The sequence below is a fragment of the Pelmatolapia mariae genome, linkage group LG10_11 (assembly GCF_036321145.2).
Source record: "Pelmatolapia mariae isolate MD_Pm_ZW linkage group LG10_11, Pm_UMD_F_2, whole genome shotgun sequence".
Lineage (NCBI taxonomy): Eukaryota > Metazoa > Chordata > Actinopteri > Cichliformes > Cichlidae > Pelmatolapia > Pelmatolapia mariae.
In genome coordinates, this window is record NC_086236.1 from 5939922 (window position 1) to 6058991 (window position 119070).

Here is a 119070-nt window from a genome sequence, read left to right on the forward strand (position 1 = left end):
CTGGTGATATTTCGTGTATGGTTGTTCAACAACACTATTACAAATAAGAAAATGTCTAATAGGTTTCATATGCGTTTTTTAGGTATAGCTTATACGCTATACCTAAAAGTATTCGCTCGTTTACCTTCACACACATATGAACTTGAGTGGCATCCCACTCTTCCATCCCAGACATCCCATTCAAGTTCTTCCACACCAATCTCGCTCATCTCAGTCATGTTGGAACAGAAAGGGGCCATCCCCAAACATCTCCACTGCTGTGTAGCCCAGTGGCAGCGTGCTTTACACCACTGCGTCTGATGTGATGTAAGGCTTGGATGAAGCCTAGTTGCTTGATTTTATACACCTGTGCCTATGGAAGTGATTGGAACACCAAATCAATGATTTGGATGGGCGAGGGAATACTTTTGGGAATATAATGTAGCTGACTTGGTAAATAAATGTGGACTGAATAGCTCAACATCTGACAGCAGGCTTATTTCTCTAAACGTGATCGCTCAGTTTTGGGCGAAACGGTTTCATAACTTAATCCAGAGGTGATTTAAATGTAGTCTGAGGCACTATAGGGCACTAATTTCTGAAAGTAGACTGAGTCACATACATACACACGTGCAGGGCTTGTGGCTTGTTCTGAGTTGTCGTTTGGGATTGCATAAGTGCAATTATAGCAGAAACAGCAGCGTCTTCTGTTCGGTTACCGTGTACCCACAAGCAATGAACTGGGTCTTGGAATCATGTCAAATGTGCTATTAAACACAAAGACCAAATTGAAAACCAGTAATCCTCTGTATGGGAGGTGAAAACCTTTCACCTCTAAACTATCCCGACTGGTTTGGTGACCGAAGAGACGCAGGCAGTTATGATGAAAGCGTGGAAGTGGAATGATTCATAATGCGGATCTGACAACGGTATGCATGCGGATAAACCTCTAAGCAGCAAGGTTTTTGTTCTTTTATTGCTCTTATATGGTGTGTGTCAGTCTCACTCTCCACCTGTATGAATCCAACGACTGACATGGTGTGTGTTAATGATTGGCCTGATCATGACTGCATGAGGCCCATAAACCCATTTAGACCATACGGCAAAGACGCAAAAGTTTTATTCACAACAAACACGCACACACACACAAGGAGGTTTTTATGACTTAGTACATGCACTTCATGCTGGGAAGTTTTTATTTATTAACCTAGTTCTAGCTCAGTGTCGTTCTCTGGTCTGCTATTCCAAGTTGATAACTTTGTTTGAGATGAGGTCAGCTAACATTTACAAGTGCAGATGTAACTGAGACATTAGGTGCACCTGAGTTTGTTCACTGTTTCACTACGCCCCCTTGTGGTGCACACATCAATTTGCAAGTGTATCAGCTGAGACTAATGTTTCTTCTCAGTGAGTGTATCATGTCTTTGTAAGCGGTAGCATTAACCTCACCGTATTTTCACTGTCACTGTCCAGTTTATGTAAAGCAAAGCATTACCTGTGTTTCTATAATGTAGCGGTTATCACATTTTCTTTACACACAGAATGTCCTGGGTTCGATTCCCAGTGGAACCAGTTTTGGAACAACCGTGAGCTCCAGGTCCCACTGGTGCATCATCACATCTCATGTTTAACTCTCTATCCAAATGCTGGTTGAAATGTCCTTAATTAGTGTGTGAGTGGGTGTGGATCTATGCACTGCATACAAATCAATCAGTTAAAACTGGAAGAAAACGTGCAGGCTGTGGAGTCGTGTTCGAGCTGGTGCTCTGTTCCACCTGTCAGGTGGAATTATCGTCATGAGCTGCCAGCATTTAGTGTCGTTATCTAATTTGCATTCAATAAAAGGTTTGCATGCTTTTTTTTCTCTCAAACACTCTTAACCACATATCCAGCTGAGGGTGATGATGATTGGTGGTTCTAAATTGGCTCTAGGTGTGATGAGACAGTCATTGATCGTCTGTCTTTGTGTGATAGCCTGCAACATCACTGGGGTTCACATTGTTTTCACTCATGGACAGAAAAGATGCTTCATTACCTAAAATTTAATATCTCAACAGAGACTGACTGTAAAATAAAAATCACAAAATATAATATAACATGGCAGACTTTACATGGGTTTATGCAGAATTCTGTGCCATTGTTATCACTCTGTTATTAGGAGCACAGCTCGGATGAAGACTGAGAATCAGATCTACATTGCCGATTTGGAATCGTATGCAAGTTTATCATTTCCTTCTATCATGTCTGGCGTGTGTTTCAGATACTCACATATTGCGAAAAAAATCGAGTTACACTTTTGCACATGAAACACCCATGCAAGCTTTTTTTCTCCCCCTCAATCGAAAGACCCCTTGGATAGAGCTCGCTATACGAGATTTGTAGCTGATATGAATCTGCAGATAATGGCTGAGCTTGACTTTGTGACTTGCCTGAAATGAACGCAGTGCTCAAAATTTTCATCCCACTAGTAGAGGCTAAAATTCACACAACTTCACCAAAACTGGACAACAGAAAATTGCCTGGTCTGAACATTCTGGATTTCTCCTTAGACTTTTACATGGTGGTTTTATAATTTGGCATAAACATGTAAGTATAGATCCATCCAGCCTTGTACCAATGGTTTAAGCTACAGCTGGTGATGTAAATGTGTGGGGGATATATTACTGGCACACTTTAGACCCTTTAGTACCAATTGAGCATCATTTAATAACCACAATCTACCTGAGTATTGTTGCTGACCATGTCCATCCATTTATGACCAAAGTGTGTTATCCTCTTGGACATAATACGTTCACTCTACTCAAAGGCCTCTGCAGTCTCAAGATCTTAATCAAATAGAGCACATCCATGATGTAGTGGAATGAAAGATTCACATTATGGATGTGCAATATGGACCAAAATCCCAGAGGACAGTTTCCAGGGCATCGTTTAATCTGTGCCACAAAGAACTTCTGGAGACAAAAGACAGTGCAACCCTACCAAGGTGTACTTAATAAAGTGTCTGACGTACATATACTATAGATATTGGTAAAAGCAGCAGGTCTGGAATATAAATGTGGGAAATCTTTTTCCTGAAAATGCCAGTTAGTAGAAGGTTACAAATATGACCTTTTCTGCCATTTTTCTGTTTTCATTGCCACAGCAATTTACAAACACACTGCTTACATTTCGATTTAATAGCAAATGAAACTTAAGAACCAAAGTATAAGAAACAACACAGACACAGGGTATTAAATTGCACCAAAAACATGTTTTATTCTATAAAAGAAGAAGAAAGGGAGGGGAAAATAATCACAACTGTACAGGGAGAAACTGACTTTTAAACACCATGAGTCACAGTATCAAAAAGCTCACGTTTTCCTCACTGATCTTTACACATTTGTTCTGTACAAATACAAAAAAGAAAAATATTATTAATAATTGTATTATTATAATGATAACTGCATTGCACTGAGTAAATATAGTACTGGCCCATAAGTTACTGCATTCAATAGAAAATACCTAAAAGTTCCAGATTTGCAGAAGAAGATGTGATTCGTGGTGAGTCGAGGCACTCGCGCACAGACGTGACGTCACCCTCAGACACGAACTCGATCCCGTTACGGTTTCAGCAGGGATAAAACTCTGTCTTTATGGTTCTTTTTTTCACACTCCTGCTTTTATACAAGAACATAAAGGGGAGGAAAAGGGAAAAAAGAGGAATACTGAGGAAAAACAAGCTTGCACAAACCAACAAGAAGCAGGAGATAAATGTACACATGCATCAGTCTTCCTGCCAAAGCTCCGACACCAGCGAAAATATCCTGCCCGGGTTGTAGTCAACAGGCTCGGATGTTAATAACCGACCATTGTCGGCGTGTCTCCAGAGGTTTCAGTGCGTGTGTGAGTTTGTCTCGGTGTGCAAATATACCAACTGAGCTGATCAGTGTGCTTGTAAAGCAAAAGGGCCAATAGCAGTTACTAAATGACACAGAGTACATGTGCTCTGTGGGGTTAACATTCCCAGAAATACAGGGGCTTAGCATTCAGGGGTACTTTATTTAATGCATTAATCTTTGGGATTTCTGCCTCTGTTACGATATATTTGAGATATGTGAGAGGGGAGGTTTCATTCGTGGTGCTAAAAGGAGACAAGAAGCTGTATTTGGAGGTCTTGAGATTTCGCTGGATTTCTACTAAACGTTCATTCATTCCTGACCTCGTCCACTAATTAGTCATAAGGATGACATTTAAACGATAAACGAGGTCAGTGCCGAGCAGTTAGTGTGTGTGGTCGAGGAAAGATCAACGATTCCATTCACATACAACAAAAAAATCGAAAGCCATCTCCGAAACAGACACGAGGCCGATGGAGAGATAAAACTGAATGTGCTGGAAAAACCAGAACCCCATTTCCTGTTAGCACCACAAAGAAACGTCCACGCACCTCAACTGTAACAACGTGGAGCCAGAAAGCCCCAGAAACAGATAAGGTATGCGACATCTGGTCTGATAAAAAGTGAATCTAAGGAGAAGACACAATCAGTAGCTCTGTGTTTTGTTTTTGTACTTCAATTATCTATCTTTAAAAGAACCTTTTATTTAGTGCAGCACTTGACTGATCTAACATGAATAATGTTTTTGCTGCTTGGATTTTAACATCGATTTTAAAAAGGAGAAACATATCAACACATTTAAACTGGCTACTGTAAATCTGGGGACTTCCTCTTATTTCCTGTTAACTTATCGGAGCAGAACACACCTGAAGCTGAAGGAGGGGGGAAAGGGTCTGACCCAAACCAACTGAATCTCACATTTAACTTGACATTTAAAACCAGGTCCAGTACTGGGACATTAAGCTCGGTTGTTATAATGAATCCCTAGTTAGTTGAGTAGGGGGTCGTTTCCCACCCCCACCCCTGCTGGGGCATCTCAACGGTCTCACACGCACTTGACATGCTCACCAACGTCACTATAAGAAAACAAGAAGGCTACTCTCCATGCAACACAAATGTGCACAACACAAGTGGGACCATATAATTGTTTTTTTTTAAGAAACTACGAAACAAATGTATTAGATTGAAAAAAAAAATACACATGATGAAAAACACATTTCATCAAACCAACAGAGGAAGAAGAGAGAGAAAAAAAAGATTTTTCACATTATCTAGTCAGTGTTAAAAATAGAAATTCACCCGTTACATTTACTCTGCACTTTGATTATATACATTTATGTACATGGATTTCTCTTAATTATTTGTCATTGTCCTTAATGTCTTTATCAACAGTTTACAAAAGAAAGAAAATTGCAATCAAATGCATATACTCTTCTAGAAAGATGTGCTTAGTAACTTCTTTTTTTGTTTTTTTACTTGAAGCAGGGGATGTTAAGAGAAATGGGAACATTGCATTGCTCTGCGCTGCAAAAACACAACAAATAAACCATTAAAATCCTTCCAAACGAGTGACTGAATTCTAAGTAATGCTTCCCCTGATGGGAAATGGAAAGACAGGAACAGATTCCCTCATTTTTAAACCATATTCAGTGACTCGGCTAAGACGGATTCTCTTCTGTTTCGCAGCGCGCAGACCACGCAACAAATCTGCCCTCTTCACGGCATGCGCTCAGCTCACAGCAAGCCTGCATGTCCATCTCATTTATCGCAATGTGAAAAGTCAAGATGTAAAACATTTTGCTCTCACTTACTAGCTTCTGAAATGATGACAAAGACGACTGTAAATGGCGAGAACGAATTCAAAGCAAAATGGGGGGGGGGTGTTGCTTGAAAAGAGACGAGCCAGGACGAGAAAAGCCTGCTCCGTCCATCACAACCCCAGCTCCCCACTCGCTCATTACCAAGTCTGTTTGAAATTATGGATGTGTTTCCACACCTTAAGTCTTATATACCAACACAGAGTTGTGATCAACAGCGCAGGCCTCTACCAAAACCTGACCTTCCTCTTAAGGTTCCTGCAACAACCCTACGTGAGCTGCTTATCAGGAATCCAACTACCAGCTAGTGCTCTACGACTGAGATCAGAACAGCGCTTGGAGCGAGGTCTGCGCTATGTTGCATAATCAAGTTCAGCCCGGATCAGGAGCTGAAAACCAGCCCACTTAAGACATGGACACTGTGGGTAAGGAACCAGGGTGAGGCGGGGGTCGATTCTGCTCCAAAAGAACCCAATTCGAGACACGACACGATTCATCTGTTAGTATCTACTCGAGGCTTTTAACTGAGATTCTATCGCCATTAAAAACAAACCGGAGTGAATTGACCCCCACCCTGGTAGAAATGCTAGTGAGGAGAGCGCTTAAGTTTCCCCGTGGTTTAAACCCCAGGCGCCTGGACCCTACGAGACGCCCGATTTCTCCCAGAACCACCGACAGACAACCTTCACCACTCCGTTATCAGTCCTCTTGCTCTCATAACGATGCAAGGTTACAAAAACATTTAATTATATTAAAAAAGAACAGTCTCAAAAGAGTCTGATGGGCAAAAGCTGGAAATTCTCAAACCATCTGATTTGTTAAAACTTTGAAATGCTTTAGGTTCAACTCATTTTGGTGACACTGTTAAAATAAATGTTAAAATCTCTACAATTTCTATTTTAAAAGGCTTGAAAATCAGCAAGCATGTTTTCTCACCAAATACGGAAACAAATTCCACACATAACACCTTTAATTTCCTGTTTTTAAACTTCAAAAACTAAACAACTGAACTCAAGCGAACGCTGTGGCCAGTGTTCGTCTGTCGGCGGTTCTAGTTTTGCCCTTACAGATTGACTTCGGTTATTAAGGCTCGACGGGCAAGAGGTAAAAGAACAACAAGTGCCCGGAACAACGCACTCATAAAAATCTTAAATTCTTGATTATGTGTTTGTCTCAAAACATGCACACTAACTCACGGACACGCACACACGCACACTCAGAAAAGCTCCCCTATTCCCTGCATGAGAGTTTTACTTGTATTCTCAATCTATTTGTGTCTCCTCTGTCTTTTTCACAGCCTCAGAAAACAAAGACAAAAAAAGATCTGAAAGTTTTTTTTCTTTTTAAATAAAAAACAAAAGAACAACATTTTGTTTAGAACACCAAAAAAGAAAAGAAAAAAATGTAGACAGGACTAAAGGCCTTTTTTTGTGTTTTTCTGATAAAACAACAGCGACGACGGCGCAAACAAAGCAAATACTGTTATTCAAGAGGAATCAGAAAGGTGTGTGCGGCGGGCAAGGGGGCGGGGCGATAACAACCACGTGATCGATAGATCGATTCAATGAAAACAAATGAAGTTTTATTAAGTTCACAGTCTTGTAGCTCCCTGTACCGTGGGAGGTGGCGGGGGTTTAGGGCAGAAGGAGGCGAATGGCAGTGGGAGTGTGGGGCGCAGTGTTTTAATCAGACATGCTGATGCATTTGACGTCACTTCAGCTGCTGTGAATAAACTACGCGCGCACGCACACACACACACACACACACACACACACACACACACACACACACACACACACACCCCGATATGCACAGTTAAGTAAATACCTCATCTAAATTTATGATAAATGAGTTTTGGTTCTTTTACTTTTACAAACAGAACCAGGAACTAAAGAACTCCAGGACCTGCCCTACTCCACTGCTCCACTTTGAAATCCAAAGACAGTCCAAATATTCAGCATTTGTACGCAGTTTACCGTCATCCAAGTCGTAGCTACTTAATATTTAAGGAGCTATAATGATATCTGGCGCATTTTTTAGTAATGCTGTATTTTATATCGTCATGAGTCTCTGTGGCAAACATCCATTTATGAATGGCCACAGGAAGAGACACCTTCTATGAACGTGAGTGCCATTATTAGACATCCATACGCTGCTTATAAATGCTGAAAGGAGGACGTGAAGTAATCGTTCAAACATGTAGTTATTTACCTGTTATTTGATCAAAAAGTCACTCAGTAAGATCACATTTGCCTCAGGCAAATACAACTGGGGTGGAACGAAACTCAAAGTTCTCAAGAACTTGAAAAAACAAACGTTTCCTGGAAAAGCTGTGGCGGGAAGCGGCGTCCTCGGAAGTCTCTTTAGCTTCCAAGAATCCTTCAAGAAAATTAATTTTGGAGTCACGTAAATTTCAAACTCAGGATATGAACAAAATAAAAACTGTAAATCAAGAAAAGAGCAGCTGAAGTGACATCTGTGTGAGCCCTCCTCTTCCTCTTTGCCTTTTGGATGGACTGATGCATGTAATGGATGGATGGAAGCATGAAAGTCCCTGCTGCTGGATGTCCTTCAGTCCATCCTTTCTCTTTCTGAGGAGGCAACATCTTGTGTGACTGAGTCGGAGGATGGTAGAGAGGACTGCTTTGGGCTGGACGGTAATGATGACAGACACACACACACACGCAGCAAAAAACATCCTGCTGCCACCACCGAACAAACACACAGACACAATTGTCCTATGACTGTGAGATGAAGAGGAGGAGGAAGAGGAGGAGAAGGTAAAGTCCTTTTTTTTCTATTTGCAAGGTGGGTTTAAAATCCTCCAGGAGAGCAGAGGGGAAACAGGAAGTATCGTGTGAGGTGTGGGGGCACTGGTACAAGATGTGCTGTGAGGGGCTTTTGAGAAATCAAAGGGTCAGAGGTCAGTTTGATAGGGAGCTGGGGCGTCGGGGGAGGGGAGACGGAGGAAGGAAGTCAGAGTTCACATCATCACATGGCGGCGGCGGTGCAGGGAGAGGTGGTCAGACCGGGAGAAGGAGCGGTCGCATTCGGTGCAGCGGAAGGGTTTGATTCCGGTGTGCTTGCGAAAGTGTCGGGTCAGCTCGTCGGAGCGGGCGAAGCGCCAGGTGCAGCCTTCCCAGGTACAGTGGTAGGGCTTCTCTCCTGGAAGAGACGAGGAGAGGAGTTAGCAGGAAGGTCGGGAGGCAGGGAAGGAGGTTAAAAAAGGAAGAGGAGGGTCAGGACGATGGTGGACGAAAATGAGCAAACGATTTATTTACTACAGGTTATTTACTACAATTAATCTACCTAATCATGTCAATCACTGTATGATTGTAGAATAAAATTAAGATAATATCCAACACAGGAGCTTTAAACAGCCAAATCCTGCTTACCATTCCTACACACACCTTAACAGTGTCTTACCTCAGGAAACCTGTCTGAAAAAAAATACCATTGGGCACTTTTTCCCTAATCTCCTTCAGATTAGGGAAAAAGTACTGTCTGCTGAGTGCAGATAAGACGTGAACTGTGCACTGACAAATGTTGAGCCACCGGAGGTTACATTAAATTCTCTAAAGGGGCCATTTTAATCCTTAAAGATCACCCTGCAGTAATCTGTAAATAATGATTCTGGTCTTCACCTGGAGATGAACTGCTCCTTTCAAAGAACACCTGGACTGCACTGATTTATTTGTGGCGTTGTTGTGATGCGTTTCTAGGGCCGAGCTCACCTGTGTGTATCCTCCTGTGGGCTTTGAGGTGGGAGCTCTTGGTGTAAACTTTTTTGCAGCCTTCGTAGTCGCACATGTGGATCCGCCGCCTCTTGATGTCTGGCGAATCTGGATCGACGGGCTCCAAGTCCATAACCGACCTGAGACACCGAAAGAGGAAAAGGAGCTGATCAATGGAGCCTAATGTTCTGATTCTGCTCGATTTAATAGTTCAGGAAGAACATATGCCCCGTTAACAATTCGGTTTCGGAGGGCCTGAATAAAACCTTTTTAGAAAGAGATCAGAAGACAACATGTACAATGAAAACAACTCAGACAAAGTAAAACATCCAGGCTGATCATATGAAACGATTCTGTTGAGAAATGCTTCTTCTTCTCTCATCATGTTCAGGAGAACTTAACACCAATTTAGCCACCAGGGGGCATCAGAAAGTCACACAGCTCCATTTCGATATTCCTCCCCTTCCCTCTAATTGTCTCGAATCATTTCACCTTTAAACTTATTTTTTATTCCCTTCTTTCCTTAAACCCATAAGATAAACTCAAAATTAACCCATCAGCACTCCTCTTTGTCGCCCTTTTTCTACCTTTGACTTCTTCCTCTTAAATGATGCTTCGGTTTTCCAAGAATCAGCTGTGTGAATTATCATATTCATATTTACAGGCAGTCAAACTTTAAATACATTTGATTGGAAACAAAAAGACAAATAAAATAACACCACTGATGTCCCTCTTTACAAGGAGGTGTGACGGTGAACTGCATTACGTAAGCTTGTTTATGCCCCTGCTCTGGGACAGCCCTGCCCTGCAACACACACACACACACACACACACACACACACACACACACACACACACACACACATATATATATATACACACACACAGAGAAAATCACAAATAATCTTCCTTAAACCACTTTAAAAGACACAAAATCACTTGCTTTTGTACTCTGAAACACACACTTTCTCTCTCTCACACCCACACACACTCTCTCACACACACACACATACACTAGATAAGGGCGCTGAGCAAACTGTCAACGCCCACACCCTGAATTTCAGTTACAGTCAGGCAGCCTCGCCCACTGGGTGTGGCAGGAGCTACGTCCTGATTCTCTAATAAACACAGTCTCCAGCGGCACACCACCCTTTACCCTGCGATATAAAACAATCTTTCACGTGTCCACGCTTTCCTCGGGAGTGCTAAATGTCCCAATTTATGTCTAGTGTCTATAGAGCGCTCGCGACGCACACATGCGCCCACTTGTCTTCCTGTGTTACAGTCTGGGCGTCTCCAGTGTGTTCTGCTGTACAGAGGGTTATATAAGGTTATATAAGCATTCAGTCATGGCAGCGCTGCAGTAATGTAATTAGTCAGGAGCCTGCAGGCGAGGGAGGTGACCCCCACACAGAGAAAGAATTTCCCATAAACCCTGCTGTGCATTAGAGTCCCGCTTGCTGACCCTGCCGAGTCCTATTATCAGCAGTCATCACACATGGATTTATGCCCTTCCGACAGTTTTACAGACATCTGATTTACAGTTGGCGTCTCCAAAAAATGCTTTTCTGGCACAATTTTTTTCTGCTGCAGTACTTCGACTTGCCACCAGGAGATCAAGACTTATGCGGGTTTTAAAGACCTATGTGGCTGCCCATTTGAGGAACCCTTTGTCTATGCAAAGAGAGACTATGGAGAGTCAATTGCATGGAGCCAACAATCTAGCTTCACAATTCACTACAAAGAACTTCTTTGTCTGTTATGATTTCTACTTTCATCGCAGCGTCAAGCTACAGAAAAGAACCATCGAGAGCACAAATCTAAAATACTTATCCTTATACCAAACATCTGACACTGCCCCCTAGTGGCACTTCACAATAAAGAACTGGGTCTGCAACAGTCTGCATACCAGGTTTTCTGTCATTTGATAAAGGTGTGAAACCACAATAAACCTTATTCATTATGCAACTTATAACTTGCACAAGCAACGTGATGAAGAGGCGAAGAGACCGTGCAGGAAGGACGTTGGGGTGGACGGAGGGGTCAAAAAAAGAAACCCACTGGACTTTAACATGCAAGATAACCATTTCCTGTTCTAAACTGAAACTATGGCCATTCAATAACGTTGCAATATGCTCTACTTCCTTTCTCAAGTACAAGCTCTCCACTTGCTAGAGGAGAACTCAGGGCTTTGACTGGCTTATTGTTAAAAACAAAATGTTGGCTGCACTCTTAAGCGTACTGTCAGGATCCCTGAGCTATCTCCATCTTCCTGTCAATGCATCACATTTTAATTGCTGCTGATATCTAGTTTTGTATCCTTAATTGCTCATTTTTGTGGTTATCAGCTTATAAAACCTTAGATCTGGAAAATATAATCATTCATACTGGGCTCTGAGCATTTCCAAATAATGGGGCACCAGGGTGACTGTGTCTGAAGACCTGCATTCAACATTTCATGAATGCATCTTTCATTTTTTTTATATTTTTTGATTGCACGTAAAATTTTACGGGTGTGGCTAAATACATTGTGCTTGATGCGTCCATCTGCATCGAAGACTCACCCCGCATCAAGGCTCTGGGCGCTGATGGAGGCCGATCCAGACTCTGTACCGCTCTCTGCATCGCTTTCACTTTGATATTCCACTGGAGATGTTGAACCTGGCTTGATCCGAACTGCGGGGAGGAAAGGATGAAAGGAAGATGGGTGTAAAGAGTGAATAGAAGGACAGAGTGGTAGAAACAGATGAAGGAAAATTGTGGGGCCATGGAATTGAGAGGGAGGAGGAGAAAAAAGAAGATGGGGGTAGGGGGTGGAAACGGAGAGAATAGAACAGCAGGGGGTTAATAACTTCTTAACAGCAATGTCTGGTTTCCAGCAACTTAGCAAGACAAAGGCTTGCTCCAAGTGTGTGTGTAGGGTTAGGTGTGGTCTGCATGGCTGCGAAATGGATCAAATCTGAGGCCAAACCCCACGCTGGATTCCTCTGCATGTCTGCTTGTTTCTACATCTTTCTCAAAATGCCTGTTTTAGCCTCCAGTTTCTATTAAAAGAAGCATTTTCCAGTGGTTGTCTTTTACTTTCAGTTTCAACAACCTTTTACAATGTCACAGCAGGAGGAAGATGATGTGAACAGCTGTTAATGGGAAGAAAAAAAAGCTGAACTCACAGACAATGCTAATTAGCAATTAAGTGAAAGACAAATTTCCCAGAGCTATCGGAAAGCTTCGGCGCGCGTCCTCGAGGATTGGCAAGCTGTTCGAAATTCTCACAAAAGGGAGGAAGACGTTTAGATTTTAAACCGAAGGTCCTGCTTTTGAATTCTTGATTACGGAGAGTTAACCGCTCTCAAGACATTTCCAGCTGCTCGTTTGGCTCTGGAAGTGTAAATTCATGTCCTCATCAGCTAATATGTAAAGGGAGGATGGCCTCGTCACAGCGCCACATCAGAAAAGTCATCGTATAAAAGGAGATTATTGCAGTTTCTTGTTATCTGATGTGTTAGTTTCATGGCCTAAAAAGAAAAACAAAGCTTTAAAAGAGACCAGATGCTACCTAAACGCCACCAGACTGGACACAGAGAACTTTATACATCTATGATTTTGATTTTTAATGCACCTTCAATGAAATCAGGCCGGGTCGATTAATTGTTAGATTTCAAAGTGCCCCCCCTTCTCCTCCTCCTCCTCCGTGTGCAGGAATGTGGCAGCCACACTGTTCAAAGTCCACCCAGCCCAGAGAGAGCAAGAAGGGGTGGGGTGGTTAGAAGGGTGACGCAAGGAATTTGGGTGGAGTGTGTATATATATCTGTATGAATGTGTGTGTGTGCGCGTGTGTGGCAGTGGTGGTGTGGGGAGGGTCATGCACCAAAAAAGAAAAAAAAAAAGTGGTGCTCTTTGTCTCTGGAGACAATAAAGCCACCCCCACCCTCCTCCCACCACTGCTGCCTTCCTCTTTCAAAGGCAGAACGACCCATCTCCTCTCCTTTTGACCCTCCTCGTGGTTCCTCACCCGTCCGCCCCCCCCTCCCCCCCACCACCACCTCTCCGCCTCACCTCGCTGCCTTCGCTGTGCGCCCACCTATCTAGCCTCCTTCTCCTTTTCCTCCCACTCGACGACTCGGAGCGTGAGCTGCCAATGTCAGCTGTCTGCTGCTCGTTCGCTTCGCATGGAGGAAGAAAAAAAAAGAAATCCAAGTTCCCGTGTTGTCTGCTCGCTCCCCTCGTCGTGCTCACAACTACGCTCTTTGTTTCCTCTCAGCGCGGGGATGTGAAACGTACACAGAAAACAGGTTTATAAATGAGCTACGAGAACAAGCCGACAACCTTCAGTTATCCACTCGCACGCTCACTTGATTGATGACTTTAGATTGTTTAGAGGATGTTTTGAGTAGTGAACAAACTGTTAACTGGAAACTGCTCCATCAACACCCTCAAAGCAGGGATTAGAGTGAGAGAGAGAGCTTTTTTGTCCCATATTGGCTTCTCTTCATCAGCTCCCTGTTTAATCCAGAGTCCAATTTACACATATCTCCTTCTACTCACATACAAGGTCCTGAATAATCAGGCTTATCTTAAAGACCTCATAGTACCATATCGCCCTAATAGAGCACTTTGTTCTCAGACTGCAGGTTTACTTGTAGTTCCTAGGAAAAGTAGAATGGGAGGCAGAGCCTTCAACTTCCAGGCCCCTCCTCTGTTACGGCTGTTATAGTTAGGGCTGGATCAGGTAACGCCAAATCCTGCGTTAGTTACACTGCAATAGGCATGGACTGCATTGAGTGTTCCTTCTCCACTAACCTTTTTCACTCACCATCTGTTTATACACCACTCTGCATTTGTGCAAGCACTATGCTTGCTCATAGGGGGTCATGTGATTGTTGGCTTTTCTCTGTATTATTGTAGGGTCTTTACCTTGCTGTAACAATGCTTTTTGGCAATGAATCTTATACCGTGAAAAGCCTGTTTACTTCTAAAGAACATGTATTTGTGGGTTGAGCAGCAGAGTTGAGAGTATGTTGCATCCATGAAAAACTTGCCAAATCTTCTCTGCCGTTGCCAAACGGCTTATTCTGTTGCCAACACAACCACACTGGCAATGCTAGTTGAAGAAAAGGATGTATGAGTGCAACTCACATACTCAACTTTGCTGCTCAACCCACGAATGCATTTTCATTTTGAATGTGAGACCATTTAAACAGATATGAATGGCTTTCCAACGATCTAAGATTTATTGTCAAGAAGCATTGTTACAACAAAGAATTAACAGACCAACCACAAATATCTCTACCTTTCTTACTACCAACATTTGAGATCATTTCTAGTTTAAAGTCCATCACATTGTGTGGATTACACAGTCCTCAGTGTCGCCTCAGTATCTTGCATCTTAACCTGTCATTAAAGTGCCTTTGCTCCTTTACTGAAGTCAAATCTCATAATAAAACTCTGACCCCAGGCAGACATACAGATCACCAGGTTAAGTAATTTCACCGCAGCATCACTGTTAGGTGTGGCAACCAGGGCAGCACTGCAGAAACAAGCCTGATCTAAAGTTAATCTTCAATACCGAAAGACTGCAAGTCAACATGAAACATGATGTTATGTCAGCACATTACTCACTGACAGGAATCCCAATTGTAAACAGATAGGCAATGAGTTATGGAGAGGTGGGCAGTTTATTTGGAGAGAAAGAGAGCCTTCATAATGACTAATTAGTTTGACCTACTGGCACACGGCATGTGCACTGAATTTACATCATTTTCCAAGAAGTTAGGATTTACGCGCCCAGTTATCGCGGTTTTTAAAGGACAATGAATCAAAGAAAAAGGATATCAGATATTGTGCTGCCACCAAACCAGCAGCTTTGTTACAATGGCAGCAAAAATTACAAAAGGGCTTGTTATTACTTCACTGAATTCTGTTCTACTTGATCTAATAGAAAGGTAATAAAGGAGCAGAGGTGGACTGAAATAATACTTCTCCAACCCCAAACCCCTTAGGCTAACCCTATATCTCATTTTTGGGGGGGCTGTCGCAATATTAGAATTTCTCTGCCAGTTTAAAAGAAGTTTAAACAAAGACTGTTTGAAAAAAACAACCAAAGAAAAAAGAAAAATGTTATCAGTAAGGTGCATCTTGTCTCTTCTAGCCAAATGAATTTAGCTCAAAATAGGAATAAAGGCAGATGTAGAGAGAGTCCGTATCAGAACCAAAACAACTATCACGGTTACCTTCAATAGCAGTAAGCATACATATGACAGCCCTCGGGCTGGAATTTCAAATATAGATACAGCCTGAGTTTTTGAAGTTTGCTGTGTGCAGCATCAAAAACTCCCCACGAAGACACCAAACAGGACGTAAAAATCAACAGAGCCAGACACGTAAATACAAAACAACAAAACTACATCTTTTAACCAGAGGAGGATGGCTGGTTACTTTTGAGCATCAAGCAAAAAACATAAGAAAACTTCAGAAAAACATTCATTGAACTTTAACTTTTTTACTCTCTGCCTCTCTCCTCCAGCCCTGTGATCCCCGTCCACTACACAACAGCTTCCTGTGCGTAGCAAGTTAACAATGCGTGTCTTAGCAGAGTGACAGTAGGATGCTGTATGTGCACCTCCACGTACGTGTTTGATGGATGCTGTGACGAGAGCATAGAGTCTACAGGCAAAGCTTACAAAGCGTGAACCCTGAGAGGTGTGTCGGCTCATTTATGCTTTTATAATAATCACCCCACTTACTGCGCATGTTTGGACTGTGGGAGGAAGCTGGAGCACTCGCAGAGAACCCAAGCCCATCAGATCAGATTGGATTCGAACCCAGGACCTTCTTGCTATCAGTCAACAGCGCTAACCACTCTGACACCGTGCCACAATACTGCCCTAAATTAGTATTATGTTCATAAAGAAAACTATTTCCCGTCTACTGTGCAATAATATTGTGCAAGTCAGCACAATGTGACCTGTAATTATGTAACATACTGTAAGTACGGAGGATCAAAGCTGCCAAAATCAATATTAAACAAAAACAATAACTGTTCAATATATTAAATTAAAAAATTAAATGATTAAAAATAATGTAACATATAATGGTAAGCACTGATTTGTTTATTAAAAGTAACTTAAGTTGTTGTGTAGAATTCATTTTTTTGTACACATTTTTATTTATGTTATATCATCATTATTCGTATTTTCTGTATCCATTTTGAACACAGTGTAGCTTTAGTTACCCTCACACTTCATTTGTTTACAGTATACATCAGTTTATTGTACTATATGTTGTTTCCTCCTGACTTGTTTCTATCTGTACTTTCTTTCTCGTTCGCAAACGAGCAAGCAGCCACTGAGCATAACTCGTGTTTAAGTTTCTGCCTGTTGCTTGACTGACGCCGCAAATAATTAACAAAGTAGTTGCCTCCAGTCATGAAACTGCTGCTGCTGCAGACGCGAGGTGCTTCGAGCAAACATAAACAAACACAGGGATTAGAACAAAGATAAATAAATAAAAAAATGCTGATTAAACACTAATTAAAAAATAAACATCAATCTTATCTCACTACTTTTAACATTGCTAGAGCATTTATGGTCATATTACTTAATGTATTGGGTATTTTGTATTTTCTAAAAGGGGTTTGAGACAAACTGGGAAAAGGTCAAAAACGTTAATCAAAACACAAACAGCTCCTGGCATGGATGAGTAACAGTCTGAGAGCATCTTCAGGCCAGTCTGTGTGCTGCAGACTCTTCTGAGATTCACCGCCTGCCTCGTTTACATTCCTCAGTCGAGACTGTGTTGTTGTGAATCAGAGTCCAGGTGAACTCTGCCGACTTTGCCCAGGGACTCGACTGCAGTTTGTTAAAGAGGCGGAGGTCTATTTTGCCTGCTTGCCTGGGCAAATGTCGAGCGTCCGGTCATGTGGACACAGGGATTGACAGACATTTGCTGTTGTTTAGTGAACACCAACAGGAACACTTGGGAGGTTAAGACACTGCTGACTAATAAGAGTCCAAACAAATGCTAAGTAGTCAGCTTGTACATGACTATTTTAGCACACGTGGGGCATTCTTGGCTTTTTACATTACAGAATATGAGAAAATCAGCTGCTCAGAGGCTCACTGAAGAATTTTAGCCACTACTCTGCAACATATGTAACAATTCTCTCTGCAGTTTTCCACATTTAGGCGACGCCATCAATCATCCGGCACATATGGAGAATTTCCAGAATGACAAAGATAGACAGGCAGACAGAAGGCAAATCTAACATATCACCAACCACAAACAGACACCAGCTCCTTTGGGAGAAACGCTGTGTTCCACCGAGACTGAGATCCCCCCCACCTCCATAAATGACAGTTTAAGCAGCGGTGACAGAACCATGCAACGCCAGGCGTGACAGTCAAAAGAGAAAGACTGACATTAAAGAGGAGAGGTCTACCGCTCATCTCAAATTACAAGTATTTTCATAACAGATATTGCTTTTGCGACATATTAAATAAACATTCGCGGTGCCACGTTCCTTCTCAACATCCTGTTTCAACATGGCACATTAAAGAAAGAAAGAGGTTCTAAAATGCTCTGTCACTGCAACGTAAAACACCTTCCTACCCCTGTTTAAATGCATGATTTAGTCTGCTTCTCATAACAGCCAAAATGCAAAACTACAAGCGTTAATAATAGAATTATTGCAGTTTTTGCAGTTTTCAAATTTCCTTTCACTTACTTGGTGAAGGGATGATAAAAAATAGGTATGATCCTTATCTTAAGTCTGAAGGTGGAGGGATGTAAATCAAGATGGCAAGTCAACATGGTGGTTTTACAAAGCAGTGCCTGCTCCTCTGTATTCTTAAAGGTTTAATTCTAAGTTTCTGAGACTGCACCTTTGAATAATATCCTGGATTCAGAAGTAATTTGTGCTGTTTCATGTAAAAACTCAACCTTCGCTTCATGACTGTATAACTCTTAAAAAACAAACAAAAACAACAACAACATAAGACTCTTAGAGCCAGTAGAATACAATGGCCAATATTTAGCATGGTGCTAAAGTTGAGTATGCAAAGCCAAGTTTTATTTTAATATTAAAAAAGGTGATGTCATGTTTTTTTGCAAGAGCAAGAAAACAAAATCTCCAAGATTGCACCAAACCTGTGTTAGATCAACACGGGCAACGCAGGCTGGTTATTGCCTCATGTTGAATTACATCACTGGCTCCTGACTGCTTAGACCAACCAGTCTGTCCAACCCAAGAACAGTCAATACAGAGTTAAAAAAAAGAAGCCTAACCAAAAACTGCAGTTCCTCTAATGTCCACTTGAGCCCGTCTCCAAAACAGAGTGACTCCAGCCTATAGGTTCAAGTTTAGTTTCTATTCCTCATCCAGCCGCACTTTTGAATGTACATATTGTTTTAAGGCACGACGTTTAATGCAGTGGAAATGCATGCTGCAGTGATTGCAGATGCACCTTGCTAACTAAGCCAAACGACAAGTGCAAACATTAGCGAACTCTTCAGGTTTACCCTGTCAGCTGAAATTATCACACAGAGCTGTCCACAAATCAATGTGTGAGCTCATGTTGGCTGATATACTGTATTTATAAACCCTGTGATCTTATTTAGTACAAAGTCTGGATATTTAGGCAATTGAAGACTGAAAGTGGTCTAAATGAAACAGACAATGTGACACTCTTGTTGCTAAAAGCAGAAGCTCTACTGCACTGGTGTTGCCCCCTTGGAGCCTATGACTGTACACTCACCAGATCCTTCAGAGCGCCCATCACTGCCTATCAGCGGCACCGTAATCGCTGCTGTGGCGACACCGTCAGTAGGCATGGTGGTGTAGACAACAGGCAGCGACTGCACCACCACAGGGATGGTCTGCAGCTGGCCCACCTTGCTAGGCATGGTCACTGAGGGGATTGTATGGATAACGTGGAGAATCTGCTGGCCTCCAGCGCCCTGCGTGGCTAAGATGGATCCTGGAGAGAGGACCTGGAGAGTAAAGAAGCGATGAAAATGAGTGGTTGTAACTCTAACGCGCTTTACACTTCTAAATCCACAAAAGGTAGGAGTTTATAGTTACCATGGAGCCTATCGATTGTACCGCAGAGGGGACAGGTGTGGCTGACAGGCTGGGCTGGGTCACAGCGCTGCTGGGAGCTGGGTTGACTGTGATGCTCGTTGTCGAAGCGGAGCGAGGTTTGTTGAGCGAAAGGTCAACGGGCTCAGTCTGGTCCTCAGTGGGGCTCGGATGAGGCGAGGAGGGCTCTGTCTTGCACTCCTTCTTCACCTTCAGGTCTTTTGGCTGTGAGCCGTCATCACCTATATCTGCCTGCTAGAGAGAACACGGTGGACAAGAAGATATAAGAAAAGGTTAGAAAGAAAAAGGACAAAGCAATAACTCAGCTTCAGCAAACTAAAGTTGACTGGTTTTATTCCAGATTTTACTCTAAACCTGGCAACTTATATCCTCAACATAATTAGATTTTTATTCTCAAAGGAGAGCAATCTGATATATTAATTAGAAGCAGTAATCATAGTTATGTGTAGCACGCCAAAAAAAAAAAATGCTAATGCATGCTGGTTTATTGTTTAAAAAGTCAGCAGGAGCCAAACAACCCCCAGTAATGAACACAACAGCAGAGGAAACAGTAGATAAACAGGGACCTAATATTACACACACTGATACAATGGTAGATGCTCATTTTTAAAAAACTGTTCAATTTCTTTGTTTGGGGCAAAAATCAAAAACAAGTAGCTTAAGAGCCTGAAAGAGAGAACTGAGGCGGTGGCTGCATCAAGGCCCATCAAGCTGTAAGATTATTGGAGATTATTCTGAATCGAATCATGCAAAGCTACTCTACTAGAGTCCATGCAAATACAGCGCTGGTCATGAATACAACAGGTGACCTTGAATCTTTGCATCTCTCTCTGCTTTGCAGTCACTCTATATGTCACATGGTCATGGCAAAGAACACCATTAATGCATATATTTGTGAGCAGATGCAAAATAAGGTGTAAAATAGTGGACAGGACGGAAGAGAAACACTGCTGGCTGTCATCAGGACCATCACCCAATGTGCAAATAACAAATAACTCAAATAACAAATGCTACCTATTTTTGTGTAAAACATTCACCAAATTTCACCAGGAATAACCAAAGTGTGCACTTTCATCAATATTCACAAGAGTAAAACAATTCATTCTCCGACTCAAACGCAATGCCAGGATCATATTAGGAAATACGATGGTACAGGCTTTTATCACAGGCTTGATACATAACGAATGATGCTGAGACTCGTGGGTACTGTAGTAGTCAGACACATCAGCCATAGGAGCAGACTTTAAAATATAATTAAAAGAAAATTATGGAATGAGAGATGCTTCTGCAACCTCCTCAACCCTTTGGGCATACATCTTTCATGGCCTGACCTCATTCTTCAGTGAATGAAGACAGACAACGATTGGTTAAGGTTTGCTTTGAAGAAATGCTTCATGCAAAGGAAAATGCTTTCTTATAACAGGCATTGTGGTTTTTCATATTGTCCCTTTGCATCTACAGCAAGCCAGGACTCAGCTGCCATGCAGCTCGAAAGCACAGGGAACAATGGCTGCAGTGTGGTACACTGGGTGGGGGGGCGGAGGAGAAAGTGAGGGAGACAGAAGAGAGTGAAGGGCTGCATGGGTACAGAGAGAGACTGGTACTGTGTGAGAGGGAGAGAGTTAAAAAAGAAAAAACAAAAAGAAAGACACAGGAAGAGTGAAAGAGACACGGGAGAACTGGAGCGAGAGGGAGCAGCAGCGAGCCTCCAGTCCGGGAGTTGGCCTCCATCCAGTTCAGCTGAGCACAGTTTGGCTCTGGGTGAGGAGGAGAGGGTGGAGACTCTGCTACGCCCTTTTATCGGGTCACACAGTTCAGCTGGAGGCTGTGGCGGTGGCATCGGCACAAATATAAGTGGTAAACAACTTTCCCCTGTCGGTGAGCGTCATGTCCAAATAGCCAGTGTTACAACAGAGCAAACCTGTTGTTCTGCTTTTTTTCCCCTTTTACAGCATTACAGGACACGTGAAGATTTAAAATAGATTAGCGTCTTGATTTTTGTTTGTAGATACGATTTGCAATGGTTAATCCACATCAATGCTCACCTTCTACACTGTGGGTCTAATGTAGTGGGCTTGAACAAGCAAAAAACCCAAAACAAAACAAAGTAATGAGCTAGGAAAGGAAAGGAAAGGAAAGGAAAGGAATATACCGCACCTGCATGAAACTCGGCTTAGGTGAGGAGGGATTTAAGGAGCACTTTATAGGCAAATAGGAAAAAGAAAGGAGAGAGAAGATGAGAAGGTAGGACAAAAAAAAGAGAGGAGATGGGCGAAGAAGAGAAGCTGGGCTGTAACGTGATTATACTGAGACGGTCTTTAAAAAAAGGGAAAAAAACTGAAAAGAAAATGAAGTGTGAAAGAAGTGAGGGAGTGGGTGAGGCACAGAACAAGACAGGAGAAAGAGAGAGAAAGAGAGTGGGTGGGAAAGGCCAAGCGTTGCCATGGAAACTGGGAGCCATCAGCTGACTCCATGTTTTTCCACTCGTTCCCCACCCACCACCAACTCCCTTCCATTTCCCTCCCGGTCCACTCGTCTTTCCATTGCTTCAACCCCGCCTCTCCTCACTCCTTTCTTTTCGCTCTCTCTATCACAACCACACCCCTTTCACCTTTCTCTCTCTCTCTGTCTGTCACATCCCTCCTCTCCCTCCAGCATCTCTCGCTCTTTACATCAACCACACCCTTGTTTTTCATCGCCACCTCACCCTTTCATCCCTCACTGGCTTCATTTCTACCTACTCGCTCTGTTTTTCTTTTTTTTTCCTTCTTCTTCTTTTCGATTTTCCTCTCCCCTCCACTTTTCCTCTTTTCACGGCTGCTCAGATTAAACCCACAACTCTGTGCGAAATCCTCAAAAGAAGAGACTGAAAGGCTGAAGTCCAATATTAAAAAAAAGAGAGAGAAAAAGACAGAAAAAGAAAATAAAACCCCCTCTGGATGCCCGCGAGCTCTGTGATCTCAGAGGAAGGGAGATGGAAGGGAAGAAAGAGGGGCCACAAAGGAAGAAACACTTTCTATGAAGACAGAGTGATTAGCTTAAGAGCGAGGATGTAAAAGAGCTCTTTCCTCACAATTTTAATATCCCGCTCTGCGTCAAAGCGGTGGCTTTGTTTCCCCCAATAAATGTCCTTGATGAAATGTATAAACTATTCTCCTATTTAAAAGTTTTTAAGCCACACTTTGCCATCAGCTTTGGTTTAAGCTCTTGGTGTTTTAATGTTCTTACTATAAAAGACTCAAAAATGATCTTTCAATCCTCAGGTCAGAAACTGACATTCAGTTGCAGAGAATGCATATTATCGATAATAACACAGCCAGGTTTCATAATACAGAATCAGTATATTATAGTATGGATCAGTCACCCAGTAGTATTTTAAAATACCATTAATGCTTTGCAAAAAGTGAAGATGATCTGATAGACTTTTAAAAACAGGAAATCTGAAGGACATCATTTCTGCAAGTCAGGATTTCAGGACAGTTTTTCTGAAATGTCTGAAGCTTGGCTTTTTAAAAAAAAAAAAAAAAAAAGGGAATGAACAGCAGAAGCAGTTTGTGTTTGGACACTGGCACAATTTGAGCTCCGTACGCCACCACGAAAGATTTGTAAGGTATCAATTAAGCCGAAACTGAACACCTCACTTTCAGCTTAAACTCAAAACCACGATCGAAATAAAATGTTAATGTTTATAACTGCGTGCAGGAAATGCCCTTCTGCCTGGAGTCTTCCTTCCCTCCACTCAGTAATGCTCCACTGGACTGAGATCAGGAGATTTACTAACGATCATCTTCCTTCATAAACTTTCGGGCTGCTAAAATCTATTGCGGCGGCTGCCAAATTACAAACACCGTGCGACTGTCCGAATATTTCCAGCATGAATTGCATGTAAATATGAATAAATGATGGCTTAAAGAATCTAGGCAGCTTCCTCTAGATCTCTGCACGAGGTCGTTAAAATGACACGATGGCAACAATCTGCCACACAAAGCTGCAAGCCTTTAAAAAGTGAACCCAACATGTCAGAACGATACACAGAAAAACCTTCACTGTTGCAGTGGAGCTCCGTCCCCCCCCCCCACACACACACACACCCTACACTTCTCAGTTCATCTGCTCCATCATAAAATGGGTCACACAGTGTTTGCCGTGCAATTAATTCATGTGATCTCTAACTTGAATGAAAGTGGGGAGCAGCTGTAGTGGTGAGGAAGCCCGGCAGAGAGAAGAAGATGTAAAATGTCCAGAGGACTTTAATCCCGGCTTCATACAGATCAAATAATGAGCGATTTACAGCTGCAATGCAGCTCGGCTATAAGTAACCTCATGTGTTCAGAGAGGACACTGCGTGGCGATATTTTTGAGTACATTAAGCAGGGAATTCTTTACCAACTCGATCAAATGAAAAGCACACTTTCTGGCTGTCTAACAAAGGGTTAACAGGTGACGCTAAACATGAGAGGTAGACTCCTGACAGGCTGATCATGCTCGACTGTCAGCAGCCACATAATTTATTGATGTCAGGTTACATGACAAGTGGGGTAAACTGTGACAGCCCTCCATAACAAAGTCGCACTAAGAAGCGGCTTACTCTCTAAAAAAAACTGCCTTTGATACAGAGAGCACATCGTCGCTAAAAGTCACTGTTTTTGCTCCAATTTTATAATCTGGAGAGTTTTTAAGTCGTTTGTAAGTAGTATCAAATATTGGTATCAGCTATCTTGTTGATTGATGTCAGCTTATGAGAAAGTAAAAACTCCGTATTTAGTGGTTGATATTCGTCGGTTATGTTAGGTGCTTGTTAAAGGTTGAAAGAAAATGTTGCCAACAGCAGACGTTAAAACTTGTTTTTTATACTAAAGCCGTCTCACCTGACAGAAAAAGGGGAAATAACTAAAACTCAATAAACAAAAAAATATGTACTGGTATCAGCATCAACTGTCAGGCCAAATATTACTTTATAACACATAAAGGATGTCTGAATAGTAAAGTTACCTTGAATCTGATTCTTTCTAATGGCCAGCAGTGTGAAACTAAGTGCAGAAGAAAGCCCATCTATAAAACTGTCTACAAGAAAATGGCCCTCGGGTCGCTGATCTGTGGCCTCAGTAAACACGTTCCTGATGAGTTTATGGTCATCAGTTTTAGTTTCAAGTCGTATTTATTACAACACAATGTTCCTTTTTGAATTACGGTCCCCATTAGAGTCAAAAAGGATGATAAAGACACCGTTTGCTTTACAGCAGACCTACTTTGTGATTTACAAGCGCTACCATATTGGAGTCAGAGCCCCTTGGTTTTTCAGTCAAATCCACCCATCTTTTTTATACAGTTTATGCTTTAAACACTAGTATCAATATCAGCTTAGAAAGACTTTAAGTTCCTGGGTTGTTGTGGAAAATGTTATTTTCCAAATGGTGAAAAAGGAGACCGATGGTAACACTACCCGTGCTGCACCTGCGCTGGTCATCGGTGGGGAACATGATCTGCTGTGGTGAAAAGAAAACAACAGAACACACAGAGCACACACAGAGGGAAAGAAACAACAAAGCTAGCTCCTCCGAGGCCTCTAAGTCTGATGTTTAAATGTTGCTTTTTTTCTAACAGGAAGAAATCAATAGGTCCCGAGGTGAGACAGACACACGGTGACTGTTTATATATGAGCGGAGAGAACGGAGTACGGAGATGGAAATGGAGGAAAAACAGAAGGAGCGAGCAGAAATTAAGTAAGAGGCAAATCTGCCGTGGATTCGTTGTGATTTCCAGTGCCTGTGTGTACAGAATTTATATGTTTAGGCACTTGCAGACAGCTATTTCCATTTGTGTGTGTTTGCACACTTGAGTAGATGAAGTGTGAAGTCAGATATGGACATGGAGAGAATAAACAACAGCTGGGGAAGACATTAACCACAGGCACAGCCTTGCAGCTCCACCCCTTAAGTCCTTACCCACCCAGTGCAACACCAAGTACCCCCACCCTGGATTAAAGCACACTCCCTTCTGCTTCTCTCTCTCTGCTTCACCCACCTGTTAGCAGGCTGATACTAGCACAGCTCAGTCTTAGCCACAGTCAGTGTTGACTCTCAGTCTAATGTTACCTATTAGGAGTTGCCAGTGTTGATATCCTGGGCCCTTAGTAACTTGTTCACCTCATACACCTACACAGGACAGCCTGCCTATAAAGCTCGCAGCACAGGTGTGCATAAATGTGCACAGCAAGAAAAATCCAACTTCAGACGCGCTCACAGTGTAAACCATGACATCTCGCAGCTTTTTGGTTAAGTCATAAAAGGAAATGTGTGAAGGTGATCAGAGAAACCCAATTAAAAGCCACAATGACTAATTATGCATCTGTTGCAAACAGCATTCGTCTTATAATTAATGCTGCTATTGTACGTGATTTTGCCATGTGTAGGCATAATAAGCTGGTCTTTCTGCTACAGCTGTTGTAAATAAAGCCTCAGAAGTATCATTAGCATTCTATGAGCTTTCCAATTAACAGGTGCTTCAGTACAAAGATTCAGGTTCATCAAGTCGTATCTCAAGCTGCAGAAAATGTTAAGCTTGCATCTCTGATTGAAAACAATCAGACATGAAGAAAAAGTATACTACACAATACTGTGGCATATTAAACCGATCTATGCATAAGAATGTGCAGAATCTGCTGTTTGTAGACTAAATCATTTAGGCCTCAGTCACACAGGCTTACAGACCTGTTGGCAACCACTTGGCAACCACCAGCTGCAAGGGAAATTCTCCAACCAGTTGAGAGTGTTTGCTGGCAGTCACTGTGCTAAAGCTTCATTCAAGCAGGCCTACAGACCGGTCAGTAGCTCCTTGACTGCTACTGAAAGGTGTGTATTCCACAACTGGTTGGCAACTGGTTGCTGGAGGCTGCTGGCAGTTGCTAGTGTGAAAAGTGGCTGCAAAGCGGTAGAGTCCAGCACTAAAAACCTGGTGATTGCAGTAGTTGCTATGACTGCAACGGGTAGTTTCCCGTAGTTTGCCCGGAAGATGCCGACTTCTGCAAACACTTTGAAATGAAGTGAAATTAAGTAAATGGTGTTTGCAGACTAGTTGGCGTCTTCCATGCAAACTGTAGGCATCTGCAGCAATGACAGAATTGACACAGCATCCTCTTTGCAATCAATTTCACCTGATGATGGCCACCAGCAACTTCCAATAAGTTGGGGAATGTGTATTTTTCTCTAATGACAGGTCTAGGCCTGTGAGAATGAGGCCTTTTGTGGAGCAGAAGAGAGACTAGAATGCTGTCTTTTTAAAATTTGATCTGCATTCATAATCTCTGATTTAAGAAAGTCTTGAACCAGAAATCCATTATATGCTACCGAGAGGCTCAGAAATATTAGCTGTTGTCCACAGAGGATAAGTTATCGACCAGACAGCTCATTCAGAATAAAATATAAAGTGAAGAATATCTCTTTTACCCATATATTGTCATTTCTGGATGTTCATAATAAACTTGTTTCCATTATTTTTGAGTCTTTCATATGAATTAATAAACCGTTCCTCTGAAAACCGCTTTAGCGGAAAGCAGCCAAAAGCGTTCAGTGGCTGTAGCTGTGAAGCAAATGCATGTGCTGCTATCACGGTGCATACCTTTGCTTTCACTTCCAAAGAAGTGTTTACATAACTGGACTTGTTCGAAACCTGTCTGATTGTGCATGCAGGAACGCCCAAAAATGTCTTTCTAGCAACCTCTCCCCACGTCTTCACAATAACAGCAGAGACTTTCATCATACGTCATCACATGTCATCATACGCAGACAGTTTTTTTAAGCCTTTACCAATAATACCTGCTTTACGATTCATTTAAGTTTTGCAAGTTTCCAATAAGGTTCTCTGTGACTGCAAGAATGTGCCTGAACCAGGTGTGCAAGACACGTTACAGATATAAACCTGACCAGTTCAGCAGAGTCTGACAGAGTTCATGGCCCGTCTCTCCTGACGGCTCGCTATCACTGATATCTCTACAGCGTTTTTCTTTTAAAGTCGGTAAAGAAAGCATGCCTTTTTTTTTGTCACGACCAATATGTTGCAATCGCTACAAACAGAACATTATTACTGAAAATCATTTTGAGCAGGTGCAGCTCAGGAGGTTGGTAGTTCAATCCCTGGCTGTTTAAATCCGCTTGTCAAAGTATCCCTGAGCAAGATGCGTTCATCGTGAGACAGACTCAGCTGAGGGTGGGAAAACATAAATTTGCCTGTTTATTTTACTCAAGAATCCAAAACCGAGTCAAGTCCACGACCCATCCAACACTTCTACAATATCACTTTCACAAACGGAAAATCTCAAACATTTTTTGCCTCTTTTGTTTCAGCAGCGAAGACGCTGGCACCCGTGGCACCTCCGCTTAACTCTGGGAAACAGTCTGTTTATACTGGAAACAGGTGAATATATTTTGCTCTGCTTTTTACCCCCTGCCCCCCCCTCGCGAGTTTAAATAACATCTGAGTTTGATGTGAAAATATGCGCATCTACAAGCATATTAAAACAATTATCATGTCTCACCCTTCTCTCTGACAGCCGGGCTTTTCAGCCCCCCCTTTGTCTTCCGGCGCGGCCGCTCAGAGCAGCGATCAACACTTTCAGCTTCAGACAACCCGCCATGCAAACTACGCTTACGTGAAGCATAACCTACCCTGAAGGCTTGTCACCAAAAGAAGAAGCATAACAAATTGACAGCAGCGAGATGAGAAACAAGCAGCTTGACCCAGGGCAAGCAGCCCGAGCCTCTGATGTATCTACTATTAATTATACAGGCACTTGCACGCGACAGCCACCTGACACGTCAAAAATTACTTCTACATGTCCACAAGATGTCATTAATTACACCAGCACAAGGGGGGATGTTGTTGAACTAGTGCTAATGACGACAGAGTAATTTAAGAAATCAGCGCCGCCTGCATTACTGAAACGATGTCATTACCTCATCAAGCGTCGCCTTTAGTTTTGGACGTCTGCTGGCTACTCTTTAATCCCAGAGGCACATGCAAAGTATTAAGTTATACATGTGTGAGAGGCTGCTTGGAACAACTTGGGCAAAATTAAACGTTGTGCATGTCGCCCTGATTGAGGCTGCCTACCAGCGACCTGAAGTTGGTGCGTGCGTTTCATGTCAAACACATAATTTAAAGACTCGGCTCAGGCTGGAGAGGGTACTCCTGATACAAAAATGCTACACAGTGTTAAAGTTGCCGTAACCCATTTCAACTATAGTAACTGTCAGGGTCACACCTTACTTCTTGGACTCTACTATTCATTATCCAGGGCCTTCTTGCACCAGTGGATCCATGCATGATGTCTGATACAGACAAGCCAACTTGCTTCTAATTAGCTGAGTGGCACAAACAGAAAGTTTGAACAGCAGCTGGTTGGAGTTGCTATGGCGTTATGGGCAGAGGCTGGCAGTGGGCAGGCTCAGAGTTAAACTTATCTGAACTTTAAAGTTAAAACTGGTCACAACTCTTTTCCTTAATGGTGGATTTTAACACCTGAGGATAAATCAAAGATGTAGATTGCCGACCATACGAATGATTTCCGGGTTTAGGCAGAGACCACCTTCACTAACTTGTGATGCAAACCCAGTCATTTTGTTCTATAAGCAGGCCTGAAATGTGACAGAAACCACTCAGTTCAGAAAAGAGTAAAGGGAAGATAAACAAACAATAGTTTGCTGATACTAAAAAACTGATCTTAACTTAGTCTGAGAAGGAGAAAATCTGTGGAAGTCATTTCATATTAATCCCTTTTGTCCCATGCTGCTTTACCTTTTCTAGTAGACTAAGAGGCAGTATCTTAACTGTTTATTGATGCAGACAGGTAAAAAATAAAAATCTGGCTGCTGCTGCTCCTGTAACTCACAGGAAAGCTGAACCCCCTCCGACGACCTCGCCAGGATGTGCTGCGATTTGACGCACAGACAACATGATTTACTGCGACTGTACTGAACCCCAGCCAATCCACTTAATGACCTACATGTTTCCAGATGACTTTAGAATAACATAGAGCTTCCTCTCCCAGTCATGTATTTGCTTCCCGGAAGCTCCGCACTGTAGGAAGTGGGCTGCCAACAATGACATCATCATCCTGCACCAGCAGAGGTGACTGCATCTGCACTGAACTGCAACCCCTCCTCTTTCCCTCTCTCTCTCTCTGCATCCCAAATTGTGAATGTGCTGTCCTTTGAATGGACTGAATGCTCCAACATAGATGCACACACACATATAATATCCCTCACACACACACACACACACACACACACACATAATGATTGCTAACTAACTCATGCTAGCAAAGCCCTGCTGGCAAAAGCACAGTAAATCGGCCTCTAACCTCTCATGTCTCATGCTCTCACACACACAAACGCACAGGGAGTAATAGAAAGTGTGTGCGTGTCTATGTGTATGTGTGTGTGATGTGGTCTCTTTGTGCATGAGTGCTCCTGTTTGCTGGAGGACAACTGACTTGTTTATGTGCATACATCAGTGTGACACACGCGCATGCACAGAGGGCCTCATTGTTTGTTTGTGTGTCTGTGTGTGCGTGCGTGAGAGAGAGAGCGATTACAGGGCTATTCACTGTGCTGTGCTGGCAGGTATTCAGTGTGTGTTTGCGTGTGTGTGTGTGTGCGTGCATGCGTGCTCCCCTTTGGCATAAGTGGTGATTTAGAAAAAGAGAGAGATTGAGGAGGGGGCAGGGGAAAGATGGAGAGAGAAGCACTGGTTGGAAAGGTGGAGGAGAAAAGAGGAGAAAAGAGGAGGAGGAGGAGGAGGAGAAGGAGTGAGGATTGGTGGTGGTGATGGCGGGGGGGTCAGGCTGCACAGTCTTTTCGGCAACTCCCGCCAGAGCCGCGGTTGCCATGGCGACGGGGTGAGCGGAAGCAGTGCCTCCCTCGACATATCCTATTAGGCTGAGAGAGTGAGAAAGGGAGGAGAGAGAGGGAAAGGGAGAGAAGAGCTTGGGTCAGGAGACTGAAAGAGAAAGCAGAAGAAGAACAATGGCGGGAAAAGAAAAAGAGAGATGAGGGGAGATAAAAGTGCATGATTGTCTGTGTGTGTGTGTGTGTGTGTGTGTGTGTGTGTGTGTGTGTGTGTGTGTGTGTGTGTGTGTGTGTGTTCGTTCTGGGGGAAAAAAGAAAAACAGGAACAGCAACTAAAAGAAAACTTTCACTGGAAAGCTAAATCTAGGCCGCTAAATGAACTTTGACCCATTCTGTCACTCTGACAAACACTAGTTAACTCATATGAGCTTGCCATATTGTTTAATCATCTTCCCGTTCACTCCTCTTGCCCCCAACATTTCACTGTCTCCTCATCTCTTCTGAAAATTTACTGCCAAGTTGCTCTTGAGTAACGCAGGATTTATGAACCCGCAGTGGTTTCCATTTGCGTAGCACTTTGGCCACGCAGAGAGGGGGATTGTGGGAATTTAACCAACACAGAGGCTTCACAAACTCTCAAAAGCCAGTGGCGGGTGGCTCTGCAGCAATTACGCCATATCTAGGTCTTATCCTGATAGGTTAAAAAGGCGGCTTCAACAGAAAAGGGAAGATCAACAAAGAGGAAGGGGGAAAAAATAGCATAAATGAGATGCGGAAGCAAAGGCTGTAGAGGAGATTTTCAAAGTAAATTTAACCCCGCTTCTACCTCACTGTGATGAACAACAGCACTTACAAGAACAAGTGTAGCCCGCGTGTCTTCTTCATACGCATATTTCTGACACTGACTGTATACAGCTATGCAGACGTGGTTCTGGAAAGCTCTGCGTACCACCTACGGACTACCAACGCAGCACCATGCCGAGCCCTCACCCACTGCTGAATATACAGTGGGCATCTTCAGGTTGTCATTAGATTACATTTATTCCTGACTGATTGCCAAAAACTATTCATTGTTTTCTCCTGCTTTGGAATCTTCTAACTACAAACTGTTGCAGTTTGCATGATGGAAGAAACAACAGAGAGAACAAGCATAAAAACTAGACTGACGTGAAGAATCCTTTGGATAATGCTCAAAGTTTGTCAGTTGAGTAAAAGAGGGGAAAAAGGGCTAGTAGTGGAGTCTCTTCCTCAACTTTCCACCCACTTCTAATGGAATTTGGCTAGTACGAGTTGAAGCAAGTGTACAATTTCACATCTCATGTCCCCTCCATTTGACCTTTTGATGTCTATTTTGACCTTGGACTTGATCTTCCTGTTAGCAAAGGAAAATATGCTTTTTTAAAGCATTAAAACATCCCACAAGTGCTCGTTTTAATCGTTTTTCTCAGTATATGCTGTTAAAAGTACCATGACTCAGTGAAACGCATATAACCTTCGTATTTCCTCTGTTGGTTTCCTGCACTACTAACTCATCAAATAAGCTTAGCTGCTGAGACATCCGTGCACATGCATGCAGCCAAGTTACCAACGACATGTCATAATGTTCTGGGTAACTGATGAAAAATAACATCCCACCTCAGCAAGCCAGGTTCTAAATAAATTCAGCAGGGCTGTATCTGTGAACTGCTATGCTTTCTTAAAGGATCATCCATCATCTCTGTATAAAACTTTAAATGTTTAAATTATCATAGTGAGGAAAAGAGAAATTTGACCATAAACAGATAAGAAGAAAAGCTGGCAATTTATTTTGAGAGTGCAAATACATAAACAAAGCAGACAGGTGTAAAATGTCAACAAATTAAATACCTTGGAAACAGTACCCAATCAGCTAATTAAATTTGTTAAAATCCTAAACAAACAGCAAGTTTTATCTCTGAAGCAGACATCTGCACCGTCTGAAAGGTCGTTTACCACTGAAATCTGTTAAATATGCCAAGACCGGTCACTAGGCTTTAAAAGTTGTTTTTACCATTTTCTGGAATTCTATAGATGAAATAATTCTAATAGATAATAATCCAAATAATAAGAACTGAATAAACACAATCTTTAGTTGCAGCTCTATCACAACAAGTTGTCTTATTTTTAAAACTCTGGGCTGGAAACATACAACTTTAATACAGTCTTATGGTAAATAAAGTTTGCTTTGCGCGTCTTCTAGAGTGGACCTGACATTTCTTATTTCTGTCTGAGTAACCACTTTATGTGCTGGTCTCACATACAAGCGGTCAGGCAGCAAAAAGCCCAATATGATCCACAGACCATAATATTTCATATTTCCTGAGGTTTACATAAAGATTGTCATCTGTTTCTGATGAATAATTTGTTGCATCTGACAGCTTGTTTAGATATAACTTGACAAAGTCCTCCATTGCTACTGCTCGTACTCCTATATTCACATTTTTCCCCTTGATTTCATACCTTCACTCACTAGGATTTGTGTTGTCTTGTTGAGACAAACATATAACAATCTACAACATATAACAATCATCATTCAAAGAGTCCAGACTGAATTAGTATTTGGAGGGAAAAAAAATGCATCCTGTTCAAACAAAGAGTTAGCCAAATAATCATCTTGACAGAGTTACTGTTTGCAGTACAAATGAGTTAGAACAAAGGGTACAATAACGATAATAATAATAATAATAACAGTCTTAACTTGAGTAAATATGAGGCATGTAGCATTAGTGTTTTAGGCTCCCAGTGGAGTTTTATAGCAGGAGGATCTGCTTCCTGGAGACTTTATCTTTGGACAGGAAAGTCCACTCCCCTCTGTTGGAGACAGCCACAGAGGTGTGGCCAGCACACACTCACACACACACGCACACACACACCCTCTGCTTAATGATGTCTTGCGCAATACTACTCCACCCAGCCCCCACCCTTCACTAACCCAAACCACACCACACCACAACAATGCACACATATACACACTCCTTCTCCCAGGCCTCACATGTGAACGTAATTAAGCTCTGAAATATAAGATGTTTCCTTAAAAGTAAATAAATCAGTCTATTGGGTTCGCCTTGATGTTACACTTTCTGAAAATTTTCCTGCAACTGGTTCTGGTATTTAGCCAAAAAATAATCAGCCGAGGCAAGCACCAAAATATGATACTGGCATGGCTAATAAACATTTAAAGTTGCCTTTGCTCTTCAATCAAAGAACGCGCCATTCTGCACTCAAATCCTCCAGACTCACACTGTTATGCTGGCACATTTTACTATAATGTACGTATATGTATTAACATAAACTAAGTATTAAAAGGTTTTTATGATTATTTACTGCGTCCGTGCATATGAACTACACATATAAAAAGGCCCAAGTACGGAGCCTTGAGGAACTCCAAACTCATTTGCAGGGCGGGACAAACTCATTTCTGTTATGGAGATAAACGCACAACTATAACATCATAAACTGATCTTGTGAAAGCTATAAATGGAAATAAACAGAAGGATTTTACTATGTCAGTAACTGAGATGAACTAATAACCCAGACATCGTAGACGTGTAACTGGTTTTTCAGTGTAGCTTGTACAAACTGGTGAGGAGAGATGTAACAATGTGATTAGAAATGCAGGCTGGTCATGTTTTTCAGAACAGTGTTGACTGCACAGTTGTCCTCTGGTTAAATTCTTGGCAACATTGTGTCCGCTTACTTAATCAGACACGCATCAGAAACGCCAAAAATAAACAAAGGAGCCACAGATAAATAAATCGGGTATATTGGTGTAACTGTGTGACAAAACAGAGATTAAAATGATCCTTCCTAAGACAGGATTTAGAAATGTTTTTTCCCTTCTCTTTAAATTTCCTAACTATTTCAGTAAAAAGGAAATCCATTTAATATCACAGCTTTGCAAATTGTTAAGAGAGGTCATTCAATATGATGATGGGAAACACAATTAGTCACTGTTATTCAAGTATATGTAATTTCAAGCATATATGCAAGGTCAAGCAGAAGTTCACTACGCTATTACAAACAATACTTTTTGTGTTACTCCTCTGCTACATTGTTTTTATCCACACACACACACACACACACACACAAAAGCACGGGCTACTTTTGACATTCATTTCTTGGATTCTTAGCCAAACCTCAACCATAACCAGCATATTCCCAAACCTACCCTTAAACCCTTAAAACCATGCCAAGTGGAACTGCAGTGTAACCAAACTGGGAAAATTATGACTGTGACACATCCACTAACCAAGTGTATCTTTTCTACTTGCAACAACATGTGAATAACGACATTTTATCTCACCTACTCTGTGGCTGTTCCCACTACAGTAAAGACTATTTCCTCTGAGGCTCTGTGCAGAATTTTAGCACTCATATATATATATAAACACAAAGACACGCTGTTCTAACTGACAATGGCACAGATAATATACATGTAAAGTGTGGCTAGACTTCAATGGAGTTATGGGGTGAGGGTGGTGACAGCATGAAGCCACTCAAACAGACTGGAAAAGGCTTATTTTGGTAAATTAACTCAACCTAATTATGTCACCTAGCTAAATTCTGTCTTTAAAATTTAAATCGTAGAGACACATTCTCATGATTTTTCTAAAACCTAGAAGACACTACAGTACACGGGTATCAGCTGAGAATGAAAAACAGACTGTTTCCTGCCCGGCATGAAATTTCCCTCTTTTATTTATCTCTGCTCCAAAACATACCACTCCCTGCTAACAGACACAGCCGTCCTGCCTTTCCCACATACCGTCATAAATGCAAATCTATGCTTGTGCTATATAGCTGGAGTGCAAACATAAAGCATGTGGTGCCTCGCCTCAAAAACGGCTCAGCACATCAAGCGTTATTTTAATCAATAAACGACAATGATTGTGCGTACTTTTGTATATGACCAATATGACCATGTCAGTTTGCCAAATAGCCAAATCTGTAAAGAAAAATTAGTTATTTTTGAGATTAAGATTTGACAAATGGTGGTAGCTTAAAAAATAAGCATTTAAAATCGCAGGCATCTCTCCTTGAAATCATTTTTTGTGCAAGGTATGATTGAAAACTAAACTCAATTCAATATTAGTCAATTTCCTTTACATAGCACCAAGTCACAACAGCAGTCGCCTCAAGGTTCTTTATATTATTTATTAAGTTAAAGATTCTACAATAATACAGAGAAAACCCCAAGAATCATACAGCCCTCTATGAGCAAGCACGTGGTGACAGTGGCAAGGAAAAACTCCCTTTTAACAGGAAGAAAATCCCTGGACGAACAAGGCTCAGAGAGAGGCGGCCATCTGGGGCTGATCACTTTGCAAATGTGTAGTATGTTAGCAAAAATATTAATTTCTAATGAATTAGAAATAGTTCAAGTGGTTTCTCTGCTGTCCCAGCGGATGAAGGTAATGGAAGCACAGAAATGCATTACCATGAACAGTGCCCGGCTCTCTCATTTGTCTGATTAATTCTACATTTATCTAGCACGCGCACTACGATGCTGTTTAAATGTCAGTACTTTCAGACAATATAGCGATTCTTAACTGTTAGCACAGTTCATGCACCTCCCCGTTTTTCAGACCAACACAATCCATTTGCCCTGCAGTTTCTCTCTGTTATCTTTCCTGTATTGAAAACCCAGAGAGAAGCTAGCCTGACTCTGCATCTCCCCTGCGTTTCAGCTTCATAAAAAACAAAAAAAGTATTGAACACAGAGGAGGGTCAAATGGTTGGCAGTCATAATCCTGCAGCACAGCCTGTCCTTATCTGACTGTCCACACCCTTTCCACCTCTCTACCTTCACTCCTCTCTCTCACCCATCTGTGCACTTCCCTCATCTGTCTCCTCTCTGACAATCTCTTTCCCCTCCTTCTGCTTTTCTTTCCGCATTTCCAACAGCTTCTTCTCTTCGACGCCTCACCCATCCTGCTGACAAACACCTTTCACTCCTTTCACTATAAGTTCGCTTTGGTAATGGCTGCTATACTGTGCGAACGACTCTAGTAAGTCTCACCTTATCATTACTGTTCACACCCTTTACTGTACAGCCTTCCCTGTCTGTTTATAACAGGGTGCATCGACCTACCTATCAGCTTAACAGTAAAGCTTGAAATGTCAAAGGTGTAGCAACTTGTCTGCACTGCAAAACCTGTGAGCCCGGCCAGGGCGACACAAAAACACTCCCATGTATTTATCGGCTTGTAATTATATTTAATTGGCACACAGAAGTGAAGCCACCAATAATCACTGCATCCATAATGAGGATGAGAAACTATCTAGCCAGCGCACCAACTACTAATAGCCACAAGGACAGCGAGGGAACCGAGTGCAATATTTGAAGAACAAACAATGAGCAAAATACTCCTAAAGCTTTATCGAAGGATTTAAAAGATAAGAATAAGTGGCATAAGTGCCTTATCAGTGTTTTTTTTTTAATTCAATAAAATTCTGACTTGCTGAACTTAAGTTAGGAGTGTTTTCTTTTACATGAATATTTCCCATGAGTGAGCTCGACCAGTCATAACACGTCAAATGAGCTGTGAAACTATGAGAAGCTTAAAAATATATTGACATATGCTGTATGCACACTGACACTGCAATCCTTTTTTAGAAGCTCGGAAGATATAAAATCTTTTCTTGAAAGGAAATGCCATAAAATAAGTTTGATGTGATTACTTTCTAAGTGACTGAACTTCATTGACAACAATTGCTGCAGAATCCTAATTTTCATAATCTTTACAATGTGTATTTATTAGTATTTATTTTATATCTAAAATAATTGTGGATACTGCTGGAATTTGTGAATTTCCTCCAGGGGATGAATAAAGTATCCACCCATCCATTCTGAACAACTGTAAGCTGTAAACACTTGGATGAACTTAAAATAATATTAAAAAGACAGAGACGAGTTAAGATGTGACAAAATGCAGCTCAGTTTTTTTGGTTCCCAGTCTATGGGAAAATCTCTTTTGGTGTGTATTTCTGAGCAAAGACCAGAAAAAGACAAACTCCTCTGCATAAATCAGAAGGACAGAAGATGCAGATATATGCTGCTTAATTTATTAGTAAATGCTCAGACATAAATAGTCTGATCCTGAGAATGAAATCCGCTGGGGAATTTACGGGTAACTCCAGCAGGACTTTCGTCAGTATGTATCCCACAGCCTCTTGTCATGTAAAACTTGGCTTGGCTGCGACCTCTGACCTCCTCACTATTCATTTCACGGAGCTCATTCTGCTGATGCGCTCCCTGAAAAGCCACTCAGGATTAAAAAAGGTGAAATTTGCTGCTTTTTCCACATGAGAGCAAATAAATGTTTGTTTACAAAGTGTGTTTAATGACTTCCTACAACTCTACCCATCCATTAAACTTTACCCACTAATGTCAGACCATGCCTAATCTTCCACCATCACATCAGCCAAGCGGAAAGCCTCACTGTAACCTTTGCAAGAAGCCGTGTTTTTCCCCAAGAGGCTCCACTTCCACTGGCCTGGAAGTGGAGTCGACCACCATTTGTCAAATCTTAATCTGAAATCTCAAAAAATAACAAAATTTTCTTCACAGTTTTGGCAGGTTTTAGTTTTCTGTGACTCCGATAGGGTCAGAGTGACGTAAATTCTGCCATCGGACCCACTTGGCAATTTTTGTCTGACCGTGGAGGTCATGCACAGGGATACGCTACACAACAATGCACCAACCACGCACACGCCGTTCAGCTGCACCTCAACCAGGCTTCAGAGTAGTAGAACATGAAAGGCCACACCTCGGTCACCACGATAGCTGAACACTGCATCAAGATATCATCTAGTATTTAACGAAAACTAAAACAACCTCGCAACTATACCGAACTCTTCCTCCTCATCATACTTCCTAAAATTAACCACCACGCTTGCTCAGTTCAACCTCACCCATCCCGCAAACATCTCTCTGCTCACTCCTGCATCAAATTTGTTCTCTTACACTTCCCTCATTCCCTTCGCCTCTATATCGTCAACTCATCCCGTCATACAGTGAGGTCTTAAGTCCTTCAACTGAAGGCAGCTGGACTTCTTAGGTTAAGGAAATGTTTCCTATCTCACATCTGCGGTGCTTTTTCAGTTCTAAAAGGTGATGGGGGAGCACCAGGTATTTAACTCCTAGTGGAGGTTCAGGCTGTGGATGTAGTCCTGAGAGTTGTTGACCCACCCGATTGTCATGTGAGTCGTTAAGCTTACTACCAGTCAAGGGACAGATTCTTTGTCTTCATGACCCTTAAAGGAAGTCCAGCTCCTTTCAACTCAGCGCTGGATAACTGAGGCTACGTCCACACTAATGCGTTTTCATTGGAAAACGCATCGTTTTCTCTCCGTTTTGGCCTCCCGTCCACACTGAGACTGCATTTTCCTCAAGGAAAAACGCTCTCGAAAACGCATACATTTCAAAACGGAGCTGCCCCGTCGCAGTGTGGACACTCAAAAACGCAGACTTTCTAAAATGATGACACATTTTAGTCATGTGACCAATTAAACAAAGATAGTGGAGGGCATTATACAGCAGTTGTTTTGATTGCTCTCAATTTTGACCGCCCTAAAAAAGATTATTATCAGTTTGTACATGCTCCAGATAGCTTTTCTTCAAATTCTTTAATTCTCACTCGCTTTTGCGCATGCGCAGAACTGGAAGGTAAGCGTTTTGGGCCGTTTCATTGTGGACGCACAACTCTGTGAAAACAACTGAAAACGCTAGTGTGGACGCGGAGCGTTTTCAGACGAAAACGCCGTTTTCAAATCTATCCGGGCTAGTGTGGACGTAGTCTGAAAAATTCAACAGACGTCATGCTGTGAAATGCTTAGCACTCTGCACTACTGTATCATTGCACCTATAAATACACTATACATGCTGTTATTGTCCGTGTGTGTATCCTGTTAAGTATATTGAGAGCACAGAAAAAACCCAAAAGAGCCCAATTCCTTGATCAGAATCCAATAAAGCTTATTCTGACTCTGATGTAATGCTGCTTTAAATCAAACCCTGCTGATTTTGGCAAAGCTTGTTTGAAACATGTGAAACAATTACTAATTTTTTATCAAAAAGCACAAAACGAGCAGTTTACTCCCATTTTAAAACAAAATAGTAGAAATAATAACAAAATGAATAGAGATGAATTCATAAAAGAGGTACAGGTCTGACACAGAGATAAAAATCAAACAGACCCACAGGTGCTCATAGTTTTCTTCTTAAATAATGCAGCAATGACTGCTGAACTGTTGACTCTATGGTTAGGATGTGTGGGTGACAGCTGGCATGATCCAATCGCAACATGATCTCTTTTTAAATAAGGTTTGGACAAACGTGTTCGCCCTGTTTGTCTGATTGTTAGCAGGATGTTCAAAGCAGAAAAGATGTGAAATGACCAGTCGTTGCCAAATGAGTTTCTTTGATAATCTGAATCCGGGTCCTGTAACATACTCGGCCTTTCAGCTATAACTGAAAATGATAAGCACAAACCCACTGTTGATCTTTCAGACTAACAGCCTGCTGTCACAGGCAAACAGGTGCAAGTTTTCAATCACAAAGAGCACACATTCCTGCTAAACTGCACAACCTGTACACGATCTATTTGCTCAGGTGAACGCATGTAAACGAAAAAGGATGTTTTTCCGGATTTGTGAAGCTGATGCACCAGCCAACAGCTACATTATCATAATATCAAGCTTGAAATAACATAAATTAACCCTAAAGTAAATTTACAGTTATTTCAAAAATTTGTGCTCGTCCCTTGTATGCAGTATAATGCTCAGAGGAAAATCTGAATTCCCGCCAGCACTGAGTTTATTAGAGACACAATGTTTTTGCATCCACAAATCCTAATCAAGACGATTATTGTCAGGCTTTAGTTTGACAGAAACCTCTACCAGGGAATATCCCAGGGAATCCAGTGCAGACGGATAACTGTGTCCTTTTTGCTCTAATGAAGACACAATGATTGCCAGTTTATGTCAGATCAGGTCTTGATTTGCAGTTCTACTAAAACACAACCATAATTTAGATTAAAAAAAACCCAGAAAAACAAATGTGTCTCTTCTTTCTAGAGAAACAAACAAGGAAACAGGAAAATTATATAAACTCCTTTCTTTGAAAACTGAAACTGAAAGTAAGCCCAGCCAGCATCACTTTAATAACACTGGCACAGGTAAAATTGGTACACACAGCAGCAGGTCACAGCTAAAACAGGAACAGGGATTGGTTAACTGTGATTAATGTCGCCCTGGGGGAAAAAATGTTTCCCTTCTAAACAGCATGACCTGTGATTATCGGCTCATTTTGTTCTGATACTTAAACGACATCGTGGTGTCACATTTTGCAATTAAAACGGGGATCACTGTTACAGACAGGAAGCATGTGCAAAACTATCAAAATAAGATGCAATCTCGGATAAACGAGTCTTTTTCTTTAAGGTCCGGGGCTTCCAGAGTAACAGTTGCAAACCTCAAAACCTGTTGAACGCTGTACTGAATTAAAATAGCGCCATCAAGCTGCTAAAACGCCAATCATGACGCACAGACAGAAGAGCTGAGCAGCACTGGTTTAGGTGCATCTCTGAGGGAGCACCAGTAGGTTCATTTTCCACTTTACAGACTAGACCAGCGAGAGGGCACCGGATCACAAGAAGGATCTAGCCTAACGTAATCTGCATAAGTGGAAGGATATGAAATTAAATAGAGTAAAAAAGTGCTTAGTCATGTTATCTGCCTGCTAATCACTTTGTAATACTCAGGCGGGAAGCTGACATCTGAGAGATCCAGCTGATTGCTCTGGTATGCATATTGCTTCCTTGTCTGCTGCCGATTCTCGAGTATTGGGAAAACGTGAATTTTGATACATTTTTTAAGGCGGTATTTGAGAAGTGTGTGTCAATATTGCACAAACTGATACTCCGTTCATTACGCGTGACATGATTTAAAGCTTTCTTTTTAAGCCAGGTAAGTAACTGAAGTAACCTTTGCTGTCTGTGTGATTTGACCGCGGTGTGTGTGTGTGTGTGTGTGTGTGTGTGTTTTTGTTGTGAAATCGACATAATCAAACACATTTGATCATCGCAGAACCGACTCCCAGCCCCACCTGCACACGCCCACTTTCCTCACCTCCATCCATCTAGCCACACATCTAGCGTTCTGCCTCTTTAACCCCATTCCCCTCCAATCAATCAACCAATCGCTTCCACCGAACCCCCCGTCTCCCCCTCCTCACCGTGCACTCCATCTCCTCTGGCTCTGGTTTGATCTGTACAGAGGGCATGTCTTTCTCGCCCTCTTCCTCTGCTTTCTTTTCTTCCTCCTTCACCCTCACAGACTGTGTCGCCACTTCCTTCAGCTCCTCCTTCTCTCCCTGCGTTGGCCGTGGCCTGGTCGCGGGCTCTTCTTTCTTCTCCTCCTCTTCCTGGACTGTGGGCGGCAGAGGTGATGAAGAAGGTGGCGGTTCTTGCTGGGTCAAGGAGCTCTGCTTGGCCGGGCTCCTCAGCCTCTTCCGGGCACTGACCGCACTCTTCTTCTGCTTTGGAGTTGACTGGCACTGAGGAAGAAGAAGTACAAGAGATGGCGTTAAAAGGAGGAAGGTGAGTTTGGTCACAAAAAGAGGAGTACAGAAGGTCGGCAAAGACAGGAAGGGGGGGAGAAGAGGTGATAAGGGAGTCGTTAAGGGGATGAAATGGGGGTGGGGAGAAATTGAGAAGAACAAGAGAGGAGGAGGAGGGGTGAGAAGAAGGTAAGAAAAAAAAGCCCAAACTTTCTGGCCAGGGAGAGGGGGTGAAGGGAGAGGGGGTTGTGTTAAAGGGTATGAGGAAGGTATGAGGAGTAAAGTGGGCAGGAGGAGAAAAAGCAGTAAGCAAGAAAGCAGAAAGCAAGAGAGCATAAGAGGAAGAATGAAGAGGAGAAAGTGCCAGGTAGGACAGGAAGTAAGACAGGAAATGGGTTAGTAGAGTTTGGAGGGAAAAGGTCATGACTACAAGCATTACCTCTACTCTGAAAGCCTGCTAAAGATAACCTCCTCTCAAAAAAATCTGCCAGAAGAGGGGGTAAAAACACACAAACACACACACACAAACTCACACTCTGTCTGAAAGAGATGGAAAATTAAAGGCAAAGACAGAGACAGAGGAGGCAGAGAGACAAAGGCCTAATCCTTAGGCTGCCAGTGAGGGAATGAGAACGAAAGAGAAATAACAGCGAGAGCAGGGAGGAGTAGCCGTGAACTGACCCCTCCCTCCCTTTCAGCGGCAGGCAGGCAGACACACCCTTTTCTGGAAGCTGAGCGAGAGACAAACACACACACTGAGAGAAAGAGAGAGAGAGCGAGAGCGAGCTGAGGAGTGCCAAGGCAGAGGGACACACACACACACACACACACACTTTTAGAAATGCACACACCCCTTTCTCTTCTTTTTGGTCTCAATTTTCTCCCCTTTTTTCCTTTCTTAGACAGTTTCTGAGCTCTATCTAAGAATTATGCAAGTCCCTACAGATAAAACTGTCCAAGAACTTGCAAATAGTTTGGCAAGCAGTACCAAAAATGTCCACAGATGTGGAATCCAGCATAATTTGACCTACATTTTTTAAGAGGTTTAGAGACAGTCATATTTTGAAATGTGTCTTACTTTTGATATGATGACTGTACATAAATTCGAAGGACAGTGAAACAAAAACAGTAAAACAAGAAGTTTTTTCCCCTCCTGTCTGTCGCGAGTCAGATAAGAATAAATCAAAGCGAGCTGAGGTCAGTTATACCTACAATATGTTTACAGTCATTTTAAATAGGTTTTAATAGGTTTGGGTACTTGCATTCATTATTGTATTGTTTTAGCCAGTGAAACTAAAATAATATAACAGCAAGAACCAACTGTGTTGAGTCTAGTGGTCAACACAGTGTAACATAATATGAAGGAAAAAAATACAATTACATATAAAACAGCATTTACCACATTAGAAAAGGGTTTAAGACATAATTTTTGACTTTAAAAATAACATTTTTAAACAGTTAATTAATTAGTTCATCTAAGGCACCATAAATGTTATATTCCTTGTTTAATTCTACATATTTTCTCCAAAAGGAGAAAGTTTAGGATGCAGGAAATTTAAACGAATGTACATTTATCTGCAATTTTATTAGGTGTGCCTATAATTCTCAAAAAAACAAGAGGCAAGAGGCAAATCTCAGGGTTAAAAATGCCTTGTTGTTTTCAGAGGTCAGAGGAGAATGGCCAGACTCCTTCAAGCCCCTAAGAAGACAACAATAACTTAAGTAACAACCATTACAACCAAGGTATGCAGAAGAGCATCTCTGAAGCAGGTGGCCTATGGCAGCGGAAGACCACACCAGATGCCACTCCTGTCAGCTAAGACCAGGAAACCGAAGCTCACCAAAACTGGACATCGTAAAAATGATGATGAGTTTATATTTCTGCTGCAAAGTGAAAGTATAAATCCAACCTGCACTGTATCAGTGGTTCAGGATGGTGGTGGTGTAATAGTGTGGGGCACACTTTGGCCCATTAGTACCAACTGGGCATCACTTAAATGGCACAGCCTAGAACCCAGTGTACCCATCTTCTGATGGCTGCTTCCAGTGGCATAACATACGATGTGACAAAGTTCAGATCGCTCAAACTGGTTTGTTGACCACGACACCGAGTTCAATGCACTCAAATGACCTCCACAGTAACACATCTCAAGCCAACAGAGCACCTTTGGGATGTGGTGGAGCCTGAGATTCACATCCTGGATGTGCAGCAACAAGAATCAAAATCTCTGAGGAAAATCTCCAACCCAGTTCTAATAAGGTGTGCCTAACAAAGTGACTGGCATATTTCAGTGTCTGTCTTTATCCTTCTATTAATACACAGCCACCAGGTCATGACCAAATATTTATATAAACGAAAGTTGTAAAAGAAGTACATCAAGCAATCTACCGCACTTCTTTTTCTTCCTCTTCGAGTTCAGCTCATACCGACAGGTATGTGGTTAAAGGTGACGTTTGAGAAGTTTGTTTTAGAGTTCTGTGGTTTTAAACAGAAATGTGACTTTGTGAGATCAGCACATCAACTTCTGGTTAACTTTAATGTAAACCCAGCCTGCCAGTGACTGAAAACAACCGATCGAAATCAGGGTGAAATTCAAACCCCTCTCTTTCAAATTGTTTGTTCACATCTGAGCAAGAGTCAGCACAGACAGCTGATATTGAGAAAAGTCCCATAACTAACACAAACATCATCAACAGAAACCACCAGCATTCTTTCAAAAGACGTATTACAAACACAAGCAAAAAAGGCTTGACGTGCGTGTGCTTTCCTAGTGTGAAAATCCACCATCGAAACGCTGAAAACCCACGCATTAAAAAGAACAGAAACGGGAAGTGATAGCAAGATTATTCCAGTTGCGCTTCTTTATGTATAATTCTCACGGTGCGAGAAATGCTGAAATAGATAAACAAGTTCTTGACTTCCTGTCTGCAGCGGCGACCCTGCCGCACGCCCAGCTGTTTAATGGGAAACGCAGTGCTGTGTGCTGCACAGTGCAGGGTTAGCTGTCTATGTAAAGCCCAGTGAAGCCAATCTAAATAAGAAAAGATAACAGCTGGTAGCAGCAGGAGAGATATGAAATAATATCAGAAGAAGCAGAGCAAAAATTTCAAAATAAAAGGTTTGATATATTATTTAAGCAAAATAATTAAGTATTAACAGCATTGTTGTGGTTGTTTTCACACTGAGGAGAAGTTTCTCTCAGTCTGGTAAATAATTAACAAGTTAAACTGCCAGCAGGACTTAATGACAAAGCTGGAGAGCACACTCACCAGCACATAACCTAAAACAATCCATCATATGTTATGTCAGCATAGCAGAGAAAAGATTTTACATTATCAATTGCAGTGAGCGCCGGTATTTTAAGCATTACGCCACCGGCATGTTTTGCACTTTAAGGCAGTTGCAGGTAAAGTATTGAAGGTTAGTTAGTTGCAGAAGGATTAGCAGTATTAGGTCACAGTCTAATATGTGACTTGGAGACAGTTTTAAACCACACCTTCTGTTTTCTTCAGAATTCAAATATTTTTCTGACACGTAACTTGTTGAAGTGTGCTGAGAATCGGACACATTTGCGCTCTGCCACACAGAACAGTAAAAATTACATCATCACTTGATGTTCTCCTGTTTCTTTCAGCCTATGAGGGCAAACAGAGACTCTAAGGCCATGGTGGTGTGTTTCAGGCTGGCATGTGACCCAGCCCTAGCGGATTCCACAGCGAGGTGGGGCCTCGGCCAATCAGCCTGGGTGTGGCTGCAAGCACAACCCCTCCCACACACAGACACGCACACACGCACACAGAGGGCACACACTGATCTCTCAGTTCCATTGTGAGGGGACAGAGCCCCCTCTGTGTCTCTAAACAAAGGTAAAGGCAGCTTGATGCCTCACCTTCCCCCCAACTGGCAACCCCCCACAAAGCCAGAGCCTGAATTTCACCAAACTCCACGCACTCATACAGTTTGAAACAGCTTTAACTTCATTGGGCCTAGAGTTGCTCAAGGCGCTTCTCTGTGGTGTTTTTGACCACAAGCTTCCTTTCTAAGCTTCAGAGACCATTTTTGACCTTAAACATCACACAGGGAAATCCATCAGAGACAATGAAACAGGTTTGTGCACCAACAAGACCAGAAAACAGTCAAGGATGCTTCACATTACATCACAGTTACATCACAGTTTACACTTTGACTTATTTCAACAGTTGTTGTTTTCCTGATTTTTTTTAACCTTATGTAAATGGCAAAACCCTAAGAATTTCTTCAAATTTACACATAGTACTCATAAAGTCCTCGTAAGTTACTAAATTAGCACATTTACATTTTAACTGCAGTTTAGACTTCATGAATTAACAGTATGCGCTGTAAAAACTGGAGCAATGTAGCCTATTTAAAAGCACAGAGAGCGCTAACAGCGACATCAACACAGTCTGTTCGAGCACACAAAGCCTTCCTTTACACCTTGTGCTTTAACCCTTTATTTTGTTTTCAGTTCACTAGTTAGCAGTTTGGTCCTGCGTTTTGTTCTGAAGAGGCCTCATTATCATCTATTCTCTTCTGTAAATGGCCACTTTTCCAAAAGCCATTCAAGGCAAACCTGTCCTTTCAGTTCGACAGAAATAACAAAAGCTCTGCTCAATTAAATCAGAACATTTGTGAATTTGCTCAACAGAAAAGACCGTAAACAAATTTATTTATTTATTTTAAAGAAGCTCAAGGTTGATTTAATTTGCCAAATTACATTTGTGGACAACATTTAAAATATTTTGGGGAAAACTTTGGCAACCAAAAATGTATAAAAAATTCATTTCCAGCTAAATCAGATTTGGTGGCGTTTCAGGCCATCCTGAGGAGGGAGGGTTTGTTTTTGGTCTACTGGAAAGAGCTGAAGGATGCAGACTCCACATCTTAAAGGAAAAACTCTACAAGCAGCTTTAAGTCACACACACCTCAATTCCAACTCCTGCATGCCAGTGCTTGATGACTAGCATAGAATACAAACACCTGCAGCTGCTACTTAGCTTGCAAGTTTTCTATCACAGCACAGAGGGTAGATTCAGATTTTTTGCAACCTGGGACGTCTGATTAAAGTCAACTTTGACCAGCCAGCTGCACCAAATTCAAAAAAATGAAACCATACCTGATTGAGTAGGTTTATTCACAACAATCTAGAGTTGCCGACTTATTTTAGTCCAAACGAAGCAGCAGCGACCTCAGGGGCATAAAAGTAATGTTACCTGGGATGTGCCAGAGCCTGCAGTTCCTCTCGTCCAACTTTCCAGCAGAAATAAACATGCTTACAGCCTTGTGCATAAAACTCCCCTTCAGGACAACTACAAAAGATACAATTTGTTTCACCTCTTTAAAAAAAAAAAAGACTTGAAGTTCTGCATTATTAGGGGTGTGGTCACTTTGAGTGACAGGTAGATGTCGATTCCTCGCTTTAGTTTATACAAGACGCTGAACTAGACCTGTCGTTGACTATATGTGCGGGATGGTACCTTTTGGAGCTAACACCATCTGCTAGTGTTAGCTGACAACATTACACAAGAGTTAAAATCAGAAGCTTGAATGATGATGTCATGATCACTATGTCCATTATTCATATACAGTAGGGGTTTGAAACAGGTGGCCTAGGGGGACCAGAACCACCTATCCGGCTCACTGGATTGCTTTGGAAAATGTGAATATTGCCAAAAAACGAGGCATAAATATGACACTTTGTTCATAATGTAAGTATGTAAAACTTACCAAAGACATCACCCATGGCCTGGTGTTACAGGTTCATTTGATTTAATGCAGCAGCATTTCTTCCAAATGTAGAAAACCTCAAGCATATTATTGAAATTGCACTCCTCTTTCTTAAGGCATCTCAGTGATTCACTGTCTACTTAATATTCTTCATACTTGCAGGTGGGTTTTAATATGCTATTAAGCAACAGGTTTGATATGTCGCTCAATATGTAAAAAATTGAGTTTTACACAATAATACAAAAGTTATACATTGAAGAACATCATGCTACAAGCACAAAGCCTTGCATTTTGCTCTTCTGACTGGTTATTCCTTCAGAATTCTTAATTACTTGTTAATTAATGCATAAAGAGTAAAAAGCACAAATCGGATCAGAAAAGTACTGTGCTGCAACCAGACCTGGATTAATCATGATTTGCAAATAATTCCTTTCCGTTTGTTTTAAACCCAATCTGGAGCTCCAGCTGGGCGGAGTTCATAGCTCTCTAGCAGTTCAGACTGCACCACGTGAGGAGTAAATTACAGGGGGGAAAAAATAATTCAATTTTTTAAGCATTTAAACTTCAGGAGTTGTCCTTCAGCTTAGAAATCACACCTACTTTATCACTGTGAATAGACTGAAGCAAACACTGAGAATCTTTTCGCAAATCCGACTTGATCCACATCTGCTCCCAGACGAGGCAGCAAAAGAGGAAGGAGCTCACAGAGGGGGCCACGAGGCATGTGTATATGTGTGTGTGTGTGTGTGTGTGTGTGTGTGTGTGTGTGTGTGTGTGTGTGTGTGTGTGTGTGTGTGTGTGTGTGAAGAGCAGCACTAACGAGGAGTGATAGTGAGATATGCACATGTTGTGCGTGTATAAATGAGGAATGACAAGATGCCTTTTTGTGTGTGTGTGTGTGCGTGCATGCATGCCTCCCCCACCGGAGGAGGGGTCCCACTGTGGAGTTCCAGGAATTAAAAAAAAGGGTGGGGTGGGTGTGACCCTGTAAGCCTCTGATCCTACCACAGGAAGTCAGGGTGGGGGTAGAAGAGGGACCAAGAGGATTGAAAAACAGACAGGCAGATTGTGTTTTCTCCTCAGACTCTGTGACACTTTGTAGATGAGAAAACTGCAGCGAGCCTTCCTGTGACCCGGCCCACATTTAAACAGCTGATTTCCGAACAACAGCATAATCACACGAGTCATTTCTCAAGCAAACAACTGCAGGGCACAAAAGCGACTAACATGAGTTACTACAAAAATAGAGTTGGTCCCACACACTAAAGATAACTGGTGCCTGTAGTGCTCACCAACTATGTACCATATAGCTCATTTCCCTAGCTTTATAAACCCTGTATCGGGGATGAATCCTAACTGGAGGCATCCTTTTAAACTGTACTCAATCAAAGTTATGCATGATTAAAGATCAGACCAACAGACTCTGCTATAGCTGCTAGCTGACACAGTGTGTATGTGTGTATAGGTTTTCCTTTAGAGTGTTAGTGACTCATTCGTTATCACATAAATATGATTTTAAGTCTAAAATCTATTTATATGTTAGCACTGAGAAACAATTCTTGCCATCTGTGGCATGCATGCATATAGCCTACAGATGTAGCGTGCTAGCTAGCCGAGCTGTCTTTACCTGATGTTAAAACACCAGACACTCATTCAAAAATGGTCACTTCAGGCTCCAGAAAAACAAAATTGGATCTCCACAAGGACAAACTCCAGACTTCAGAAAGGTTGTCGCGAACCAGTGAGTGATGTCATTTCTGCCATGTTCAATTGCTTATCCACAGTCTATAGTTAGGCTACGCCTGTTCAATTGCTTATTAATATTATCTATTAACTAATTAAAATGGGGAAGAAAAGTGACTTTGAATGCGACGTGGATGTTGGTGCCAGACGGGCTGGTCTGGGTGTTTCAGAAACTGCTGATCTGCTGGGATTTTCCCACACAATCATCTCTATGGTTTACAGAGAATGGTCTGAAAAACAGAAAATGTCCAGTGTGCGGCAATGCTCTGGATGACAATGCCACGTGATGTCGGAGGTCAGACGAGAATGGCGAGACTGCTTTGAGCTGATAGGACTGCAATAACAACTAAAATAACAGCTGATTATAACCAATGTATGCAGAAGTGCATCTCTGAATGCACAATGTATAAATAAATGGGCAGGTAAGAGCAAGAAACCGAGGCTACAGTTCGCACGGGCTCACCACAAAACTGGACAATAGAAGATTGCAAAAACACCGCCTGTTCCGACGAGTACTGATTTGACTGTTAATCTTGACTAACATGAGTGTGACAGTGGAAACAACTACACTTGTCCAGCAAATGCCATGGCAGAGCATGACAGTGGGGGAGGTCACAGTGGACAAAACAGGCCATCTGAATAGGTCACTTTGAGCTCTTTTCTATCATTAATGATCTAAGTGGTCAAAATTACAGCTCGCTTTAGGTCCCCCAAAACGCCATAAGGGGACATCAAGCCAAAATGATTGTGAAAATAACCCACAGGGTTACAAATCTTTTGATACAAACTAGATTTAATGTGGAGTCATTCTGCAATCACCCACAAGAGGGTCTGTCCCTGGGCTTCACGCAGGCCAATCTCAATGTTTCTAAAGTCTATTTTTATCCGGTGAAGACTCACTGAGCGTGAACTGAACGCTCTGTTTCATCCTCATACGGTCCCACACATTCACACCCGCTCAGAACAACCAGTCTGTTACTGCTGAGCTGCAAAGAGATGGAGAGAGGAGACATGATTAAGTATGTTGATGAGGGAAGTTTTCCATTCCCCTTCTGCATCCTGGCTTGGGATTCCATCCCCTGTAACCACAGCTTTGAAATAAAACACAAATAATGACTGAGACTAACTGCATGCTGTGTTTAGATTTTTCACACACAAAAAGCACCCACACATTTCTAAGTTGTAGTGAAACATCAAATAATGCAAACAGAAACAAAGGTTGGGAGCAGGCACCGTGTGACTGTCTCTTCTCACCTTTGACTCTGTGAATAAAGCAAAGCCTGCTTGGCATTTTAACACCGTCATATACTTATGTTGTCACCCGACAACTGAAATAGAAATATGTGAATGACAACACCTGAGATGTTAAAACACAGTGTAGCGATCCTCCGGAGATGGTAAGACACTTTACACGTTCTCCTTCCTTACAGCGTCACACCACCTTTTTAATCCATGTCAACCAGAGAGGCTATGATAAAAGAAGCTCTGAAGTAGGCTCATATCAATGTGTTTATATAGTTTTACCAAAAATAATGTTGCCAACACCATATTTGCAGCATACTGGAAAATACAGATGATACTAATCTGTGTAGTGCTACAACACTGGGATTGATAATCTATTTAGCATCCAGTTTTGTTTTCTTAAATTACCTTTTAACATAATTTGCTTTTTGGCCTTTGTATAATTTATAAAAAGCTGTTTATTTTACAGAAGTAGCTATTGCGCTAGCACTTCGTGCTTGACAACCTAGAAACAGTTAAACCTCTTCTTTATCATTCTCCAAGTTTGCAGAGAGCAAAACATCCTGCCATCCTGCCAACATGTGGTTAGAAGTGGGACAGACAGAGATTGGTCGCTCGGTTGAGGCTTCTCAGCTCATTAAACTTTACTCCTGCTCACTCTGACTTTTTATATTACGTTTAAATAAGGCTGAATTCACCGTTTATTTGTTGTCATTTAAATATTTGATGCTTATCTTAGAAAACAAATCAAAAGCATTAATTTTATTTCATGTTAACTTTGATGCATTGATAATGTTGTATTCATGAACCAATCATTATAAACGCAGTTTTAAAGAGACTCGTTTGAAATATGTTATGCTATTTCCAACTTACATTTGCACTGTTTTCTGGCAGAAGTTAAAATAATCAAAACTGGATGATAACGGCAATGAAAGGCTGATTTATGGATGCAGTGAAACTAAAACCCTCGCTGAGCTTATTCTTTAGAGTGTGTTTGAGTGAGAGAGGGTGGGACAGAGAGACTAACTGGGTCAGTGCTCTCCTCTCTGTCACTGCTGCCTCTTTCCAAACCACCCCCAGCCCAACACGTGTGTGTGTGTGCGTGTGAGTGTGAGTGTGTGTGTGTGTGTGTGTGTTATGGGCAAAGGGTGGGGGACTGCCCCAGTCGGCAGCACTGTTCATGCCCCAACATATATATATATACACACACACACACACATATATATATACATTTACATATACATACAGATAGACAGATAGATAGATAGATAGATACATACATACATACATACATACATACACATATACACATATATCTATATATATTATAAAATGGAGGTTCTGCCAAACAAATTTCTCCAGATAGGAAAATAAGTTGGCTCCAGTTTTCAGTTTCCGTCTGCCTCTGCAATGTAAACTATGCAGCAGCTTTAGCTTAGGATCCATCATCACTTCATGTAAGAGGGACAATTAGCATGAAAAGGCAGTATGGGGGGAAAAAAATCTTCTTTTCCCCCCATACTTGCTGCTCGCTTATACGACTCAGGGTTCAATCTAAGTTCAAAGCGCCGTCTACCATCGTCTCGACACGCTGTCGATAGAATTCAGATATGGAACCATAATTTGTTACTGAACAGAATGAGACAGTAGTCACACCCCGATAGATTTTAGGGCAGGTTAAAGATGGGGGACTACCTCCAAAAACAACTCCTCAAATGATCAGGTAGGTGATTGATACTTGGGCTGTTCCAACAGGACAATGATCCCAAACACACATCAAAACTGGATAAAGCCAGCTGCCATTAAGCTTCTCAAACAACTTTCCCAAAGCGCAGATCTCAGCCCAACTGAAAATTTGTGGACTACGCTTAAAAGTCAGATTTGTGCCTGGAAACCAACCAATTTAAAATAACTCTACCAATTCTGCCAAGAAGAGTGGACAAATATTCAGCCGGATTTACACAGCAATGTCGTTGATTGCTACCAAAAACAACGTAACCAGGTCAACCTGCACGTTGGGACATTTAACCAAATATTATTGGGAATATATGTGTACGTGTATTTGAGCCTGTGTAATTCAAAGAAATCAATCAAAACTACAAAAATTCAATGAGCTTGATCTTCTGACCAGAACTGTAAAGGAAAGGCCCAATGATTCAAGGCCTTCACTTTAAGACCATATAAGCAGTAAAAAAAAAAGAATTACATATTAAATAGTTATTTTTTTATTCTATATTTTGGAGATTTGACTAAAGAAAAGATTACATTCTGCATGAGATGTAGGGGAGATGAAGTGAAACAAGGGGTCAAATTCAAACCAAGCAAAATGTGATTCCACAAATTAAAAAAAAATGTTCTGGCACTAATGACTGAAAATTACATTTTTTACCATTTGTGACAGTCAGTAAATTTCCTTCATTTTTATGCAGCTCTTCCTGCTGTAGTTATTCTGTATGGTAGACGGTCTAAGCTAGAATGATTCATTAATTCAAATCGGGTCACAGCTTTAATATTGCAGCACAGGCTTGAGCCGCTCTGGATTTCTCTGAATCAACTCATAACTCATTTTATCTTGTGTTAGAAATCAAGCGCACCAATTTCTTTTACATAAGTCTGGCTTTGCTCCTCCCACAATGCCTATACTCATTTAAAGGTTTAATAGACCTTGAGCCAAAAGAACATAAAGTGAACCTTTATCCAACACAATCTCTTTAGATAAAGTAAATGCTTTTCATACGAGAGTTACAAGTCAGACTGACCAACGTATCAACTGGACAAACGTGTCATAATAATCTCTGCCAACTGCTCTTCGCATATTTGCAGAATGGGACCGGTGGCCTGGCTTCGCCTGTAGACAAATATATTACCAAAGGGTTATAACAAGAATAACAGACTGGCATGGTGGATTAGAGCACCTGAAAGACACATCAACCACCAACCACCAAAACCATTACTAGGTGAAGTGATCTTATTACAGCACAACATTTTGCTGGGCATCCTCGGGTACTAACATTCAGGTGGGTGTTACTTTGACCACCTATCAGCTGACACCGACCTCTTCCCCCAATACGCCTCCCACATGGAAAAAACTGTTCATAAACAATCTAAAGAACCTGCACCTCCAACTCCCCACCTCCCATTTCAATCTAGCACCTATAAGATGTGTCAAAACACAACCAATCCATGGCAGGCTGAACCCCGCAACACACAGGAAACAAAAGATCCACTGCCACCATCTCTGTGCCAGCCACCGCAGGAAACCCCCAGAAGTCCCGTACCCATGCCCCAAAGGGTCAGAGCCATTTTGGTGGCAAAATGGAAGCACTTAGACAATATGAGGCAGGTGGTTTCATCGTTCATCGTAGAAGATGTCATCATATATTATGATGCCTTGGAACATGGTTAGGTTAAAAACCCATTACATGACCTCAGGCAGCACAAATTGTGCAAATGTGTGAAGAGAAGAGAAGAGAAGAGAAGAGAAGAGAAGAGAAGAGAAGAGAACTTGGTAGAGGACGAGGAGGTTAGTTCCCATTGGTTTCCAGTTAGGAATCTAAACATTGCACAACTTCTGTAACTGGAGTCCCAAACACACAGACAAAAACACATGCGCCCCTCCCTGTATGGCCTGAACCTTGAGAAGCAAAAGGACTCCCTCAAAAGGAGGGAGGAAAACTGACGGAGCGTTCAGTGTCAGTGTGTGTTTGAGAGAGAACTATCAAGGCCGAAGCTTTGGCTTGCATTCCCTTCATATAGACAAACGTGACCATGCACACCTGTACACACAAACACACACACCATTCTTTCTCAGCTCACCCTCCCTTCCTTCTGATTTTTGCACCTCCTCCTGACCTCCCTTACTTTGTGTTGCAGTGGCTACGTTGAAAAGGGTGGGGCTTGGTTAATAAGCGACAGATATGAGACGGGCAGTTGGGCGGAGGTTGGCTGGGTGCTTAAAGATCCATGGCGAAAACAAAAAAGTCTGCTTCAAATTCAAATCGACCAGAGACCATTCACAAAAGAAGGTTTCAAAGAATTTGAGATCTGAACTGTGACCCACTGTGGCCGTAACCTCGGCAACACACGGTTACAGGTATGTGACCTCCCGTTTAAGGTGACGCGTTTAAGTTGCACGCCATACCAAGAGTGTTTGGTCTGGTCAGGGCATTTTATTTTGACGCTCAATGCCATTCTTGCACAATCCTCGTTTGTGTAGCTTGACGCAACTTCTATGAAACGTTGCATTAACAAGTTGCATCACCATTAGAGAATGCATTCAGTGGAAATGCAAGGACTGCCATGAATGGGCGCAATCAGAGCGTGAAAATCAAAGCCACACCCAGTCTATAACCCAGGGTAATAGGACTCCCTGAGTGCACTGCAACAAGCATGTTACTTTTATCATAAAGCAAATAAGAGAATGAGTGAGCAACATAAGAACTTAGATTACATTGAAGTCTGTGAAAGTTGCGACCTCAGAAAACGCCATCTTTATAAGGTTTTAGGAGGATAAAGCAGAGTATCCTTTAGTAGTGACTGACAAGTCGCTACTGTATGGGTGTGAAATGTTTCATTCTCATCCAAACCTCACTTGCGATGTTCGCTTTCAAAACATAAAAAGTTAAACTCTGACGTCTTTAAGGACAATAAGTGACATCATGGTGTCCACATCCAGCTTTGACAGTGGGTCTACGGTGGTCAGGTGTCTTGAAATGTTTGGGACTGCACTGCACATGTGGATACAGCCGAATAGTGGGTCTCACTTCAATGAAATCAAAGGAGAAATCAGCTAGGAATCTCACATACAGCCATCTGAATCTGCCTATAGAATATAAAGTAAGAGGTCTTTTATTTAATCTCCATATTAACAGCATGAGGATTTGTATTTAGAACATATCTCTACTTAATTCCTCATCTCTGTGACTGCCTTCCACGTTACTGTGTCTCGAAGCTAACTAACAATCATCCTTTACTCCCTTCCTGCAGAACAACAAGAGACTTAGACAAGAAATATTCAGTATTAATGGTTTAAATGCAAAAAACTGCAAACTGAGTATAGAGTGGAGTAAAGAGAGCGAAGCCTTGCTGTGATCCTCTCTCTCACACAGCTGTGACCTTATATGTCTTCCTCCTTCTGTAACTAAAACCACTCTTTCTACTCCACGTCCCTCCTCTTCACATCCCTCCCACACACTCACAATCCCTCACTGTTCTCGCCCACTTTGTGTACAATCACCACAACACTACGTGCATTAATTAATACCTACTACATTCAGGGCTATAGTGCAAATCTTAAACAAGGCGGATGTCCAAAACAGAAACAACGTGATCACATGATGCTTCGGCATTACATCATGGCGTGCTGACACAGTAAACATACACACAGCATAGAAACTGCACGTCTACTTCTGCTTCACGTCGTGCTATAGAAGACAAACTTATCTCAGTCCCCCGGCCACTCCCTGACAGCTTCCCTCCCCCCACACCGACTTCAGCAGAAGGGAGACCAACGCCTCTTAAAGAGAAAGTCAAGCTCAAGTAAAACAAGTAAAAACACAATTTCTACTGAAACCGTTAAAACTGGATGCAGCATATGCTGGTAGATCCGTTTAACCCTCGGGCGAGCAAGCTCTTTTATTACTTCCATTTATATTTATCATACCTATAGCTTTCTTTTATCAATGGAAGATATACTAATGTTACTTAATGCAATTTATGTATTGTTTTAATTCACGCATAAGCAAAAATCAAGCTTAGAAAAACTGTATGAACAAGTTACATTTATTTAGATACTCCTGTGATTTACTAACAAAATGTTATTTCGTTCAATAATAATACAAAAAATACCATTTAAAACTTAACTAATCACAGTACTAAAGAGTAAAATATTGATGAAGCAGTGACTGTAAGACTTCAAACAACAAAAAATGACAAAGAAGTCGTAATTCGGCCTGTTTTTTCATATATTTTATTTTGTTGTAAAATGTCAAACATGTCAAGTACTTTCTCCAGAAACGCTCACAATATTCAGGTCATGCCCAGCTGTGGAAAAATGACCAACAAACTAGAAACTGAAATAAGATCAAAGCCTGTGAAACGACAAAAACCTGGATTAGAATAATTTCAAGACATTCAGGGCAACCATTTTTATGACTAAATATCACAATCGCACATAAAAGAGCCTTCAAGCTCACTTGAAACTTAAGCCCAGATGTAACTTTTGCATGCTTTTCCCTCTAGAACTGGGCGTGAATCATAGTGCACTTCATTAGTTATCTGTCTATATCACATCCAGATCTAAGACGGAAAGAAAAAAGGTGTGGGAGAAGAAGGAATGCCAGACATATCAACTTTAAAAATAACTGTAACATTATTCCAACAGTAAGATTCGTCTTCTCCTTAAAATGTAATGAACTATGAAAATAGGGTGTGGCAAATGTTCTAAAATCCAAATATATGATGAAAATCTTGAATTATTATAAATCAATCCATCCATCCAATGGGCGGATGGTGGGGCACACCCAACCAATTTGGGAAAACTAGTTCACCTAACATGCATGCCTTTGGTCTGTGGGAGGAAGAAACATGCAAGTGGACTCAAACCCAGGACCTTCTTGCTGTGAGGCAACTACAGTGCTGCACAGTCTGTGTATAACCTAGTATAACCAGTGTACCTACTGCAGGTATTGATCACACCGACCGGCATTGGAGAAGAGGAGTCAAGACATTTTTGGTTTTTGTAGTGGTAGAGGACAGTAACAATATGAAGGTCTAAGGTACACTGACAGTATTTTCACTACAAGGAATGGCTGCCTTACTCGTACGACTTTAACTTGTGGTATCACAAACATAGTGTCTACCTGCTTGTTTTAGACTTTGTGTGCCAGCAGCTGTACTATCTTTGACACGTCTGATGATTCAGAGCTCAACCAAGTACCACAGCAGGGTCGCTGGAAGTACTTCTATAAAAGAATGTTTTAATGAAGACTTCTGAGGAACACTTTGTCAAACGCGATCCCTACCGAAGACTCAAGACGGCAACCTGACCATAACTGTTTCAACATGTCAATTCTCTCTGCAAGCCTCGATTTGCATGACCTTTAACTGCCTTAAAAAGGAAACCCAAGAGTCGTACAAGCAGAATTATTATTTGCATGCAATTCTCACCTGTTCAAAATTAGACCACTATATAAAAATGCCAATTTAAGTGAAACCTGAAATGGAAATTACAGTGCGTGCTACAACGGAGGGGTCAATGTCTAGCGTGAAATCACATCTGATATTTCTACATGTGTGGAGGCAATAAACATGCCAAGTGAATTATCCTGCCTCATAAACACACCTGTTACATCAGTGATAGTTAACAGGAGGCTTGAATGGAAGACCTGCACAATGACTCTGTAATTACAATTTATATGGTTGTAAGATATAAACTGGGATTAGATTTTATGGCCACGCGTTTGGTTTGGCATCTTATTAAACTAAATAAATATAAAATTTAAAAAAAAACACCAACACAAGCCACTGACATGGTTTCCGATTCAGTTTTAACAATCATTAACATGTCTTCAGTCAGGTAATCAGTAACTCTTGCAAGTACTCACATGTACATCATATCTGGAAAGCTGAAATATCTGTGTGGGGTCTCAGTGATCTAGGTCACGGTATTCTACAGAGGCAACTGGACTTCTTTAAGTTTGTGAAGACGTTTCACGTCTCAGCCAAGAGACTTTAGGAGGTGGAGAGTCCCAGGTATTTAAACCTTTTATGTTAGAACTGAACAAGACACTTGGATGAGAGGTGAGACATAAAGAAGTCCAGATGCCTCATTTTCCAAACTTGAAGTGTGAATGGCCCCATTACTCACTGATATCAGATTTCACAGACTACATTCAAAAGCGATCTGAATTGCATGCAACTTTAAGCACAGTGTCTGTGAACAAACTGAACCACCAACTACTGGAGTCTCCATGGGGTCGGTTCGGTTCTGTGTGGCCAAGTTGGATTGTTAAATGGGTTTGATAGCTCGATATTTGGCTTGATGATAGTAGGATTAATTTTGTAAAATCGGTGAAGTGCACAAGTCTTTGCAAACGTAAGTAATGTCAAGTCAAGTGTTTATCTGTTTATAAAAAGAAGAAGTAAGACCTAGCTACAAACAGTCAATGGTTGCATGATGTTGAGATGTGACTGGGTCACCCAGGATGTCTGCTAATGCCAGTTATGAACAGAGAAGTGTTCACACCAGAACATTTGTCCTATCTAACTTGATCACTTGGATCGAAATGGGAGGAAGGTCGACGCAGCAGCTAAGGACTATTTCTCCAACAATAAGGTCCAAGTAAATGGTGACGAGTAAAACGTGTCTAATGGCTTTAATGTGAAAAAGTACTATCCATTTTTCTCAGGACACAAGAAAAAAAACAAAAGAAAGCTGTAGAAAAAAGTTCAAATATTTAATGTAGCTGGAGAACAAAATGATAGAGGAATAAATCAAAAGAAAAATCTGTATTCATCAGTGTTGAGTTGTCATGATGTTAGCTGGGTACACATTTCCCATCAGGTGAAGAGCTTCACAGCTAATAAGTCAACTCATAAAAGCAGAGGACTCACTTTGCTTTGTTAAAGTTTTCTTTTTCTCTATTATCAGTTTTGATTGGCTACTTCAAAACAAAAGCTTTAAACATCTTCCCGTTTTTGTTCAAAAACAGGAAATATAATATTTTTCTTAGCTGTTTTTATGTCATTCTGTAAGTCTAATTATGCTTTTTTACATCATTGAAATATGCAGACAAACAAACATAAACACATAAAGATGCATCAGCACACTGGCCTTGGCACGAGTACAAAACAAGTCAAAACTTTTGATTTCGCAAAATGAAAAATTTCAAAAGGAAAACAAACTATATTGGATTTAATAAAAGATTTTTAACATTCGTGCACTTTTAAGGTAAGAAAAATGACTCAGTTAATCAATATTATATTGCATTGTGACATTATATCAATAAATAAATGTTTACTGTAACCACCTCAGCCACTCTCGTGTTTGAAGTTTCTCGGCTAAAACTGTCATGTCATTTCTTTGATGTCTTAAAAAGAAAGTGCTGCAGGCAGTTTGTACTTGGCTCTGAGAGATCTGAGGAATCCCGCGCCGCTGGTTCACAAGACGCACTTCCTAAGAAGAGGCGTTACTGTAACTATAAACTATATGCAAATACAGTGACACAACTGGATTGCATACGTCACCCTGCACTTGTGTTACATAAACATGTGAATTCTGTGGATTTTAGTTTGTTTTTTTATTTGTTTATCATTTTTTAAAAATCTCACATTTACCGTCTTGTTTGTAAGTAATTTTGATGCCGTGTTTTTAAACATCAACCCTTGGTTGTAATATAAATCAGGTTTGTCATTGTATTAAAAAATGTCTTTGCAAATTTGTGAATGGATCACCCAAGACAAATGTTAATGACATGAACGAACGTGGCCTTAGACAATGTCTTATCTAACCATAGAGCTTGGATCGAAGTGCAAAAAAGTCAAAAAAGAAAAAGCTGACAGCTGTCGAATAACTGAAAAGTTCAAAATTAAAATAGCGGGCTGTAGAGGAAAAAGAAATGAAGCAATAAATCATAAACTCTGGAAGCGTCAGGGAGTGGTGAGTCGTCGTGACTCCAGTTGGGAACATTTATTTTCTGTAAGGTGAAAAGCGTTGCAGATAATAACTTCATTTCCTTCATCCCCAGTGCCAAAAATAAAAGCAGACCAAAGAACATTTTGATGATTCACTCTCATTGAACACAACAATTTTTCTTAATTTTCGCTTTTCTCTGTCATCATTTCGGTATGGCTCCCTTAAAAAAAAGAAAAACACAGCCTTTTAGCACATTCCTGTGTTCATCATTAAGAAGCTCAGAGCTGGTAAATTCTTCTTTGTGCACTATTTACTCTAAGTTGCACCTTTTATAACATGCATTGTCACTTGAGCTTTTGTTAATACAAACGAATAGCTTGTTAAATATTCCAGCATGTTTATTACTGTGTCTCTGTCTCAGCTTGTGACCGCCGCTTCTGTTTATTGATGCGTTTTATTTGTGCTCTCATGTTGACACGCTTTAGTTTTTGCCATTTAGACACACGTTATTTGGCCTCTTTAGGAGCTCTGTTAGTTGACTCATGTTGCCACTGATTGGCTCTTTTACGACCAACAGATGCCGCTGCCTGGCATCCCGCCAAATGTGTGCCACCTCGGGATGAATGTCTGCTACTGCACGTTAGTTACTTGAGACCTTAAAGCCTAAAATTTGATTTAAGATATCGGTCTCGCTTAATGTAGACCAAGCAGTGGCAAATTATTGTCCATCTCTTTCTGAGATATCGGTCAGTCAACACTAAAACACACAGTGTGTCTGTGAATAGCGCAGACAAGAACTGGGTGTGTCTCCATCTGGCTGGTAGAAAGAGAGACAGAGGGAAAGAGAAGGCTGTCTAGCTGTTATCACACCACACCCTAATGACGCAAAGCCGGCCACCACTTCTCTACACGCCCTCTTCTCCACACACACACGCACACGCTACACAAAGTTAGTGTACTCTGCACAGTTAAACACACACAGATGCACAAACCTCAGAGCCGTGGTCTGAGCACTTCTCTAAAGCTTACGCTGAATTCAAAGGCCAGAACAAACCTCAAACACAAGCGACTGTGTGCAGGCGCACACACAAACACATTTGCAGGATTTGGTTAGTTAAAACAACCAGAACACACATCTCCCCGTCTGTCAAGCAGTCCAAACAGATGGTAGCAAACTGAAAGTCGTTCCATTTCCGCAACATTTGATGAGCATTCCTGGTCCAGATTGAGCCAGAGCCTAGAAAGGTTCACACCAGGGCACCACAGGATACGGGTCTTCATAGGTCTACTTGGCTCCAAGCCACCAACAACCAACCATGGATTCAAACTAAGAATGGATCCAAATTCTAAGCTAATAGATTTGGGGAAAAATATGCAATGCTTCATAAAATTCTAACATCTTCCTGCACAGAAATTCGTTCTAAAATCACAAGCAATGTAGAACATATACAACTTCTTAAACCAGTGTGGGTTCATTTTATATTTACACGTCTAACACAACCAATCAATCGTCAATCACAACAATCAATTTAGATAACAAGAACATTCATAAATTTGTATCGAATAAGGTATCAGTAACTCGTTGTCCTCACTCAAGTTTGTGAAAGGAGTAACTTCACAAAGATCCATTTTAAACCAGTACAAACTTGACCTAGCCATCTATGTGGGCACACGTAATCACATGTAAGAATTTAAACAACTTTGTTATTCTGTAACTTCTAGTCATACCACAAGAGAAAAGGTGCAATGAAGACAAAGGAAAACACCACTACATGAAGCGAGTACCCCAGCGGCACAGTCCCTGCTTCTTCTTAATGCCAATCAATCCAATCAAGTCATCTGATTGAACCTTCATTTTACCAAAGTGAAGACCATCATTGGACTTCACACAATCACATCAAAGCTTTCAGAGTTGACTGACTGATTAAAATCAAAAGTGCAGCACTTGAATGTCATTAAGAGTAAGTCTCACGCTGCTGAAGAGGTCAGTTTCACAGATTACATGCTAAAACAGAAAAAATAGTTACTTGTAAAAGTAGGAGACCAGTTCAGCAGGTGCGGGGTACCTCGCAACTAATGTGTGTTCACCAGAACACCGATCAGTGTCTTTGATGTGATTCTTGGAGACCAACTTAGGTTGAGATGATTAGGACATGTACAGGAGACAAAGGTTAGTGAAGATGGCGCTGCACGGTTGATGGAAAAGAGGAAGACCTTAGTGGAGATTTGTGGATGTAGTGAAGGAGGACATGGACATAAGAATGCTAGGGGTTAAGCTAAGATGGAGGCTGCCTAAAAAAAGTAGTCTTCAGTGTGATTCACTCTCACGAAAAAAACGATGTGAACTTCATGGTCTGGTAATTCATTTAAACCATCAGGGAAGAAACATTTCAAGCAGCAGATGAGCATTATCACGACAAAAATGAGGAGCTATCGCTACGGTAAAACAAATACAAATAGAAGAAAATCCAGTAATTCTTCTCATCTCACATTTGGAGAATGGCCCAGATCCACTGGTTTTCAGGTAGACAGTGCATCTCAGAATGGATGTGAAGGCAGTGCCTAAGATAAGGTTGTGATGATGGCCACACTCAGACAGTGTATAGCCCTGGATGAAAAAATAAAAAATTTACTTGGGCTGGTCTGGCTGTGCAATGGTGTAATGAACCTTAGATGGAAGTAAAATATTTGTTTTTAAGGAACTCCCTTTTATCACACTAGAAGAGAGTGTGAAATGCTATTTCAAGTAATGGTTTATACAGCATTTACTTTTCTCACTCAAAAGCACTCTGCCATGAGTGAGTGACAGAAAAAAACATGCCACCCGCATTTTCTCCCGAACATATCTGTCCCATGAATCTTGTTTACAGTAACACTACAGAAGAAAATATCCAGGATTTTCATAACGTCTTGCAGAGCCAGCTGCTGGTGCTCCAACTACGACTCCAGTTTGAAACACAATACGTAAAATCATTTTAAAAGCTGCCCACTGACCTTACATTCGATATCAGCAAGCGAGGGGTTTTCTGTGTAAATGTGGACATATTCTTGCTCAGGTAATGTGATGATGATCAGATGCCCTTCAACCCCATTAACACTTTCAGCTTAATCTTATGTATTAAAGTGAACACGAACGCTTCCAACACATCGAGATAAAAGATCAATATCTCTTTCCCGAGTGAGGTGTGTGTGTTGATCCTTGAAGTTGCACTGCTATGATTATCTGATCATCTCGCTTTCTCTCCATCAACATCACTAGTCTGTATGTCTCTCTGTCATTCCCACAACCTTTATCTCCAACCACACATAATTTCAGACACACCCTCCCCACCTCAACCACCACCCTCTCCTCTCGCTCTTTCTCTCTCTCTCCTCCTTCACTCCTTCCCCTCGGCCCCGCTTTTCCCTCCCCACGTCCCCCTTTTCTTTTCATTGTGGCCTCCTTGGCAGTGAGGCCGCGGTTGCCATGGAGACGGGATTCTTTCCCCACGTTAATGACTGTGCCACGGTTGGTAGGGGGTCACTCTCCACCACCACCACCGCCGCCGCTGCATCAGGGCCTAATCTGAGGTGACACGGCCAATATACCACACACACGCACACACACACACACACACACACATACACACAGTGTGTCAGCACAGGCATGCACGTTGGCAAAAACTCACAAGAGGCTACTGAGAAAAATGTGCACATATAAGTGCTTGCACACAAACACACACACACACACAAAAAACCCCACACACACGCAGAGCCCTCAAGCCCCACCCCTCAGCACCCACCCACCACAGCACACACGCTCATTCACATAATTCAGTCACACGTTCCCACGAGAGGCACGTATTCGGCTATACTCCACGCTCCACTAATGAACGCTCGCGCACACACACTTCCTCTCCCTTGAACATTCAGTACCAAAGCTTCTCGCCTGAGTTTTGTATTTAATAACCAGAAAAAGACTCGAGGCTATGGACTTATGACTTCTTACGTAAACATTAAGCCCCCTTTTCTAAATTCAAGACTTACAATTTTTAACGTAATCCGTTCTAATTTCACACGTTTCAAGGGCGTAGTTCAAAAATTCGGCATTTCTAAGCCCAGAGTATGTCTGCATGTGCTTGAACATTGATGCTTGGAGCATTCATTGGAAAAAAGAAATGAAGAAACTAAATTTTTCGGACCATAAGGCGCACTGTCGATGAACGGGTCTGTTTTCATACATAAGGCGCACTGGATTATAAGGCGCATTAAGCGAAACAAATCTGTCAGATAAGTCAAACTTTACTCAGCTCATTCCACGATATCGTCGCGGCTCCTCCATTTCTTTCATTGCAAACATTACATGTCCCGTAGCAGTGACAACACCGGCATGGCAGTTTTGGTCTCGGGGCATCTAGACCAAACACTGAAGAAGTTCAGTGGAACTCTATCTGACTGCCCTGCACATTTAAAACTGAATTTGACAGAATACCCAGCGTGTTGTGACGCCTGCAAGTCAAAACCAAGGATGAGTCAATTATGACTCGGTAGTGAGAACAGGTTGAAACTATAGTTTCATTACATCATAAAATCCAGGCAATTTATTTGTCATGTACAGGGACATCAGGTAAACTGTTCAGTTTGTGCTTCATGTTGAGGCTACAAGTATTTAAAATATAAGAAAAACAAAGCAGATTAATTTACTTAAGGATCATTATTTGTGATATATTCTATAATCTGTTCATTTCTGGTTGTACGTTTAGTTAAAATCCATGTAAAATTCAATTGCTTATCCATCCATGAGTTCCATTTTAAAAGTCATGTGCACATTCATGCCCGTACACAATCCCAGTTCCAGAGAATGAACAGATATGATCTTCAGGCTCAGGATGTGTGTGTTTATACACACAATTACCTGTCAGAGTTCTGTGGAATTAGCAAATGCTGATAGGGAACTCAGCACAGCCTTTTTTGCATTACACAGCTTTCAACCTACAAAACTGAATTCGCACTAAAAAACACAGTTATTCTCTGAATGATTTTTAAAGCCGATAAGCATGTCCACCAGTTTTTGTTGCACTTCAATAGGCATGCTTAGTGTTTCCAACAAAAGCTGACAATAACTCTGGAAAAAAGAAGCCCTCAATAAACATGTAAAACTGGTTGAAATAAAATGTCTCAAGCCGCGGTTATGTTGCAAATGTAGTCCACATGAAACATCTTTAAATGGATATTACTACACTAGAAACACAATTCTTGTCTCATAGCTTAACAGACCTTGACGGCTCACATATATGGCATTAGAATAGCAGAGGAACTCGAAATAATTAAATGACTGAAATCTATATTTATCTCATGCAGACTGTGAATGAAAGACAAAAAATAAGGACAAGTGGAAAAAACAAATAAAAAGAATAAAAGAAAAGGACAAAACCAGAAAAAGAAATCCCAGAAAAAACAGATCACAGAAAGAGAAAAGACACGACTCCTAACAAAGCCAAGCTTTCTGATGCAGCAGCTCACATGACAAACTCCCAGAAGCTTTATGACCTTCAGTTAAACCTAAAGTCTTTCCCTACTATTAGAGCCTTTTATTGTTTACTCCACAGGACTCTGGGCGTCAGCTCTACACAAAGCAGCCAGACAGTGACACAAGCCACCAGCTTACAAAACCTGCTGGTGAACAAATGGTGAACTCCTCAGGCCTGTCAGACCACAGTGGCAGTAAGTTACCAGACACCCTCAAGAGCCAGCTACCAACACTTTTATACACAAATACAGTTACTCTATAGAACTCTGGCAGATATTAAACCACATAATACAGTTACATTAAGTCCCACTCACAGTGGCCTAGAGACTGGTCAGCGAGCCCCTCACAACCGCAGGTTACTAAGGAAAATAATTATTCCCCAACCAGTTGGCGTGTTGCTGGAGGTTGCTGGCGGTTGCTGGCCAGCAACCAATGTCTGCTGTGGTCACTAGTTTGCATGGAAGATTTCGACTTGTGTAAAAACATTCACAACACAGAAAGCAGTATTGAAACTGTGGTGAGTCCACCACAAATTGGAAATGGAGACCTGCCTTCAAAATAAAAGCTGTACCTTACTCATGCACATAATGTTTTAAAAAGTCCAGCTTTTACTTTGAAGGCAACAGCCTGTCTCAATTTCTGGTTTGTGGTTTTATTACTGCTCGGTGGTCAGCTGGTGAGTCTTCGCAGAAAATTTCGCAGCAATTCGCTATTGACCACAACAATACCAAGGATGTTTCTACTGCACCACTCCCTTTGCGACCAATTTTACCTAATGTCAGCCAGAAACCCCCAGCAGCCACTTGCCAATTGGTCGGGTGGCCGGAGATTACTGGGGCTCACTGATTGGTCTGTTGTGTCCAGTGTGATTGAGGTTTTATGGCTGATTTAGACTTCTGCTGTGAATCTTTGTGGAGCCTACAGCAGTGGTGGGGAACTCCAGGCCTCGAGGGGCGGTGTCCTGCAGGTTCTAGATATCACCCTGGGTCAACACACCTGAATCAAATGATTAGTTCATTACCAGGCCTCTGGAGAACTTTAAGACATGTCGAGGAGATCATTTAGCCATTTAAATCAGCTGTGACTGGATCAAGGTCAAATCTAAAACCTGCAGACACAAACCCCTTGAGGCCTGGAGTTTCCCACCCCTGGCCTACAGCATAACCTTTGCAACATGCATCATGTGCATAATGTGTTAATTCCCACAACAGTCTTTCATGTCCCAGTGTTTTACAAGCATCACCAGCCATGTCAGAAACTAATAAAATTCAGGGACTTTTTCCCTCCTCCATCCCTGCTCTTTATTGTTGCAGTCAGCTGTTTTTAGAGGCAAACATGTGTGTCTGTTTTGTACATTGCTTCACTCCCATTCTGATAGATGTCAGCATATCTCCTTGCAGGAACTTGCTAAAATCTATGAGACCTTATCTCACCTTATCAATTTGTTGTACTAGCCAAAGATGGAATAGAAGGAAACAGAGGCATGGAAGTACATGAAAAGTTGCAGATTGTAGTTGCAGTTGTAGACGACAATGAAATGAATGGCGTAACTGACCTTGTAACATAAAAAACCCCTAAAAACCAAGGGATCCACTGATGTTATCAAATCAGAAATCCCCTCAGTACTTCTGAAATTTCAGACATTACTACATCTACTCTAACGTGGCTGAATTCTCTGCATGATGATCACTGGAATTTCTTTACACTGAAGAATTTTTTCCCAGGGAGAACTTGTCAGTTTGTCCTAATACATATTTAAATCATTACTAATGACAACAACGTTTTGTCTCATTTTCTCAGTATTTTCAACACCACAAACTTCACCTTCCACTGTAGTCTGAGCGAGCCGAACAAGCGAGCGAGTAACAGACAGAAATGTAGTCAATCAATAAAACAGCAGGTCTCCCAACCAGCTTAATCTCATCTTTAACTCAAGTGTTGATGTTGGGATGAAGCAACAACGACCCAAGTCTGAGAAATCCCGACCAACAGAGGAGGAGGAGGAGGGAAAACATAAAACACGAGTAAAGAAACCAACAAGACTTTCCAAATCCCAAGTGAAGCCTTTTAAGTTTTATTAGACATACAGCTAACTGAATCACACATACTGTATGAGCCAACAGTCCAGCCCATCCCTTCAGATCCATGCATGTGTGTGCACTAAAATATCCAGCCAAGAAAAAAACTGTCTTCTTGCACACCACAAGGCTATTAAAGACAAACTGAAATCTAGAATACTTTTAATTAATTTAAGCCTTACTTGTGGGAGACAACTAACCATGTAAAGAGTTTTTTTTTTTAATTGATTAACAGGTAGTTTAAGATAAAATAATTAATTTTACTGTGTTACGTTCTGTTTATTTTAGCCTTTGTGTACAGCACTTTATGACTGCCTTGCTATGAAAAATGCTTGATAAAGAAACTTTACATTTTCAAGCCCTTTCATTGCAAGTAAGTAAGCATTTTAACAATAAACACTTTTAAATAGACTTTTTTTAACTTGTGTTATACTAACATCACAATTTCAAATTCAAAACATTAATTACTTCAGTACTTGCACAGAATCAATTTATTGCATTAAATTGGATTTTTATTTCAAAACTCTCTGAAAACCTGAATGGGCGACAGGTACATCAAAAGTACCCACTGTGTATGTGTACATAACATCTGAACAATAACCTATAATCAATATAACCCAGTAGACAACACAAAGACGATGGCAATGCCGTGAACAAATTTACACGTTTTCCTATTGACTTAAATATATAAACTCCTCAATAATAGATATAAAATATCACGACTGACACAAATCGCACTTTCCAAGAAGCATCATTAAAACAACTGAAAATTACAGATACACTTAGTGGAGGTTCATCATTCAGTCCACTGCAAATCACACACATATAGATAAATAGATATACAGATAGGTCAATGGATAGACAGATAGATGACACGTTTTTTCCTGTGTGGGTGTCAAAAACATGTAGTTTTACTTAGATTAAGACACTGAGCACAATTTCCATTTGTAAGAGGACTTCAGAGAGTTTGATGCAAGCGATCTGCAACCATCTGACGTCTGTTTGAGCTTTATTTACATTTAAAAGGTCAATCTTTGGAAACATGAGGCAGGATCTGATTTCAATATATGTTAGCACTTTTTAAAAAATAATTATCTCACAACATGACTCTAAGGAGAATACGTAGACAATCTTGAGAATGAGAATCTTTTCTCCTATTTCTGACTACTGGATAATAAATCAGAAATTTACCTATTTTAAGCTGAATGATATGCAAGGCCCACCCATTCTACAGGGCATTCCAGTGAGGAATACCCTGTAGAATATAGGCCTATAGGGTATATTAATATTAATATTCCTCACAGGGCTACTAATATAGGTCTCTTAAAACCTCTTGCAAATGGAAATTACCAGTGTGGGAATTGTTCACAGTATCACAATACATGTAAAACTGCATATTTTTGCCACATACACATACGCATGCACATACACACACACTTGTTTGATAACCCTTACACTTTATAACCTGTGCATCAGCCCCAAAAGTATTTTATATAAAGTTTGAAAATGCAGTTTTTAGTGGCTTTTTTCAAAATAAAAGCTTCTAATAAAACAAACACACTTACCACGAAGCTGTTTAAATTTGATAGTTTTTTGTTTGTTTGTTTGTTTAATTCAAACATTTTCCTAACACTCATGTATAAACTTTACTTTTACTTTTCACAATTTCCATACATTTGTATATCTACACACATCATGTTTGGCAACTTTAAGAAAATTAATAGTTTAAGTGTTTTTCAAGTGTTTTTATTTTCTTTGTTGCATGCAGTCAAACCTTCAATTCTGCATAAAAGACAACAATCAAAAAACAGGTTTTTTTGTTCACTACATCCAGTGACTACTCCAGGAAATGCTGTGTCCCAGGTTAGCAGTTTGTTTAGAGTGAACAGAAGGATAAGCGGAAAGCTAAGACGTTGCCAGAATCATAAGATGTACAAGCATGACAGATTAGCACATTTAGGCAGACTGAGTTAAACTGTCATTTCAATGTATAGTCAACACAGATGGCTACTGGGCCGGCCAAGCTGTTCCAAGGAACCCAGCTCGTTCGAGTGCGTCTGTGTCTGTCTGTGTGTCTGTATGTGTGTGTGTGTGTGTGTGTGTGTGTGTGTGTGTGTGTGTGTGTGTGTGTGTGCGTGTAAACAAGCTTGCAAGTACTTTTTTCCCCTCCCACTAACGGTACCTACAGCTTATTTACAGACACTTTACAATATTTCCATCTACTGCCCACTTTTACTCCAATGTTTGCGACAGACACTCCAGGTAAAGATGAAACCGAACAGAAGACCAGGTGTGCGTTATCCACAAACAGCTGCCAATTATGTTTGTAATAATATTTTGCCTAGCCTGGCCGGCCATTTATTTTGATTCATTTGGTGATAAATTCCAGAGGAAGTTGGTTTTTTTTTGGGGGGGGGGGGTTATTTTTCATGGAAAACAAAATTTACAGGGGTTTCTTGTGGGGTTTTTTTGTTTGTTTTTTTTACATGCTGCTAAACATTTCTTTTCCAACATTAGTTTCATGTCCCTGAACACAACTGTTCATCTCTCCGATTTCATACATAGTGATTTGTGGCCATGAATTCAAAATTTGTATTTTCCGCTTCTGAAAGGTGGAAAAAAGTGACACATTTTGGGGTGTCTCGATGCATGCTCACTCATCCAGGTAAGTAAATCCCAAAAGGTTGATTCAGTTCATCTAGATGTAGCATTTTCAGTGGGAGAAACGTGAGAATTTGCATATTAATGATCAAGGAACTGACCTACCAGCCCATTGTTCATTCAGTGGTGCTAGTTTCAGTCATTGTGCAATGTACTATTTATAAGGCTGGGGGAAACCTGCAGTCAGCTGAGACTGAAGAAGTCACTTGGATGAGTGACGAAAGCTTTCTCCCACTGAAAACACTACGTCCAGATGAACAGAATCAACTTTTGGGACACATTTTGGGGTTGTCTGTGGAGCAAATGATTTTGCACAACCAGAGGCACAAGTTCAAGTCCAACATGTCACAGATTTGTCACATCACGTTACCTGATTAGGTTAAACTAAACATGGTTTGGGTTCAAATGCAGTGATTAAGCTCTGAGATGGTAACACATCTTTACTTTTAGGGCATACATGTTAGAGACACAATAGATTTCCATGAACACAAACAATATCAAAATTGTAATCATTAATTATTTGACATTTTTCTATAAGTTTAGGTGACAGAGTAATGTCACCCAACATCATCAACACTAGTTCCTGCTTATGAGGTCTAATTATTATGTAGCACTACTAGCAGAAGACTAAAGAGCATCATGGTGAACAGAATCACTAGGCTGTATCCTCCCATCATTAGTAAATTTCTGACAGTATCCCCTCAAATATCCAATGACATCATTTTATCCAAACACTGGCGGGAAAAGGGGGTATGTGTTTTTCCAAGTCTTAGAATAAATCTGGTGTCTGAAATTATCACTTAATTCTTTTATTAGAGGAAAAAAGACGAGTTCTTCTCAGCCTCTCCTTTGCGCTTTTTTGTTTTCTTCTTTTTTGCACCATCAGTCTGGCAGAATTCACATTTCAAGACTTCATTTTGAATCCCAAGAAATTAAATAGTGATATTTTTTTCAGAAGCATTACTGGCATTTATCTAATAATTTAATCCACGAATATTGAATGGAAAAAATGACTAATGATTAAAATTGATATGGATAATCCTGATGACTACAGTGAGATTAAGAAATAGGCTGCCATTGTTCAAATCCAGAGCGAAATGCAATTGAGACCCTAATGGCTAAAACACTGAATTTCATTCTCATCTATTACACTTGTTAGTCAGTGAGTGAGAGCAAGAGAGCTGCCAGAAATTCTATTCATTTCAGTGTCACCTCCAGATGGTGTAAATGTGTAGACTATAGTAGTGAAAATATGGAGGAGGAGAAGGCCTGTAATAGACAGAGCCACAGTCTGCCTCTTATTCATGTACTGCAGCAGTCTGTGCATCTTGTAACAAGCTCAAATAGTCCATCACGACTTGAACTGGATCCCAGTTTAGTCATAGCCGATTGTTACAGATCTGACAAACAATGAACCAGAGTAACACTCCAGATTTGAGTACTCATCTCGACTTTAAAAAGAGGCACGCACGTCCGCTGGAGGCTTCCATTCATATACCTGACTCTGCTGACGGATTCCAGCCTACATCTGAGAATGTAATCATACGATGAGCTACATGTGATAGCGAAGCATTTAGTGCAGGGTTGAATCATTTCAAGGTCATAAAGTAAGTAGGATGGCTCTACCCAGTATGAACGCTGCTTCATATCAGGCTTGAATTTTGGTAACATGACAGGAGAATCAGCTTTCTCTGCTCTGCACTGCCTTCGCCATACAAACAGCACTGTGTCTCTAAAAATAGCCCTAAAGCCCTGGGGCAGGGCAGCCTGAACAAGGCCGCCCAGCAAACAGAGAGAGAAAGAGAAAAAAAAAGAGAGACCATGACACCACTAACAACTTGACTTCCCACTGCACCACTCAGCTGAATCCAGGGCAGGAAAATCCACCTCTAGATGCTGCTGGAATGCATGTCAATAATGAAAACCCAGTGTGGACGAATGAGCGTCAGGACCACAGGAACAAATGCAGCCATGGGCACGCATATGCGCCAAAAACACCATCCACTCTTCTGGGAAGGGTTTTCCCAAACCTTGGGAAGTGGGACTTCCTCCCACTCAACCACAAGAACATGCAGAAGGTAAGGTTGTCCCGAAAAAGAAAAGGGTCTTCCTCAAAGTATTCACATAAATTATCTGTAAAATACCATTTTTGATGTAACACTGAAGGGACCCTAAGCTTTCTTTCCTATTATATAGTGCCACAGAGGATACTCGTATTAAACATGACCAAAATTTCATATAATGAGGTCATTGCTCAAGTAATTCCCATGAACCAAAGGGTACTTCTGGATCTGTAAAAAGCCAGCAGCTATTCACAATATGGTCATCTCATGCTCAGAAGCTCCACCCACCTCACGTTCAAAACCTGTTTATGACAGGCAACCAATCAGAAGAAAGCTGGAATTCTAAAACAGCATATGCACGACAGGTCAGGATTATTTTGAACTGTAAATCATGCAAAGCTACGCTAACAGAGTCATTGAATAAAAGGGTAAAAAATGCTTTTAAGTTTTGCTTTCAGTAGCATGAAGGGCCTGAACATAAAACTGTGGACCCAGTCTGCTCCAACGTAAAGCTCAAATTCAAGGTTGCAAGATATGTAAACGTGGGAATAAAACCTAATAAATAATTACATTACATACCTGTCCCCTAGCCTAACTGATCATACGTGGGAGTCTATTCATTGTTTCATGTTCTGCCACACAACATCTTGTCTTCTTTTCTCAGAAACTGTCTCCCAACCTCTACTCTTTTGCTCCAATTCTCCATCTATCTGAGCACGTACTACCATTTAAGGGTACAGTATTTAGCCGAAATGTGTTCGGTATTTATATATTCTTTTAGATTTTTATTTCACTGAGTGTAATAAATGGCTGAAAAAATGTGGAAAATATACGTCTTCTTAACTCACACCGAAGAGAAGCACAGGTCTGACATTTGCCTCACTTCTGCTCTCTTGACTACCGGCTTCCTATTAATTCTCAATGATTCAGTGGCTGAATGACCGGACCACACTACCACCTGCCAGCAGTGACCCTTTTGATGGCTCTAATGCACCCACTCCATTCCTCACATCATGTCTTCATACCTCATTCTCATTTATCTCTCCTTTCTCTCCCACATGAACAGCCAAGCTAGGCAGCTAACAAGCTTTAACTTAGCTTAGAGAGTTAGAGTAGGTTAATTATGTCACTCGTAAGCACATATACGAACCTTTATTTCAGAACAAGTTGGGATACTGTGTCAACAAATGATTTAAACTCTATATTTAATTGAAAACAGCACTAAAACAACATATCAAAGGCTGAAAATATGACATTTTACTGTAAGGACGTGGGTATGTTGACCACTATGTTGCATCACCTCTTTTAAGAGCACTTTGTAAGGGTTTGTGGAATTGCTGTAGGTCTGAACACAAAATCTTTCCCCTTCTTTCTGCTGCTAAACAAGTCAGGGGCTCCTTTGTTCTATTTTTCATTTCATTATGGAGCAAAGGTTTTCAATCGATGGCAAAGCTGAATTGCACCTAAGATGAGTTTAACACTTGTACTTTTTTGTTCATTCTGATTATTATCAGCCCACGAAATGGTTGTCATCACAACCATTTGCACCTATGACCAATTTAGAATTCCCAGTTAACCTAACAATCATGTCCTTGGATCGTGAGAAGAAGTGCCCAGAATGGTAACCGGAGAGCTGGTTGATTTGAATCCACTGTGCAGCCCAAGTACATGTTTAAAATTTTATTAATCATGGTCCCACTGTCATTTATTATTTTACTAATTATTACCACTTAAGCATATTTACATTTTTTGGAGGTATTTATATGTCACAAGCTTAAGACAATGTTTAAAAGAAGGATTGCCAGTCTTTTCCTCAGAGTGAGGAATGCTGCATATCCTAATGCAGCGGCCCCCAACCTTTTTTGCACCACGGACCAGTTTAATGTCAGACAATATTTTCACGGACCGGCATTTAAGGTGTCACGGATAAATACAACAAAATAAAATGATACGACCAAGACAAAAACTGTGATATTTTGTAAATATAATAATAAACGTGGATTCTCTGTGTAATTGTGTAACTTTATTAGCAGCGTCCTCCTGAAATGCGCCAACAACACTGAGAGTAACATCCTCCTCTCTGCCCCTTAATGCTCTCTGGTCGCTATGGTAACGTGTAAATATTTCTTTCAAAATAAGACACACAACTACAACACGGGAAAAGACCCAGGGAAACTGAGTTAATGATAAAAACAATGAAAACCATACATTTCACACCCGAGCCTCAACTCTCGCGGCCTGGTACCAAGCGACTCACGGGCTGGTACCAAGCGACTCACGGGCTGGTACCAGTCCGTGGCCCGGGGGCTGGGGACCGCTGTCATAATGTAACGCTGATAAAATATCAGTACTTCAGCAGATTATTACCAGCAGATCAGCAGATGCTAAAAGCCAAAAAGTTTGAAAAAACTTCTAAATTTTAAATGACTTCCAAATAAATGTATTCTGTTCTTTATTTATTGCAAAATCTTACATGACAGCAGTTTAGACAGATTTCTGAAAAAAGAAAAGAAAAGGAAATGTTGACATCGGTTCACAAAGGTGAAGAGAAGAAACTTCCTGCCAGCAGAGTGTCACCCATCCTTTATGCTCGTCTCTGTCGGTTGCTTTCAGTGTAGGAGATTGAGGAACTGAAGCTTATTGTACTGCAGCACGCTGTAAATTACTCTGAGAGCTTCGCATAAAATGGAAAATGGAAAAGCGCAGTGAGCCGGTGAGCTCAGATACCTAGCCGCCACCTGGAAAACACTTACAGGATGCTTATTAGAGCGCCCTTAGCTCAGCCAGTGAAGCATGAGACTCCTAATCTCCAGGTCACAGGTGTCTTTAAATTACAAATGCACCCCTGGATACTTCTACATCATTACAAAGAATTGATTTATGACACCCAACGCATGCCAAGTTCCTCTGGTCAGGTGTATTTTTAGTGAACCGACTTTGCCTTAAACTATTATCTCACCCACCTCGACTTCAGCTAGGGTTTTTCAGGACTGCCTTAAAAAGTACACCTGGGTCACATTTACTGCTGCCAAAAAACGTTTTCTGTTAATGGAAACAATGGTGCAATGAACACCTCATTGCAAACCACAGGTGGCAGAAACTCAAGCAACAACTCCTCTTCCAATAGCTCTCCGAACATTAAAACTGATGGTTTGACGGAGCAAAAATGACTCTATGGCCCAATAATGGCTGATTGAATCACTGCAGTGTACACATCACTGCTCAAGTATTTCTAACCGCTGACATTTTGTTTTTAACCCACAATTCTGCAAAGTCACCCAAGTCACACACCTTTGGAAAAAACATTTCCATGACATGGCATGCCAATTCATGTGAAGCGAGGTGGATTACGACGTATATGAGTGGGTGGAATGAACAAAAGTACTGACAATAACGCGAACAATTTTTCTCTTCGATAAAGAAACAAACCAAGCCCGTTTTGCAGACACGTTGATGTTTTGAAACCGTTGGAGAAATTGACGTACGAGAGAGACAAGAAGAGGTTCAAAGCCCATTTTTGAAATCCGTGGAACATTGTCAAACTTCATGCTGCTGCTAATCAAAAGAAAACCTTCAGTTGCAATCCATTTAGAACTAATCATTGCAATCAGGGAACTGGCTCATTGAGGAAAAGTAAAATACATAAAAAGCTTGAAAAGAGGTGCAGAAGAAGCTCAGCAGAGACTAAAGCTCAATTAAATTAAATGCTATTTCTATAGCGCCAAATCACAACACTCACCTCAAGGCACTTTATATTGTAAAGATCATACAAGAACAGAGAAAAAACCCCAACAATGAGAGAACCCCAATGAGCAAACACTTGGCGACAATGGGAAAGAAAAGCTCCCTTTTAACAGGAAGAAGCATTCAGCAGAACCAGAAGACAGAAACAGGATGTCTGCCTCCCCAATCCAAACTGGGAACTGGTTCCACAGAAGACGGGCCTGAAAGCTAAAGACTCTGCCTCCCATTCTACTTTTAAATATTCTAGGAACCACAAGTGAGCAGTGAGAGAGCGAAGTGCTCTATTGGGGTGATGCGGTATTCTGAGGTCTTTAAGTTAAGATTATTCTAGAGAAATTCCTCTACATATTCTTAAATGTGGTCCAATTTAAAGGGAATGGCCGCACAGAGCAATTTGCACTCTTAATTTGCAAAAGCCGTGTTTTCATTGAGGCGTAATGGTTTTTATCATTTGAAAAACTTTCTTTGGTTGAACAGTTAAGGCAAACTTTTGTGAATCCTTCTAAAGAAGATGACTGTGTTGCGAAGACTGATGCAACGCCTTGCATTTATAAAGTTTTTGTTTAGAAGTCTCAAGTATCCAAAAAACAATAAGCCCGTGTTTAATGCATTCCTGTTCAACAACAACACTAATCAAGGGGCAAAAACTACACGCAGATTATTCGTTTTTCCATACTGATGGGGCAAACTACCACATACACAATGAGCCAAAACCTGCAAAACCACAAGCACGGCTGATAATTTCAAAAAAGTAAAACAAAACAAACAAACTAAAAAAACATAACTTTCATCGACACAATTTAGATACAAAACAGCAGCATTTCTATCCTCATTTCTGAAACACAGATAACCTGAAAAGTCAGCGTGACCAGAGATCTTGGCAAACTGCTGTTTGAGAGCATTTTGAAGGGTGAGGTGACAAGCTGGCAGCAACCAGCTGATTCTGGTCCCTCCAATCATCTTTGTCACCCTGACAACTCAGTAAAGTGTGTCTCTCAGTACGTGTGTTCATACTCAGTGCTAAGCAACAAATATTTTAGGCAAAGACTTTAGACTTTCAGGTTATACCATCAGGGCTCTGTCAGTACAAATTTATTCTGCGGCATCTCAGCACAAGTTGGTCTCGATCTCATGAAGAAGCAAAAGACAACAAGACACAACCTTAACCAAAGAAGAACTAAGGCAAGTTATCCATAGGTGCTTTTGGTTCCAGGGAAGTACCCCCTTATGTGTGTCCACAAAGCATGAAGTGGTTACATCAAAGTTCCTAAAAGCCCCATTTGTGGCATCTTTTTTAAGTTCTTGCCTCAAAGGATCCTCTTGTGCTGGAGAGTACCTACCTCTGAGTGGCACAAGTGTACACTGATTGGTCTAGATTGGCGCAACACTGCCAACCACCATATTAGAAAGAAAGAAAAATCCAGGTTTGATATTTGTTGTGTGAGCAGCATAATAAGAAGATCTGGCATGCAATGAACACCGAGTTTAAATCTAGATGCAGATGTCCAACTCTGCAGGAGCAGAAAAGTTTTTCAGAGAAAAGCCACCAAAGTGCTTTTTTAAAGCATCACATTTGATGGTGATTCCAAATATGCAGTTTTCATCTTCCAATGACGACCGAAATCAAAGTTAGTTTACATAATACTTCAAAATAACTGCCCAAATAAATGCCTGGAGGCATCATGGGATGACTGCCAAGAGGAGAGACTAGCTTCTACAAGTCCACAAATAGCTCCAAAAGATGAAACAAGACAAAGAAAAATGGATGAACAGTAAAGTCCAGACTAATTTGAGTAAATATGAAACAAAATTAAAATGCAATTTTGATATATTAGAAGCTTTTTTTTAAAAAATTTAATGCTGGCATTTCCTCTCAACTACCCGGGGCATCCACAAAGAGCAAAGCACCGTATAAAGAAAAGGGCGACGCTGTAAGAAGACAAGTAAAAGCAAAACACCCTGCAACCAAAGCAGATCTCATTTGGTGCCGTTTCTGAGTGCGTTCTTGGGTACATACAGGCATATGGTGGTAATGCAAAAACAAGGGATTCATTAGGCGGGCTTTTGGAGACTTCTCATTAGCAGCACCATGAGCTGTGGTTCGCCTCCGGAAGCATTCCTACTGTTTGTGCCAATGCAGACAAAAAAAGGCCTTAAAGGTATGCAGTTCTCAGAGGACCACCCCAGTGGGTAGTTACCCTCAGGCAGTTCCCAGAACTGTTTGATCCTACTGGACAAACACTCTGAAAAATAAAAACAACCTGTGACACCAAAAATTGATGGGTTTGAGGTGTTTTCTATGGACCCAGCTAATACTGGCTTAGTACAGCTAGACTGGTATCAGTGTATCCGTTATGTGACAGAAAAAAAAAACTAAAAGATGCCTCAGAGGGTTTAAAAGCTCTGCCTACATTGCTCAGTGTCCTCCTAGCACTGTCTACACCACATGCAGCAAAGTAGCATCAAAGCATGAAAAAACATAGAAAAGAGTAAAAAAAAATCTCACAGCAAGTTCAGGGTTTCTGTCAGAGTATTACTGGCCTAAGCTGGCCCATTGCTAAGCCTATAGATCTGATTTTCTTATTAACATATAAAGCTGCAACTGCAAAATTTAGCTAATGTGTCTTATTAGCCTACGGTCGGTACCTTTGGTTCCCTTATTCCAAGGGGTCACCACATTAAGGCATTAAGACCCACATTAAGAGTTCACGAGCTTGTGATCCCCCTAGAACACCAGTATACCTGCTGCACTGGTGTGCATTGATGTAACGTCACTATTGTCATACAGTACCATTTGCCAAGGTGAAACGGCGAGCATAATGGCTTCACAGTCCCAGAGATCTATCATGTCCCGTCTCCCTCACCCTCAACCTCTCACAGCAGATGGCTGCCCCTGCCTAAGACTGGTTCATCCTGTTAAAAGGGAGTTTTTCCTTCCCACTGTCACCAAGTGCTTGCTCATCCAGGGTTGTTTAATTGTTGGAGTTTTCTCTCTGTTCTTGCATAGTCTTTACAATGTAAAGCATTTTGAGGCAATTTGGCGCTTAATAAATAAAACTGAGGGAAATGTGTTAACCACTACATGGACTGCTGTTGCCGTTTAACAGTTTGAAAAACTGCAAAGTTTGAAAGAGAAAGATTAAACCAGTAGGTTCTCAGTCATCCAGGTCAGGGTAGACTTAGGAGCTTGTAAATAAAAAAAAAGACGACAGGACTTCTTTAAGTTTGTGAAGACCTTTTATCTCTCAATTTAGAAAAGTCACGTTACCTTCATTTTCAAGCTCTTAAGAATTACGTGTTCGGCATCCGTCAACTGGTTTGTCTTGATCTCGTTGCTCTCTGTGTATGCAGATATGTGCCTAGATCATCACATCTCATATCAGTCTGTGCCTCACGATTACCACTATAGGGGGGGTTCATACTGCTATATTAATTGAGTCCAACGTTAGGCTGTTCATGGGCCCTCGGGTGCCAGTAAAGCTGCCGGCGTTAACGACTTTCCTGGCAGGGACGCTAAAGCTGCTCACCAGTTTGTGAATTACACAGCTGGAAAGTTAATAAACAATGACCCAATTATTTACTTTCTCATTGTGTGGCTATCATACTGCGTGTAATACCAGTCAAAATATCAATATCAGAATTGTTTACTCCCTGAAAATAACATTAATTATTTAGAAATATTCAGTGTGATTCCCAAAAGGCCCCATTTCCTGTTTACATATGGATGTTAAGGAAAAATGAAAAATGATTCGACTTCATTTTGACGACCAAACTTTTTGCACAGTATCGTCCGTGTGCGTGCACAGAGGGGGTGACGCAACATCCCTGTTCTGAGAAGTTTGCTCAAACTTTGTTCAGCATTGTTAATGATTTCCTACAGTGTGGCATCTGCTCTCTGTTGCACACACACACAGACACACACAGAGGCAGACTTTGTATTCAAGGGCCCTTTGCTGCTGATGCCCTGCCCAGGAATGTACAGCTGAACCTGCTCTCACATACAGTCCAGCTGATCCAACAGACACATATGTGCACACAGACACACACACACACACACACATATAGTATAAACAATGAAGCATTCCCAGCTATGCCTCTGATGAAGACTCTGTGCAATGCTATCACTTTAACCATGATGGGAGGAAATTGATTTCCTCTCCCACGCTTCAAACACAGCTAACTGGGTCAGAGGTAAAAGTAAAAACAGAAAGCAAGGCGAAGGGGGGCTTTGAAAATGAAAGAACTTGAGAAAACCGATGAGACAACACAACAACAACAACAACAAAATGCTCATCTATTACAGTCCTCCTAAAAGGGAAAGTTCAAAAGAAAGTGCAGCACTAGGTAAGTTTACAGCTCAGGATGGGGCTGGGGGGATACCACTAATGTTTACATCCTGTCACACTGTCACGAGCACAAGTTCCTCATCGGGGACGCATGCACACTTCTTTCTGTGCGATGACACACTTGCTGGTGGTAATTCGATGAAAATAAAACAGTTCCCACATGAAAGCGCTCACAATAAAGTCTGCTGATATTTTTTTTTCATGTCTTTGCATAACCAGGTCATGACTTCTGGAGCAAGAATCTGTGCATCACCTCTACAGCTGATATCTCCAAAACTGGGCAATTCGCACCAAAGAAATCAAATTGGAACAACAATACTTCAGGCTATATTTTATTTTCTGAGTCACATTTTATCCTTTCACCATAATCAGCCAGTTTCATTTTAACTCCTAACGTGCAAGTCAGTGACGAAGCACCACATAAGCTGAAATAATAACTTTTAACAGTGTAAACAAATGTCTGCTTCGTGATTAATTTCACAATAAACTGCATAAAACTCCTTTAGCTACAGTTCCAAAGAGATGTATATCTTTGAGTTTTCACCGCCACAGAGGAAGGCATGAATTTTATTTTCTGGGTTTGTTTGGAGCAAGCAGAAAAAATGTGACAGTTTGCACCAACTGTGAAAAACTTGAAACTGCAAAGAGACTAAAAGGCGAGGCTTGGTGAGGCGAGGCATCGACTCGGGTCTACAAGACCTCTCCATTACGGTTCCAACCACATAAGTACAGTGCAAAGAAAACCACAGCAACAGGGTACATGAAGGTATGCGAACTTCTCAGCAAACTGACTTTGACCTCAAAAGATCACCTGCTAGTTGCACTGCTGCTTGCAACTTACAAAAAAAAGAAGAAGAAGGAAGAACTATACCTTTTTTGGTAGGTGGGGTACCCTAACAGAGACACTTCTACTGCTCTGATGTTTGGTTTTAAACATGGTAGCATGTGGCATCTGTAAATACAGATAGATGCTAATGAAAAATGGTAATTAAAGTACAAACCTTTCAAAAGCATTGCCGTTCCAGTTTCACACTGGCTGCAAAAGTCCTGCAGATTTACTGGATTTGGCAGAAAAGGTGCGTGAGAGCCAAGCTGTTGTACATATGCTTTTAAAAGAGTCATCGAAACGTGGCACAAGTCATAAAAGTCATTCTCTGCTTAATGGATTCACTCGAGGCTAATTATAATCAGGCAAGGGAGCGGCCGTGACAACACCTCGCTCGGTTTCTTGCAGGCTGAAAGGATCTAATAACTGTTAAAAATGCAGAGATTACACCGTGTCTGAGTTTTGTTTTTAAAAACTGGTCTTTTTCAGTCACAAGGCTTCAGACAGATCTATTGGTCTCCACTTTCAGGTAAAAGCAAATCAGTGAAGCTGTTTCCCCTGGAGACAAAAGCACTTTTGACCGTTCATACATTTTTTTGTTGTTTTTTTTTTAACAAAGCTGGTCGTGCAGGAATTTATAGTGAAGCTCCATCACACAGAAGAGGGGAAGAGGTGATGCTATAAAATCAAATGTTCTTGCTGTTCACTAAAGAAATGCTGAACTTTGAAAACAGGCAAGAACAAGCCTGTAAAGTTAGATAAAGGCCTCAAACATCCTTCCCATTTAAGGGTATAGTCAACCGGCTAGAAACACTGAGATCATTTCAACTTCCACATCAGCTCCACCGCTCAGAGAAATGTTTGTATAACTACACTTCCCCCTAGCTGCCTTACTCTCCCTTCATTTGGCATAGACAGCAGTTATTCTCATTTTAGAGTCTGCTGATCATTCTAAGAATAAGAGGAAATGCATGCATTGGTGTGCATATGAGAGATGCAGGGTTTTTGTGTAGGGGAGGGTATTTGCATAGTACATAGAGTACCTGCTCTATTATCATGAATGCTAGATGCAGTGCAGACCACACAGAGAAGCACTAGGTGCATAGGTAAGGTTAACCATTTCCTATAGCTGTTAAAGGACTGTAGAAAAAAGATAGCTTTAAACTAATTCATACATGTGTACAGGGTCTCTTACGCTGCAGAACTTCCATATGGAGCTCTCTCTATGCCTGTTTGGGTTCTGTCCGGCTACTCCGGCTTCCTCCCACAATCCAAATCAAAGTGTATGTTTGGTGAATGGAGTGTGAATCGTTGTCTGCCTCTCTGTGTGTGACCTGCCCAGCCCTTACCCTGCCTCTAGCCCCATGGCAGCACCGCTCCTCGATTTGGATAAGCAGAAGAAATTGGATTCTACATCAAACAATCCACTACGCTCTCATCCATCACATAACAAAACGTTTGCATGTGCTTTGGTGGCAGACTTTGTAGGTGTCTAAGACTGGCATCTCTTAACGGCCAATATTGCCACTGTCAACAAATCAAAGTCTGAATCAGGAGGTTGGAGGATGGAGTTCTATCAGCACCAAGACTGGGGTTCACATCCCATTTGGCACTTCTTCTGTTTTTGCCACTCGATGGTTTTCGATTTTCCATAGGGGACTTTGACATATTCAAATATTCCCTCCATCCAGCTTCTGTTTATTCAATTCAACACATAGAGACAGACAACCATTCACACCTATGGGCAATCATCAAAAGAATCCCCAGTTAACCTAACCTAACATTCTACTACAAATGATCGGAAATGCACTAAGAAGCTGTTTGTCAGCTACCATTAAACACAAAGGAGAACACTACTCACTGGTGTTGGACCTGTAAACTGAGTGCGCCCCAGCTCCTATTACAAAAACTGCAGAAATATGCAAAGTGAATGGATTAACTGTGCAAACACCACAATGTAAAGGTAGCATCTCACAGTCACTTTAAAGCAGATCTGATGGGTGGCAACGTCTGGAGAATAGCCAAATACTTCCAAGTAAAGGAGGATTTTCAGGCTAAAATATGTATCCCTTCTTATCACTTTTGCTTTCCCCCTGTAGTTAAGCTTAAGCACAGAAATTGAATATTAACCCTGCAGACTTCACCCCAAAAGTGGATTTAGTTTTTTGTTTTGTTTGTTTTTTAGATTGCAGTGTTTTATGAAATGAAGTGAAATACAGTCCACTTTAGGCGCACGCCTAAGCCAAAAAAAGGGGGCGACACAACTGGCTTTATGCCTTTGTGTGTGCACGTAGGCTAAAAAGTGTCTACTTCACAACTTCCTATTACATAGTAAATAATCTGTTCCAGATGGTTGCGAGCCTTCATAATAACTGTCATTTAATCAATGAACCAATCATCTCCTGGATGAGTTCTTCTGGTTTCCGTCATTGCAAATTCAACATCGTCCAGCACTGAAAAACAACAGCTGTATTTCACACAGTCCTCCACCTGCCACCCCCACCCTCTCCACGCTAACACGGGATGTGATGTCATAGGCGTTTCACTACACATAAGCTGAAATTGAATTGATGAACTGATGCCAGTGTGTGATCTGGCATCTGCTGCACTGTACGCTGCATGTCACCATTGGTCGGTCATGCAGATCCACAGATCAAAGTTCGCTGCTTTATCAGGAAACCTGAAAGTGCTGCACCAAACTGTGGCTGGGGCTTCATCACCTATCTACAAAGCCAGCCATCAAGCAAACAAACAAACAGATCTGGAGCTGCAGTGATGATATACTCCACACGCCAAGTTTCATTTAGTTTCGACCAGCACCGCCATCCTGACTGACACTCAAAACGCACGCCGCTGAAGCGCAGAGGGTAACATCTCGGCAGCAGGAGCCCGGTGCAGAGTTAAGCTGGAGGCAGTGCACCTGGCTGCTTTCCCAGAGTTGTGTTTGAAAAGAGGCTGCTGGCCCTTTAAAAGCTAAGATGGTGTCCTGCAAGCTGCAGTTGCTGCCTTCCGTTTCCTTCCTGCCTTTCAGAGATCACAGAGCATTCAAAATTGAACCTGAACTAACCTGGCACACAGAGGGAAAGCCAGATACACAGGACACACACAAACACACACACAAGGAGGATTTTGTTTTCCTTTTTCTGCATTAGAATTAGAGGACTCTCGGAATGATGTTATTGCAATGCAATGTCGCTGTTACAAAACTCTTCCACTAATTTGCAAAATAAACTGCCTGCAAGGATACACTTGTGACTGTTATAGAAGCACAGGCTATATTCGCTCACTGACAGTCATATTTTTGGCTCATGTTGGGTTGACAATGTCAACTCTGCTTGTGTACAGGCAGATCACCCACACAGGTAGATGTTTCTTCTTCTTTTTCTTCTTCTTATTTTTTTTTTAATTCCTCCACTGACCAGGGCAAAGCCAATAACGTGCACTTACTTTCTTGTTACGGGTCTCCGTGTGCATCTCGGTTGCCGGAGCGGTGCAGCGGCGGAGGGGTGGAGCAGCAGGAGCAGGAGGGGGTCGGTCGGGGCTTTGGGTGTAGCTCTATCTGAATCAGAACTGTCAGGGAGAGAGAGGAGGGCTTTTTGGGGGGTGCTAGTTTTCCACCTTTACAGTCAAATATTTCGGGATATAGGAACACGATCCCTGCCTCTTCCAGTGTTTCTTTTCAGTTCATATCCGCGGCGTCGAAGGCTCCCTGTGCTTTTACCCCCCCAAAAAACAAAAAAAAAAAACAGCCAGTCTCTCTGTGTCTCTCCCTCTCTCTCTCTGTCGGCGTGTTGTTGCCGTGTATTCAAGGGCTGGGCTCTCTCTCTCTGCCTTTTCCTCCTCCGCCTCTCCCTGCTTGTGACCCCACCCTGCGTCCCCACCCCTCATCTCTCTGTCAGTCAGGAGCTGCGCAGCCCTGCAGCCCTGCAGAGGAGCGGGGCCGCTCTGCCGGCGACCCGACACCGGCAGCGGGCGGGCGGGCAGTGGAAGAGGAGCTGCTGCAGAAGCACCAGCGCACAAATGCAAAGAGAGAGGCGTGGAGGTGTGGGGGGCTTTAATTGCATCTACCACCACTGCTCTCCACATTACCCCCTCTCCCATGCACTAATGCTGTGCTGCAGCAGCTTATTGCCCACGGATGATGATGAAGAGAAACACCCATGTCACCTTACTGACGTCACCCAGCAGGCTAATTGAGGACACTTAAGCTGGGCGGGGAGGGTGGGGGCGTTAGGAAATGTATCGAGGCTTTGCAGCATTCGGTTTGATAAATGTGACACCGTGCACAGCCAAGATGGAAGGAGGAGAGGCACAGCCAGTTCGGGTGAAAGATGTAGTCATAACCACACCCTCGGTAATAGAGAGGGGTGTGGCAAGTGCGAGGGCGTTATTATTTTTTTATTTTCTTTTTCTTCAATAGGGATTTTGCACAAAGGAAAAAATGTAGTCTGCATGTCAGGACTGATGAGGATTTGCATATTGAGAGCAAAACGGAGCCAAATAATGCAGAGGAGATGTGCAGTGTGTAATGTGCAGTCTAAGAACCTCAGGCTTTTTAGTAATCCCGGTTTTGCATTAAAAATGTTCTTGCTGGGGGGGGGTCAGCCGCAAATACCCATAATTTGGGGTTAGGTTAATATCACACATAGGTGCGATACGCTTTCTTTATTAATTCCCACAACTGTAAACATGAAAACTGTGCTAACGGTTTAGTTTCTGTCGGACTACATTTCCCATGATTCCACACCGGAACTGACAATTCTGCCAGGAAACATGAGGAGGTAAACAAAACTTTCAGCTATCCTTGTTGTATATTACTCATTTCAAACATTTGTGCCACTTGAATCAAACACGTTGGGTTTTAGACCCCGGTTAACGACGCTTTAAGGAAAAAAATAACAATGTAAAGCCGTTACGTACCTTTTACGTCTACCTCAGGATGTTGTCATGGAGATAGCAGCTAAAATCATGTAGCGTTAGCTCATCTGTCAGGCTAGCAGCTTTACAAACTACTTTTACATGTTTATTCAGCACTTCTGTAGATTACTGTTAAGCACGGACCGTCTCCCGTCTCGTGTGGCCGTTACCTTCGATCTGGATAATGTTAAAAAAAAAGAAGAACAGAAATACGTTAGCATTATCTCATGCACACCAAAAGCAAGGTGAGGTTCTATTTTGGCTTCCTCTGTAGGTGGGACAGCATTGGGCTTTTTCAGAGCAACCACTCATATTGTATTCATACAAATGCACCATGAACAAAAGCACAAATAAAGTATGATTATGTACCTTCTAAATTCAAAAACTGCTAAATATCTAAATAAAAATAAGCAGAATTCTTTGCACTGGAGAAGCATGCCCTACAGAGTTTAGTAGTTAACGTGGGCTAATTTACCTGGGGCTGAAATCACGCTGTACAACAGTGCGGGGAAAAAGGTGTGCAACTGCTCCGAGGTCTGTTTTCTGTTGTTTGGTGGGTGTGTCAGGACTGCTACCCAATGAGGAGTAACCAGGACGGACAGGATTAGGAATGAGTGTGTCAGACAGAGACAGGTCAGGTTGAGCAGCTTGGAGACATGACATAGTCTGGACGTGAGCAAAGGAGGGATAGTGGACATAATGGACAAAGGATGATGAAGATGGAGCTTCCTGGCAGGAGGGAAATAAGATGACTGCAGAAAGGATTTATGGATGTAGTGAAGGAGGACATGCAGAGGGCCGACGTGATGGAGGAGAATAGATGGGATGGAGGCAGATGATCACCTGTGGTGAAAGTGTTCAAATATTCCAAAAACCTACCTTCTGGTTCTTTCCCATTCACATTACCTTACCCTGAATGTGTGTGCGTGCATTCTTCAGGTAATGTGATAGACATAGAGATGTTCACAAGTAGCAGATTTTTGTTACATCAGGGTCGTTCCGTCTCAAATCATCAGATTTTTAGATCATTTTCTGCTCGACCAGCTCCAATTAGTTTGCCATATATGATGAGTTCTGTGAAATTTTAGCTTCAGTATTAAATACCTTCATAGATATTTATTTTTAAAGAGGCCTATCCATCAACTTCTTTTTGCACTTTTGCATTTGAGCGTGAATATCTCAAAAACTAAAGCGTGAAATTTTTACTGGTCTTTCTTACTTAATACAGGATCTGCTTTATGGTGGATCGAAAATACAGTAAGGAGAGGTAACAGGAGCAGCAGTATATAAGAATAAGAATAAGAATAACTTTATTTATCCTGAGGGAAATTCTTTTGTCATGTACATGCTCAAAGCAGCAGGAGAGACAGAGGAACAGATGAATAAGATATAAATATTCACAATAAGAATAGTAGTATACAGTAATATACAGTAGGATAGTGCAAGACATAGTATCAAATAACTCTAACGAAGTAATATATATAACTATATCCTGGAGAATAAATAACTTAACTATCAGTGCAGGCGATTCTAGAAAGTGACATAGTATTGTGCAATAGAATAAAGGGAGTAGCAGCGTATGATGGGGGGATGAAACAAATATTCAATAAGGTACTGTTGGGTAATATTGCACGGTCTGGGAGGGAACAGAATAACATAGGTAATCGTCTCAAGAAAATCACCTACAGAGTGAGGAAGAGTTATACAGTCTTATTGCCACCGGCACAAAGGATTTACTGTGGCGGTCAGTTCTGCATTTCGGGGCAATGAGTCTTTTGCTGCGTTTGCGCCGATGGTCCATCATGGGGGCGTGCACGGGGTGGGAGGGGTTGTCCATGATAGAAAGAAGCTTTTTTAGCATTCTCCTCTCAGACACCTCCTCCAGGTTCTCAAGTCTGACACCCAGGACAGAACCAGCCTTTCTAATCAGTTTGTTCAGCCTGTTGGCATCAGCTGTCTTCACCCCACTTCCCCAGCACGCAGCTGCAAAGAACACGACGCTCTCCAACACCGAGTGATAGAACATGGTCAGCATTTTCCTACCAACATTGAAGGACCTGAGTCGCCTCAGTAGGAAAAGCCGACTCTGCCCTTTTTTAAAGATAGCATTGGTGTTCTTGGTCCAGTCCAGTTTACAGTCCAAGTATACCCCCAGGTACCGGTAATCCTCAACGATCTCCACATCAGCCCCTCTGATGGTGACAGGGTTAGGAGGAGGAGCCTGCTTTCTAAAGTCCATAATCAGTTCTTTTGTCTTTGTGATGTTAAGTTGTAGGTGGTTTAGCTCACACCACTCGACAAAGCTGTCCACCACACTCCTGTACTCCTCCTCCTGTCCATCCCTGATACAGCCCACAATGGCAGAGTCATCCGAGAATTTCTGCAGATGACATGACTGAGACTTGTACCTGAAGTCAGATGTGTAGAGGGTGAAGAGGAAGGGTGATAGGACAGTCCCCTGCGGCGCCCCTGTGCTGCTCAGGATGTTATCTGAGCGGCAGCTCTTCAGTCGGACATGCTGTGGTCGACTTGTTAAATAGTCCGTAATCCAACCTACCAGTGGGGCGTCCACCTGCATTTCCGTGAGCTTATTCCCCAGCAGTGATGGTCTGATTGTGTTAAAAGCACTAGAGAAGTCAAAGAACATGACCCTCACAGTGCTCCCAACAATGTCCAGGTGAGAATAAGCCTGGTCCAGCAGGTAGATGATGGCATCCTCCACGCCGATACGAGGTTGATAAGCAAAGACCAAATGTATGCAGGAGATGCAGAAGAGAGTGAAAAACACAACTGCCAATGCAACTGCCATAAAAACCAATAAAAGTAGAAAGTACCAGCAGTGCGCTTGGGTAAAATACGAGGGAGCCTTAACACCATAGTTTCCATTTAAATAAACAGTTTGAAGAGGTCATCCATGTTCACCAGGTGCAACATCCCAGCTAACCCGTATGTAAGTCTGTACGTTTAATAGATGTCAAAAGGTCACTGTACAAGTGTAAAGAGAATGGCTGGACTTCTTTAAGTTTTGTGAAGACGTTTCACCTCTAATCCAAGAGGCTTCTTCAAACCGTGGAGAGTCCCAGGTATATGAATCCTAGAGAGGGTTGTCCATCAAGAGAGTTGTTGACCCACTATTAATCGTGTGCCTCATCACATGAGCCAAGGTGAAACCACTGTGAGACTTTGCCTCACCCTGTTATGTGACTTATTGAGGTCACCAGACGCAACATGTGAGTGGGGGTTGAGATAACTGGGAAGGGATCTCAAGACTGCATTGTAAGTTGTAGAACTGAAGAAGACATCTTCCCAAAACTTAAAGAAGTCCAGTCGCTTTCTTTCCAGGCTCCTTAGACTCCCATGACTTAGAGGAATGAGACATACACCCAGGTGTTCTTGAGATTCTGGCATCCAGAGATAAGGCATTTGTGGGAAGTAGGCAGAGCTGTTTGACAAACTGTAGGCTGTAGTGGGTGTTTTAGGCTACCAAGCACTCCTGGCTAGGGACCCTTAGTTTTGGGTGAAATAGACATTATAAATGATAGACACAGTGAAGTCAACTCAGACGTGCCTTAAACCTTTATTCTGTTTAATGCCCAACAGGACAAAGGACTTCCAGTCCTGTAGAAGTTAAGAGAAAACTGGCTTGTGCTCTTGTTCTCTTTGACCTCAGTGAACACTTTCCTGATGACCTGATGATTGGCTGAGTCACTAGTTTTGGTCAATGTTTAATAGAAAAATAAGATCTTTTTGTGAATTTTGGTCTTTCTAAGAGTCAGAAAGGATGAGTGTCCAGTATGTGTTCATTAGTCAGTGAGGATGCAGTTTTTCCAAACGCGCCTTTCGATCCTCACGTGTGGTCTCAAAACACCAAGACGTCGACAGCAAAAACATGCACCTCAGGGCTTCTGAACGAGACTTCACTAATCAATGGGTGATGTCATGTTTGCAAAATAAATTGCACGTGGCTCATGCAAGTTATCTCCAGTCTATATTTAAGTCATAATTTTTGCCTGAAACTTCTTGAAGATGTTTTTTGAGAAAAGAGTCTTATGTGTTATCCAATAATTCAGTACTACATCTTTAAAACAAATTTTATAGAATGAAATCTAATAATGATGCACCAATAATCGCTAATGTGAGGACTTTCTCTGATTTTCTGTGTTTGTATCTTCCTTCAGTACTGTGGGGTTTTCATCTGTTAGTAGTTGTAAGCAGGTGATCTGAGGTCATTGTTCACAATGTTGTTAATTTTTCTTGAGAATTCCGGGAAGCTAGAATAAATACAAATGTTATTACTGTTGTTTGCATCAGATGTGGTTTAGTGATTTCAGGCACTTTTTCTAGAAAGCCGTACTAGTTGACACCTCCCACTTGATTCAGTCTTGTGAACTTACTTGTGGCCTTTTTAGCCAGTTTTGAAAGGTATATCTCTTTTATATCAGCATCCAGTGAGTGTCTGAACTGCTGTGTGTCTGTGTTAAATTTGTCAGAGTGACCCGGCGACCCTGTGAGGATGGCCCGCTGCTGGAAGAGCAGGAGACCGAGGGCCAGCGGCAGCTGCATGGCCTCTTACTGCAGCAGCTCCACACTGACGTCGACATTGAACGGTCAGAACAGGAGAAAGCATTATACATGATGTCTGCATAACGTTGAGGCACAGTGCAAAATTTAGAGTCCAGCATGGTGAAATATCACATCATGTACACAAACTTCAATGTTTGTCCCTAATGTCATGTAGATTTTCTTTCAGTTCTGCGGATATTCAGTGAACTGAGGACAAGTAGTAGATATGACACCTCATCTACATCTACCACACCGTGACCTCCTGCAGTACATTAGCATCTACACAAATGCTGTATAGCAATATATTCTGCAAAAACAGACACTATGCACTCACTGAAAGGTACCCTCCAAAAAATAAAGATAAATACAACAACAAAAATAATAATAATAATAAATGCATAAAATAAGTATACATATTCAGACTTTCAAACACATGATCTGATATTCATTCCTGCATACACACGTTAGAGGAACAAGAGCCAAAAATAATCTTTCGCCCTTTCAAACCTACAGAAATAAGTTTTTAGTCATAAAAAAAACAAAGATCAAAAGATTCAGTAGACCTGATGAGCTGTGGAAGTCTGTTTCAAAATTTAGGAGATACAACTTGAAAAGTTTGATCACCTCTTGATTTAAATGGCAAGAAGTTTAAATGCAGTAGTTTAGTGCTTTGTATGTGTGTTCCCCACTTTGCAACCTTTGCAATGTTGGAATTGCACTCAGTTTCATTGTATGTGTTAGATGTTACAGTGAATTAAAGATATTCTATTCTAAAGTAAGGGTGTGGAACAGCTGAAGGACCCTGATCACCTGTGGGAACCCTGTCAATATTGACATAAAATCCATAAATTGTCTTTTAATTCAGCTCAGTTTTAAATCTAATACTGATATCATTTATTGGACAAACTGAAGTAAGATCTGCTTGATATGTATTTAGTTTTGGCCTGCTTGTGGTTTACCTCTCGCTGGATAAAATTCGTGTCACACTGGTATAATATATAAACATTAAAGCGAGAGAATCAGACCTGTCTTTGTGTTACTCAGTGGGAGGACAAAGCCATGCAGTTTCATTTGTACTGAACGCTCTGTGCTTTATAAAAGAAAAATCCCACACTCTTCTTACTGTGAGGTGCTTCGAACAAAAGCGTCAGATGCTGTGTCATGTTATCCTCACTGTCCCACAGAGCAGCACAGCCCTCGGGGCTACAGAAACACACACAGTCTTTTCTCTTTCTAAAACATCTGAAGCCGCCATGTGACCTTTAAACCAGAGTCTCAGATAAGGCTACAGCTGCTTTTCCAGAGCTTAGTTTTGATCTCATTCTGAAATCATTTTTGTCTAACAGATGTGTAGCCAAGAGGCAGTGCTTCGCCCCAGCGGCGCTTTATCGGCCATTTGGGGAGCAGGCAGCGGGAGTGAAGAGCCTCTCCCAGTTCCAGGCCCTGCAGGATGGGGAGAAGGAACTGGCCAGCCTGCGGGAGCTGGGCCTGAATGACACCGAGATCCAGCTGTGGCAGAGCAGAGATGCACCAGAGACAGCAGAGAAGGTAAAACATCCCCGGAGGACAGAGAGGCGGCTCCAAACAGCAGAGGCTGGGTTTGTGTTGTGGTGTGAAGTGTTTCCACACCACAAGACATGTTGTGAGTCCATTATACAACTGTGTCAAAGACTTTTTGAAAAAAGTGTCCAAAACCTTTTTGTTTGTTTTTTGGAAACCTGGGTAAACGAGATAGTAGAGTTTCTCCAACATGATCATATATTTGAGTTTTTACTGGTTAATGCGTAACTTAAATCTCAGAGACTTTGAGGTTTTTCCTTATGAATTTGTGGGGATCTTTTCACCAATTTCATCTCAGAGTATGCACAATTTTTTATTGCATCAATGTAAGAGTTTCTCGAAAGTTTTGAGGGATTATTTTTAGAGAAAAACACTCAAGCAAGGCTAATGCACACGTCCTTTACATGAATGCCTTTCTTCCCACACAGTCCCACGGTGTGTGTGCAGCTCCAGGTGCAAAGGAAGAGCGCCTGCAGGCAATTAAAGACAAAATCGCCGCCCGGATGGAGCTTCTGTCCCGCCCACAACGCTTTGCGTCCAGCCGGCCGCTTTCACGGCGGGAGATGGAGATCGAACAAGCCCTGTTTCATGGGAATGACCGCCTGGGTTTCCTCACAGCGCTCTATCATCGAGGTACAGAGTTTTTGATGAAAAAGAAGTCACAGGTCAAAACTCAAATATTACACTTTAGAGTCTTGTTCGAGAGCATTACAGCAGTTTGAAAGAGTTGCTGGAATAGGGATTGTATGATTTTGACCTTATGGGCCATAAATGATACCTTTAACACATCTTCAGTTCTGTTTTAGAAGTGACTAGTTGTGGTTTCTTTGTGGAACTGATAGTAAGGAAGCTCCAGGGTTGACCTCTCATCTGAGAGGCAACAGCTGCTTTCACTTTGAAAATTATTAAATTATATTTAAAAAGTGAACCCTTCCTTATTTTGAGCCATAAATATACTTTTACAGCAATGAGGTCATTGTTTGTACAAGCTGAAACTTCAGGCTGCTCTAAAGACGTCACTTCAGGCAGTTTTTTCTACTATTAGGTCTATATCATGTAAAAAAAAAAAAAAAGCGGATATCCCCAATCTAAACATTTGAAGCACACAAGCCCCGCCCACATGCTGTTCAAGGGGCAGCCATTCAGGAGAAGAAAGTTTGAAGTAACCATCAAAATTAACCACTATTGACTTACAACTGTGTACTCTTAGCAGAGAAAATAGATGAGCATTATCAGCCTTGCTGGCTCTGATTCCTGCTCTGCCATATGGGGTCACACAGGGCTTAATTTTAGGGCCACTGCTTTTTGCACTTCTTCTGGGATTCATTCTTAGACAGCATGGGATCTATTTTCCTTCTATGCTGATGATACTCAGATCTATGTCCTGTTAAAGTGGAAGGATGGCTTCTCAATTAAAATACATCTTGTAGGTCTTGATGACATGAAGTCTGGCTTTTTTGAGGTAAGGTGCTTGGCAAAGATAAAACCTATCCATTCTAGGCAGCATTTGGAGACAGTAACCATTTTACATCTCGACTGGATTACTTTGGGTAAAGCCAGTCTTCCCTCTTATGTCTTCGCTTAGTTAAAAATGCTGCATCGTGCCTTTTGCTTTACACGTAAATAAAGGTACATAGCACCTGTTCTGGCCTCACACCATTGGTTGTCTGTACTCATTAGAGTCAGTTTCAAAGTTCTCATATTTGCCTTTAAATCCTTAAATGGTCTTGTCTGAGCTGCTTTACCTCTACACTCCTGTCCAAGCTCTCAGGTCATATGGCCAGTTGCTCCTACATATACAGAAGTCTAAGCAGGAGTTCAGAGGGGACAGTTACCTAAGTTGTCCATTTTAAAACTCATCTTAAAACACATTTATCTTCCCCGTCCTTTGACTCAGCATGAGGCAATAATTCTACTTGTTTTTACCGTAGTACGGTATGGTATTTCAAAATGTAAAAAAATCTGCAGTCATCTGTCATAATTGTGACATGTCAGGAAAGTGTAACCTGTGTTTCCATCACAGATGAAGTTAAGAAGGAGAACCAACAGGGGGCGTCATCCTCTGACCCACTGGACTCTATCTATAGAGAAGTTCTCAGGGAGCAGGAGGTGAAACAAGCTTCACAACACAAATCTGAGGGAGAACCGACAGGAGCACCACACACAGCTGAATCTGACCAATCACAAAACCAACAGACAGACAGAAATCAATCGAGAGATGCTTCTGACAGTCCGTCAGACCTGCAGGCTGGAAACAGTCGCTCATCCGTCCAGCCAGACTCAGTTTCAGACACCTCAGATCAGCAGCATGTTGAAAACAGACCAGAGCATCTGCGACTGGCTCCTCCGAGACAGATTAATATAAGCCAGCCAATCAGCAGCCTGTGCGGAACAGCAAAGGCGGGGCCAAGCAGACCACTGACTGTGACGGGGGAGATTGAGACAATTACAGATGAAGAAATCCTAAAGAACCGGGAATCAGAAGAAGGGATCTGGAGCATTCCAAGGTTCCGAAACTACCAGCCGGGGAAACCCTCCAAGGTCTCACCAGCTACCTTTGTAAACCGCACACCTTTATGATGATCCTGAAAGATTAGTTCCTTTATCTTTAGGCCAGCTGTGGCACCAAATTATTATTTCCGCAGTTTCTACTCTCAGCACTTCCCAGATTGTTGTTTCTATCTAACATAGCTGCCATTAAAGGCATTACATCATCTGAAAGTGTGCACATCCACCTCTGCGTGTGGTGTATTTATTCCCTGTTCCCCATAGGTATAACATTAAAGGCACAGTGAAGCTGTATGTTGGCTGCACAGTAGCGCTGCTAAAAGGACACATTAAAATGGAACAAATCATCTCACCGCAATTAACAATCTTTAAGATGTGCAGGTTGAGAGGCACTCACTTGTAAATTGAGCTTGATGATAATTGTTGTATACTGTAATTATAGTTTCCTGCGAGCACATCCAAGCTGCAGCTGGAAACAGAGAGCCACATCCTGGTATCATCAGATGTACTTTCAGCACAACGCAGTGCGACAGTCAAGAGATGGGCGCTACAGAACATGACCAGCTTCACTGTGCTTTCTCTCTCTTTATGTAGGTCCTGTGTGTGAAGAACTTGAGCCCACAGGCGTCAGTGGCCCAGCTGGTGGCGCTGTTCTCCAGATTTGAGAGGAAGGACGGGCTCCCGGTGCTTTACCGGGTGCTGACTGGGAGGATGAAGGGTCAGGCTTTCATCACTTTGCCAGGTGAGAAAGATAAAAGGGGAGAGTCGGGTGGTGTGCGGGCAAAATTATCTGCAATACAGCTAGGTGTGCAGCAGGGGGTGTTACGCCCCAGTCTAGGGGTACAGGAACGCAACATAAGAGTTGAAAAGATTGACCCCGCCCTGGTCCCCAAAAACCATACAGAGGGAAAATCAATTTCTTAGTGAACAGTGGTTTATTGTCTAAACTGAAGCGTGACTCCGGGGTGAACAAAGGCCAAAATAACAAACAAAACCAGCTTAATCAGTCAAGGATGTGCTACCTAAACCCTACGTGAAACCAACAACCAAACAAAAGACAAGCGCTACACCTAACTCCCTAACTGTGATAAACAGGAGAAAACAATACAGAAAACAACAAGGCAGCTCACCCCTTTGGCTTCAGTGACTATTTACAAGGTGCTATCACAAGAGAAGGCTAATTTACACACTATATACAAGCTCAATAGTTCACGAGAATCACAAATATCACAGAGTTTGGAGGCCAGGGTCAGGTCTGCTGCTGCTGTCAGTGGCTGCCCCGGGACAACTGCTGGTGATGAATTTTGAATGTGGCCACATGATCCGCGGACCAATCAGCAGCCGTCAGCTCATCCAATCAGGGCCTGGAAAGATTTAAAGACACAGACAACAAAACACAGCCACCAAAACAGAATATGGCCAGGGCCATAACACCCCCCTTCCCAAGACCAAACATCTCCCCTATAGATGTTTGGCACTTAGGAGTTCAGAAAGCCGCGCGACAGAGCATCTGCAATTACATTTTCGGTTCCTTTTTTGTGATGGATCTCCAGATTAAAGTCCTGTACTAAGAGGGACCATCTCATGAGCCTCTGGTTAGAATTTTGCATCCTAGACAAAAACACGAGGGGGTTGTGATCGGTATAAACAACGACAGGTGATGCACTAGAGCCGACATAAACTTCAAAATGCTGTAGAGCAAGCAACAGAGAAAGAGCTTCTTTCTCGATAGTACTGTATTTTTGCTGGTGAACATCGAACTTCTTTGAAAAATAACCAATTGGGTGATCGACACCCTGCTTGTCCTCCTGCAACAGCACCGCACCTGCACCGTTGGCGCTGGCATCCACCTCGAGTTTAAACGGATGTGTGAAAACAGGAGCGGCAAGTACTGGAGTGCTACAGAGGAGAGCTTTGGCAGACTCAAAAGCATTCTGGCATGTGGGTGACCATACGAATGGTTTTGACACACTTGTGAGACTGGTGAGAGGCGCAACTACATCTGCAAAATTCTTACAGAAGCCACGATAATAGCCGGCCATTCCAAGGAACCGACGAAGTTCACGTCTAGTGTGAGGCACAGGGAAATCTAGGATAGCCTGGATTTTGGCCAGAAGGGGGCGCACCTGTCCCTGACCCACCTGCTTCCCTAGATAAGTCACGGTGGCCTTACCAAAGTCACATTTGGCAAGATTTAGGGTAAGGGATGCCTCTTTTAATCTTTCAAAGATTTCAGTGAGTGTTCCAAGGTGTTCTGACCAAGTCTCTGAATAAGCTACAATGTCGTCTAAGTACACTTCACAGTTTTTTACACCACCTAAGACAATGTGCATAAGGCGTTGGAATGTGGCAGGGGCATTTCGAAGGCCAAAAGGCATGACGGTGTATTGGAGGAAGTGATCAGGAGTGACAAAAGCGGAGATTTCAGATGCACGTGAAGTGAGGGGAACTTGCCAATAACCCTTTAATAAATCTAGCTTGGTGACGAACTTTGCGGAGCCAACCCTATCAACACAATCTTCCATGCGGGGAAGAGGGTAGGAGTCGGGTTTGGTCACACTGTTCACTTTTCGAAAATCAGTACAAAAACGTGGCGTTTTGTCTTCCTTCGGCACAAGAAGGCATGGGGAACTCCAGGCACTCGAACTAGGGACAGCTAGACCATTTCCCAGCAAGTAGGAAACTTCCTGCTGAAGAAGTGCACGTTTGGTAGGGTTCACACGATAAGCGTGTTGTTTGATCGGAGGGTGGTCACCTACATCTATGTCATGTTCGAGGACAGTAGTGCAAGACGGAGTGTCAGCAAACAGAGAGGGGTAAGTATTGATCAGAGAACACACATCGTTCTGGGCAGCCTCGTCTAAATGTTTTAGGTGGGGTTTTAAATTATCCAATATTTCTGAGTTTCTGAGTCGGGAGCAACCCTCAGCACAAACGAAAACTAAGCCATCACTTTCTGGACTATACTGCGACGGGGATGCTGGCACAACTACTGGCACGGCAGATGGCGCAGCGGGGGATGAAGAGGAGTCCACACCTGCCTCACGAGCAAAATAAGGCTTCATCAGATTAATATGACACACGCGACGCTTTCTCCTACGGTCTGGGGTACCTAAAACATAATCTGTGTCACTCAGTTTCTCTTCAACAGTATAGGGCCCACAGAACTTCGCCTGGAGAGAGGATCCAGGAACGGGTAGGAGAGTCAACACTTGGTCACCCACCTCAAATTTTCTCTGCACAGACTTTTTATCAAATTTTCTTTTCATTTTTTCCTGAGACGCGGAAAGAGCCTCGCGTGCAATTTCGCATGCTTTTTGCAGACGCTCCCTAAAACCTCTTACGTAATCTAATACGCTCTGCTCGGAGACAGCTGTGTCGGACAAATATTTCTCTTTAAGCAGCCGCAAGGGACCACGCACTGTGTGTCCAAACACCAGCTCTGCGGGACTGAAACCCGTGGACTCCTGCACACTCTCTCTCACCGCTAGAAGGAGAAGTGGCAGACCCTCATCCCACTCTCTTCCTGACTCGAGGCAGAACTTCCTCATCATGGCTTTTAGAGTTTGGTGGAAACGCTCAAGCGCACCCTGTGATTCGGGGTGATACGCACTGGATTTTTGATGCTTGATGGACAGCGATTTTAATACCTGAGCGAAAATCTTGGACATGAAGTTAGACCCTTGGTCTGTTTGAACTGATTTTGGCAAACCGAAAGTAGAGAAAAAGTTCACTAATGCTCTGACGATGGCTTTGACTTTGATAGTGCGTAACGGAATAGCCTCGGGGAAGCGTGTGGCGGCGCACATCAAAGTCAAGATGTACTGATGTCCTGATTTTGTTTTTGGAAGCGGACCTACACAATCAATGATTATTTGCTCAAATGGTTCCCCTAAAGCCGGGATTGGATGCAATGGAGCGGGAGGAATAACTTGGTTGGGTTTTCCACTGACCTGGCAAACATGGCAGGAACGGCAATACTTAGTCACATCAGACTTCAAACCTGGCCAGAAAAAGTGACGCAGAATACGATGGTAAGTTTTCCTAATTCCTAAATGTCCAGAGAAACTGTCATGTGCGAGGCTGAGTACTTGGGGTCGGAATTTTTGTGGTACAACTACTTGTTGAAATACGTTCCAGCCCAGATCACTAGATGAGGGAGGATGCCATTTGCGCATTAACACGTCATTTTCAATGCTGTAGACACAGGGATTCTGATCACTGGAATTTGCGGCGAGTAAACATTTGGCCAAAGTCGGGTCATTCTGTTGCGCATGAATTAAATCTGTTTTGTTTACCTCAAAAGACAGGTCAGGTGTAGCAGGTAGCATTTTATCAGACACACATTTTTCAGCTTTTTCCACAGGCAGTTCAGCTTTCTCGGGAACAGCTTCAGAACAAAGAAAAAAGTCAGACAAGTCAACATCACCGTATTTGCGCTTGTGGGCGCGCGTGACAACACAGGCAGGAAAAACAGAGGGCAGACTGTCAGCAGCAGGTTCAGAAACAAAAACAACATCGTCGACGGGGTTTTCAATTACTTCAGGGATTGGGAAAACCTTCCCGTTGGCTAGATCATTCCCCAGAATCATAGTAACCCCCTGCACGGGCAGGCGAGCGCGCACCCCAACTGTTACCGGGCCCGAAACGAGAGGTGACTGCAGGAAGACTCTGTGCAGCGGAGCTCGTAACACACTCATTTTCACTCCCCACACGAGAGCATCAGCACCACAAAACGAGTTACTTGAAAAAGGCAACGCGCTTTCCAGAATGAGAGACTGGGCAGCCCCAGTGTCGCGCAAAATTACAATTGGCACGCGATCCTCCTCTTTCCCAGTTAGTGAGGCGAACCCTTGTGAAATGAAAGGTCGGTAACTGCTGTCAAGACTGTCATTTCCTGGTTCATCACTGACGGGGTGGGGAGTAGAGACTGACCGAACGAAACCAACACTTTTTGGCTTTTTCAATGTGTGAATTTGCTCTTTGCGACGAAGAGACGGGCAATTAGCAATGAGATGGCCAGTATCATGGCAATAAAAGCATTCTCGGACAGACATGGGAACCTGATCAGGACGCGTTTGACGCTTAGGAGAAACCCTCAAACTCCTCGCAGGTTTAAACAACGGAGCACATTCACGGCGCACAGCTGAAAACGTAGCGCGATGGGTTAACACAAACTCATCCGCGAGAACAGCAGCTTTAGACAACGAATCCACCTTTTGCTCATTGAGATACACAACAACATTCTCTGGAAGACACGTTTTGAATTCTTCCAGCAGGACCAATTCTCTTAGCTGAGCAAAGTCCTTCACTTTACTTGCAGCTAACCACTTATCAAACAAGAGAGTCTTCTCCCTGGCAAACTCTACATGTGTTTGGTTGGCAGATTTTTCACATGACCGAAACTTTTGGCGATACGCCTCAGGGACTAGCTCATAAGCCCTTAAAATAGTGGATTTCACAATTTCATAATCCAGACTGTCATCAATGGATAAGCTCGCACACACTTCCTGTGCTTTCCCCACCAGTTTACACTGCAGCAACAAACTCCACACATCCTTGGGCCATTTTAAAGTGGTTGCGATGCGTTCAAAGGCATTAAAGTAAGAGTCAACCTCACTTTCTCTAAAAGGTGGCACTAAAGCAATTTGTTTGCTTGCATTGAATTGGTCAGAGGAGAATGGATCAGAAGGCCTACTCACAATTTGGCTCACTGGGGTAGAGGTAACATTGCGTTGTCGGGAAGGATCCAGCTCCATCGCCCTTATGCGGAGATGCATAAGCTCAACTTCTTTGGCTTTAGCCTGAAGCTCCACCTCTTTCAGGCGAAGGGCAAGCCTAAGATCCTCCGTAACCAATCCTGGTGATTGTCCGGCTGGGCTAACGTTTGGGATCTGAATGGCAGCAGGAGCCTCCGCCCCTGGCGTCATCCGTCCACTGGCAGCATGTGGGATGGTTGCAGCAGCTTCTGCTCCCACATCCACCACCAGGCTTCCAGTTGCCTCAACCGGCCGAGGTTTTGACTTCGCAAATACCCCCTTGTCCACCAGCTGTGCTGTCAGGCACTGCTTAATTTCTGCCTTCTTAGCATTTAGAGGCACACTAACATTAAACAAATTTGCCACCAACAACAAATCTGCCTTTGTGCATCGATCCAACTTATCTATGGTGGGTTGCAGTGCAAAATCATCCACGTCAAAAGTCATTGTGACTATACTACCCCCAACACTACAAGAAAATCGCCAACCAAAAACCGTAGACAACGCACAAAACACAAAGAGCAAAAAGAGCGGCAAAAGAAAAGAGCGGACGAGCCCCCACTTTATGTTACGCCCCAGTCTAGGGGTACAGGAACGCAACATAAGAGTTGAAAAGATTGACCCCGCCCTGGTCCCCAAAAACCATACAGAGGGAAAACCAATTTCTTAGTGAACAGTGGTTTATTGTCTAAACTGAAGCGTGACTCCGGGGTGAACAAAGGCCAAAATAACAAACAAAACCAGCTTAATCAGTCAAGGATGTGCTACCTAAACCCTACGTGAAACCAACAACCAAACAAAAGACAAGCGCTACACCTAACTCCCTAACTGTGATAAACAGGAGAAAACAATACAGAAAACAACAAGGCAGCTCACCCCTTTGGCTTCAGTGACTATTTACAAGGTGCTATCACAAGAGAAGGCTAATTTACACACTATATACAAGCTCAATAGTTCACGAGAATCACAAATATCACAGAGTTTGGAGGCCAGGGTCAGGTCTGCTGCTGCTGTCAGTGGCTGCCCCGGGACAACTGCTGGTGATGAATTTTGAATGTGGCCACATGATCCGCGGACCAATCAGCAGCCGTCAGCTCATCCAATCAGGGCCTGGAAAGATTTAAAGACACAGACAACAAAACACAGCCACCAAAACAGAATATGGCCAGGGCCATAACAGGGGGCGATCAAGGAGATAGTACTCAATGAATAGGACAGCTAAAATAATTCTTTACACCAGTTTCTACACAAAAAAACTACATGTTGTTTCAGTCTTTGCAAGTGTAGCATCGCAAATGAGTCTGCGCCCAAAATGCTGACATTCTGCTAAAGCATGATTGGTCCAGTTGGTTTTTACAAAAAAATCCAATTTGTTGATGGGACCACCTCAATGGCTGAAAGAGGGGCATGTTAAACAGCATGTTAACAAGTATGCTTACAGCCTATGGATGGACTTTCTCCGCTCCACTGAGTGGGAATGGGGGTTTTTATGACTTGTCCACCTGGATATTAGAGTTAGGGGCATGGCTGCTTTGTCTGTGAGGCGTTAGAGCGTGTTATTGTTTGTTGGGCCTCCCCTTGTGCTTACTAAAGAAACCTCCTTTATTCTCACTATGGAGGGCACCTGGCACAAACAGTAACTAGGCGTTAGAGGCGTAGTTAAACCACAACAGAAACCTCCCTGTGTGTAAAAGAGCAGCTGGTTGTGTAGTGGTTGAAGGGGATTGGGATCAGGAGGCTCCTGCTCCAAATTCTCTGCTGCTGCCGGTGGCTTCATGCCTGAAATCAAAATGGCGGAAGCCACGAAAGCAGCTCGTGGTGCTATGGCGTGCCTAGGCTTAACAGAAAAGTCTTTTACTAAAATTAACATCAATCCATGCACATTCTGTCTAGAAAATCATGATAAATTGATGAAAATTGGCCACAAAAAAACCTTACAGAGATTCAAAAACACATACATTACATTTGTTCTGCAGCTCCACAGGGGTCCTTTCATTCCAGACTCTCCCCTCATGAAACCGGAAATCCAGAGAGTGGGAGTTGTTATTTTCCTTATTTAGTTTTTTGGTTCTTTCCTTGGGGTGTTACTTGGCGTGTTTCTTTTTCTTTGGCAGATGCTGAAACGGCCCAGAATGCCTTGCAGTTAGTCCACAGATACCGGTTGCTTGGGAAACCTTTGGTGGTCGAATTTGGCCGTGAACGACAGGAAGAGGAGAAACAGAAGGAGAAGGAAGGGCAGGAGGAGAAGAAATAAAAAAACACAAGAAAAATGTTTTTTATGTAAATTAGACTGTTGTGAATGGCAGACTGAAACTAATGTCACAGTGTACTTATTTTTTGTGGATATAATGTTGTATTCGTTGGCTTATTATTATCAGCAGCACCTGTGTGTCATTTATTTTGATAATTAACTTATTTAAATGATCCAGAATCTTAAAACATCCAGTAACACAAATCTGTTTCTCGGGTAAAGCTTTTTGTTTTTCCAGTCAGCTCAAGCATCTGCTTCATGTCACATGAAGAGACTTCACATGAACTTGTTTCATGTATAAAAATGCCCTTCATAATTTCACATCATTACTGTATCTACTTTAGAGTTTATCAAATGTTGTCTTTCTAGATTATTAAAAGCAATAATTATTTTATGACTTGTAGCAAGATTTTTGTCTTTTTTTGTTGTGAAATTGACTGAGCAAGCAGTCCTAGTCGATACACACAATCCACAGTTTTCAGCTTATATACATTTTCTTACAGCTGCTTTATTTTCCACTGCAGTTTAACATGCAGGGTTTCTGTGAAGGTTTCATTAGTGGTTTAGGCGTGAGTTTACTGCTATTCCATATGTGGGCACTAGATGGAGCCATTCAGTCATTAAGGTTAAGAGAAGTTGACTGGATATGAAGTAGCAGCTTGTTGAGAGACTAAAAACTAAAATCAAGGTTGAAAAAAAAAAACATTTTTGTTAACTTAAATAAAAGTAAAAACTAGACTTTGGAATTTTTTTTTATAAAACTAACAAAAATAAAAGAAATAAGCAGGAAACAATAGTTTTACTCTCTGTCACAGCCAGCATGTGGTGTGTTTACTTTGGGGTGCTATATTGGACACTTTTTTTGCACTCTTCTGAACATCTAAAAGCATTCCCCTGACAGATAATAAAAAAGGAAACCAATTTAAACTAAACAATTTTTTTGTCCTTCTTCTCATCTTGTTAGTGTGCAGCAGCTCTAAGCTGCACTTCCTTAGCTGTTAAGCTAAAAATAAGTTTCACTTTTTAAGACCAAATTACTGTATGTTCTAATAGCTTGAATTTAATGATTTCATATAAGTACAATAAAATATAAACAACAGAAAGTACATTATGTGGAGGGGTACTTCATATTAAACTCCAATTAACCTCTTTGGGGCTCAGTTGTTAAGTAGATGATTTATGTCACATTACAAATATAAGATTCATTTTTGGTAGCTGAATGAACCCAATCAATCCTTTTTTTGTTTCTTTTAGTAAACTGACACCTGTGCCGACACATTATGATTATGTTCTTTCTCATGCTGTATTGGTCGGTCAGCTGGTATCTTCAGTATATTTATTTGGTTACTGTAGAGCACTGTTGTGTAATTCCTTAGTTCTTGGATCATAAAATGTTCTCTGCGTGAGACTCAATGGAGTCAATGAGCTCTCGCAGCAGTTAATTGCTCTCTCAGACCCAGCGTTAGTCCAGGTTCATACTGATAGAACGGTGTATGTATCATCTCCCCTGTGGAAATGTCTACAACCTTTATTTACTGCAGGTGTTGTCTCTGAGTAACAGCAGTAACAGAGACAGACCTCATTCACGAGGTGTTTACATTCCCATAAGAGCTGTGTCCGCCTCTGTGACACAGGGGTGCTCAGGAGGGTTCAAAGTGTGTTTTGAGTTTGTGTTTGTCTTTCACACAGCCTTGGTGTGCGTGCTCTCTGTCTACTTATCTACGGCGTTCTCTTGCTCAATATGTTTGGGGTCAGGGGATTGTGGTGTGCAGGATTTTAGGTTAAAACTTGAAATGAACAGAAATCCTCGCTGGTGTCCCCCAGAGTGTGCATGTCTGTTCAGTATCACTTGCACTGTAATGTAGACTTGCAATAATGTATATAGCTTTAAGAGTCCTTGTACATCTCATAATTTTATGCATAAACAGAAGTTTATGCATAAAATATTAATTACACACAACATATGTTGTGTGTAATTAATATTTTGGATTCATTCTAGTTGCACACCGTGTGTCGGGGAAAACGACCTTCCAGTCCTGCGTGTGTCTCGTGCAGATTGCAGAACTGACATTAAAGCTGACTTTGGCTAAAAGGGCAGAAAGACTAGTTTGAGGCAACTTTTCACGCCTCAGATCTCAGAGCCTTTATCGCATTTTGGTGGATGCAAACTGACCCAGTAAGCGGTCTCACAATGCAGCTATTAGTCAAACTCAAACTGCTTATTGATCGGACTAAAGTGAGGGTTTTGTTTGTTTAGGTCTGTTTGTGTTGGATTTCTGTTTGCCCTCGGTTCAGGGCTGCAATCTTTTTCCCGTTCAGAAAATGGGAAAACAGTAGCCTAAACGCAAACAACACTGGCAGTCTTTAAATATTAACAGCTGCAATTTAAAAGGCCATTCAAGCGTCAGATAGTCTGCTTTATTTCTAATGGTTATGTCACACCTATTTGTCAGCTTCAGAGTAATTATTTAAGAAAAGTTACATCTCTAAGCGCTTTCTTTAAAGCAGTTCATGAGAGTCACACTGTTTATTCATCAAACACTGGCACAGGTTGACTTACTGCTGTGGACACCTGATGCATCAGAGCCATTATTGATTAACCTGTGCTTTTCCTTTCGGTCAATACATTTGCTTCAGTCTACAGTCCCTGCAAAACCACTTTGAAAGCACATCAGATCTCAATGGGGGAAAAAATCATGCTGGATATCTTTACTGGTATAGACCGGGTAGTGTGTTTGCAACAAATGGATGCTATGTGGATCAGATAGAAATGAAAATTATCAAATTCCCACGGATGATCGGTTGAGTTTATGCTAGGTGAGCACATTGGTCACTCAGTGACCCCGAGACCATCACTGACCCACCACCATACCAGTCATGCTGGATTATATTACAGGCAGTATAATGTTCTCCACAGCCAAAACCCTTTCCCGTGTGTCGCATGTTCTCCCAAGTACAGGGTGCCACAATTCCACATTGCCAGGCACAGGACCCACTAGAGGACGTTGAGCCCTCAGACCACCCTCACAAAGTCTGGTTCTGATTGTTTGGTCAGACATTCACACCAGTGACCTGCTGGAGGTCATTTTGTAGCTCTCCTAGAGTAACTACCTGTCTCCCAGAATCTCCTCCATGCCCTTTAGACTACACCAGAGACACAGCAAACCTGGCAATGAAGCATATTGATGTGTCATCCTTTAGGAGTTGGACTGCATGTGCAACATCTGTAGGGTCCAGGTATCATCTCATGCTACCAGCAGTGACACTGACTCTATCCAAATGCAAATCTAGTGAAAAAATGCAGTCAGTAAAGATGAGGAGGGGAAAAAATGTCACTGGCCTCCACCTGTTGTCTCATTGTTGCCCCTCTAGTGCACCTGTTGTTAATTTCATTAACACCAAAGCAGCTGAAACTGATTAAAAACCAGTCTGCTACTTAAACGACCAAATTAATATCGGAGAAGTTTAAGACTCGATGGTAAACTCGGATTAAAGCGTGTTCCTTTAATATTTTTTTTAGCAGCGTATACTAGTTTAACCCGTGCTTTTCATTTAGGTCAATACGTTTGCTTCTGTCTTTAGCATCTGCAAAACCATTCTGAGGGAAAAAGCAGTGTAGGAGGAAAGAAAAGCTCTGCAAAAGGCGTGTAGGAAAAGTTTACATTTATTTCCAAATACAAAAGAGTACAATGCAGAAAAGGATGCTTGTGGTCATTTAAAAATGGAGTCATCACAGAGTTTGTCCAGCGAAAAACTCCAACTTCATTGTGTCGTCGTTGTCTGTGGCGTAGAGAGGTCAATGTACACATAGACTGTATATAAAGGATGGATGCAGCCATCGCGCTGTCACCCATTGGTTTGCAAAGTCCAGTTTTTAAAGCTTCGAGATGATGAATTTCAAAGTGTTGTGAAGACTTCCTAACTTGAAGCGTACACTGATTTATTGCTCTTTTGAATTGTATTCAGTGAGACTCATAAGGTTATCAGTAAAGTCTTTGCTAAGGGAATCATATAGGGGGACTTCTATACAAGCTTAATTTGCAGTGAGAACAGTGACCTCTTGTTGGTCATTACAAAGATTCAGATTAAAGAAGTTAATATCATGATTTTCCCTTTAAAAATTTAACAAAGTTAATATTCTTTATATTAATATACAGACTAATATATATACTGGAAAATTGTATTTTGCATGACTGGAAATCTCATTGTGATACACTGATATTAACGTACAAGGCACTTGTAATTCTTTGAAAATGCATTCAAAATTTCAAATAGGATGGAAATTAATACAATTTATAGTTATAGTTTACATTTTGCAGGCACAGTCCAACATCGGTTTCAGGTAATACAGTACTGTGAGAAGTATTCGTTCTGATTTAGATTAGAAACATCCATTTTGGCTGCTATGTAGAAAACTTTTAGTCAGATTTTTACACATGCAGCAAAAGCTAGGCATCTATGTAGCTAATGAGAACACGTTCACGTAATGAAAACCATTCATAAACTGTTTTTATTGACAATGTCTTCATGTATTTTTCCTACATTTTTGTCTACTTTGTTTATATTTCACAAGGATAGTAAAAGACTGATAATAAAGATAAAAAGTGACAATTTTCTATCAATGCAAACGAGTGAAAACTGCAGAGAACAGGTCAAACAAGTACAGAAACACAACTTTAATAGTTCTGCTGTGTAATTTTGTTGAAATTTCACAATTGCTTCTCAAAAAATCCAGCAAACACTGACAATGTGTATTCATTTAGATACACTATAAGGATACATTTATTAAACTTAAGCTGTGAGGCAGTTACAGTTAAAGGTGTAATGGACAGGTGGACCCCTCAGACATATCCTGTGATGTCATATCCTGCTGCAGTGGGCTTCCTAGCTCGTTGGGCTCCATGCGTACCCGACTCTGAACTGCCACTTGCACTACGAATTAGTGTCTGCCCTCTGCTGGGGGTATTGACACCCCCCACCTGCAGGGTGGGGTTGCGGTAGGTCTGTGAGGTTGTTCGTACACCTGTGCTCGATATGCCGCCTCCTACTGGGTACGGATATCCGCCTCCGTGGCGTCTCCCACGGCCACCTTCCTGCTCTTCACAACATGACACACATAGCATCCCCCCACCCAGCATGGAAATGAGTGCAGAGGCCAGCCCAGTGTATAGGCACTCTCCGAGTTCATACTTCATGCTTTGAGGTACGTTTGGAAGGTAGAAGGTCTTAACCACCTCGTGTGTGGTCCACGCTACGGGTACGAGAGCCAGGAAGCCTGCAAAGACAAATAACACCCCACCTGCACCGGCTACACGACTCTTAACCCCACCAGAGCTCTCCAAGCAAAGCGTGCACTGCATTCCCAGAGTTGCCATAGCAATTGCAAGGATAGACAACACTATGGAGATGACCATGAGGGCACGAGCAGCCTGCAGGTCAGAAGGCAAAGCCAGCATTGAGTTGTAGGTCTCACATTGGAAGGCCCCCGTGCTCTGATAGACACACTCCATCCACAGGCCCCGCATGTTATTCACAGCTGTGACAATATTGGAACCAACGTGTGCAGAAATCTGCCAGTATGGAAGTACTGTGGCCACCAGGGTCCCCAGCATCCCCAGTAAGCCCAGGAAGAAGCCCATCAGCTCCAGAGCTGCTGATGCCATAGCCGTAACTGTGATCACCCAGAAGCAACCAGAAGAGCTCCTGCAAAACCCATAGAAATATTTAATTAAATACTATAAATAAATAAATACTAAATAATAATTTTGTCATAACTGCAAAAAACCCAAGGCAACCAATTAAACTAAATTATGCAAAATTCTCATTAATTAGCTGCAAAATATTGGTTAAAGAAATGTAATTACAATAGCTGTAATTTGGTCACATTACTATACAAAATATAGTAAATATTTTTGTTATAGGCTATATGCTTTTTTTAAAAAAAATTGAGATTTATTGCCTAAAAACATCAGGTTGTAATATTAAAAAAACAGGCTTTAGTTTTGTTAGCTTGCTAAGTATGCTAATAGAGGAAGGTTGTAAAATAGTAGATGCTATAACATTCATGATGATTTTACAGAGTAAGATTCATATTTTAGATAATACTTTAAACATTATTGCTTTTTTTCCTAAGTTTTAGCATTAGTTTTAGCTTTAGCATTGTCAGGTAGCAAGCTAACCAGTTATACTAGCTAACTAAAAGTAGCCTAAATCAAACAGGGTTTTGTTTTTAATTCTTCATTTCTCACATTTTGTTAATGTCATTTAGTTCAAGTGTTGTGTGCAGAGTAGCTTGGATTTTCAGTTACAGTTTATTATAACGTAAACATTTTAAGTTTAATGCTAACCTTGTAATCACAGGAGAGGAAGCTAAGCAGCATTCACATGAACATCATTACATTTCATTTCTCACACACTCACCGGCCATGCACACTTATGTACACTTTGTTAGTTCTGGGTTTGATTCAAGGTGCTGGAAACATTGCTTAGAGACTCTGATCCATGCTAACATTTTAACTTTGTGTACTTTCAGCTGATTGGTTGGCTGCACATCTATGATGTAAATCTTTGATGTGCACCACATCCCAAAAGGTGTTCTAGTGGATTGAGATCTGATGACTGTGGAGGTTCAAGAAACCAGTTTGGGATCATTCAAGCTTTGTGACATGGTGCGATATCAAGCTGGAAGCAGCCATTAGAAGACTGTGGTCACAAAGGCATGGACACAGTCAGCGATACTCAGGTAAACTGTGGTGTTTCTACGCTGCTCTGTTGATACTAAGGGGTATAAAATACGGGGGACAGGGGCACATTTACCTCTATACAGTGTCCTGTCTTCTTTTAACAAGTCTGGACTTTCGGGAGAGGGATGTTGTCACTCTGAGGTATGAAAAGCCTTCACTGATACAGGTGTCATCTGAATGGCAACATGTATTGCTCTGAACTTTGTATAGACCTTTTAACACTGAACCAAGCTACCAACTCCAGAGGTAGTAAAGCACGTACCATTTTTCCTGTTTAGTCCAGAGGACATGGCATCCATGTTTTACAAAAAGAATTTCAAATTTAAATTCGTCTGACCACAGAACAGATTTACAGTTTGCCTCTGTCCTTATTAAATGAGCTCTGACCCAAAGAAATCATCGGCCATTCTGGATCATGTTCACATACAGATTTCTTATTCTGTCCTATTTGGTCCAGTTTGTGTTTAGTGAATGACTAGAAAGATTCAGTTCGAGTATTATCTGTGTAATCTACTGCTGACACAGTGGCAGGTGACACTGGCTGTTTGAACAATATTCCCACCAGAGAAATCAAAGTAATTTTAGTTCATACAGTTCACACCACTAAAACCAATGCACAGTAACCCATCAAAAAACAAATCAGCGTTCTTTAAGTCTAAAGAAATTCAAGTATTCATTGAAAACCTTTAAATTTACTGACAAACTTTGCTCTGTTCCCTTATTCAGACAGGGTCACCACAGTGGGTAGCTCCACATGTGTGATTTGACAGATGCCCTTCCCAAAGGGAACTATGTCCTGTAAAAAATAATGTGAAACGAATACTTAAATCCTTAATTGGCATCTAAGCCACATTTATAATAGCTAAATTCTTCATTCACTGTCAAAGTCAATTTTTGTGAGGTGTTAGATTGATTCAGTTTTGCAGTCCACACATCCTTCCTCCTGAATAAACAGTGACAACACACACAGCTCACTTCCATGCATTTACCTGAGAGTGCTGCAGGTTATAGAACAGCCAGGCGCTGAACTAGTCGAAGATTTGTTCCTTTGCTGCAGGGTGTGAAGTTGCAGCTGGAGCGGAGGATGAGGAGGTAGAGGATGAAGACAGAGCAGAGCCTGCAGCCTGCACAGATTAGATTCACCACTGGTATTTCTGTGGAACCTGCTCCTGCTTCTCCAGTAGAGAAAATGTTGCCTTTTTCTTGCTGTATCAGACTCTGACTGCTTCCTCAGACCTTGACATAGTCACAGCTGCTGTACTTTTAAAATGCCACTTACTCTGCTGCTGCTTAGATTAGACCGAGGGAGCCAAGAAGGGGAAAAAAAATACTTATTTCAGAAATGAGAGAAGAAGAAATACAGTCCTCTGGACTGCCTGTTGCAGGCTATCCACTTTAAAACAACAACAGAGAAGGATAAGAGACGCCAGTGTTCCTGAACATTGTTTCTCTATCACGGTCTCATCTGTGTCTCGTGTTTGCGTATCTCTGTCCCTCATCCAGACCTTCACCTACTGTCATGTATACACACTGACATCTGTGTGACACACATATCCCGGTTGGTCAGACAGCTTAATCATTCTCTCATCTGTCATTTCTCCAAAACAGACCTTTGGTATGTTGGCGGCAACAGGCTGACCCAAAAACTAAAGGTACTGTGGACCCCTGTGGGAGAGAGAGAGAGAACAGTTTCAGGAGTTTCATTAGCTTTTTGTAAGTGAAATTAACCAATCGTGTAATCATCAAGAAAAGCGCCTAAATCTCTCATCCTTTTATGGAACTGGAAAAAACATCCAGCTCACTCTGCAGAAATTTCAAGAAAAAAAATGCTTGTGAGCACTTCTTTGCATTTTTAATTAAAATGAGCAATGAAATAAAACAACCTTAGGTGATAAACTTACAAAAGGACGATGGAAAAAAAGCATATTTTTTATTATTTTTATTTAATTTCATATTTTGCAAGTGTGGGTTTCCCAGCAGAAATCGTTTTAGTTACATATTAATCTGCTCACTTTACTCAGGGTTGTTTTTTTAATGCAGAGAGATGTTTTGACCTCTTATATTATAGCTACAGGGCAAATGTCGTTTTCAGGAATTCTAATTTCGACTTCATTTGCATAAGTTGGGTTCTCTTTCTACTTTTAACACTTGTTGTTTCTGTTTCAGAAATATCATGAAGACTTTCCTCATATTTTTTTGACTGAAAAAACATATATATTTTTTACAAAAATGAGACACAAATGATCAGTTTCAAAATTATCTGATCAAACCTGAAACCTGATCAAAAAAAACAACAACCTACTTCTAGTAAGAGGTAAATCAATGATTATATATCCAGTGTGCTACCCAGTGTTACATGCCAACATATTATAACTGAGCAATAAACAAAGAAGTAATGCTGGTTGCATACGGTCAGAAACCTTTTGGCGTTTTATGTTCAGGCAGGGTAGCCAAAAAGTCAACCAACCAGCTTGTCTCATTAAAGCAACTTGTTTCTTTACACTTAAAATAGTTTTGCCCAATTTTATATTAGATATTAGCTGAATTTAGTGGTGCTAATGTTTTGAAATATTGTTGTAATTTATGTGATTTTATTATATAATATGATTATATGTTGCCTAAAGCAACAAGAATGTGTTATAGGTAGTTAGCTAGCTATAGCTATGATTAGGTGATACGCTAAGCTAGGCTAAGCTAAGCTAAACTAAGCTAAGTTAAGCTAAACTAAGCTAAGATAGCCAAGATATAGCATACAAGAAATAGATCAACAAGGTCAAATGTACACAAAAGAAAAGAATAAAGATAAAATAGATACAAAAATTTTGAAAAAACTAATATAGGAACTCAACCAGTTGAAATAAAAAATATTATAAAATGCTATATTACAAAAAATGCTATGTAAAGTAGTAAGTTTTACACAGAGAAAAAATGATTTATAAATAGAGTAAATTTAATGTAAAACAATTTTGCTAACTAAAGATAATTTTGTAAATAAATAAATATGTTTTTAGAGGCAACTAATGACTTCCTCCAAGCTGCCATTTTATCTTTAGCTGCCTTTATATTAAATAGGAGGTGTATATAAAACACAGAATTTGTAAAGCATGAACATCAGACACAAAAACAGCAAATTTCCCAAATGAATTAATTCTGCAGTTCTGTTTTAAAGTTCAGGCGTTATCATCTTATACTTTATTTATGTTTAAATGCAAATTTTAATGAATCAGAAAACATTTTCATGGCATATCCCACCATCCACACTCAAATCTGCCATACAGTGGCGTAATTTCCAGGGGGGCCAGGGGGGTTATGATCCCCCCAATAATCAGACACAACCAATATAACCCCCCCAATAAAATTATGAATTATCTTGCATAAATAGGCTGTTGATTTTCTTTACTCATTTCAGGTATTACCAGCAAAATAGTTGCATGTTTAATCATCTGGGAATTTACCCAGATTTATTTATTTATTTAGACAGAGATCTTGACCCCCCCAATGTTCAGCACAAAGTTACGCCGATGCTGCCATAATATATTACTTCTGGGTGAGGCTGACACCAGACTTGGCCGGCTTCTGCCCATCATCATTTATCAAATGTTTTCAGGCTTGCCAGTATGAAGGCTGTTGATGCACAGAGGCAGAAAATTACAAAAGCAAATGATACCTACCATGGTTACCATGGAGGTGGATCTACTGCTGATAGATGAGAGGGATGGTCCTTCCTTGTTGGTCAGTGCCGTGTAAGCTGTTGACACGCACCATAAGAGTGTGCATGAGCAGTCATTACAGTCAGCCGGTTTGTCGAAGTTGAGCCCTCAGTTTCTAATCCTTCCAGTCGGCCCTCACATGGCAGCGGCATCATAATGGGATTAGAGTGTAATCCAGTCACTTCCCCTCCAAAGCAGGCTGAGGGGGCAACGTCCACACACTCAGAAACACTGAGCCATTATTACAAAGCACAGAAAGGCATTATCTGGGCACGCTGCATATTAATGTGGCAGCTCAGGTCAGCCTGTGACCCTTTGTTATACTCTCGTGACTCTGACTGGTGCTCACTTTCTGTGAATGAATGAAAAGAACCAAAGAATATGAAACTGTTCCTATCACAACTTTATAAATCACTCCATAACAGTATGCAAATGTATGCACAATATGATAGGCCCGCTTTTATTTATTCTGTCTTTAAGAAATAAGATATTCTGCCACTGCTGTGCATTTCTGCTCACTTTTATCTACCTGCTACACTCGACAGCACCTACTTAATGAAAAACACTTCTGACTGTCTGGATGATTTAAATTCCTGAATGGATTTCCTTCAACTAAATCATAGCACAGCTGAGGTAACTGTATTTGGTCCCCCTCTACCTCTCTCGATATCTTAAAAAATGCACTTGGTTAGTGTATTTCTTTCAGCTTAATAACATTTTTAATAAATGTTCTTACTCTTAGTCTATTTGCTGTCATGCTGATGCCTTTTCTATGTTTGGCGGATATCATGATTTGCATTTTTTCATAGTCCTTTGCAGTCTATTCTATTAATATTATTATGTAGATGGCTTGTATACCTCACTGTGCTATATAAATATAATGAATTGACACCACTAATCTGGGAAATGCTTAAGCTTTGACTCGACTATATGAGCAATAGTATGCAGAGAGCTACACATCATACCCATAAGCAGCTGCTGAACACGTCATTTGAACTATCAGTGTTAATCTTCTGTTATAATAACCTAAACACTTCTGGGAAGGTATTTTAGAGCCCGGCTATGGGGATTTGCTCCCATTCTCCTCAGGCACATTAGTGAGCATATTGATGCTGTAATAAGGCTCACAGTTTATCCAAGAAATGTCAGATGGGGTTGAGTGAGTCAGGTCTCAGTGGTTTGAAGTGCTGAAGAACAAATCAAGTCTTGCATCTCAGCAGCACAAGTTTCAGCAGTAAAATTAAGGAAGCCCTTTAGAGCATTATCTCAGTATCTTTGACTCGCAGGCTGTTGAAGGGCTTCCCATGATGCAATGAACAATTTCTCTCTTATCTTTCCCCTCAGCCCCCAACCTGTGGCAGCAGATAGCTCACCCTCTCTGAGTTTGCTTCTGCTGGAGGTTTCTTCCTGTTCGAAGTGAGTTCTTCCTTCCCACAGTCACCAAGTGCTTGTTCACAGTGTTATGGAGTCTTTTCCTCGTATTGAAAAGCAGTTGCTGAGGCCGCTGTTGTTGTGAGCTGGTGCTGTGTAAATAAACAGCCTATAAAAACATCTGGGAAGAAATTGAATGAATTTAATTGTTTTTAAAAGATTTTGTCTTTGCGTGCAGTTTCGTCTCTTATACTGTCTCTGCCTACAATCATATTTCCATCCATCGATCCATCCATGTAAGCCAAGTCAAGTACCTGATAGTGTATAGGTTCAGAGTTAGGTTAAAAATCTTTGAAAGATGCTTAGTTCAGTTGCCTAACATAGGCTGCTATGCCACATGTAGCTTCAGATACATTTTAAATACATTTTTACCCCTTTTTTCTAATTGCTTACACCAAGTGCACTCTGTGAGATTTTACGTAATTATAACAACAAACATCATCTCTTTTAATGTTCATTTGGTGTGTATACTGCTAAAAGGTCCACATACTAGTATACAAACTTCCTGTTAACACCAGAAGAGGGCGCCAAACCTCAGGTTAAACTTGCCATGCTTAATATACTAACTTAACCAAAGAGGGTGGTTAAGATCAAATAAAAAAATCTAAATTTATTTAAAAACAACACGGGTTGAGCCAAAGTGCTGTACGTAGTAGAGATCGAATAGTAAACATACATAGTAATTACTATAAAAGACTAGTCATAATTGAAAGTTAGAGAGTACAAATGAAGGGCCTTTTTTCAGGAAGAAAAGCAGAAAATTCCATCAAAGTTACTTTAAAAATAAATATTTTCAAAGTAATACATTTCCTCTTCCTGTATATGAAGGCAGCTGAATTTTAACATTTTAATTGATTAAAACACTTAAGAGGGAATTTCTGAAGCGGAAAACTCTGTTGATGTTGTCTGTGGAAGATGTTACAACTATGACATAGATGAGTAGATGGTGATAACCAACCAATCATATTCTCAGTTTTAGTTTATCTTTTACACGTTTCACCAAGTTTTAAACTGATTATTGCGAAGCACTGCAAGCAGCAGTTATTGTAATTTGTGTGGGAAGAAAATCATGGTGGCCAGTATCTGCTGGTTGCATCTGCCAATGTTTGGTTTATTTCATGGGATTTCATTTCGCAGTGCTGCTGATGTCGGTTGTTCTAGCTGTGGACTCAGTAATATTGCTATGACATGCAACTTTTTTTGGCATCAGTGAAATGTGTGATACTGGCATTGATGAGAAAGTTAACCCTCACCTCAAAGGCTGATCATTGTCTAGTGATTCTGGGAGTTATCTGACACGTCTCATGTCCAGCAGGTGAGTAATAAGTGCATAGGTGCACAACACAACAACAAGTGAAAACAGGAGAAGACAAAACAGGAAACAAAACTGACACAGGACAAAAAAGAAATAACCTTTCAAAGTAAAACAGGAACTAACCAAGGAAACAAAAGGAACCCAGGCTTAAACAGAGGGAGGGTACCTAGAAAACAGAAAGTAAAAGTTAAACCTTAAATTAAAAGAATAGACTCAGAATAACCACAAGTACAAGTAGGATGTAGAATTAGATGAATCTATACAGACAAAACAAAATAAACACAGAAATGTAAACTTTACAAACAGGACAAATAACTGAACCTAAACGTTGGTATATTTACTTTGAATTCAAAGTATTAAACAAGTGTCAAAACCAGCAATGTGAAATAACTTTTAAAAATTAACCTAATTAATAATTGCCCACTTTTAATGCAATACCCTACCAGTGGTTGCCAAAGTGTGGTCTCCCACATGTGGAGTACCGAATTTAAGTCACAAAATTTGAGTTTTTAAGGAACACGTTTATTTATTTATTTATTTATGAGGCCCAAACAGTTTCCTTATTCTGAAACATTAATTCACAATGAGAGTAATTGAGCAGGCTAAAGTACCTCCTCTGTTCCATATATTTTAAAGGCAAGGTAGGCAAGGCAAAGGCAGGAGCCGATCCCAGCTGTCTTAGGGCCAAAGACAGGGTACACCCTGGACAGGTCACCAGTCTGTCACACACAAACACAGACAACCATTCGCACTCACATTCAGGCCTATGGGCAATTTGAAGTTTCCAATTAACCTATCCCCACTAACTGCATGTCTTTGGACTGTAGGTGGAAGCAGGAGTACCTGGAGTGAACCCACACAAACACAGGGAGAACATGCAAACTCCACACAGAAAGACTTCGCCTAATGGTGGAATTGAACTCAGGACCGTCTTGCTGTGAGGCAGCAGTGCTAACATCATGCCACTGTGTAAACAATTAGAAAAAAAAAACAACAGTGCACAGTATCACTAATTTCTCACTGAGCTTCCAGGATCTCCTGTAGAGCAAAAGGTTTGTTGTGGTGCCCTCAAGTGGTCACTAGAAGAAGATGCAGCACACAGGCAGACTTTCATTCAGACATATAGGCAAAGGCCTATTTCAGCTGCTACAGGACAAGAGGTAACCCTGTTTGTAACTGATTAACAGTATTACAGGACCAACACAGAGAGAAAAATGACTACTAACACCTATGGGCAATTTAGAATCACTGATTAACTAAACCCCACCAGCTGCATGTCTTTGCACCACGGGAGGAAGCCAGAGTACCCACGGTTAATCTACACAGATATGCACAGAAAGGCCAGATGGTGGATTCAAACCCAAGACCATCTTGCTGTGACCATCTTGTTGCGCTGACCACCAAGTAAATATTAAGCAACCCTCTTCCATTAAGCAAACCAATACATCCTTATAAACAATTATGAACACAGGGTACAGAAAGCAACTCAGTTAAAACAGTTAAACATAAATGGTTCATGATCATAAATTTAAATTGACCAACAATTGTAATTGTGCTGTAAAACACTTTTTTGTTTATGTTTTGTGTCCTGTTGGGCTGTTTTTTTCAACACTTTTAAAAGCAATCTTATAAAACTAACAGGAGTGGCACCTGGTGTGGTCTTCTGCTGCTGTAGCCCATCTGATGTGCTGCATACTTTGATTGTAACAATTGATTATTTGAGTTACTATTGCCTATCAGCTTTGAGTCTGGTTATCGGCTGATGAGATATTTTGGTTTGACTTAAATTCTTTTGTAAATCTTCCTTGTCATGGGTAACAGGCATGTGGGACTCAGGAGACCAGTTCCGTTTTTTTATTTACAGTGAAAGAATAAATAAACCTGAAAACTTTACTGGTTTACTAGATAAACCAGTAAAGTTTTCAGTTGCTTATATGCTGTGGGGGAGCTTTAGCAGTAATAATACAATACAAATAAAAAGAAAAAACATTTTCAAACAATAGAAACTAAACTGAAAAAAAGTAAACCCAGTCTCAAAGGGGACACAAAATGTAAAAAATATAAAAATAAATATGAATGGATAGAAAAAAAGATAAATACAAAAATAACCAAAAATCAGAGCCTCTTTTCTTTTTGTGAATCTACACCCCAGTTTATTTATGAAAAAGGGACTACATAATACCTGAGCGGATTAGATCAGTGTGCAATCCAACTTTAGAGGTCTCTTTGGCGGACAGCTGTCAAACGGGGCAGTCCAAAAACAAGCTGACCAATCACAGCCTCTTTGGAAAAGTCATTTCACTCCTCAGACCAATCAGGGCGTTCTAAATCCAACCGGAAAACCACGCGCGATCCATGTAAAGTTTTTTTTTGTCTCCGCCCACAATTTCCAAAAATAATAAATTAATAAAAGTGTGTCCTAAGGTTATCCTGACCCTATTATTTATCCATACACTTTATGTGTTTCAAACGTCTCACGTATACATGCGTGGGCTGTTTACACACCGAGCCGGCCGGTGTTTGGGCTCAGTGAGTCAAAACTTACATTAGGGTTTCTACTATTTATGTTTATCAGTGTTGGTTGATTAATTTCAGTGCGCTTTGTGTGAGTTTGGGTATGGATTTGTTGCGATATAAATCGCTTTGCGGTTCGGCATACTAAATTTTTTTTATTTTATAGTTTAATTTGTGTAAAAAAGTGATTTTTTACCAAAATGCTAGGCGATGGATTCACCTTGTGAAAGTCGCTTGAACGCATGAAACAGCTTCAGAAATTAGTATTTTTAACGCGAAAAAAT

General features: G+C 41.5%; 3 protein-coding genes across 7 annotated transcripts; 1 reads left to right on the forward strand and 2 right to left on the reverse strand.

Annotated features, from left to right (window-relative positions):
* Nucleotides 1-3209: 3209 nt before the first annotated feature.
* klf8 (Kruppel like factor 8) lies at nucleotides 3210-86974 on the reverse strand. 3 transcript variants are annotated; one of them, XM_063487099.1, is made up of 9 exons: nucleotides 86908-86974; nucleotides 86436-86609; nucleotides 84963-85085; nucleotides 41600-41920; nucleotides 19484-19735; nucleotides 19158-19392; nucleotides 11970-12081; nucleotides 9406-9545; nucleotides 3210-8836 (listed from the first exon to the last, which is right to left on the reverse strand). In XM_063487099.1, the coding sequence occupies exons 3-9, from the start codon at nucleotides 84987-84989 to the stop codon at nucleotides 8655-8657; spliced, it is 1269 nt and encodes a 422-aa protein (XP_063343169.1). In that variant the 5' UTR covers nucleotides 84990-85085; nucleotides 86436-86609; nucleotides 86908-86974; the 3' UTR covers nucleotides 3210-8654. The 3 variants fall into 3 exon arrangements, with proteins under 3 accessions (XP_063343169.1, XP_063343170.1, XP_063343167.1); XM_063487100.1 differs by lacking the exons at nucleotides 86436-86609; nucleotides 86908-86974 and having other exon boundaries at nucleotides 19484-19732; nucleotides 84963-85493; XM_063487097.1 differs by lacking the exons at nucleotides 86436-86609; nucleotides 86908-86974 and having other exon boundaries at nucleotides 84963-85490.
* Nucleotides 86193-103467, forward strand: rbm41 (RNA binding motif protein 41). 3 transcript variants are annotated; one of them, XM_063487096.1, is made up of 7 exons: nucleotides 86193-86296; nucleotides 90923-91039; nucleotides 92342-92543; nucleotides 92984-93188; nucleotides 94579-95096; nucleotides 95658-95805; nucleotides 102937-103467. In XM_063487096.1, the coding sequence occupies exons 1-7, from the start codon at nucleotides 86289-86291 to the stop codon at nucleotides 103074-103076; spliced, it is 1338 nt and encodes a 445-aa protein (XP_063343166.1). In that variant the 5' UTR covers nucleotides 86193-86288; the 3' UTR covers nucleotides 103077-103467. The 3 variants fall into 3 exon arrangements, with proteins under 3 accessions (XP_063343166.1, XP_063343165.1, XP_063343164.1); XM_063487095.1 differs by lacking the exon at nucleotides 86193-86296 and adding an exon at nucleotides 87072-87371; XM_063487094.1 differs by lacking the exon at nucleotides 86193-86296 and adding an exon at nucleotides 88264-89109.
* A 4263-nt stretch (nucleotides 103468-107730) lies between these two features.
* On the reverse strand, nucleotides 107731-113661 carry cldn2 (claudin 2). Its single transcript, XM_063488100.1, has 3 exons — nucleotides 113488-113661; nucleotides 110806-111481; nucleotides 107731-108776 (listed from the first exon to the last, which is right to left on the reverse strand). Exon 3 carries the CDS (start codon nucleotides 108734-108736, stop codon nucleotides 107915-107917), a length of 822 nt encoding a protein of 273 aa, XP_063344170.1. The 5' UTR covers nucleotides 108737-108776; nucleotides 110806-111481; nucleotides 113488-113661; the 3' UTR covers nucleotides 107731-107914.
* Between the last annotated feature and the right edge of the window lie 5409 nt (nucleotides 113662-119070).

Bases quoted from the DNA above. Each gene is read 5' to 3' on its own strand.
- klf8 (XM_063487099.1), bottom strand. From the start codon at position 84,989: ATGCACACGGAGACCCGTAACAAGAAA. The intron at 41,921-84,962 runs GTAAGTGCACGT...CTTCTTCCTCAG, and splicing joins CGGAGACCCGTAACAAGAAA to TGCCAGTCAACTCCAAAGCA. The intron at 19,736-41,599 runs GTGAGGAGGGGG...TGTTCTCTCTAG, and splicing joins CAGAGGAGATGGAGTGCACG to CAGGCAGATATAGGTGATGA.
- rbm41 (XM_063487094.1), top strand. From the start codon at position 89,078: ATGACCCTCACAGTGCTCCCAACAATGTCCAG. The intron at 89,110-90,922 runs GTGAGAATAAGC...TAAATTTGTCAG, and splicing joins GTGCTCCCAACAATGTCCAG to AGTGACCCGGCGACCCTGTG. The intron at 91,040-92,341 runs GTCAGAACAGGA...TTTGTCTAACAG, and splicing joins ACTGACGTCGACATTGAACG to ATGTGTAGCCAAGAGGCAGT.
- cldn2 (XM_063488100.1), bottom strand. From the start codon at position 108,736: ATGGCATCAGCAGCTCTGGAGCTGATGGGCTTCTTCCTGGGCTTACTG.